The sequence below is a fragment of the Thamnophis sirtalis genome, unplaced genomic scaffold (genome assembly GCF_051295495.1).
Source record: "Thamnophis sirtalis isolate CommonGarterSnake01/CBP01778 unplaced genomic scaffold, rThaSir2_p1.2 scaffold_5, whole genome shotgun sequence".
In the NCBI taxonomy this organism is placed as follows: domain Eukaryota; kingdom Metazoa; phylum Chordata; class Lepidosauria; order Squamata; family Natricidae; genus Thamnophis; species Thamnophis sirtalis.
In genome coordinates, this window is record NW_028261385.1 from 122,116,521 (window position 1) to 122,260,699 (window position 144,179).

General features: G+C 38.3%; 4 protein-coding genes across 10 annotated transcripts; 3 read left to right on the forward strand and 1 right to left on the reverse strand.

Annotated features, from left to right (window-relative positions):
• The first annotated feature begins 19,090 nt into the window (after positions 1 to 19,090).
• SLC1A4 (solute carrier family 1 member 4) lies at positions 19,091 to 48,439 on the forward strand. 2 transcript variants are annotated; one of them, XM_014075103.2, is made up of 10 exons: positions 19,091 to 19,732; positions 31,115 to 31,157; positions 32,723 to 32,785; positions 33,848 to 33,907; positions 37,693 to 37,859; positions 40,213 to 40,446; positions 40,979 to 41,173; positions 41,691 to 41,825; positions 43,192 to 43,354; positions 46,987 to 48,439. In XM_014075103.2, the coding sequence occupies exons 1-10, from the start codon at positions 19,197 to 19,199 to the stop codon at positions 47,008 to 47,010; spliced, it is 1,620 nt and encodes a 539-aa protein (XP_013930578.2). In that variant the 5' UTR covers positions 19,091 to 19,196; the 3' UTR covers positions 47,011 to 48,439. The 2 variants fall into 2 exon arrangements, with proteins under 2 accessions (XP_013930578.2, XP_013930577.2); XM_014075102.2 differs by lacking the exon at positions 46,987 to 48,439 and having other exon boundaries at positions 43,192 to 44,416.
• A 7,239-nt stretch (positions 48,440 to 55,678) lies between these two features.
• Positions 55,679 to 79,877, forward strand: CEP68 (centrosomal protein 68). 6 transcript variants are annotated; one of them, XM_087716819.1, is made up of 8 exons: positions 55,679 to 55,819; positions 64,999 to 65,113; positions 66,635 to 68,056; positions 69,294 to 69,416; positions 72,092 to 72,188; positions 73,584 to 73,746; positions 76,862 to 76,911; positions 77,680 to 79,877. In XM_087716819.1, exons 2-8 carry the CDS (start codon positions 65,069 to 65,071, stop codon positions 77,706 to 77,708), a joined length of 1,929 nt encoding a protein of 642 aa, XP_087572945.1. In that variant the 5' UTR covers positions 55,679 to 55,819; positions 64,999 to 65,068; the 3' UTR covers positions 77,709 to 79,877. The 6 variants fall into 6 exon arrangements, with proteins under 6 accessions (XP_087572945.1, XP_087572946.1, XP_087572944.1 ...); XM_087716820.1 differs by having other exon boundaries at positions 66,638 to 68,056; XM_087716815.1 differs by lacking the exon at positions 55,679 to 55,819 and having other exon boundaries at positions 63,578 to 65,113.
• A 721-nt stretch (positions 79,878 to 80,598) lies between these two features.
• RAB1A (RAB1A, member RAS oncogene family) lies at positions 80,599 to 91,636 on the reverse strand. The gene is made up of 6 exons (XM_014064140.2): positions 91,400 to 91,636; positions 85,320 to 85,392; positions 84,690 to 84,785; positions 83,698 to 83,793; positions 82,519 to 82,650; positions 80,599 to 82,068 (listed from the first exon to the last, which is right to left on the reverse strand). The coding sequence occupies exons 1-6, from the start codon at positions 91,420 to 91,422 to the stop codon at positions 81,871 to 81,873; spliced, it is 618 nt and encodes a 205-aa protein (XP_013919615.1). The 5' UTR covers positions 91,423 to 91,636; the 3' UTR covers positions 80,599 to 81,870.
• A 12,362-nt stretch (positions 91,637 to 103,998) lies between these two features.
• ACTR2 (actin related protein 2) lies at positions 103,999 to 136,556 on the forward strand. Its single transcript, XM_087716821.1, has 9 exons — positions 103,999 to 104,171; positions 109,436 to 109,546; positions 116,242 to 116,457; positions 124,014 to 124,086; positions 125,591 to 125,727; positions 128,136 to 128,285; positions 133,520 to 133,665; positions 134,555 to 134,687; positions 136,365 to 136,556. The coding sequence occupies exons 1-9, from the start codon at positions 104,124 to 104,126 to the stop codon at positions 136,533 to 136,535; spliced, it is 1,185 nt and encodes a 394-aa protein (XP_087572947.1). The 5' UTR covers positions 103,999 to 104,123; the 3' UTR covers positions 136,536 to 136,556.
• Positions 136,557 to 144,179: the final 7,623 nt, after the last annotated feature.

Genomic DNA, 144,179 nt, shown 5'->3' on the forward strand with positions numbered 1-144,179 from the left:
CATAACCTGCACATGCTTAATGGATGTTCACATCAAGCAATTATTCTACAGTGCCCAGATTTGGCTACTACGAGAGGGCTTTATGTAGAGTATAAAGACAGTGGCCTTGAGGACAGAGGCTGCTACCAAGGCAATGTTCAGATAAATGTAACTTGAGTCCAGGCCAAGAAAGCGTTTTGTGAATATATGTCAGACAGACCCCTTCCCTTTAATTCTCGTGAAGATAAATGAGAGAAGAAAAGCAGCAGATTTAGATTCTGTTACTATAACTGGTCTATATGGTGTCTGGTTTTTTAAACTGGTTTACTTTATAGAGCTAATTCTTTCCCTTCTTCCTATTATTGAAATGATTTATTTTTTTAAAATGCTCCGTGATGAGTATTTTTTGAAAAGTGAAGTTTTCCAAAAGAAGGTATAAAATCTAATGCACATTGAAAGAGTGGACTTCTTCATTGGAAGAGTACATTTACAACGTGCAATAGATTCTATATCAGTGATGTGTAACCTTTTCTGGACTGAGTGCCCAAAGCACACCCAAACCCCCCAAATGCAATGTGCACATGCTGCTGCGCATGCACTTCCACCCCTATGCATGCATGAGTGGCCCACCCGCACGCGCCCTGCCCTCCATGCATGCATAGCAGGGACCCAAAGCCCAGCAGGCTGGGGGGAGGGAGGCACATATGCGTGGCAGAGCTGAACTGGGGCAACGGCTCACGTGCCATCAGAGTGTTGTTTTACTCAGCTTGTTTTCCTTTTAAAACAAGCAGAGTTGACAATGTTAGAAGCAAAAGTAATATAATTGATACAAAACAATAAACATAGTACGATATTTAGTGTACATGTTAGCAGATCCTCCTATAGGGTACAGCACAGTCATATATGCTATGGAACCGTGATGGGGAACCTATGGCACACATGCCTGAAGTGACACATGGAGCCATGTCACTTGGCACGGGCGGCATCAGCTGTTCCCCTTCTGGGTTTCTGGTGTGCATGCTCATGCGATGATCAGCTGGCCTTTGTGCGTGTGGCCGTGCCAGAAATCAGAAGAGCTGGTCTTCCATTTTCTGGAGTGAGCATGCATGCTGGCCAGCTGATCGGCACGTGTGCATGCGCAGCAATAACCAGAAGACTTGCTGGCCAGCACGCATGCGTGCCCTGGAAACCGGAAGTTCATTTTCCAGCGTGTGCATGCCCCCTAGGCAGCCCCTTTTCCTTGTTGGGGCCCAAATGAATGCGCTCGAAGGTTCACCATCACTACTATAGAAGGAAGCTTTTAAAAAAACTGAACAGAAGAGATGAAAAACACCTGAAAGGAAAGAAAAGAAAAAATGTGAAATTTTTGATCAGCTAACAATATATACCATATTTTTCGGACTATAAGACGCACTGGAGTATAAGACGCACCATGATTTTGAAGAGGTAAATTGAAATAAAAAGGTTTTGCACTCTGTAGATCTCCCAAACCCTTTGCACGCCTCGCTTGCAGGGGGGCACACAGAGCTTTGGGAGGCTTGTAGAATGCTCCTGGGGGTTGGGTGGGCCAAAACGAGCAAAAAAGGCCAGTATTTTGCTCATTTTTGCCCTCCCCAGCCCCAGGAGCATTTTGGAAGCCTCCCAAACCCTCTGCACATCCATTTTTGCAAAAGAGGCAGGGTTTCGGTAGGCCAAAGATGCTGTATTCAGTGCATAAGACGCACCCAGATTTTCACCCTCTTTTCACCCTCTTATACTCTGAAAAATACAGTATATATATCTTGTTTCCTCAAATCACACTCAGTGCCAGATCATTGGAAGGTAGAAAATTTGTCCCCAGTTTTAAGAAGGATTGCAAAGCAGATCTAGAACATAAACTGGTCATCTTAATGTTTATTCCAAAAAAATTAGTAAACAATGGTAACTAAACAAATAATAGCACATAGAGCAGGGGTCTCCAAACTTGGCAACTTTGAGACTTGTGAACTTTAACTCCCAGAATTTCATATGCTGGCTGAGGGATTCTGGGAATTGAAATCCAAAAGTCTTAAAGTTGCCAAGTTTTGAGACCTTTAACATAGAGGGACAGGAATTTCATAACGTAGGATAGGCTCTGCAAAGGCAGATTCTGCTTTAGTCCCTATTAATGAGGTGTATGGATGGAGTTACTCCGTTGATATGGCATTCAAATGATATTGAATGTCATTTGACAACGTTTCTTGCTAAAGATTTTTGAATGCACTCATGCATAAGAGAATTTATCCTTATTTGTGTCTTGTCCTTAAAAGCAGAAATATATTAAAAAATCAAATAAATAGGCAACTCTTTCAATAGAGCAAGTAAGAGTAATCCTCAAAGATCTATCTTGGAAGCATTCACCAATATCTTATAAGTCTTTCAATCTGCAACGAATCTATCAAAATAAGCATTTCAGAAATTAATAACAAAAACCAAGTTTATAAGTATAAAATATTAGTTCATAAGCTTCACAGTTATATGTGATTTAGGTCAAAGAGTTTGTGGGTTGTTTATTTCACCCACATTGGACAAAGTCCTAATGTAATTTTCTGGATGATGTTGGAGCATTTAATGGTCAACTATTCAGATTTCATGGTAGAATGATTGTTTCAGATAATAAACTGTAGCAATCTATCAGTTGTTTGTCCTTGGTTGGCAGAACATTGGATTTTCCCCATGCATCCGTTTATCATTAGAACTCCTTTATTGAGCATCTTATTGGTTGATAGAAGCTTCATTGTTTAAAAACTAGTATAATTCCCATGCTGTTTTGCAAACAGAGCCAAATGCTTTCCTTCAGAAATTACTAGTGCAATGTGGAATATAGGCACCTGCCAATAGATTTCATATAGATACAGTTAGCAAGAAATCAGTGTTAACTTCTGATTGCAACTGATTTTCAGAGACAAATTGTTTTTGAAGGTATAAAAAAAAATAAAGTTGGGAGAATTCACATGAGTGGCTTTTTATTCCCAACCAGTGTCAAACCATACCATTCTTGCTTTCTGCCAGGTTTCTTCTTTGGTTAATTTTGTTAATTAGATTGTTTCCTATTGTTTTCTTTTTTTTTTCCTGGTCCTATCCTTTTTGATTCCAAAGAACTGTTTGTGAACTTTGGGTTTACTTTAGTTCAGTACGGTTGTTTAATGTTCTTTCATAAGAACCTCATTAGCTCAAAACTCAATCCCTCTGTTGTTTTTCTAAGCCCTAAAACTTTCATCATTTTTTCTGTCCCTTTTCAATTGTATATTGTTTCATGTTTTATCTCTTCCCAGCTCATATAATAAAATTTCACATAACTGAAAATGCTTACTTTTCCCACATTTTTTCAAAGTTTGTCTTTTGGTGGTTGTCTTTTTAAATTTTTTAACCTCTTATTTTGTTCTGACTTCTCTCCAATCATTAATTTTGGGCCAAATTTTATCTTAGATCCAAAGTCTACCAAAGATCTAAGTGCACATGCAGCTTGGGGAAGAATCTGAAATGTGGTGAAATCAGAAGGGAATCTAGAGCAGTGGTTCCCAAACTTGGCAACTTTAAGACTTGTGGACTTCAACTCCCAGAATTCTCCAGCCAGCTGGTTGGAGAATTCTGGGAGTTGAAGTCCACAAGTCTTAAAGTTGCCAAGTTTGGGAATCACTGATCTAGAGCTATGGGATGGAAAACAAGGGCCACAGACCTCATCTCTAAATCCTTTTACAGCAATTTAGCACAACCACAAATGAGTCATTTCTTTTATGCCATGTTCTCCCAATTGTGCCACCCTGCATTCTTGCCAGCTGGCCGGAGGAGACGGCAACACACAATAGCCAGTCAGCCATCCCTCCACCCCTGATGGTTGTGCTCCTTTTGCAGTGGGAAAGAAATGTAACCAGCAAAGCTGTTCCTCACAATGATTGGGGAGCAAGACACAGCTCACAGCCATAGTTAAACAGGGGGGAAAGTGTTGGAAGAAATGTCCTTCTGGGTTCAGTTCCAAGTAGGGAAAAAGACACTGGAAACATGGAGGCTGTTTGGAAAGATGGTTTAATAGTGGACATGATCACATGGCATGAGCTCCTGAACAGAAAAGGGGAATCACAAATGGCAGAGATGCTAAGAGTCCCTAGTTTTATGCCCTCTCTTGGCCCACACTTCTGTTTCCTGTTCCTGTGTAAGAAATGTATTCTGATTGGTTGCTGTCAGAGGTCATGGCTAGCTTTGTACGTTGTGTGCTAAGTTTGGTTGAAACTTGGGGATGGTGTAATGAAGTGTAATGTGATGGGGTAGATCTTGGTTGTGTAGAATAGGCTGGATCAGGCCTTAATGACCCATTGACAAAGATGGAGGGGAACTATTAAGAGTGAGTGTGTTTCCTGCCTAAAAAACACATTTCTCTGGCTCAGGCCTTAATGGTCCATTGACAAAGATGGAGCGGGGCAGAGTTTCTGTCTCTCTGAATTTCTACTTCTCTCCTTAGAGGAAATTTTCTGCCTTTTAAATATTTCCTAAAATATTTCACTTTCTAGGAGAGGGGTGGGTTTTAACTTCCTACAATAGAAAGTTTCATAGGTGCCTTTAGCTGCAGGAGAGAACAATTGTCACAGAACTTACTTCAGAGCAGGAGCTAACCAACTCAGCCTCCCAGGTCCACTGTATTGTTAGGACACAGAAGTTTGATGCTGGTTTCAAACTGATGTAACATTTATTTATAAGCGGGATCGGATTCAACTAAATCTTCTGAGTGAGTTACATTTTGTTATCATGGCACAGATAATGTTTCATTGGCATTGACTCATTTATCTGTTTTAAAGATTTATAGGCTGTTTTTAAGGCAACTTGCAGAGTCAGAGTCAAATTTAAGATGTCCGTACAGACCAGAAGAAGCCTCCAGATATTCTGAACTACAATCGCTAACAGCCTTAATTGGGATGAATAATGCTGGGGAATGCTGGGGATTGTAGTTCCTCATTTAGGGTTATATTTCCTCAGCCTGAGAAAAGCTGCAGTATGCAAAGATCTGAAAAAGCTAATCTTGGGGTATGGCCATCTTTTGCTGAATTAATAAATGAATGGAATGAAGAGATTACCAGATTACCCTCTGAGATTGTCCATCTTTTGTTTTTGTTTCCATAATATTTAAGATGATACAGATAAGGACCATCTTTGTAAGTCTCTCAGAGCATAGACTTTCTATACTCAGTTTTATATTTACTAAATATGAACTTTCCCCCTTACAACTGGTTTCTTTTCTACATTTCATTTTATCCCCCCTGATGAAGGAATTGCATTGCTAGTGCCGACTCACATCTTTGAAATTTGTTTTCGCATATGGAGCCCCAATATACCCAGACAAGCTGTCATCCCTCAAAGGTTCCCATTTAAGATTCAGACTGAGGCTTGGAGTTGCCAAAGTGGCCCAAAAGGCTGCCAAGGCCTTCTCAACAAGTGTCAACCTTCTGGTTGCCTTGGCTCAGTCCTGCTCCCGGCATTCTCTTTTTAGCACAGTAAAAAAAATAAATGTGTGGGTCTTGCAAATAATGGGGTATTTTTCTTAGAGCTCCAAAAAAAGCTTTCAGCACCTTCCAACAATCAGCGCCCTTCTTTCTTATGCAACAGGGAACCCTCATTATGTTCATCTCCATTTCTGATCCTTTTGCTTTTCGAAACAAGAGGACTTCTTATGGTAGATCAATTTTTCTTAATTTACTGCCCCCATCTCATTTATAGCAATTTATAGCAATGCTATAGGCCACCTAATGAGAAGGAAGGACTCACTGGAGAAGAGCCTAATGCTGGGAAAGATTGAGGGCAAAAGAAGGGGACGACAGAGAATGAGGTGGCTGGATGGAGTCACCTAAGCAGTCGGCATGAGCTTAAATGGACTCCAGAGGATGGTAGAGGACAGGAAGGCCTGGAGGAACGTTGTCTATGGGGTCGCGATGGGTTGGACATGACTTTGCAACTAACAACAAATAGCAATGTTAGTAGTAGATAGGCTTATATACCATAGGATTTACTTTCTGTTAGCATTATTTGCATATTGCCCCCAACAACCTAGGTCTTCATTTTACTGACCTTGGAAGGATGAAGGCTGAGTCAACCTTGAGATGGTCAGGATTGAACCGTGTGAAGCCAGGAGGTCAAGGTTTGGGATTCAGTCCCCAACAGGGACTGAAAATTAACAAAGTTAATTTTCTTTTATGTGATACTGGGAAAGCCAAGGATTCCCATCTCTTATCCCACATTATTCAAGTTTGCTCTCTTCGTTGCACTTCTTTACTCTAAGTAGCCTCTCATGGACTTACATAAAAGCATATAGTAAAGTCAGAAGAAAGTAGTGTTAGAAAATTCATAAGTACCCTACATATTATCAGCTGTGCAAAACAAATCCCACCTACTGTAGCTGGTGGACCAAAGGCTGCATGTTACATGACATTTCTGCTTGTGTTGATACTATTATTATTATTTAAATAAAAGAGGCACCTAAGGGCAAACAATTTATTAACCACAGAATGAAAGAAAACACAAAAGCCTGCAGTTCCTGGTATCTGAGTTTCATTCTCAGCCTTCGCTAAGTCTTACACACATGTGTGCTAGAGATAAAAGACATCCACCCACAACTCAAGAGATAAAGGTATGAGCTGCTCCAACAGCAGTGAAGGTTCCTTCCACCTCCAAGAGTGATACAGTTGTCATGGTCAGGGCTAAAAGTTGGCCAGGTCTGATTCATGTAGATGTTTTCTAATGGTTCTATCTGCCGGTCCTTCTAAACATACATACTCATATGCTGTCTCTCACACAATTATATTTCTACACATATGTATTTGTAATACACTGTCTCCGCAATGTCAAAATAAGGCTTAAAATGTTTCCTAAATGAATATGAAAAGGAGGGAGGGGAGAAACAATTTGGAAGAATCATAATATAGGGACAGGAAGGTTAATTCTAATGTCCCCAGCTACAGATGTCCCCTACTGCAATTAGAAATGAAACATACATACAGTGGCGTATTAAGGCTCACTGGTGCTCTAAGCACTGAGAAATCTTGGTACCCCCTTCCTTTGTACATACTGTACAAATCTTTATTGGATGTTTTCTTTCTCAACTTTGTGGTACCCCCTTTGGGCCTGGTGCCCTAAGCACATGCTTAGTCTGCTTAATGGTCAATACACCACTGCATACATACAGACCAGTGACGTGCGGTGAGGTTTATGGCTAGTGAGGCAAGCGGGCAAAAGCTGCCCTATGTCGGACCTACCGCCCCACATCTATGGCGGACACAGCGCCAGGGCTTTCGGACCTTCACTTTCCGACTGCTTCTCACTGCCGCCACACCTGCCGCCTCGCCCCCCGCCTCCTCCGACGAACAATCCTGCTGCTGCGCCTCTGCTTTCTACAGCTTAGACGGAGCCGGGACACCCAAGCTGCTGGTGGCGGTGGTGGTGGCCACCTGAGTGGCCCCCTCCCCAGCCAGCCTACCCACCCCTCGCCCGACCTACTCTCTGCCTGGCCGGCCGGCCGGCACAAAGCCTCACCACTCTTCTCCTCCTCTTCTTCTTCCTCCTCCTCCTCCCTGCTCAAGTAGCAGCAGGCTCCATGGGATAACAGGGTCTCATTCCTCCCCCGGTGCAGCGAGCTCCAGCAGGCTGGATGTGGGTGCGAGGGGCCTGGCCCCCGCGGTGCCTCCTCATTCAGTTGCAGCTGGCGAAGAAAGGGGAGAGGAGGAGGAGGAGGAGGAAAGGGGGAGCAGAGCAGGATGGGGATCCAGGTCGGGGGGAGAGGAGAAAGGGAAGGGGGGCACAGTGGACGAGGAGATGCTGAACAGAGCCCCTTATGCAGAGCCGGGCCAAGAGGCAAGACCGAGGCGAGCGGCAAAAGAAAGAAAGCACCAGCCCGCCAGCAGAGGCGGGTAAAAGACCCGCCTCTGCTGGCGGGCTGCCCCTCTCTTCTCAAACAAGGCTGCCCCTCTCTTTTCAAACAAGCTGCCCTCCCTGCCTCTCCGACGCCTACCCCCTTCCCTCTCTTCTCAAACAAACTGTCTCTCAAATTGAGAGTTTGTTTGAGTGAAGTGAAGAAAGAAACACATGCGCGCGCGCACACACACACACATTACTTACAATAATAAAATTACTTACAAATTACATTAATTTTGAATTCCTCCCCCTCCCTCCGACCCACATACTTTTTCCAGCTGTTTCACAGAGGATTTCAACTCTGCTCTTGTCTGCCATGATGAAAATGTAAAAATGTAAAAGGAAGAGCTGCTGAGGTCAGGCTGGATTAGCTGCTGCCAGAGTCTCCAATGGATGCCTCTGCTTAACTGTTTAAAAAAGCCTCTAAAAAAGTACCCGCTACAGGAGGAGGCAAGAGAACCACGTGCTTCATCTACATAAGGAATGTTTCGGCTTTTAACCCTTGCTTAACTCTGCTCGAGTGATCATAAAGATAGACTAAATGAGGCATGTGGTTCTCCCGCCTCCTCCTGTAGAGGGCAATTTTTTAAGAGGCCTTTTTAAATAGTTAAGCACTAAGCAGAGTCATCCACTGTGACTCTGGCAGCAACTACCTCAGCCTTTTACCTTTTACATTTTTTTTTCTTTTCATGATGACAGTGGTGAGGCCCTGCCACCCCTGCCTCCCCTGACTGCACGCCCCTGATACAGACATACATTCAAAGAACTACGTTCAAGTTTAATTGCTGTGATGAAAGAGAGCTGCTATGAACCAGAGGAGTTCAGGAAGGGGTTTGTTTATTCCCTAACCTTCCATGCGGATTTACTTGGGAGAAAGTCCTACTGTACTCAGTAGGGCTCTCTCTTTTAAATAGGTCAGTAAACCTTTTGAGAAACCTTTATTTCATAAGGGCGTGGAAGGAATCAGACATGGTGAAGTGAAACAGAGGGGAAGGCAATTCTAACTCACACTAGGAGTGATCAGAGGACCTCATATGGATTGCGCCAAGCATTCGTCCCAAGGAAACCAGCAAATAATCTTGTAGTGTAATTAACTATACTATGCTCTGATCTTAGCTCTAGATTTCCATGAATAAGACCACCTTGAAAAAAAGAGATGCAGTGAAGAGGCCAAGTAGAAGTATAAACTCTATGGCTTAGTCTTTTATCTAATTCCCATGAGGATCCTCAGAATCACATCTCTTCCCATCCTACCTTGCTCTAAATCAGGCAGAGCCAAGTTGCATAATCAACAGAGCCACACTGAATCGTTGTCAGGACTGAAGTAAACTTCAACTGCTGGACTACCATCTTATCTTGCTTCACCTTAGGCAGCCAAATATCTCAGCCCAATGGGAAGAAGCGCAATTTAACTATTTTGCCTTGAAATAGTCTGCCAAGAAAACACACCATGAGGGCAAGATTTGGGTTGGCCCCAGAGTTGCATTAAAAAAAAAATACTTGGGCATCATAAGCAGAAGAAGTTCCACCATAATTCTGTTTTTCATTGATGCTGTTTCAAATTCTTATCAGTAGGAAAGATTCAGGGGCAGAAATTTTTGGCCATATGCAGAAAGAAGGGCATTTTTAATAAACCTTATCTCACTGATATATTCTATAGTGGTGGATAAACAATAAAACTAAGTTGAATTTAACTTAGCTTTCACAACCAGATTTTGCATTCCTTTCAATCTTGGCTAGGTTTTCTGATTGTCCCTCATACTGAAGCTTATGCTACTTACCTGACCAAATGAAGTGCAAAAAAGCTAAGGTGTGTATACAGTAGATCTCTGGCTCTCAGAATTAATCAATTAATCTCAGCAAAATAACCAGATAATATAAAACCGAAAGAAAATGGTATATTTATCCTGCTATCTATGTCATCCCTTCTTATGTATTAAATAAAGGTGCCAGTTTCACTTGAGAAGTTCTGCAAAAATTATCAATTGGCTAGGAAAACAAAAATATTAATAATGAATATTATTAATCTTTTAGGAAAATATTAACAACCAGAAAAACAAATCTGCTAAATTACCATGACCTGACACTGTTGCAGGATAATTGATTCAGCTTTAAATAACATGTTTATTTGTTTGAAAAAGTCATATAGATTAGTTTGACATTGCCCCGCCTTCATGCTACCTTGCCTGAATATCATTGTACTGTTCACAGGACACTATGTTCATGTCACAAAGGGAAGGCTATGGTTTTTTTTGCTTTTTCTTCCTAAAATAGACTATTTTAAAGTGTTATTCCTTCTGAATGCAATATATTACTTCTAGAATCCAACATAATATTAATATGTTCTTTTTTATATTAGAAAAGGAGAATGGAAGTAAAGCATTCACCCCAAAACACTTCAGACATACTTCTAGTTCACAGTAGAAGCACAATACTGCACACGGGACTCACCTGTATTTGTATTTATTAGTCTATCAAACATGTAAGATAAGATAGCAGGTATAACTATAAATATGGGCATGAATGAAAGAGATGAATACAAATAAATGGGGACATTAGGACAGGGACAACAGGCACGCTGGTGAGCTTATGTACCACCACCCCCTTTACGGACCTCATAGGAATGGGGTGAGATCCATGATAGACAGTTTAAGGTTGAAGCTGTGAGGGTTAGAGCAGTGTTTCTCAACCTTGGCAACTTGAAGATGTCTGGAATTCTGGGAGTTGAAGTCCAGACATCTTCAAGTTGCCAAGGTTGAGAAACACTGGGTTAGAGGATGTAACAACGGATGTAACAGTTAGAGCATTGACCTGTTTTGTTCAGTATGACATTTGAAATTAGGGTGTCTATGTGCACAGGTTACAGATGCATGGAATCAGGAAATTTATGCAATCAGTTCCTAATCATGTGTAGTGTCTAAAAAAAAGAAACAAAACACACAGGGTTGTTGTTTTTTGCTAATTGGGGGATTTTGTCAAACCACTTTTTGAAATCCCAATAAACATTGTCTATCAGATCACCCTGTTTATATGCTAGTTAACAATCAAAGAATTTTAAAAAGTTAATCTTACAGAAGTCATGTTGATTCCTTTTCAGCAAAACAATAGGTTTTGATAGCTTATTTTTTCATACCATGTTTCCCTGAAAATAAGACAGGGTCTTATTTTCTTTTGACCCCTGAAATTTATTTATTATTTATTTATTTATTTTATTTATTTAATTTTATTTATATGCCGCCCTTTTCCCTGAGGGGACTCAGGGCGGCTCACAGTTCAGGGGGAGGGAAGGACAAAACAAGTTATACACATGAAGACAATACATCGTTAAAAAAGCACAACAGTCATACTATTCGGGTGGGGTTGAAGTCTTTAGTCCCAGGCCTGTCGGGACAGCCAGGTTTTAAGGGCTATGCGGAAGGTCTGGAGGGTGGTGAGGGTACGAATCTCCACGGGGAGTTCGTTCCATAGGGTCAGAGCAGCCACCGAGAAGGCTCTCCTCCGGGTAGTTGCCAGTCGACATTGACCGGCTGATGGAATTCGGAGGAGGCCTAATCTATGGGATCTTATTGGCCTAGTGGAGGTAATTGGCAGTAGGCGGTCTCTCAAGTACCCAGAAATAAGCACTTGGCCTTATTTTCGGGGAGGTCTTCTTATTTTTTAAGGTGCAGGAAGTGGCAAGCATGATCACCTCATGACTGCTGTTGTGTTGCAATATTTTTGGGGAGGGCTTATTTTCAGGGGAGGGCTTATTTTACCCTTATTTTACCACATACGCTCAAAAGCCTGATTTGGCTTATTATCCGGGGAGGTCTTATTTTTGGGGAAACAGGGTAGTATTTCCCTTAATTTGAGGAAAGTGTTTTAATTTCAGCAGTTTCACAACCATAGGATTGATTTGACACTGTAACAATTCCATTTTATAGCAGTTATTTATATTAATACCAGTTTTATCTTATACCATTGTCAGAAACAGAAGAGTTCTGACCCCAAGCTGGGAGATAATGATGATGTGTGGACTGCCCCTTGGAGAGGAGGTACAGTAGTTTATTTTCAAGAGCACAGTACAGAAACCAGGTTTCGAAAGGTAGTCTACAAAATTGGGGTATCAAGGTCAAAGGCAACAAGTCTCTTAAACTGTTTATTCTGGTGGACATGCAGTTCTCTTGGGAGAGTTTTTTAATTAAATTTACTGGGTATGTAAATTTTCTCTTTGATGCATATGGTGTTGGGTGCTCTGCCTGTGTACCTAAGGAAGTCAATATTCCAAATAATTTCCTGTTTGTTTGTTCTTTACTTGATTTAATCAACTCTAGTATGACTGTCATCTATGGACTAGGCTTAACCGCACATACTTTGTATTTAGGACATTGTCTCATTTTCATAATACTGTTTCCTCTGGTTACCAGCAGGTCAAGTTAGTGATAAAGGGAATGTGTGAATAGTTTTATGTTTAAGTTAAATGCTTCTAATTAAAATATTTTCTGACACCAGTTTATACCAATTCTGCATCTGGTAATAAGAATAAAATACTTTCCTGTGTGTCTGTCAACATGCCACTGTTATTATATGATTGTCTGTTTTAGAAAGAGTTTGTGAAACTAGTAGGAATGTTTGTATACATAAAGTTTATGGAGAAAATCTACCTATGTGGTTGCAAGGAGTTGAAAACAACTTGATAGCACATTATCAATCTATGTCACAAAGTGTGAGAAACTGCACAGATTCAGAATCTGTAGAATTCTGACTGACAGAATCCAGGGACCCTTAAAAGTGCGCTTATCTGACATTTGGTGGTAGGAGGCGTCATATGGAGTATGGTTTTGATGCATTCTCTGGCGCTAGTTTCATGTTCCTGGTCCAATAATGTATCTTGAATGGGTTACATCTTGTTGTAGAGTGGTAGGTGAAGCTTTATGTCCTTTCCCCTCCCATCAAAGTAAGTGATGGCTGTCAATTTGACAGCAGTTCGTTAGTGAAGCTAGCAATAAATAGGATGTGAGATGTTGTTAGTTGCAAAGTTGTGTCCGACCCATCACGACCCCATGGGCAATGTTCCTCCAGGCCTTCCTATCCTCTACCTTCCCCTGGAGTCATTTAAGCTCATGCCTATTGCTTTGGTGACTCCAGCCAGCCAGCTCATTCTCTGTTGTCCCCTTCTTTTGCCTTCAATCTTTCCCAGCATTAAGCTCTTCTCCAGTGAGTCCTTCCTTCTCATTAGGTGGCCAAAGTATTTGAGTTTCATCTTCAGGATCTGGCCTTCTAAAGAGCAGTCAGGGTTGATCTCCTCTAGGACTGACCAGTTTGATCGCCTTGCAGTCCAAGGGACTCACTGGAGTCTTCTCCAGCACCATAGTTCAAAGGCCTCAATTCCTTTTGGTCCAACTTTCACAGCCATATATTGCAACTGGGAAAACCATAGCTTTGACTAAACACACTTTTGTTGGCGGGCGATGTCTCTACTTTTTAGTATGCTGTCTAGATTTGCCATAGCTTTCCTCCCCAGGTGAGATGAGTCACAAGTTAATGAGGGTGAGTCAGTTTTTCAAACATGAGAGACATTTTGAGTCCAGGTATATTGTTGGCCTTTCCATGTAAACATGTAGAGGTATTGTGATGAAGAATCCACAAGGATACCGAAAAAGGAAACAAACAAGTCCATGAGACTGAAATAGATGAGTGTTGCACAAATCTCTGTAATAATAGTGGCTGGAATGGACAGGACCAGGGCTTGGGAATGATGTGAGCACTGATATATCTAAGGTTGATTGAAACAATAAATGGGGCTTCCTTTAAGCTCACTCTTTGTTTTATGTTCTGTGAAAATTGGATGTTGCAAGGGGAAGTACATTTTCGTAAATCTCCCTATGCTAAGAAGGTGTGTATCAGTTTCTGGATTGTTGCCCTATCCTCAGCTTGAATTTTGTATTACAATAAGCATGGAGACAGTCCTGGATTTACTTGCACCTTTACAAGGGTTGCACTTTTAAGAAAACCCACTTCAGTGCAGTCCCTGGCCAGTAGATAGGCTGGAATGTCCTGTAAATCTGGGTGAAGGAAGCCTGTTTCATTAGACAAGAGTGTATTGAAGCAATGAATGTTTCTGGGGGGAAATATCAAGAGATAATGATGACACATGGACTGTTGCTTGGAGAGGAGGTAGTTTATTTTTGAGAGGACAGCGCAGAAAACACAGCTTTCAAAAGGTAGTCCACAAAATTGGCTTGTTAAGGTTGAAAGTTTTTATAGGGAAAATGTGTATGTGAAAATGTTGCTTAAACTGTTTATTCAGGTGGACATGCAATTCTTCTGGGAAACAATTTTTAATTAAATTTAGTAAATACGTAGATTTTCTCTGATAAATATGGTGCTGGATGCTCTTCCTGTTATGAAAGGAGGTAAATATTCTAAAGAATTTCCTCTGTTTGTTTATTTTATGTTTGATCTAATCAATTGTAGTAAGGCTGTCACCTATGGGCTAGGCTGTCTCACATCCTTTGTATTTGAAATATTGCCTCATTTCTTTGGCTACTGGCAGGTCAAGTTAATAATAAAAAGGAATGTATTTTTAGTGTTATTTTCAAATTAAAAGCTTCTAGTTAAAATGTTTTCTGACATCAGTTTTGGAATTGGAAATAGGAATAAAATACTTCCTGGAGTGCCTTCCAACATTGTATTACCTTTATAAGACCGCCTGGTCCAGGAAGAATTCATGAAATTAATAGGAATGTTTGTATACATGCTTAAATTATATCGACACAGCTCATTTTGAGAAATACAGCCTTGCACACTTATCAAGTTCAATGGAGAAAGTCTACCTATGTGGTTGCTAGGAGTTGAAACCAACTTGATGGCACACAGTCAATCTCATAAAGTGTGAGAAACTGCACAGATTCAAACCATTGTGAGTATATAATATGAAATAAGGAAATGTTTAATCATTTCTATTGGCTTCAATAGAATGAACATCCTCATTTTAATTTCTGTTATTGAAAAGTTCAACTTGTCTATGGGGAAACTAGTGCAGGGCTTAGTATAAGAGTGACTGATAAGATACCAGCCACCTCAATATTTTAGCTCGTTTATAGTTTTGTAAAATTATGATCAGTTGTACAAAAGTAAATGTATATTACACTCTTGTCTTTTCTAACCAACCATATGTGAGGACTTGGATTCTTAGAATTACTCTCCTGCAAGTTGAGTTTGCTTGTTTACGCCTCCTCATTTATATGCATTATCCTATCACTGGTCAAAATAACATCATGTGGTGTAAAGATTATGACACCAAGCAGCTTTAGGAACAAGCTTGTTCCTAGAAACTCATTACAGCTCATTTCAAGTTTCTGAAAGATCTTGGATGTCCCAAAGTCCTCTTCTCTTTGTTTATCTCACAATTCAATCTTACCCACGCTTGGCTGGAGAGTGCAAGGGAAGACAACAGCAGCTACAGCTTGCTTGCTGGAGATAAATGAGTAAAGCTGCTGGTTGGAGGAAGTAGTTACTAATTTCCCTAATATTTATTTATCTACAGATAGTTGACTTGTGACCACAACCAAGCTCAAAGTTTTTGTTGCTAAGTAAGATAGTTAAGTTTGAGTTTGAGTTTATTGGTCTTGTATGCCGCCCACTCCCGAAGGACTCCGGGCAGCTTACAATAAACAAGGGAAGGGGGGATAAATAAACAAAACAACACTTTAAAATACGCAACATTCACAGTTACCATGGGGCTGGATATTTCACAAGCCCCCCCGGCCTGCTGGAGCAGCCAGGACTTGGTGGCTTTGCGGAAGGCCGGGAGGGTAGTAAGGGTCCGGATCTCCACGGGGAGGTCATTCCAGAGGGCTGGAGCTGCAACAGAGAAGGCTCTCCCCCGGGGAGTCGCCAGCCGACATTGGCTGGCAGATGGAATCCGGAGGAGACCTAACCTGTGAGATCTGATCGGTCTAAGGGAGTTAAGTGAGTTTTGCCCCATTTTATGACCTTTTTTGCCACAGCTGTTAAGTGAATCACCCCAGTTGTTAAGTTAGTAACATGGGTGTTAAGTAAAACTGGCTTCCCAATTAACTCTGCTTGTCAGAGGGTCACAAAAGATGATCACATGACCCTGGGATACTGCAACCATCATAAATACATGCCATGTGCCAAGCGGCCAACTTTTGATCAGCTGATCATGGGCATGCTGAAATGTCATGTGAAAAATGATCATGTGTTCACTAAATGAACGGTTGGAAGTAGAGGACTTTATACAGCTGCTCTTCTCATAGCAGAAGAGTGACTCTGGGCACTATATATCAACAACAACAAACAATAAACATCTAAAATCCTTAATGAACACTAAAAGCATTAAAAACTATAAAAACAGCTAAAAACAAAAATAATGAGGTGTCGAGGAATCTTGCAAAACTTAGAAGTGATGATGCCATTCTCACTTTTTGGGGGTGGGGGTGGGGAGTCCATAGCATGGAGAATGTCTATGGAGATTCTGAGTTATTCAGATCATGGTTGTCCCAAAGGTGCTTTTTCAAGAGGCAACTGGATGTTCTGGTGACTCTCACAGCATGGAGAATCACAGCAGGAAAGGTAGCACCTGTTACCTAGAGGCTGCCAGATGGAGTTCTTTGGAAAAATACAACTGCTACATGTCCATTCTGTTAGATCTGGTGGAGCAGGTGGATGAAAACAGAGAAAGGCAGTCCCTCAAATCACCCACGCTCATGCCTTGGTAGTTTTTAAAAGTCAATATCAGCTAAACTGGACCTAGAAACAATCCTGTAACAAATGCAGCTGTGGAGTAGATGTATGTGTTTGACCAGAGATAAATATAATTGATTGTGTATTACAGATTAACAGAGTTGGACGGGACCTTGTAGATCATCTAGTCCAACTCTGCCCAAGCAGGAGACCCTACACCATTTCTGACAGATGGCAGTCCAGTCTCTTCTTGAAAGCTTCCAGTGATGAAGCTTCGGACAACTTCCGAAGGCATTCCATTGGTTGTTTGCGCACAGTCAGAATTTTTTTAAATTTCTAGGTTGAATCTCTCCTTGTTCAGTTTCCATCCATTATTCCTTGTCTGGTCTTTGGGTGCTTTATAACTGATTGTGCTGTAGTTTGCACCAGTTGAAGTTTTTGGATATTCTTGAAGGGCAAACTCATGTAGAACTCACTGCAAGTCAGAGCAATAATTGGGTCAGATCTACTTGTCCTGTTGCCCAGAAGTGGAGGGAATCAACTAGACCTGTCCCTTGAAGCTGCCACCTAAGCCAGCAACTCAGCAATCTAGGCCTTTATTCAGCTGCCTTTTCTCTATCCATGTAATGCACTGGGAAGAAGGGCATTCCCTCCAGTTACCACATTCTCATCCCCATGGAGGACCAACGACCACTCCTCACAAGTAACTTTAGCCAGCAGCCAGAGAGTAATTGTCAAAGAATAGTTTGCCCCCCCCACTGCTTATTCTTGGCAGAATAAGGAGCCTTACCAGGCCCCAGGAGGAAATGGGGTGGGTAGGTGTCAAGGGCTGCACTGGCAGGTGCCTCTGCCCCTTGCTGGAGTAGGAAAACTGAAGCAAGGAACAGCAGCTGCTGCTGCAGCTACTTTCTCCCTTGGCTAGAGAATGTTTGGCCTGGACGATTGCAGGCCCTGTTCCCTCTAGCACAGTGTTTCTCAACTTTGGCAACTTGAAGATGTCCGGACTTCAACTCCCAGAATTCCCCAGCCAGCATTCGCTGGCTGGGGAATTCTGGGAGTTGAAGTTCGGACATCTTCAAGTTGCCAAGGTTAAGAAACACTGCTCTAGCAGGATGCCCAGGTGATGGGGGAAAGGGAGCACCTGTTCCTGGCAGGCCTGGCTACTGTGTGTGTATGTGTATTTGTATGTGCGTGCGTGTGCGTGCGTGCGTGCAAGGGATAGCTTTACATTTGTATTTGTTGCTGCCCCAACAAAATCAGGCAGGGTCAGGTGAACCACTCCCTGCTGCCACCGTGTGCCCACCCATGAAACAGCTTTCCCATTTCTCAGCCTGTAGGCAGCAGCCTGGGGTCTTGCGAGTCCCATGGCAGCCCAGAAGGATCGAGGCATCTAGCAGGCGCACACCTGCCTGCTTTGGTGGTTCGCACCGCAGCTTATTACAGATGGAAGGTCCCGAGGCTGCCCTTCTGGAGGGTCCGTGGGAGCTCTTTTGAGCCGTGCTGTTGGCTGTCAATCACAAGCGCGGCTCCGGTCCTCCGAGCAAGTAGCCGGGCTGCTATCGCTGCCGCTTAGAAGGCATCCGGTTTCATCGAGCTTCGCGTTTCCCTCAGACCAAAGCGTGGACGGATAAAACAGGCCGGCCGATGGAAGGATCCCCCACAAAGGATCGAGCCATTTCAGATCATGGGAGGCAAAAAACACGACGGGCCATTTTTGGGGGCTTGGATTAAGCCATGCCTCAGCGAAGCCAATACGGCAGGTGAACTATTTCTTTCACTTGCCTTATTTAATTTTATTTTGTTTTATTTAATGGAAAAGAAATACCGTCTGAGGCGGAGAAAAGGTTCAGAACCGCTTCCTCCTTCGAACCCGAAGTGGTACGGTCCGGAGTGCGTACCATGTCGAGGGTTCTGCGTTATTTTGCAAACAGCGCGCGCTCCAGTCCCGGCCCGACGCTTTCTTATCGATTCTCGCCTTGTCGCCTCGCCATTTATGGCAAACCCGGGAGGCGAGGGAACGCTGCTGAAATAAAACTCCAAGGAACCCTCCCCACGGCCCGCCCGCTTGCTTGTTGGCTTTCCCTAGGGTGGATTCTCGTCCTGACACTGTCAAATGAATGACAGCCCACCCCCTCGCCGCCCTAGCCCGTTCGCTCCTCCCTCGCGCTCCTCATTCGCCAAGCGCCCCCTCCCTTTCGCTAGAAACCCCCCGCGTAGAGTTGGATGAAGCTTCTCGAATAGGAGGGGGCTACCGCGCCGGAGTGACTGATTGGAGGAGCGGTCCGAGGGGTGGTGGTGGCTGGAGCTGAGCCCAGAGCCCCTTCGCCTTGCATCAGCCTTATCGAGTGGGAGGGCGCCGCCGCCGCCGCCGCTTCTGGCCGCCTTCCTCGCGTTCCAGGGCGTGCGTGAGCGGACGCGTCGTGCATAAAAGGCGCTCGGTGGTGCTAGGGCACGCGGCGGCTGGAAAGAGCGGACCTTTCCCTCCGGTCCCGAGAGGGTCTCGGCAAGGCTTCTCCAGCAGCCTGGCCAGCGCCTTTTTCCCGAACCGCAGTTTAGTCTGCGCGCCTTTTCTGAATTAGATTGTATAGCGGTTTCCGCCAGCCCAAGCGACCGGCATGGAGAAGCCAGCCGACAGCCGGAATGGCTTTCTGGAGCCGACGGTGCTAACCGGCTTCGAGGCTGGAGAGGAAGGAGTGAAGCAGCCTCGGCTGAAGCTCTTCCAGTTGCGGAGCTTCGGGCGGTTCCTGAGGAAAAACTGCCTCGTGATCTTGACCGTAACCGGCGTGCTGGTTGGGGTGGCCATGGGCGCCCTGATGAGGCAAATGCCGCTCACCCGGGCTCAAATCACCTACTTGGCTTTTCCGGGAGAGATGCTGCTCCGTATGCTAAAGATGATCATCCTGCCCTTGGTGATATGCAGTCTGGTCTCCGGTGCAGCCAGCCTGGACACGCGGTCCCTGGGCAAGCTGGGAGGCATCGCCATCGCCTACTTCTTGGTTACAACCTTGATCGCCTCGGCGCTCGCCGTTGCCTTGGCTTTCATCATCAAACCCGGGGTGGGCGCCGGGGAGCTCAATAGCAAAGACTTGGGCTTGGATGGCGCCATGCCCACCAGTAAGGAGACCGTGGACTCTTTCCTGGACCTAGCAAGGTAAGGAATTCGGGGGGGGGGGCTTCCTTCCTAAGCTTCCTGGTCAAGGGGCGAACTTGGAGGAATCGTGGCTCAGCATGGGATGATTTCTGCCTTGCAAGTTCTCTCTCTCTGTCTCTATTTTTTTGGAAATGCAACTTTCATAGTCTTAATATTGACACTATGTATGTAGGACTGATGGGAGTTGTGGTCCAAAACGTCTGAAGGATTCTAAGATATTTGGCTTTTGAAAAATCCCAGTTATTTACTTTCTTACCTCCAGGTCCGTCTGATGCTTTTAGATATTTCTTTCTTTCTTTCTTTCTTTCTTTCTTTCTTTCTTTCTTTCTTTCTTTCTTTCTTTCTTTCTTTCTTTCTTTCTTTCTTTCTTTCTTTCTTTCTTTCTTTCTTTCTTTCCTTCCTTCTTTCCTTCTTTCCTTCCTCCCTTCCCTTTTCTTCCCTTCCCTTCCCTCCCTCCCTCCCTCCCTCCCTCCCTCCCTGCTTCTGGATTAAATGCAGGTTTTGGTTCTTCAAAGTTTACTTAACAGATGCATTATGGTACTGTATAAGTTTAAAGACCTGGAGACCATTTCATGAGGCATAGGCATACTTTCAGTTTACAGATTTCTACACAGGAATTGGGAGAAAAAAAGGAATCATAGACAGAGGCCTTTCAAAGCTAAGGGATTATATCTGATACAATCAGTAACATTTCTATGCAAAAGTCTAACTACTTGTAAGATAAGTATCCACATGTGAATTCATTTAGGCTTTTGTAGAATCTTTGGTTCCACCACAAAACCGTGTTCGACAAAACCGCGCTCGACGAAACCGCGTAGCTGACGTCATCAACAGGGCGACAACAGCGCGGAGGCAGAAGCACGCTGTAAACGCTAAACCTAAAATTAACCCCTAAACCTAAACCTAACCCCCCTAAACCTAATCCTAAACCTAACCCTTAACCTAACCCTAAACCTAATCCTAACCCTTAACCTAACCCTAACCCTTAACCTAACCCTAAACCTAACCCTTAACCTAACCCTAAAGCTAACCCTAAACCTAACCCTTACCTTAAGTTGAATCGGCTTGCTTTCAAAGCGCTATTTAAAGCGCCCTTCTTTCTCCGTGCTCGCTGTTTTCGCCCTGTTGATGATGTCAGCGACGCAGTTTAATCGGGCGCGGCTTAGTCGAGTGCGGTTTTGTCATGCCACGGAATCTTTGACTGTATCTGAGAAAACTCAACCTGTTAAAAGCTGTACACAATATTAATGTTTAATTTTTTTGGTTGAGAAAAGTCTTCAGTTTATTTCAGCAAAATTGTCCTTATGTCCTGCTCTTATATGGTCTCCCATTCAGGTTACTCATCAGTCTGGATTACTTTGCAGATGTTATGGGTTGCTTGACTGTTGAATTACTTAGAGCTGTGATGGCAAACCTGTGGCACATGGAGCCGTATTTGCTGGCACAACAGCCCTCAGCTCCGGCATGCATGTGTGTGCTGGCCAGCTGATTTTCGGCCTCAGAGTTCAGGAAAGCCTCTGGAGCCTGGGGAGGGCAAAAATCCCCCCCGGCACGGAGGTCGCTCATGCATACGCGGAGGGTGGATCGCCTGCACATACGTAGGTGGGTCACTCACCCATGCGCAGTTGAGTGGGCACGTGTGTACGATAGGGCACGCACGCGATAGCACATGTACATACAGTGTTGGCACACCTTTAGAAAAAGGTTAGCCATCACTGACTTAGAGGATGAAGGGTGGGTTGGGGAGAAGCAGCATCTAGTGGAGGATCTTTGCTAATTTGATTCGTTAGAATATCTTATTCCCAATCAATTAACAAAAAGACTACAACCAGGACTCTACTACAGAAAGTATAGGAGCAATGTGAAACAGCTCAGAAACTGCTGATTCAGAATGTGTAGCTTTCGCATTGATGCTGGCTACGTATACCCTGAGATTTTAATTAAAAATGAATCCTGCTTGATGTCATGATGATCAGTTAAATGATGATTACTAAACATGGTATTGGCCAAAGAATAAACCTTTTTCATTTTATAGCACTTAGAGAATAAGCTTGCCAACAGATTTGTATATGGGTGGAGAATTCCTCTGTATATCAAAATAGTTAAAATTAAGGTACATTGTACAATAAAGTTTAAAGACCAACATGTATGTTCATTTTTTTTACAAATTTTAATTTTTTTGAAGCAAAATTATTTTTATCCCATTTCCTTATCAATGTATGGTTCACTATGTAAACATCAAATTTAAAAACATACAGGACCTTTAACTGCAATTTCTTGGATTGCATGGGTGCATATATATATATATATATATATATATATATATATATATATATATATATATATATATATATATATATATATATATATATATATATATATATAATACATACATACATACATACATACATACATACATACATACATACATACATACATACATACATACATACATATATATATATATATATATATATATATATATATATATATATATTGTGGGAGAATTGCTCTGCAAAATTCACAATAGTAAAAATTGAAAGGTAAGTGGGGTTTCACATTGGGAGCTGCATATAGTAAATTCATATCAAAATGTGAACTAAACTGAATTTATCTCTATCCCGCTCTTTAAAACTTAGAAGAGAGATCATTCAGTAAAAGTTAAAAAGAAAAGAGAAACATTTATTAATCATGATAATAACAAACAGGATTTAATTGTTTTGGCATTTTATTTTCAACAGATGGTCAATTCCAACATGAATAAGGTTGCCTAACATGTTGCCTATCTGACTTTTTTAAAAAAGTTTTTTTTATTTTTATTTTTCAAAACAAACACAACACATAAAATCTTCCTTTTTTACTTACTGTAGAAAGTGTTTCAGTTGGTTACAAAAGACTTCCGTGCATCTCTTCCACAGTCATCAAGCATAATTCATATTAACTCAAGTATTTTGACTCAGATATTTATACATGTTACTGTCGTCATACCTCCATTTTCATTTGACTATAGTTGTTTAAACGTCCTTCATCATAAAATATACTAAGATTTAATACATAACCACATACTGGCATTTCATTTATTATTTCTAAAATCGTCTAATGACACAATTCTTATGTCCTATTCTAGTTAAACATCCATAATATTTAATAACAAAGTTTTCTATCCTCCTTTCCAAATCACTGTTTACAATTTACATCTCATTTCCTTATATTGTACACATACATACATACATACATACATACATACATACATACATACATACATATATGTTATTATCATTATCCCTCCTTTATTTGACTCTATCCTGCATCATATCATTTCCCCCCTAGTAATCAAGACTTAACTGAATCTAACTTAATTCTTTTATTATTATTATTATTATTATTATTATTATTATTATTATTATTATTATTATTATTATTAACCTTTATATATAATCCAAAAGGGTTTCTAATCTTCCTTTCATGGGTACCATTCAATATTCATATCCAGTTATTACTTATCATAACACTACACATTGTATACATTATTATTATTATCAATTATTTATTTAAACTATATCTATTATCACTAAATTTCACTAAGTTTAACTAGTTTTAAATTATATTCTTCCATCTATCAACCTGTATCTTTCCAATAGCAAAATAGTCTCATATCTTCTACCATTTGTGGCATCAGTCCTCTAATCATCTCCTTAATCAGCTTTGTATGGACTCCTCTTAGCAACTCTTTGCTTATAAGATCTCTCATGTAATTTCAATACCCTTCTTCTGTTTCCTTAATCAGCTTATCTTTGATTGTCCGTGGTGTTATCAAAACTATTGTTAATAAGATTTCTCTTTAAATCCATAAATTCTTTTATTTTTTCCTCTTCTGTATCTTTCCATCTGGGGTAGGTTTCCCCTCCATTTAATTGCTCTTTCAGTATTCCACTCTTTCTGTTTTCAGAAACAAACCAATCACCATAAATATCAGCAATTTTAATTTCTTTATATTCATTTTCCTCTTCAATTTTTTGGATTTTAACCGCCACTTTTTCCACTTCATGAACATCTTTAACTTCTCCATCATATTTTACTGTTAGATTTGATAATTTCTGTATTTCTGAGAATATCTTTTGCAGATTTAAAACTTCTTTCTGGTGTTGAAATTGTGCCATGATTTCCAGCTGACAAACACTGCTACTCTACCTTAGAATGTTTTAACAGAATTAAGCATCACAATAATATTTCACCTTTCTCTGGTTAAAAATCTACTTCAAAGGCACGTGTGTGTGCTTTTCTTCTTATCACTCTCTATAAACAAACTGTGAGTCCTTGAAGTGCCAAGCCAGGATAATCAGTGAAAAAAGTATTTTGTTTCCAATACACAAACCTCTAGCCTCCAAATAGCAGTGTTACAATGTTACCATGTTACCATTTCTTTGTTTCTTTTTGTATCTTTTTGTATTTCAAGTTAAAAAAAGGTCCGATTCTTAAATGAGTTAGAAAAACACCCACAGTAATGAAAGAGGAGAATTTTAGTCCATAGATTACAGAGAATAGTCAAAGAAAAAAAAAAGGAAACTTAATCAGTTCATTTTGAAAGGCTTGCATAAATTCCATCCGTAAAAATAGCATTTAAAAAGTAAGATAACCTACTGTTCAAAACCAGTCCAAATTTAATTCCGCTGCTTATTTCTTCTGTTCTCCAATTTAAATTAATTTTAAGGTTTTTTTTTAATAGGCAGTCACTTTTAAAACAGTAAAAATTCCTCACCAGCTGAAAACACTTTCCATTTCCTTCCATTTTGGAGCCACTCCGACTTCATCAGCCATTTGGTTGGATTTTTTGTCACTGGCTTGAAGAGCTTCTCTTAGATCAATCAGAGACTTTGCAATGTTCCTGTGATAAGCAAGATGTATTCTTCCTGTTCACCGTCTCTAAGGGATGGTTTTGGTCCGTTTGGACCACCCAGAGGCAAAAGTGTCGACTGCGATCTCAGAGCATTGAGATCACACATCGTGTTGTCGTGACTTTGGCTCCTCCCTCACTGCCTATCTGACCTTTTGTGATACAAAATTAGTGCAAGAATTGAAAGCCCCTGATAATTCAGGATGACTGGCTGAAACTGGGAACTATATCAGTAGCAATTAGATAACTCCACTAACAGCTGTTCTGCTGGTCTTTCTCTCAGGACAAATCAGTCACCAAAGAAAATGCCTGATGCCTTATCTTTTTAGTCAGAATTTACTTGCCTTGTTTCATTAGCTGCTGCCAAAAAGGGAGGATAGTTACCCACATTCCTCACATTTTAGCTTATTGTTTTCCTGTGGGAGAGAAGAAAGAGTGAGATAGGACTTATTCCTTTTGGAGACAGGCATATCATCTGCTATAGCATCAAGCTCCAACTTTATTAGAACTCTTGTTTGTGCCAGCATCTCCTGCCTATGAATTGGATCAAGGTCACAATATCATATCAAAGTTAAAAATTATACTCCAAACACCTGTTTAAACAAAACAATGTTCACAGCTGTGGAAGGTTGGTTGGTGGCATATCAGGCATAGCACCAGAGGCCAGGTGTTCCATACCACCAAGGCCATTACAGAGTAGAATTCCCTTTGGGTCCATGTTTTTTGACTTCTTATATGATGGGAATTCTGGGTGGCCTAGTGGTGAAGACACTTGCCTCTCACTTAGTAGGTTGAGAGTTTAATCCTAGGAGATGTTTCTCCCCCTAGGGCACGAAGAAAAAATACCTGCTGTGAACTCCACATAGGCCTCAAGAAGGGCTCCTGGCCAGTAAACTCTCAGCTCCATCCAGTTTCCCCATCTCTACCTCAAATTAAGGGACCATATAGAGTTGTAAAAAAAAAAAAGGGTAGTGATTTTAAACGTCCTCTCTCTACGATCTGTGTAGGCCAGAGAGAGATATTTTTTGGCAGAGATAGCTGTTAAGGGGTCTTGAAGCTAAGCTTGAACTGGATTCAGAAATCATTGTTGGTAATAAAGTAACATTCCTGTTCACATTCCGGCTACTGAATTTTGTTCAACTTCTGTTTTAGATCACTTTTAGAGGCACACACCCCCCCCATGTAGAGCATGTTATAGTTTTTTTAAGTGCATGGAGATGAGGGACTGGAATCTCTGCCACCAAATCTTAGTTGGGGTGGAGTCACATCACACGGTGATTCATTTAATTTAGTTTTTTTTTTTTACTAAATCATAGCAAGATCGGCACCAAACAATTTAATAAATAAATAAGTTTCAAGTTGCTGTCTCTCAAAATGAGCTCTTAATTTAACTACCAGTTAATTTGGTCCAAAGAATGTTCTTCAAGTAAAAAGTTCTGTGAGTACCGTATTTTCACCCATATAACCCGCCCACGCAAATAACCCGCACACGCATATAACCCGCGGGTTTTCCGGATCGTGCAAAATATTTCCCGTATACCCCGCCCACGCATATAACCCGCCCACGCATATAACCCGCCCACGCATATAACCCGCCCACGCATATAACCCGCGACGAGTAAAAGAGAAGGGAAACAGCTGAGATGGGGGGGGAAGAAACGGAGAAAGAAGCCTGCGCAAGCTGGGGAAGAGGAAAGGAACGGAGGAGAAGGAAACAGCTGAGATCGGGGTGGGGGAAGAAACGGAGAAAGAAGCCTGCGCAAGCCTCCGATCGTGTAAAATATTTTCCGTATACCCCGCCCACGCATATAACCCGCAGGGGGCGCTGTGCATGCAAAAAACGCATATAACCCGCGGGTTATATGGGTGAAAATACGGTATATGTGTTTCAGTATTTGAGAAAGCTTAAAAATTACAATTTTGTAAGTACAATTTTTATTTATTAAATTTAGATACTGCCCATCTTGCTCTGCAAAGTGACTACTAGCCAATTAATTAGCAATTCCCAGAAGGTTTCCAATAATCGGTTAGATCAATCAGCTGTTTTTACTTAAAATACAGCTTACAAAACACTGTACTACTGGTGTATTGCAATAATAGAATAAAACAATACAAAGAGAGAAAAAACTTTGTACTAGTGTATGAGAAAAAATAGTGAGAATTGTCTTGATGCTAAAGTGAACTTGTGATATGTTATGTATTTAACAAATAATTAACAGAAGTCTAGTTAAAGAGAACAAATTAAAGGGCAAATTAAGAAGAGAAAACAAATTAAAGAACCAAAAACCTTTTGGTTGTTTAATTGTTTCCATCCCCATAAGCTGCATCTCTAGCAAAGAATGATCCTTGTGAAAAAAATTACATAAATTTTGATAAATTCTTTTGTTAATGATACAAGTGTAGACAAATAAATGTGAGACATGGAGAACTTTGATGTTCTGATTTGCACAAGGCTGAAAAAGATTAAAGTAGACCTTGCTTGTATCTAGATCTCTGGAACTTACTGCAGAATTGTGTAGAGCAGTGATGGCTAAACATTTTGTCATTGTGTATTGAAAGCAAGCGCCCCTGTGCACCTGTAATGCAATGTGCGCACGACCCCTCATGTGCCCCGCACCGGTGCAGGCTCACGCAACCCACACATGTGTCCCACACATGGACATGAGTGTGTGACCTCTGCATGCGACCCATCCCTGCGCCCCTCCCCCATGAATGTTCATGTGACCCGCATGTACACCCCCCCCACACACTCATGCACAGCAGAGACCTGAAAACAAGCTGGCTGGCGGGAGGCATGTGCACTGGAGCTGAGCTCGGCCGACGGATCGCGTGCCCGCAGAGGTGCCACCTGTGGCACATTTGCCATACGTTTGCCATCACAGGTATAGAGGTCCTTTTCTTTAGTCAACTATTCTTCTACTTCTAATAAAGCAGTGTTTAAAAAACAAGTCTAAAAATTTGAACATTCTATAGGCATTTATAGTTGTTGATTTACCTCCTTGCAGCAAACAGCCTGATTAGCACAAGAAAAAAAAATCTTTGCCACAGCTAGTTTCACTTTCAATTTCTCCACATCATCAGCTGTCAGAGGCTGCAGGAATTGCTATAGCTTATTGAAGATATATACATACATACATACATACATACTACATACATATATGTAAGATTTCTTAAACAAAAATATATCAGCATAAACATAGGAGATTGCTAAAAGACTTTATTACAGGTTTGCTTAGGATATTGGAGAAAATTGTAATCAAAGATGTTAGAAGAATAATAGTGGAATAAAAATGAAGTCTACAAGAAAGTGTTATCTTTTAGAAAATCTAAATAAGAAAATATCAGTAAAGTTCAAAATTGCTGATAAATGCAATTGTCTAGACAGTTGTGGACTTTAGCATTTCCTAGCATGAATTGAGTATAGAACGGGAGATCAGACAGCTTAACTGTGCTTCAGACAAGGATCCTCTTTTTGTTCTACCAATCTTTCTGGTTCCCTTTATCCTGAGTACAATAGACCTGAAAGCTTCTGTTTCCAGCAGCATTTATAGAATTAGCCTCTAACCTTTGATACAGACTTGACACCAGATTAGAGCTGTTTATTCTGCAGGTGCATTTTCTGTGATGTTTGGGGTACATGGGGCTGATCTGAAGTTAAAACATTAGGGCAAGATATTGCAGGATTCAGCTTGCCTCTTGGAGTGCACTAATGGCTGTCCTTTTATTCTTTTTAGGAGAAAGTATTTTGTATGCACCCTACTCTTACAGTAAATCAGGTTTTTAATTCAGAAATTATATTTGGAAGTTGATTGGTAACAGAACTGAGTTAAATCTCTCTGATGAGTTTTATTCTCCTTCTGTCTGGTATTTTCTACTATGTTATACCATGGTTTTCTATGAAGTATTTCTGTAGTGTTACACTTTGCAATTATGGACATAGTCAAGAGTTATTTCCTAATCCTGCTTGACAGGATTTAAACAGATTAGCTGTATTCAAACAATACTCTCAATTTAGTTACTAAATCAACCCATTATCTAGCTTCACTGAATGCACTGATTGGACAAGTAATCAAACAAACTGGTTTATATAAGGCATAAAAAATAACCAAGTGTAACCCTAATCATATTTATGCAAATGCATCAACTGGATCTTTATCTGACCAAATTAGCTAAGTTGTATGAATGCAGTCAATGTATGAATCACTTTTTGCATATATTTTTTGCATTATTTCTTCACTTTTTGAAGATTTGAGACAGTTAATTTGGTGATTTTAGAAGATTTGGATATGGACAACTAGAAACACAAGAAAACTTCATGTTGTAGATTTATATAGCTTTGCATTATAGCAGCTTCTTTTCTCATCCATAATGCACATGTGTACATAAAATATAGTCCTAGAAAAAACATGCCATATCCTGCAGAAATAATCCAAAACAAACATTAGTACTTCTCACAATTCATAGTAATGTAATTATATAGGATCCCCAATCCACTATGGTTTAATCACCCAACTCAAAAGCAATTAATTACAACAATTCATTGATCTCAGTTTCATTTATAATATATTTTATTAGTTTATCAAAATATAAAATACAAAGAAAAAATTTAAAACGTAATAGAAAACTGGGGGGGGGAGGAGGGAAAAAGAAAAAAAGAGAAAATATGGTGTAAAGAGAGAAAAGGAAAAAAAGGCACCAACTTCCAACTCTCTAGCGCAGTAGAATCAATTTCAACACAGGTTTTTCTTCAGAGTCAAATAGTTTGCCTTCAGCACTGTTTTATAGGACAGTAATGAAACTCCTACAGCTAGACAAATGTGCCCTTCTAGTGATGGTTCAGTTGAATTCCTTCTCCTTGCGCTGTTATATTGCTAATTTTACAAAGACATCCAAAGAAGGCTTATTTCCACTTTGTTGTCAGAGGCTTCAGGCTGACCTAAGAAATTTTATGTTATGTTAATTTAGAGAATCCTTTTTATGCATAATGCAACAAAGTGTAGCAGTTGTGGCTGTGCAGGTACAACTGATTTCTATTCTATATGAGCAATATCTAACTATTCCATTAATCTTCAGTTTTGTATGAATAAATTCCTAGCTGTAACTAATTATCTCTATTTTTGATTATTAGACTTTATATAGTATATCTTATTTTTATATTGTTCATTCACTATCCCATAAATTCAATCTTTGGACTTCATCTACGATTTATTTTGTGATTCCCTATCTGTTTTTTTTTGTTTTTTTACTTCTGTTCAATTCTCGGAGACTGCCTAGAGAAGCCCCTATAGTCTTCTTGCCTAGGCTTTTCAGAAATGACTTGCCATTGCCTCCTTCCTAGGATGAGAGAAAGTGACTGGTCCAAGGTCACCCATCTGGCTTTTGTGCCTAAGGCAGAATTAAAACTCACAATCCCCACCACCACCACCCATCCAGTTTCTAGTCTGGCACATTAACCACTATGCCAAACTGATTGTCATCCTGTTCTTAACTAGTTTTAATTTTAGTTTTTAATTCAATCTTGATAGAGTGCAATGCTGCATTATTTTATTTATATTTAAGTATGCCATTTCTTTATAGCTGTATCTTTTTTTCCGCCTCATTTCAAGCTGGTTGTTGACTGAAATAAAATTATCTATTTCTAATAATACATGGCTTTCATTTTGAATTGAACTTTGCTTATTAGATACTATAATTTTATGAATGCTTTATACATTTGATATTTGATTCCTGTACTGGTATTATAGCAATAGCAGTTAGACTTATATACCGCTTCATAGGGCTTTCAGCCCTCATATTGCCCCCAACAACAATCCGGGTCCTCATTTTACCCACCTCGGAAGGATGGAAGGCTGAGTCAACCCTGAGCCGGTGAGATTTGAACAGCCGAACTGCAGAACTGCAGTCAGCTGAAGTAGCCTGCAGTGCTGCATTTAACCATTGCGCCACCTCGGCTCTGGTTAATACTGTTATGTACTGTGCACATTATACCTTAGAATAGTACAGAACTATAGAATATCTATTAGAAATATATTTAATGTACTTAACAATATTTAAGTACTCACTACTTTAAAAAAAACAATTCCCCAAAATAAAATAGGGAAAACAAATATTTCTGACTAAAATTTCAAATTAAGATTCTCTTGCATTTTTAATTAGAATCATTCTTTGATTTGCTCCCTTTTTTTGGCCATTACTGCCCATGGATTGCACTTTCTGAAGTTTAGTACATTTTGTAGGAAGTATCACGTGACCGCTGAAGAAAACAGTTATTAATAACATTGTTAATTATTTGTAAGTTCTTTGAAATGTGCTGTTGAGGCAAGTATGTCTATTAAGGCCTAAAAAATGCTGATGCAGTAAAGCACTCTGCCTTGTTAATGATGAACTAATGTTAAATCCTAAAAGAGAGATTATTTTATACCAATGTACAAACAATTTAAGATTATAAACTATTATCAACTCCTAATTTTTGTTTTTGTTTTTTTCAGAAATTTGTTCCCATCAAATCTCATTGCTGCGGCCTTTCGATCGGTAATTATCCTTTGTATCTATTTAAAAATCTATTCTGAACTCTGAGTTTTCAATCAAAAAGAGTTTGATTTCTGTAATGCTATTCTTTGCCAGATATAGGTAGTACAAAATTGTGTTTTACAAGAGTCAATCTACACAGAATTATAAGAATATCTAATACTCCAATATTATGAAGATCTTAGCAGTTTGGATAATTAGGAAATTGAAAATACTGAACAAGGGGTAATGGAAGAATTTGCAATGTGGTGCTTGAATCCTTGATAAAAAGCTTTTGATTGTGCAATAATCTGGCCTTATTATCTTTTCATGGCACCTTTCACATATATGAACATTATTTTCCAATTTTGGGGGTGGACTTAATTTATAACCATATGAACAAAATATGCAAACTATGTAACAAAATATTTCTATACAAAAATAATCAAGCAATTTCTAATGTCTTTCAAAGACTTAACTTTGCATTCTCTATAAAACTGGGAGGCAATAAAACATAGATAGAAGATGTTTGCCAAAATAAGAACCTTTAATCCGGAATTGTAAAATATAAACAAGCTCTGAGTGATGACCGCTATGGAACTTTTGCTGCCAGTTCACATCCTTTTTATTCCATTTAAATTCCATGGTATTTTTGAAACAGAATCTTAATAATTAGATATTAATTCCACTAATAAAAGTGCCATCTATTTACCCTGTTCCTTAAGATTGAGTTACTCTTTCTCCCTTTGTAAATTGTTTACATTTCATTGTGTCATGCAGGTGGTGGTGTTCCCAAACAGTCAGGAGTTCTTAGGTACCCACTTCTCTGACCAGAAAGATTTCTGGGTCATAGTCTCACAAGCTAAATATTAGCCTTTTGAAGCCTTTTGTTTTATAAATTTTGCTGAAATTTATTTTAGAAAATAAAATTTAGTCCTATAATAAACTACAGTCCTTTGTAACAAATATTAAGTTGGAATCTAACAGGCCTAAATATATGTGACTATCTTCACTGGCAGCTGTAAATTCTGTAAGAAGGGTTGCAATCTTCTTATGGAATCTCACATGTAATCTGTAGTTTAACTGGCACTTGAATCTCATCTGATCCCATTCCATTTTGGTAATGGGAAATCCTTGTGTTCTATGATTAGCTGTATGAGCGGCAATCCAAAAATGCCAAGAAGTGTTTTAAAAATGAAATCAGATATACATTGTGGAGGAACTTTTGTTGATGTTGCTTCCTTTGGATGGAGTATTGCTTTACTGCCTGTTCATTTTTTTCCTGGTTTAATGCAGTGATGTAAAGAGACAGTTCCTGATGACTGAATGCTTTTATTCTTTTGTCCTACCAAAATGCTTCAGATATGTAGAAAGCCTTTAACAGTTCAAAGGCACAGGTTTTTTCATGCATAAGCAACATCGTATGTTCAAAAAAAATATGGCCAAATTGGATCTATAACTTTCATCAATGATGTTGTAGTCCTCAAAGTTTCACATTAAATTTTTTTACAAGTCATTTAGTTTTAACCTATATATTTGTTTAGAATTGTGCCACAAATATTAACAAAATCAATATTTTCCATTTACAGTATGCTACTGATTATAAAGCCATAGTTAGAAATGCAACCATTGACAATGTTACCATTGAAAAGGTAAGTAATGATTTTGTTAAAGTTATGTTATCACTCAGTATACATGCTTTTGAGTTAATCCTTAGTATCATTACAAAGGATTTTTTTGCCTTTATTTATTTATTTTTTTGTTCAGAATTAAATCCCATTCCTTTCAATGATTATGCCCAGGTTTGTACCTCAGGGAATGTTGGAAAGAATCCCTGGGAAAAAAATAAGCACAGAAGAAAACTGTCCAGGCAAAAGGAATGGGTAACAACTGACCCTCCAAATGTTAATGTACTTCATGTCCTATTGACACCGGCTATTAAAGCCAGTGGTGAGAGATTATGGGAGTTGTAGTTCCACATTGGGAAGTCAGCACTTTGCCAACCGTATCCTAGACTTTAACTTGTAAAATAATTGCTTATACTTGAGTATAGAAAGAGCAGCTTTCTCAGTTTCAGTTTCAGTTTATTGGTCTTGTATGCCGCCCACTCCCGAAGGACTCCGGGCGGCTTACAATAAACAGGGGAAGGGGATAAATAGACAAAACAACAATTTAAAATACACAACATTCATAGTTACTGTGGGGCTGGATACTTCAACAGCCCCCCAGCATGCCGGAGCAGCCAAGACTTAGTGGCTTTGCGGAAGGCCGGGAGAGTAGTAAGGGTCCGGATCTCCATGGGAAGCTCGTTCCAGAGGGTTGGAGCTGCAACAGAGAAGGCTCTCCCCCGGGGAGTCGCCAGCCGACATTGGCTGGCAGATGGGATCCAGAGAAGGCCTAGTCTGTGCGATCTGATCGGTCTATGGGAGGTAATTGGCAGGAGGCGGTCTCTCAGGTACCCAGGTCCGATGCCATGTAGGGCTTTATAAGTAACGACTAGCACCTTGAAGCGAGTCCGGAGACTAATGGGTAGCCAGTGCAGCTCGCGGAGGATAGGTGTAACGTGGGTGTACCTGAGTGCACCCATAATCGCTCGCACAGCTGCGTTCTGGACTAGCTGAAGTCTTCGAACCCTCTTCAAGGGCAGCCCCATGTAGAGCGCGTTACAGTTCTCGTGATATATATGTAATCAAAACATTATTTTTCATCAACAGTACATTGTTGATTATAAAGAAATAATAAATGCCTCCCTTGGGAATGCCACTATTGAAAAGGTAAGAAAGTGATTATTTTATGAAATATGTTTGTTTGTATATAAATGCTTGTTTTAGGGTTAGACTTTTGTTTCATCTTCTAACTGCGCATGAAGCAAAAGAAGCTATAGTGACCCAGGGAAAACCAAAAGTCACAACAGAAGCAGTATTTTTATAGTATTGCTTTAGGGTTATGCAATTCACATTATTTTAATTCCTTCGTAGAATATTAAGTAACAAACCAGACAGAGACTTTAAAAAATGGGAAAAAAATTAATGAGGCAACCTCTGAATTGTGCACTGAGATCATTCATGCAATCTCGAGACCTTGGATGCTCTCTAGTTCATTATATTACTATTATATCCCACCTTGCCTCTTGTACTGGAGGAAAGAAGCGTGAGACTATTATACATGGTAGCCTCACTCCAATTAGAGTTTGGCAAAATGAGCCCTCTGCTGGTAAGATCATACAAATCTTCAGAGGCTTGTAGTTCCACAAAACCTCAACGTATCCCTGTTGTCTCCTTTGACAGGAGGCTTTCTTATCATGGCTCTTTCTAAAACTGAAAACCCACAGAAAAAAACATTATCGGCCTAAAACATACAATTCTGCTTAGTGGCCAAATAATTGTGGTTACTCTCCACTTGTGCTGATTTAAGAAACAAGTTGCATTGGAGGGAAAATGTTATGGAAACAAAACAGTCCAGATCAATGAATGTTTGGGCCAGAATCAGATAGGTTTGTGGCAGAAAAGGTCTCTTTTTCTCTCAAAAGTCCTTCATTAACTTACAATTGTCAGCTGCTTGTTGCTTTTCTTGAAAAAGGCAGTATGAAGTGGTCCTCCTGCCAGTTCTATCAGTGTGCATTTTTTAAATGGAGAAAGTATGCAGAAGACTGAGCCATTCCAGCAGACAGAAGCTATCCTACACTTTTCCAGCTCATGGAAGCTTTAAAAGTGTCCTGCCAATTCATGCATAGTCTGTACTTTCCCCCAGAGTGGGACGTATGCAATAGCTGAGGCAAGAAGCCACTTGTTTCATCCTTCACAGAGCACCAGGAATCACTTGTGGAGAGTTCATCCCTCATTCATCCATTTTCCCCATATATGATCCATGAGGACATCTGTGAAATTAGATCTACCTCCAGGTCACAATCTGGTTACCTAATGCTTTGTAGCTCTAACTTGAACAGCATGGTTCCTGCTTATTCACATTATTTTGTCAAATCATGCTCCGGGAACCCCCACCAACAGCTCTTCTTACAAAATCATGGAGTTAATAACTACGGAACTGTGAGGGGATGTATTAACGAGGCCTCCAACCCGTAGCACTACTATGGAACAATTGTTCTCTTTTTATTTTCTCTCATAAGAGTGCAGTGTAGCCTTTGGACGTTTAACAATGTGGAATTTTCTCATTTTGGCACCTAACATTGCACTGCTATATGAAATTATGTGGGCAGCTCAGAAACATAGTATGATATTGCTAGGCTGTCCTTAAGTCCTGGATTGCTTTTGTGTTGCCTGCTTGAGATCAGTTTTGTCTCTCCAGGATATGCAGTATATGTTTGCTTTGTAAATCTCATTTGAAGTTGTGGATACTCTGAACGACGTCACTTTCAGTGATGTTGAAGTCAGAAGTGGGAGATTAGTTCTAGTCCTCTCCACCTGACTGAGTGGCATAACCTGAGCCTTGTCTCCTTGTTTCATCATGGAAGAAGTTACAGGATCTCTCCCGTTTCTACTTGGGAAATCTCTATTTTTGCAGATTCTTCTTGTTAGTAATGTTAGGAACCAGATAGTTTTATATCTTTGTTAGCAATATTAGCTTATGTTTGTATAACATAGTACCACACCATAGCTTATGTTTATTTTACTAACATGGAGAGAAAATCTCTGGTTCTTTCCAGTACAGCATTTTCTTTACAAAAGTCTAAGTAGTCCTACAGAAAGGTCAGCAGTTTGGTTTGAATCCCTAGTGCTGCGTAACAGAGTGAACTCCCATTACTTGTCCCAGCTTCTGCCAACCTAGCAGTTCGAAAGCACATAAAAAATGCAAGTAGAAAAATAGGGACCATCTTTGGTGGGAAGGTAACAACAGTGTTCTTTGTGCCTTCGGCGTTTAGTCATGCCGGCCACATGACCACGGAGACGTCTTTGGACAGAGCTGAAACGGAGATGAGCACTGCCCCCTAGACTCAGGAACAACTAGCACATATGTGCGAGGGGAACCTTTATCTTTTAAGTAGTCCTAAAGTAGGAACTAATGCCTACTAACTCTGAACTAACTTCAGGACTTATAGGATCCCTTGACTTATAAGTATAAGTATAACCTTTATTGTCATTGTACTTAAATACAACGAAATTGGTTTTAACCTCACAAAATTATAACAGAAACAAAAAAATCTATCATTCTTCTTAATAAACTATACAGGATGTCAGCCCTGGAGGCCATCTTTTTCTTTGGATCTTCAGGGCTGCCACACTTTGGTGGATGGGCATGCTGTGGGAACTGGGAGGGGAGTTGGATGGCGATGAGGTGCGATGTGTAGCCATAACAACATTCTTTCCCTGGGAGTCAAGGACATTCAGCCTGCACCTAGAGAGAGGCATGACTGGAAAACTAATTCAGTTAGGATGGTGACCTGATTGAACCATGTGATGGACATGTAGGTGCAGGCGAAGGGACTTAGACTTTCCTTTGGTGGGGAAAACCCAGGAGACTTCAGATTCGGGTTTATTAGGCATCTCTAATCAAATGGAACTTTGAGGAAATGCTTGCCTCTGAGTCTTATTTGGTTGGGGGTGTTATTTGGAACCCTGACACAGGGTTGCATGCAATTCTGACAATTGCATGCATTTGATTTATCTTATAGCACACAGACAATAGTCACTTGTGGTACAAACATTGGAAGAGAACCTCAAAGATATATTTCATTCAGTGATATGACAATAACATAAATGTTGTATACAGTAATTCTTTGCCTTAGCCACTTGCTTTTTTCTCTTTTTAAAAATAGTCTTTTGGATAGCTATTCAATGCTATCCGTTTAATTCCCATTAACAAATTAATCAAACTATATATTTTATTCTTACAGTTTATTATCTCTTTTGACTTGGTAGACAATATAAATGTGAAGAGGAATGTGGAATAAAAATAGTTCTCTCTACCACTCTCAAACTGTATGAATGTTATATGCCTAGGTTCTATTTAGCCATGATCGTGAATGTATGAAAGGGGGGTATGTGTGTCAGTTCCCTTAGTTCAAATTCCCAAAGCCTATCCTCAGTCAGCAAATATATGTAATACCTTTCTACTGCCCATAAAATGATGTGGCAATAATTATTTGCCTTTGTAGTCTGCACAAAGTATTTGAAGATAACTAGATGGTATCAAGGACCACTTTGAATAAACAAGTAGTTTAGGTAAATGATATTTCCTCCTTCCAAAACGATCAAATTGAAATGCTCCTTGTGTTGTAAAAATCTTACATTATAAGTACAAATAATGTACTTAATCTTAAATACACAATGCTTTCAACTCTACAGTATGTCAACATGGTAAATAATGAGGATCTAACATCTTCATTCTGAAGACTCTTATGAAAATTACTTCTTCTGTCAAAAGATTACATCTCTATTCAAGAGAACAAATTATTTCTAGTGGGTTTTTCTTTGGTCATAGAGTGCTGATTCCATTCATTTGTTAACTGCAATTAATATCAAAAGGGAGATCTAGCTTCATATAATTGGCACACCACATTAAAACACTTAATGGTATATGGCTATGTGTATCTCATTCACAGTTCCCTGTTGGCACTGAAATTGAAGGAATGAATATTCTGGGGCTTGTGCTCTTTGCTCTGGTTTTGGGAGTAGCTTTGAAAAAACTTGGACCTGAAGGAGAAGAACTCATTCGTTTCTTTAATTCTTTCAACGAGGCAACCATGGTCTTAGTATCTTGGATTATGTGGTGAGTGTTTATAATAATATTGCAATCTGAAAAACTTCCCAGTGCTGGAGCAGTTTAAAATACAATTTACTACACACACTACCCTCTCTTCAACTCTAAAGTCTGTAGTAAAGGGTCTTCATAATCTGTAGCATCTAATTTGAGAGGGACAATTACCAGCTGATTGACGGCCTAGCAGAATCTAAGATCAAATAGAAGGTGGTATATGCAGTAGGTTGAGGAGAATGTTTATTCTGCTGGTTGTGTTACCCGGGGCATAAATATTCAGTTATTAATATCCCGGTTTGTATATTCAACAGTTGGATTTCGTCTGCACCCCCATTGGTTGCGTGGCTATATTAGTAACCTGTTTCCATATCTTTTGGGTTTTAATTGTGCAAATCTAAACATGGTTATTCAACACTCTTACTGTATTCAGTAGCATTTGCTTCTTGACAAAGGCATTTAGAATTACCCATTTATTGCTTATATAATATGTAACAACACTATTGTCATGGAATTTTACAGAATTACCAGTTGGGCATTAAAACTGTTGTTTCTAAGAAGAACATTATACCCTGTTCTGCTGAATCAGCTAATTCTAACTTCCTTCTGCCAATGTGGCATGGAAAGTTGATATAGAAAACCGAGCAGCTGAAATCGATCAACTGCTCCCCCCCTACTTTGATATATATTGACTCAAGAGCATTGTAGATAGGCTATTGACCGGTCAAGGCCTGGATTTCTCTCATGTCTCTTGTGCAACTGATCTGAATATTTAGCATATGGCAGCTTTTTCTTTTCTGATTCAATATTGGAATTGAAAAAGGCCAGCTAATAGGCAGGACTTGCAGTTTGTCCTTCAAAATCTCTATAGAATGAAAGGATCATGGAAGCTGAAATTGTACAAGAAGGTACCCTTCTTGGGACTCTGGCAAATTCACTCCATACCATACCACTGTCATTTTCAGAGAGACCTTCAGGTGTTACTTTATAGAGTTTTCTGCTTTCCTGAGTGGGAGAGGAAAGTGGTAGCCAAACTCTTAACTGAAATGGTTCTAGTCTGGTCTTCTATGACTATTGCCATATGGATACCTTTTTTTCTTCTTTAAATTGGGTTGGAAGATTTTTTTCTTTAATTAGCCACCTTTCTTTATTCTAACCTCTTTTGATTTGTGGCATTGGCTTGACATTGGGAGCATTTGCCCAATTTTTGAAATTGCTGAATGCTGATTAAAAGGTTTGCTTTAGTAAAAATTGAAGACTTTGGAAAACTCTGCAAGCAATGGCTTTCAATGCAATCAGCCATAGTATCTTACTGGCTGGCCTACAAGAATCTGAGACTACAGGCCTTGTTTTGCAGTGGTTCTGCTTGTTAAGTCAATGGTGGGGTGTGCCAGATTGACCCAATGGCATGTCATATGTGGAGGGTCACAGAAGTGAATGTTTGGCATTTGGAGTGTGATATAATCAACCAAATAAAGCTGGTTGATATACCAACTTTACATTGTCACCTCTGAGGCATAGGATGATGCTAGTGATATTCTAGCCAAATGTCTGGAGACTGTAAGAATCTGGATGAGAGAGAACAGACTAAGCTGAACTCAAATGAGCTGCTGTCAGTATCATTGTGTCTGAATGGCCAGGTTCATTATTTGGAGGGTCCTTCAACACTCACAGCTTCTGCTAGAAGGGAAACCATGGTTATTTGTATTTGTATTTAGTTTATTTGTATGCAGCTTCTTCTACTGCTGGTTTGCTCAGGGATGCACTTTGGACATGCACACACTTGATGTGCGCTATGCACGCATACACAGTAGTAAAAAATGCTGCGCATGCGCAGAAGGAAAAAACAAGATGGCAGCACCTAAAGCACTGCTGATCGAACCAGTTCGGGGGTGTGGCTAGCCGAGTTACTACCTACTCGGCTGAACCGGGCCGAACTGGAAGGAACCCACCTCTGGTTCAACCCAAAAGCTATAAAACAGCCTCTTCTGATTTGATCACTTTTTATACCATTTACTTCTCTGCTCATCGTAACATATTACTTAAATCATTATTTATGAAAATAACCCTCATTCACACCATTATCCTTTGAATATGAAATACATGTGTTCACTGCTGATGCTTTAATTTGTTCAGTTTAATTGGTTCTCTCAAGAGTAGTAGCAAATGTGCAAATAAATGTCCCACAACAGAAAAAGAGATAAAGATTCAATTTACCGAGGGAAATTTTGTATGACAATCTGATGCTTATTCTTTATTGAGGCCTGTAGTGTGGGTTTCAGAAATCACTGACTTTTTCATTTTCATTCTGTCAAAAATACGAATGTTATTTAGAGTTCAATGGTAACACTCGGTGCTTCCTTTTCAGGTATGTACCACTTGGCATTACATTTCTAGTTGGAAGCAAGATTGTGGAAATGGATAATATTATCCTGCTGGTGACAAGCCTTGGAAAATACATCTTTGCATCAATTCTTGGCCATATTATTCATGGAGGGATTATTTTACCACTTATTTATTTTGCAGTTACACGCAAAAACCCTTTCACTTTTCTGTTAGGACTTATAACTCCTTTCACCACAGCATTTGCTACTTGTTCCAGGTTGGTGGATTTTTTGCTTCTATTTCTGAAATGAGGATGACATTGTTTGAATTTAGGGTAATAATATAACTTGGCTTTTCTTGTAAAACAAGGGACTTTACATTTATTAAAATGTAAGGCAGACTTTTAGAATGGAGTATAGATAGTCTGTGTCGCTATATGGAAAAATATGGCTTGATGGCAAAGGTTTTAATGGCTATATTATAGTATCTTACAGGGTGCGGAAAGTAACAATTTGAGAATACTAAGGTGCTTGACTGTAAAAATGTTTCTTTAAACCAGATAATAGAAACTTGAAATGGACATAATAATAAAAATGTATAATAAAACTCCCTTTTTATTTTTTCTCATAAGATTCAGGCATTTGTTTTGGAAATGAATAAAGTAGAATCTTTTGTCCTAATTTTCAGGAACAGCCCGTATCTGGAATGTTACATTATCTATTTAGGCTGACAGACAAATGCTTATATTTTGGGCTGCAGGAACATTGCTGGACTTGACGTTCTTGTGCTTCTTCCTTGATCACATCTAGCTCTGCAACTCTTCCATCAATGATCAAATGCATTGAAGATAACAACAAAGTAGACAAAAGGATTAGTAGATTTATTCTGCCTATTGGGGCTACTGTGAATATGGACGGAGCTGCTATTTTCCAGTGTATAGCTGCTGTCTTTATTGCTCAACTGAACAACGTCGACCTCAATATTGGACAGATCTTTACCATTCTGTAAGTGATAGTGTCCGCTGCTCAGGTGCATCAGAAGAATCAGAAACTATTTGATTCTTTCTAGCCTGCCACATTGCACTTTGGTTGAAGCATAAATTACAAATTATGTCCTTCAGGGAAATGCTGAAAGGAGTCACACTTTTCTCCTTCTAAGGAGATTATAGTTTATTGTGATGTAGAGAATAAGAGCCTAAAGGGATACTTGGCTTGACAGTGCTGTGGGTGGCAATGCAAAAGGAAGCAGCAAGTAGAAATGTCATTAAGTGACATTTAATGACAATTTAAGTCCCTTCTGAATCATTTTAGTAATTTTGATCAGTTTTACACCCAAACGTGATGCAACTACAATTAAACTGATATGCAGGATGTACAATGGCAAGTTGTACAAACAGTCTATCTCCAATGCATGGCATCAGTGTAGAGTCCTGAGAACAGAAAATAAACTTTGAATATGATTCTGTGTTATTTTAATACATCTATGAAATTTCAACATAGCCAAAAATAATTTTATTGACAGGGTTACTGCCACTGCTTCCAGTGTGGGAGCTGCTGGAATTCCAGCTGGAGGAGTTTTAACCATAGCTATTATCTTGGAGGCTATTGGACTTCCCACAAATGACATCTCTCTCATATTGGCTGTGGACTGGATTGTGTGAGTATACACAACATGTGTGTATGTTGACTCTTTGGATATAGTGGCTGTCAAAGTATCAAGAGTCTTAATAACCCCTTGTAGGGGCAACCTTTAAAAAGTACTTTCATCCAGAAGGGAGCAGTTGCAAACCACACAGCAGAATTTGTTGATTACTGCTGAAGGGAGTAAGAAACTCACTGCTCTAAATTTTTGATTTGCATCTTTTTCCATTCCAATCACAAAAGTTGTCTGAAGTTGAGAGGGGGATGAGCAGAGAAATTAGCTATTAAAAACTATGTATCTCATGATACAAAATTTACATCCTTTTTCTTGGGGTGGGGAGATTTTACAGTGGGTTTTTTTTTTTGTCATTGCATGAGATGAAAGAGAGGCTGCATTTCAAGGCACAAGTATTTTTTATTTGGGCTAAGCCATAACTGCTGTAAAAGTTACATTCAATTAAATGCAAAGGATGTTAATGTTTCTCATGTCAGGAAAAGGATGGACAGAATTATTCTAAACCAGTGGTTCCCAAACTTGGCAACTTTAAGACTTGTGAGTTGAAGTCCACAAGTCTTAAAGTTGCCAAGTTTGGGAACCACTGTTCTAAACAAGAAACAGAGTTTTGCTCCAAGAAAACTTTTGAAGCATCAAAACTTCCCAGGGAGGATGTAATATTTGTTTAGGTTCTTTTTCCTCAGAATGATGGTAAAATATCTTGGCGGAGTATGTTTAAAATTGAAGGTAGGGTCTTAAAAAGAGTTGCCAGTTCCCAATTTTACAAGCACGTACTCCAGCAAAAAGGAAACACTCACCTTGCTGGCCAGAAAAAAAATGATGAACTGATGGATACAGGACAGTACTACATTCTCCTTCAGCAAACTGTTCAGGCTGAGTTTCTGATCTTAACTTTTGCTTATGGAGAATAGGACAGAGCTTTTTAAAAAGCATCTTTGCTTGCTGTGCTTTTTGATACCCTGTTTCCCTGAAAATAAGGCCTCCCCGGATTATAAGTCCAATCGGGCTTTTGAGCGCATGTGCTAAAATATCTCTCCCCCACAAATAAGCCCTCCCAAAATATTGCAACACAATAGCAGCCATGAGGTGACGACACTCTCCTCCTCCTGCACCTCAAAAATAAGACCTCCCCAAAAATAAGGCCAAGCACTTATTTTTGGGGGGCGGCGGTCAAAAGACCCTGTCTTATTTTGGGGGGAAAACAATATTTTTAGTTTTGAACACAGATCACTGTTAATATAGAAGATGGCAAATGAACACTTCTCAAACCTATTGCTTTTAAAGGTAGTCTGAGCCACTGCAAATGCTTACATATGCATTTCATTAACACCAGTGAAAACGTTTCCATGTTTTTCCTATTGATCAGGGACCGGACCACAACAGTTGTTAACGTTGAAGGTGACGCCTTTGGAGCAGGTATTCTTGATTATCTGAATCCAAAAGAAACGAAGGAGAAAGACACAGAACTTAGCGATGTCCAGGTGGAAGCCATTCCAAACACCAAGGCTGATGGGGAAACATCACCTCTGGTAACACACAAGGTTCAAGCTGTCACCCCTCCACCATCTAGCTCTCAAGATCCAACATCTAATGATTCAGTCCTATGAATATAAAAGAGTGGAGGCCACTTTATGGGCACTGTAATTTAGAAAGTACTTGTTGAATAGAGTCTGTATGCCCCCCTGACTTTAAGCAGGCATGTCCTCTTCCATTCTGATGGCACAGAACACAGTGGTAACAGCCACAGACTACAAAATATGTGCAAGCTTCTATATATGTGTTTGTGTGTGAGAGAGACAAGAATGAAAACTTTAGTTGGTACAAAAAGTGCTGCTGCATCCTTATGTGTATATGAGTAACATATGCAAGACAAATGTAGTAAGTGAATGACAGCTATCCTAGACAATTTCTTCTTGCTATGAAATAAAAATTAAAGCCCACTTTATAAGATAGACTGTGAAATTTCAGAGATTTTGGGAATGTCTTATTAACTGAAGTTATACAGGAATGAAATGGAGTTTCTTGTAATTTTACTGCATCGATCCTGCATGACTGTTTGAAAGATATTCTTAAGGGATCAGTTTATTTTGATTGATATAGTTTGTGGGACTTAACTCTTTATTCTAGTTTGATAAGTCAGAGAAGCAAACCCTTTTGAAGGAGAATAGAATTAAACTAATACGTTATCAGATATATACAGTATATACAGTAGCTAAGGGCCACCAGTCCAGATTAGCCTAAAAAGGACCATTATAATTTATTGCTCTCTTCCTAAACCTTCCTGTATGTCAAACCTTACTGGACCAAAAAAGAAAGCAAGAAGCTGAACCATTGCCTTTCTCTTCAAAAGTTGGGTTGCAACTTTCATAATTGTTTGTTACACGTGAAGCTTAAATAGCTTTTGAGACACTCTCAGCAATTTATATTAATCCTTGATTGTTGTTCCTGGAAAGAAATATTAATGAATGGCCAGGATGAATATGTACTACTATTACTACAAAGCAGGAATTGATTTCTAGTTTCCTAGCTTGATGTCATGTCTGCAGATGGTGCTGCGAGAGATTATCTTTGTTCTGGATCAGCATATTGTATGGCTTTTAATGTTTTCCGCTTAGAACTGTCCCAAATTGGGACTCTTCATTGGCAATGGAAGGCTGGCTAGAATTTTCAGATTTGTAGTCCCAATACACCTAGTGGACATTGTATCTAGAATGATCCTTTTGAGCATCTATAACTGGACCTAAAAACAAATTGTTTATCAAAAGGACAGGCTGCATCTGATACGTATTATGCTACCTATTTCCCCAAAACCAGTAGGTATATGAATTGTGTTTCTATCAATTCATGAACAGATTAACTCCATGCTTATTTAGTGCCTGGTGACATAATGACCAATATTTTTTTCTTTAGCTTCAAATAGTTTACATACAAGTACATTTAAATGGGTGCTTAAATGTAGCCTGGTAATAATCATGAAGCTTCATTTGTTGCTTTTCCCTCACTCCAGCATTACTTTCAAGAGGATATGTGTGGACAACTAATCACACAATTCTGGTCTTTAATCTTCTTGCATAAGAGATACTATTCAGATACTATTTTTCTGGCAGTCAGAAATTCAATTCCATTATTTAAAGTTGTTTGGAATATTACCTGTCTTTGTCCCAGTATGAAAATATTTTTCAAAAGGATATAATATGTTATAATTTCCCACCTGCAAAATTAACCTTAAAGCCCTGGGCAGGAAAAGACAACTCACCTGATGCCTCCCAGATGGGCCACAACTCCAGTTCCCAGAATTCTTAGCATGTTATGTCATTTGTCCTAATTTGCCATTTTCAATCTGATGAATTCCAAATTCAGAATATACAGTAAAGTTAATGGGATTAATCCGAATCAAAAAAGGAGGAGGAGGAGTCAGATTTTAATCATAAACACCTTTGGTTGAAGGGCAAGGGATTGTTTTGATAAATATTTACCTTTCCAGAAACAACAACTGTTGTCCTTATAAATTATAAAGCAACTTTATGTAACTATAAAGGAAGCCTTTTGAATGGGTTATATGTTTATCCCACAGTACCCATTCTTTCAATGTGAGCACATAATAAATATAGTAGTATCTTTTTCTCTTCCTGTATTAACCAGACAAACACATTATGAAGTATTCTTACCAATTGATGTAGCAAATGCTGACACAGGAATCTCTATTCTTTGGGCAGGCCAGTCAGTTAAACCTGACCTGTTTGTATTGCTGCCAGTCAGAATGGCAGATCCTCTTGCAACAGAGTCATAATCTAGATAATCCTATTACTTTTCAGTTAGATAATCATTAAGGCATAAGATTGCATCTATCCTTTGTTTCAGTTGCTGAGCGTACATTTTCAGGAAACAGGCATTCTTACAAAGGAGAAGTTTTGAGCTGGCTGACTAGATTGACTTTTAGTGGTAGAAAAGCATTTAGCTTCCTTTACAACAGTGTTTGTCACATTTGGGAACTTTAAGATGTGTGGACTCCATCTCTCAGAATTCCTCAGTCAGCTGGCTAGGGAATTCTGGAAATTGAAGTCCACATACCTTAAAGTTCCCAAACGTGAAGAAAATACTGTTTTAGAGGATCTGCTCATAGAGAAAGAAAATATTTCTCTTTATCCTGGCATCATTTTGCATCTTGTTTTGGAATTTGTGAATTATAATCCATCTTGCCCACTTGCATAGGTGTGCAGGAAATAATTAATCAGCACATAGAATACTGATTTACTTCCTGCAACAGATTTAGCACACTTTGAGCAGTAGTTACAATGTTTGTGCAGGATTTCAAAATCAGTAAAGTCAACTGTGGATCTTGAACCTCGCAACTTTTACTTTAATTGGAGGAAAGTATTGTTTTTAGTATCGTGTGAGACGTGAAATTTCTCCCTGTTCACTTATTACGCCATGGAATAGTTTTCATACCTTTTCCCCTTAATGTTTTTTCCTTAGCTGTAAAACTCCAGACATAGTATTTTTTTCTCTATAGAGAAAGGAAATCTTGTTCAGCTTTTTATGTCATTTTAGGCACTGGAAAGCTGAAACTGAGTAGGAACTGCAAAAAGGAGTTGCAAATGCAGATATGTAATTTTAGTTCTCACAAAAAGAACATACCCAAGGAATCCCTCTTAAGATCCTAGTTGGGCATATCTTTTACTTAAAAAAAAAATCTGCTATGTAAAAAATATGCCTTCGAGAGCACTAATAATGTCTTCTATAGCAGCTTAGTATTGTTTTATTTGAGGGCTTTTTAATAATGTAATCCCAGTGATTATTGAGACAACCAGACCATTGTGCCAGCAAGAGTAGACATATTGGAAAGAAAAATATCTGTGAGCCTTGATTGACAGTACAACCTGCCTGCCTCTCAAAATACAACTTGTCATTAATGACCACAAAAATTAGGAAGGTCTAATCAAAGGTGCTCTTGGTGCTACCATCAGAAATGTGACCTATCTAACACAACACAGTATTAAGCATGAATATGTACAGTAACAGTGTGAGGCATTTAAGTAGCAAATTATTTTACCAAATGGAAAAGCCAGATTGGTTGAGAGCTTTGATTACTGCTCACAATATAAATGCCCTTGGGGAATCTCTTTTATCTAGTAAAGCTATTTTTTTCATATTTTTATAGTGGCCGAACCGAAGACTGGTTTGACAGCAATTTATTGACAATAGTATCCAGAAAAAGAAAAGAAAAGAGAGAGAAGAGAGAGAAAGCAGGTGTTTCTCAATAGCCTCCTCAGTTCAGATCTTGGGTCACTACCAGCATAATTACAGAAAATGAATCTATGTTCTTCCCCTGATTTATTTTATAAAATAATATTGCCTTTTCTTTTATCAGATTGTTTATTAATGGTACCAAGAAGGGGGTGGGGGAGGTTGTCTGGAGGAAAATCAAGATGGCAAAGAGCAGGCAACTGAGTAGAACAGGTCTTTTTCATTACTGATTATTTTTTATTTAGCTTTTGGACAATCCCTGGACCAAATCCAAGGTTAGCATATCCTTCCTGTCCTGTTCCCATTGAGAAATTTGTACTTTTGTACTTTGCTAACGAGTAAATGTAACTGAGTTTTTTTGCATATGGATGATATATCGATCTTCAGGTCAAAGTGTCATATTGCTTGAAACTCAGTAATGCCTAAAAAATAATGCATATAAGGCAAAATGACATAGACTATGTAAGAGTCTATATTGTATATGATACATTATTATTATTACTTAAATTAAGAGACATCAGGAATTTACCCATAGGAGTTTGTGTGGATAAAACATATGCTATACTAATGAGTTTTGATGCCTCCCTTATTGATTTCAGTGGCATAAAAGTTACTTCAAAAGATGCCAGCAATCTTGACTATTTAAACTGCTCCTTCCTAATGTATCATATTAGCACTTGCAGTGTACAAATTCTAATTTTTCAGGTGTCCATTGCAATGTGTGATATTTCAATTTTCTGGTTTTTATTTTTCTTATTTCATTTAGATAGGTTTAAACAGCTAGAATGAAATATTCATTAATTTATCAAAATGGGGAATGTGGAAGGAAATCAAAATTTAAAAGTGAAGCAGAGGATTAATTAAAATTTTAAAAAATCTGTTGTACAGCATTTTAGGAACTCTAAATTGGGCTGCTGAAAATTGTAAGAGAATCATGCTGATTCTAAGCAGGAATGAGATGGAGATTTATAGATTTATATTCTGCGTGCTAACATGTGTTTAAAGTTACTATGAACAGGTGAAACAAAGCTGGAAAATAATTACATATTTTTGAATTGGGTGATCAGCTTTTTAAAAAAATGCTGACATTCTAGGCACAGATACTGCACAGCAGATTTTGTTGTGATAGTGTTGAGGCCCTAATTTGCAAGTTTTCATCCTCCTCCCAAATTCCATCTTCACACTAATTAAAAATAGGCTATCAGCTTGTGTTTTTTCCTCTTGCTATTCCATTTTTTTAGCTTGGCTAAAAAAGGATATTACTCTAATTAGACTTTGTGTTCAATCTTCATTGTGTTTATTCCCATTCCCAGAATTTACACTGAACCATCAGTGCATTCCCTTGCTATTGAGCACGCCCCCCCCCACAACAAAAACCCTCTAAAAAAAAACCCCAGCTGCTACTCCAATATCAGATTCCCACTGCCGTCTTTGCCTTTTCCTGTAGTTGCTTGAGAGCAAGGAGAAAGGAAAACTTTGGGTGGTGGGCCTAAGCTACCTACCCCCTGGGTTTCATGGCAAATACATTGGTGATTGGAGATTTTGGAGAGCTTAATAAAAGAACACTAGCTGAATTGTCGAAGAAAAATGTCACTGTGAAAACAAGGAGAACAGTATTGCTGTAGCAAAGATGCCAAAACTAGGTGCAGAAATGCTCTAATTGCTCAATATAATACTAGGGGAGATTATCTCACATGAGGAATCATCAAACAGGACTATTTTTTTTTACAACATTGAGAAGCTTTCTTATTTTTTTCTCACTGGCACAGCTGAATGTCAGCTTCTACCAAGATCTGAATAAAATTCTTATGACCAGATGGAACGGTTATCACATTAAATTGGCTAATATACTTCTACCTTACCTTAATATTTAACAACAGCCCCTCCTCCAATTAATGGAATCATTTAGAGCAACTAAGCTGTCTGTTAATAAGGAGAAATATGGTTCTGTATTTACAGTTACAGTGAGCTATTCTGATTAGCTTTCATTAATATGTATCTTTAAACTGTGTCTCTTACGATGTACTCTTCAATTCAAATACTAGTGATAGATTATACTACCCTACATTGCCACTTGTGTCTTTCTGTACTGAAGTTTCTAATCCAAGTCAAGTAGAATGTGGACGTGCTTTGCTGTAATGAAAATGAACAGCTGCATAATACAAAGGTGGAGACTGTGAACCAAAGGTGGATCTGGAATCTGTGTAGGATAAGGAAATCTTCACTCTATGATATTAGACATAAGCGATGATGACACCACCTGCCTTATTGTGTTGTACCTAAAGTGCTGCTTTACCTGTGTTTTATTCACAGTGCTGTTCATCTCATGTATTTCTTCTCAAGATCCTTAGTTAGATACTTAGTTTAGCCCTGGGTCTGAACTCCTGAGAAAACACATTGTCTGTTCTATTTTACAGGAATATAAATGTTAGATTTCAAATCTGAAATTAGATAAAGCATTGTAGAACAGTGCTTTATCAGGATTATAGAATAATGTATGTCAGCAACAGCTAACCACTCCATTTCCTAAGTATTGTTTTCTGTCTCTGAATGTAATGTTCTCAATATGTATTTTGTTTGCAGGCATGCAGAATATTTCAAATTCAAATCATTTTGTCTTTGGAGCATTCCACTTCGAATATAAAAGATTCAAAATGTTTCAAATGCAAAATGGGATTGTTCAGTTGTTTCAGAAATATTGTATTTCCAATTTCCAAATATTGTAAAAGTTGTATTGACAATAATAAAAACAGCTCATTTCACTCTTGAGATGGGAATTTCGACTAGAAGTACCGGTAGTTGAGCCAAGGTGGCGCAGTGGTTAAATGCAGCACTGCAGGCTACTGCTAGATCAGCAGGTCAGCGGTTCAAATCTCACCGGCTCAGGGTTGACTCAGCCTTCCATCCTTCCGAGGTGGGTAAAATGAGGACCCAGATTGTTGGGGGCAATATGCTGACTCTCTGTAAACCGCTTAGAGAGGCCTGAAAGGCCTATGAAGCGGTATATAAGTCTACTGCTATTGCTATTGCTATTGCTAGTTCAAATTTGAAACATTTTGCATGCTCCTAATTTTGATCATGCATCTCTGTAAGGTTGTCATCACTATCAAGGATCAAATGTGTATATGTATATAAAAAAATGAAAATGAATATGTGACTAGAGTTGATAACTGTTTTTCCACTTCTAAAAACCCCCAACCGTTCCTAACTGTTTTGGTGGAAAGCAGTGCAGAGAATTATGTTTAATTATTTTGTAACTTGACATTCGATGAATCTTGTGTTAATTATTCACAGTTTTTCTGAATCTGAAATAAAAACCCTTTAGACTGAATGAACATTTGTCATTATTGGAAAAAGAATATGTATTCCATTATGTAACATTACAGGTAGTCCTTGCTTTAGAATCAGAATTCAACCCAAAATTTCGATTGGTAGGCTCAGCAGTTGTTAAGTGAGTTTTGCAACATTTTATGATCATCTTTTTTTACCACAGTTTTTAAATGAACTTTGCTCATCAGAAGGTCACAAAAGGTGATCATATGCTCCCAGAACACTGCAACCATCATAAATACACACCAGTTTCCAAACTTCCTAATTTTGATCACAAGAGTATTGGGGATGCTGCAGTGATCGTGTGAAAAACAGAAGTCACTTTTTTCAATGCCGTTGTAACTTCAGTCATTAAATGAATGGTTGCAAGTCAAGATTTGCCTGTATTCTTAGAACTTGATAATATATTCTGACATTTTCATAATCAGAGCTATGGTAATGGAAATTTATCTAGCCACCTCTGAGTGTTGCTAAGGACAACTGTGGGGTGCAATACAAATGACACATCTCTTCACATTCAAAAGGGGCAGAGTCAGCATTATAAGGAAAAAAACAGGCCCAGGAAAGAGGCTAAATTCTCTTCATGTCAAGGTTTTCATCACTATAGAACCTCAGATTTATCTTTTCTATAGAAAGTGACTTGTAAGTCAAGCCAGCTATACGTAGGTATCATATTTTTCGGACTATAAGGCGCTCTGGACTATAAGATGCACTATTAGATCCGGACTATTAGCTTTAGAGGAGGAAAACAAAACAAAAAAAATCTTTCCTCCCAGCATCCATCCGGGTATTCATCTCGCTAGTGTCCTTGCAGCAAATGGCGTGGTCAGCTTCAGCATATTATCGCAGCCCCAGCATGTGGCTTGTCAAGGCTTCACTGCATTGCACCCACCACCAGTCAACTGAGCTGAACTGCTGCCGCTGCCAGGGAACACTATAGCCTTTGCTGCCAAGCAGCTGATCGGTGATTGGATTTGCCTCTCGGAGTATCACTGATCAGCTGTTCTAGGCGGCAGGGATCACTGCGTCCTGTTCATTCACTGCGTCCTGTTCACCACTCACTGATGCCCATTCACCATGAATTGCCAATGAACGGGTGGCAGTGTCGATTCCCACCGCCTAGAACAGCTCATTAGTGCTACACCAATCTCCTCCCCTGCCAAATATTTGCTCTATATAAAACGCACAGACATTTCTACCCACTTTTTGGGGGGAGTGTTAGGGTTAGGGATTTTATGATTGACAGGAAATATTGTTAAGTTGTGAAAACACAACTAAATAAAGGGAAGCTTCCTTTTAGAGATAATGGAATCTTTCCTGCAGTAGCAGATAATGTGGGTTTTTATTAGTATTTGCACAGCACAATATATTGATTGTTTTGTTAAGATGTTATTACTATAAGATTATCTCTGTTATTGCTATCGTAATAAACAGGAAAGAATCTTCAAAAAACTCCTTAAGATGTATAATAATATATTTTCTTCAGCTATGTTTCTTCTAAGCGAGATAGAAAATAACTTTCAGTATCAAAATGGGGAAATATTTTTGAGGAAATGGAGTCTATGAATGGAAGGCCCCTAAAAATTTCCATTAATGGGTCACTTTAACCATTTTCTAAACTGCAAATTAGCATATCTTAGCTTGAACAAAAGAAAATTGAGTTTTAACAGGCAAAAGAAGTTTATGCTTTTTGCACATTGGCTCTAGTAGCTTATAAGACAACTGATACTCAAAATAGGACACAGCTACATTCAGGATACAGCTGAATATTAAATCTCAAGGCACAGGCATCTGCTAGGGGATAAAATATGTGTTCTACCCCATATATATTTCTATGCAAAGTCACAACACAAATATGAAAAGGTGGTGCTTGAACCAGAACATGACATAGATTTTGTCATGTTGATGTCACCATGATAAGGAACTGACTTTTCTACCTCAAACTGGAATGCTTAAATTTCTTAGATTGGGAATCCATCCCAAAATAGAATCAATTGACTTTTTCTAATATCAGGCACCTTTCTATGATTCAAGTCCCCCCAAATCACCATCTGCAATTGTCTACAAACATGCCAGCTCCCCTGATACCTTGAAATCATATAAGGCAAGCAAGGAGATAATTTATCCTACTATGAATTAGCATAGCCAAATCAGAATAAAACAATAACAACTGCAAATTTCCCCAGCTGGAATTTGTGTGCCTTGATTCCTGGTAACTGCCTGGATATGTCCCAGCAGTTGGCAAGATTTTGGAATAGGTTTTGCCTTTAACGTGTATGGAGAAGTGTAGAATTCAGCTGAATTCTACATCTGAATGAATGGAACAGAATATTCAGACCCTGAAGCTGATTTAAAAGGAAAACCTATCTTCACTTCAAGGAAAATGAATATTTAAAAGGAAAACTTTTACTGCTTAGTCCTCAGAGATGGTTAATGAAATCATGCTTTGTTAATTCAGTTCTGGATCTGTGTAGCTCAAACTAACTGAATGGGTTGGCATTATACAACACTCAAAGGCGAAAATATAGTTTATTATATCTATGTATATAATTGCCTTTCTCAAAATTGTGACTCGAGTTTTGAACTAGCTAGTTGCTTTTTGAGCTTCACAGTCAATATGAGACAGAATGTGGGTTTGTGATATTGGGGAAGGGGGTGAGAGAGTATGATGGAATACAAAAGGAGGTGGCTGTGAAATCCTTCAGAATTTAATTGTACTAGAGAATTCCAGGTATTGCCTCCATCTTTCAGGGAAGTGAGTGTGTGAGTCAATTTCTTTAGCTGAAGCTCAGAAAATTGAACTGTCAGCTTTAATGCAAAACATTCCTTGCCATGTATAAATGACTAGCACTTTTAAGGCTGTATCGCTAGGTCTGCTTATCTGGGGGCAAGTTCTGATGAGCCCAGCAGAACTTAAAACTAACTAAAAATAAATAGGATTGTATTTTGTGGCTAAAAAGAGCTTGAATACCAAAATAACTCATATCAGTGTTTCAGGCATTTGGACTATTTCCTTGCAAGTGATTTATAGTATCTTACAGCACCAGTCACTGCTGTGCCAATGTAACAGTATGAAGAAAAGCTTTCTAGGGCCACACAATGATTCTATAAATGATGATTCAAGGAGAGAACCAACCTAGAACTAAGGAGAAATTTCCTAACAGTTACAACAATTAACCCGTGAAACAACGCCTCCAGAAGTTGTGGGTGCTCCAACACTGGATGTTTTTAAGAAAAGATTGGACAACCATTTATATAAAATGGTATAGGGCAGTGATGGCTAATCTTTTTCTAAAGGTGTGCCAAAACTGTGTGTGTGCACTATCGCACATGCTTACCCACCCACCCACCTGTGCATGCGTGTGTGACCCCTCTCTTGCGCATGCTCAGGCGACCCTCTGCATGCGCACATAACCCTTGCAAGCCGGGGGGAGGGGGGGAGAGAATTTTCCTGGCCTTCCGGAAGGTCAAAAATCAGCAGGCAAGTGCACGGATGCGCGCCGGAGCTGAGGGCTGCCATGTTGGCAAATATGGCTCCGCATGCCACCTGTGGCATGTGTGCCATAGGTCTGCCATCATGGGTATAGGGTTTCCTGTCTGAGTAGGGAGTTGGCCTAGAAGACCTTCAAGGTCCTTTCCAACTCTGTTAAACTACTAATGAGGAAGCAGCCACAATTTATTATTAACTGAACAACTTGGAGTATGTCTTCCACCTTGTGGCTTGACAGAGAAAGTACAATTCTACTACCCTCTTTCCTGAAGGCAAATACAGAATATGCAAACTGAGAGTCCATGAACACTGGTATCCATTTCCTAATCCTGCTCTATAGCAGTTTTCCTCTTCCAATGTTTTATTCTGTGTGGTCTAGAAATTGGATGGAGAAAAAAATAGCAGGATGGCTAGCAAAGATTGAAGCAAGATATTAACAAATTAAATACTAAATACCACTCCAGTGGTATTTCCAGGGTGGCCTCGCAGGCCAAATCTAAGTACCTGGCAGGGACGTGCAGTCAGGGGAGGCAGGGGAAGCAGGGCCTCACCACTGTTATGATGAAAAGAAAAAAAAATTAAAGGAAAAAGGCAGAGGTAGTTGCTGCCAGAGCAGTGGATGACTCTGCTTAGTGCTAACTGCAGGGAGAGGCGTGAGAACCACGTGCCTCCTTTGCATAAGGAATTTTTCGCCTTTTAACCCTTGCTTAACTCTAAGCAAGGGTTAAAAGGTGAAAAATTCCTTATGCAAAGGAGGCACATGGTTCTCTCACCTCTTGCTCTGGCAGCAGCAGCTCTTGCCTAAGTTGCCTTTTTCTTTTTACATTTTCATCATGGCGGACAAGAGGAGAGTTGAAATCAGGGGTGGGTTTCAACCGGTTCGCGGCGGTCCCTGCGAACCGGTTGGTCGCCGAACCCGGAAGTAAGTAACTTCCGGGAATGGCAAAGGGCGCGCCCGCCCGCCCACGTTCCTTACCTGGTTTTGACAAGTTCTGCGCTTCCACGCATGCGCAGGACGCATACAGCGCCTGCACAATCGTCCAGGAGCAGCTGTAGCGTCACGCAGACGCTAGTACGCATGTGTGCACCGCTTGCGTGCACGAGGACACCGCCGGCCCCGTTCCAACCAAACCGGTTGGAACGGGGCGAGAAACCCACCCCTGGTTGAAATCCTCTGTGACACAGCTGGAAAAGCTATGTGGGTCGGATGGAGGGAGGGGGGATTCAAAATTATTGTAATTTAATTTGTAAGTAATTTTTTATTGTGAGTAATTTGTGTGTGTGTGTGTGTTTCTTTCTTCACTTCACTCAAACAAACTCTCTCAATTTGGGAGAGTTTGTTTGAAAAGAGAGGGAATGGGCAGAGGCAGGGAGAGCAGCCTTGTTTGAGAAGAGAGGGGCAGCCCTCTCCCCCCCTACTGATCCTTCACTATGCAAAGTCAAAAATGGGGAGGGGTGACGCTTGGAGCATGCATGTCCTCCCCCCTCACTGCGCCTCTTTTTTTCTTCGTCAGCTAACAAGGGAGGGGAGGTCGCTCGTTCCTTTTGGTGGCGCGAAGGACCACCCCACTGAGAAACCGCCCAGACCAAAAAGTTCTCGGGGCGACACCCGAGTCTAGCAGTCCGAGTTTACAACAACCCACCCCTGTCTAACCAAGGGAGCAGCAGACTCTCCATTGGCCGAGACTGCGGCTTTCCCGCCTGCTCTTCGCGTATCGCGTATCCAATTTCAGCGCCGAGGGAGCTGATTGGAAAAGGAAGCAGCTCCGTGGAGGACGGGAGTGCGCGTGCGCACAGCCTTGCACGGGCGAAGCAGCGTTTTTATTGTTGCCACTGGAGGGGGAGGTTCGGCCGTCGGCGGAGGCTCTCCGAGGTGGAGGAGCGAAAGAAGCGACCTACGATTGCAGGCTCTTCATTGGTCTCCCGGGTAAAGATTATTATGCTTTCCCCCCTGCTTTTCAGCTTTCCGGGTTCGGGGCCAAGCAGTTTTGCTGGGCCTGAAATTGCTGTTGTAGTGATTGCGTGAAATGGTCCCTCATCTTGCGAGGACAGAATCGGGCCCAGCGCACCTGAGTTATGGATCGTCTGTATCCTGGGGGCGGCGGGGGGTGCGCTTTCCTTTTACAGACGCCACCGCTCTTTATTTCGGGCGGGAAATGGTGTAGCAACTCTTGCAAGTTGATAGCAACTGGAGAGTGCTTTTGTTTTGCAGCTCTGCCTTCCTGCTTCGGTTTGGGCATCTCAAAACTGTTTGCAAGCGAAAGCAGCAGGTTTCGCTGGGTGGGCAAAACATGGAAAAGGGTGCGGGGCGGGGGACTTCTGGCTTTCCGCCTGGCTTCACTTGATTGTGCTTCGGTAAAAGCGTACGGCATGTATGTGTGGCTCACACCCCCGTATCCCGTTCCTCTTTGTCGGCCGAGACCCTCTTAGTTTTGTTAAGGGCCAGCGGTCTTTCGGATGGCAGTTCAGATCGTGCAGTTGGCCACCTGTGGAGCTGAATATTTTCACCGAGAAACAGAATTCCTCCGACGGCCGTCAAAAGTCTTCAGTAATGCCGGGAACGCTACGAATCCAAGGGCTTGGTTAGTGGGTGGGAATGATTGACAGCTCGATTCTGTGAGCAAAGAAAAAAAAAAAACAGAAGGCGGATTGTAAAGCAAAAGCGTTTATTTTCTTCTCTCCCCCTCAACCTAATCCGTGTTGAATGGTCTACGATGAAAGAAAGAAAGAGAAAGAAGATGCTCTGTTTATCGTGCAAGAGAATTATAGAAAAATGAACTCCAACACGGTATTAAGCGATATTTTATGAAGAGCGTAAGAAATAATAAGCAGGCCTAAAAGTTTACGGGAACTGTTCATAATGGCTAAAAATGTAGAGTTACACTGGAAAATGTGGTTTGCTTATGCGCAGTTAGACTGTTCTTGATTGGAGTGTGGAAGAAGTCTATAGACATGCAGATTGTACATAAACCCCTTCTAAATCTGGCTGAACAGAATTGACAAAAGAACAAAAGCTGATCCTTAAGGCTTTTCAAACCATGTAATATGCAGCTGTTAGTAAGTTGTTATATAGCTTTGGGTAGGTGCAAAATTGATTATCCCCAAAAAGTGGAAATACAGGTAGTCCTCGACTTACAACAGTTTGTTTAGTGACTGTTCAAAGTTACAACAGCACTGAAAAATATGACTTATGACCATTTTTCACACTTGCAACCATTGAACGCTCCCATGGTCATGTGATCAAAATTCAGATGCTTGGCAACGGTCTCATATTTATAACGGTTGCAGTATCCTGGGATCATGTGTTCATCCCCCACACCTCCTGACAAGTAAAGTCAATGGAGAAACAAGATTCACTTAATAACCAAATGCCGGTGTTAACTTAACAACTGTAGTGATTCACTTAATAACCATGTCAAGAAAGGTCATAAAATGGGACAAAACTCAAGAAATGTCTCACTTAGCAATTGAAATGTTGGGCTCAATTGTGGTTGCAAATCAAGGACTACCTGTAGTTTATTTGTTGTCCCTAAATTGAATCAGAATTAACTAGGGCTGAAAGAATGCACACTGTGGAAATCATAGTCTTACCTTGGATGGTATATAATTCTCTTCCCCTGTCAAACTTTATTGTAGAATTGCTAAAGTTGGTAAATCCTATAGAAAATCAAGTAGATTATGGGTGATCTCAAAAAAGTTGAGTGGGATTGAGTCTGTTCTACAATGAAATACCAGGATTATAGGATAAACCAGAAAATTAGTTTTCTCAATATTTTTTCAATAGCAAGACACTTCTTTATATACTGTATTTTTCGGAGTATAAGACGCACCAAGGTTTTGAAGAGGCAAATTAAAAAAAAGTAGGTAGGTAAGTAGATAAAGGGATAGAGAGAGAGAGAAATACAGTAGGTAGGGAGAGAGAGAGAAATACAGTAGGTAGGGAGAGAGAGAGAGAGTAGGTAGGTAGATAGAGGGAGAGAGAGAGAGAAATACAGTAGGTTGGTAGAGAGAGAGAGAGTAGGTAGGTAGATGTTTCCAGGTGTATTTATCCATGTGCTGGAGAAGGAAATCACTGACAAACCTTAAGACTTTGTTTCTGCTGGCACAGCACTTAATCAATGTAATTCTCATCAGTTAAAGAGCTTTCCACAAAGGGGGGGGGAGTTTTTGTGCTCTGCAAACCTCCGAAAAACGTTCTGTTTTTCACGAAAACAGGCCCATTTTTTTTCAAATAAAAGGCATGAACAGCCTTGGGGGGGCTTGCAGAGTGCTCCTGGGAAGTGGTGGGAGGGGCAAAAAAGAGCAAAAAAACGGCCTGTTTTTCACGATAACGGGCCTGATTTTGTCAAAAAAATTGCATGTATAGCCTTATGGAGGCTTATAGAGTGCTGCGGGGGGGGGGGGGGGAACGGCCTGTTTTTGATATATGAGACATACCCAGATTTTCAGCCGCTTTTTTGAGGAAAAAGGTGCGTCTTATACTCTAAAAAATATGGTAATACTCATTAATAACTGGTATTGATACTGCAATCATTTTGGCACTCCGCCAAACAAAATAGAACTTGTGGGTATGTAATTTTTAAACACATAATTTCTAAATGGAAATCATTTGGGTCATGATGCAAATATTAGTTTGAACGTCAGTAAGTGTTATGAATGAATTTATTTATTGAGATATCTGTTTGTATACTTGTGCTGTGAAAGACACAAGCTATCACTTAATGCTGAAGAGCAGCATATCATACATGATATGCAGCTAAGTTGCTAAGTGAGTCACATCTGATTATACAACCTTTTCCATCATGTTAAGTGAATTGTTAAGGGAAACTAGCTTCCTCCATTGACTTTGCTTGTTGGAAGCTGGCTGGGAAGATTGAAAACGGCATGTAAACCAGAACATTGCAAGCATTGTAAATACTGTACATGCCATTTGCCAAATGCCCAAATTTTGATCACATGACCATGGGTGGTTGTAAGTCACTTTTTTCACTGAGCAAAATTCACATTTCAGCAGTATGAAGCTAGTTCTGTTCCACATCTTATTGGTTTTTTTTTCCATCTTCAGTTTACAAAACAAAACTACATTTGTGAATCCAGAATTGAAAGGGCAATTTATAATGGGGGGTTGATTCAAAATGAATGGGCAACTGAGTTTTGTATAGGTTTCCAGAGCAGTTTAAGTTATAATTTTCATTAAAATTTGCAAAATGTCTGTGTAAATGTAAATATTTTTATGAAGTTTTCTCCCCTTTAGCATTTAAGGTGGTAGCCTTGGCTGCGATGGCATAACGTGATGGATGATGAACTTATTTAATAAACAGAAGCCTGTTGTAGTTTTAAGAATACAGGAGAAATAAACAGTACTTATTACTAATAATTATTAATACCCTGTGTTCCAGTGGGAATCTCAAAGTTTTTGTTGAATGATTATAAAAATTAATTCTTTCTAATTGTAATTCCTATCCTTGGACTACCTTGAGCTCCCACGATGGTGGAATAACAGATGCTCAAATAATGTATAATTAGAAAAGGGCATTGAACATAGTCTTGGCGCCAATTCAGATGTAATTAATGTTTCTTGCTTGTGATAAAGGTCTGTAAATGCTTACTTTACTTTTTTTGCACTTTTAGATGATTGCCATCATTGGGAGTTACAACTTTCTGATTACTTTGGCACCGCCATGTCTTTAAGCTGAACATTAGATTTATTGTGCAAGCAATGCAAAATACTTGAAGCATTTCATTTGCGTTTATCTTTTGTAATACTAGGATTGCAGTGTGCAGTTTGTTTCTAAAAAGCCACTTGAAAATTATATTATCTTCATAATTGTATCATTACATCATGTAGTCAGTGCTATTATGGAGGGCAAAGGGAGAATTGTTACTAACGTTGCCCTTGGCACAGGGTGGGTGTGGGTGGGGGGAGGAGAGATCAGGAATGAATTGTCATCCCAAAGTAGCCAAGCAGTTCTCCCAGCCTTGACCCATCTTCTGTCATTTTCCATGCCTGCCAGCAAAGAGTATCAAAACAGCACATGGGCCTTCCTGTTAACATATTTTGTCTCTTTGTAAAATCTCTAATGGAGGGTCAAAAATTATTTTATCTTGTCATGTTTTGATTCTCAGTGCTGATTTGCTTCCAGTTATCTTAACTTGTTTACAGTCTTGAGTTACTTGAGATGGAATCAGAGGTAGTATTCAGCAGGAAATTTTGAGTACCGTATTTTTCGGAGTATAAGATGCACCGGAGTATAAGGCACACCAAGGTTTTGAAGAGGCAAATTGAAAAAAAAAGGTAGGTAGATAGAGGGATAGAGAGAGAAATACAGTAGGTAGGTAGGGAGAGAGAGGGAGGGAGAGAGAGGGAGAGAGAGAAATACAGTAGGTAGGAAGAGAAAGGGTAGGTAGTTTGGTAGGGAGAGGGATAGAGGGAGAGAAATAGAGAGAGAGAAATACAGAGGGAAGGTAGGGAGAGTGAGTAGGTAGGTAGGTATGTAGGTAGATAGAGCGGGGGAGAGAGAAATATAGTAGGCAGTTAGGAAGAGAGTAGATAGGTAGAGAGAGAGAGAGAGAGAGAGAGAGAGAGAGAAATACAGTAGGTAGGTAGGGAGAGAGAGTGAGTAAGTAGGTAGGTAGGTACCGTGTTTCCCCGAAAATACGACATGGTCTTATTTTCTTTTTACCTACAAAATATGGCTTGGGCTTTATTATGGGGGGAGGTTTTATTGTTTTGGAGTTGCCGGGCGGCTGCTCTCTTGCAAGCGGACTTCCAAAGAGCCAGACACAGCCTCATGGGCGAATGGCTGTGTTGCGCTGATGCAGCAGTGCAACACAACAGCCATGAAGCAACCACGCTCATGAGCAGCCACCCAGAAACCCCCTTTCCAGCCGGGCACAGCGCCATTCACTGACCTAAGGGTATTGCCAAGCCGTGTGAGCGCCTGTTTGCCGCTGCCGGCTCCTGCGGCTTGGCGCCTTCGAAATGCCAGTGAATGGCACTCTGCATGGCTGGAGAGGGGGGTTGCATGATTGGCTGTTCCGCTCTCGCTCACCCGCCTCCCAGCCTCAGGATGCATGGCCCAGCTCTCATTACGGAGCCAGGGCACCTCTGCTGTTGCCGCCATCCCAACTTGGCTTTTTCCGTGGCTTTCAACCCGAGTCTTTCGGCAGTGGCTGCTCTGGGCGCACACACTATGGTTGTGGGTCAGCTGCCTGCAGAGCGTACAACCATACACCGTATGCCCAGTGCGGCCACTTCCGAAAGACTCAGGTTGGAAGCTGCGGAAAAAGCCAGGCTGGGATGGCGGTGGTGGTGGAGGTGCCCTGGCTCCGTAATGAAAGCTTGGCCATGCTCCTGGGGGTGGGGGGTGGGGCAAAATTGAGCAAAAAACAGGCCAGGTTTTGCTCATTTCTGCCCTTCCCAGCCCCCAGGAACTCTCTGAAAGCCTCCTCCTACAAGCTATGCACGGCCATTTTTGTGAAGGGGTGAGGATTCGGGATGCAAAATATGCTGTATTCAACGTATAAAATGCACCAAGATTTTCAGCCTCTTTTGTGGGAAAAGGTGAGTCTTATACTCTGAAAAATACGGTAGTTCGGAGAACTGGTAAATACCACCTATGACTGGTTCCACCCCCATCTATTCTCTGCCTCCCAAATCCCAGTTGATTGGGAAGAAATGTGGATTTTGCAATAACCTTCCCCTGGAGTGGGGAGGGAATGGAGATTTTACAGTACCCTTCCCCTGCCATGCCCACCATGCCACACCCACAGAACGGGTAGTAAAAAAATTTGAATCCCACCACTGCATGGGGTCATAGCTGTTTGACTTGAGATACAGTAGAACAAAAATAGAATGGTGGCCTTCATCAGATGCTTTTTCTGGTGGCTTTGGTCCTTAAAGATCCCTACTGAAAAGATCCTAAGAAAGCTTATCATTCTGGTTTTTTTTTCATGTGTAAGGAGAGTCTTTAAATATTCTGTATGTTATAATTGTCATTGTGAGGAGCCGAAGCTGATAATAAGAGGACTGGCCTGTTGAGCCAGATGAAAGGATCTCGCTTCATCATACAGTAGTCTCCCATAGTGGTTAGGTAGACGTCCTTAGAAATGAACATATGCTGCCTTTCTTCTATTCTACAATTGCTACCATGATATATATTGCCTTTTATTGAAGATTAAATAGAGTCACAGAGGCTGTTTTGTTTCCCCACCATGAATGTGTGAATCTCCTTTTTAAACTGTCTGTTTTAACTGTGCTGATGCAAAGCAAAAGCTGAGTTGAATGCCTAGATAACATTCACTTCAATTCAGTGCTTTGCATTAGTCGGAGGAAGAAACAGAGGGCAAAGAGTCTAGAATCTGGAAGACTTCCTCCAGCTGTAATACAAGAGGGTCCTTCTTTTGAAACAAGGCAGCACTGCCCGGTAGCTTTCCCCAGAGAGTTCATTTGCCAACTCTTTCCAAGTGTGAATTGAATTTTTCACAGAATGCTAATCTCTGGTTAGCATTTGAGCTGTTTGTTGCCATTGATTTTGCTTGCAGGAATGGGCAAATACATAAAGAGGTTGTTGTTGTTGTTCAGAAAGACTCATTGTTACTGCTCATATCAGGGAAGACAAAACTTTGCCTTGAGGTGCATAATAATTGTGAGTATGTGCTGAGGAGTTCTTTGGTGAAGTCCTGGGGGATTAAATGGAGTCCATGTGGCCAGCATCAACTTAGCACAGATCTGAACATTGTGATGCCTCCTGGGACACAGCGTGGATAATGGCAAAGATTTGTGGGAGCTTTAGTTCAGATGTCTGCCTAGTCCTACAGGAAGCAGAGGCGTCTTTGAGGGTTGGGTAGCTTTATAAGCAGGGCTGGCATGAGAACTGTTCAGTTGCCAAACAGCATAGATGTGTTATGTGGTAGTGAGGCAGATCATTGTTGGGGAAGGTAACATTAGCCACACCATATTTGAGGTGGTACTTGGTAGGCATTAATACTGCAGCTTTGATTGTACACAGGCAGGGGCACGAAGACAGCATGGAATGAAACAAAAATGGTCATTTTAACAGAGGCTGTTTACAAAAGGCCTAGCTTTCATCATAGGTAAACATCTTCCAACATCTTTTTATGTTTTCATGACTAGTTTTTCTTTTTCTTTTCCTAATTACTTGCATAGGGATTATTCTTTATACTGTTTATGTTGTTCGTATTTGTTGTCATGGATTGCACCAGTGAGGCTAAAACCAATTTCATTGTATACATGATATACAGTGACAATAGAGACTACACTATGTGTGCCTTCTGAAAGAACAAATCTATCATGAAGCTGTATCCTGTATTTAACTCTTCCTGATAGATTTGCTCTTTCAGAAGGCACACATAAAAAATACATTGGAAGATGTTTACCTATGATGAAATCCAGGCCTTTTGTTTCTAATCTTTGCCATTGACCACACTGGTGACAAGTCTCTCTGATAGTTGGGACCCTACAAAGCAGTTTCCCTAGAAATAAATCCATGACTGAGCACTATCTTGTTCATCCTTAAGCTCCAGGCCAATAGTCCCAGTTGTTCGTTTCTTCTTAAGAAACGAAATTTGAGTTTAAAACATCAGCCCGCGGAAGTGAATTATTTAATTTGAACCACAAAATGTGCTTTTTTTTTTTGGCAAGTGTCAATTCCTTTGTTTCTTTTTGAATATCTCCAATTGTTGTCTCCCCTTCTCTGCATCCTTCCTTTCCCTTTGGTTGCCAGTTTTGACAGAGATCCCTGTTTGAAAGAACATGGAAGCAAGTGTTTCCTGTCTGATGACAATGCAGCCGGAGATGGCAGATAGGGAGGGCAAAGTTGAGGATGTTCCTACAACTTATAAGAGGAAGCAGGAAAAAGATTTGAAGGCTGCTGGTGTGGTTTTGGCACCGGTGTGGTGATGATATGGACATCAGCTCTGAGAAAACATTAGTCAGTTTGGAACTGCTGTTAGCATAACTTTTAAGGAATAACCTGTGATCAGCCTTTGTACTAAACAATGCATTATATTTAGACTATGTATTTAGAATAATTACATCTATAGCAAACCATGATGTAACTTTCACATATGCTGGGTTCATTGGATGTCTGATAAAATCCTTATGTGAATAGCACAAAGTTCATTAGATTTGGTCCCTTTCAAAGGGATCTATAGGCTTTATAGCATTAGTTAAACATCAGCTCTAAAATAATCAATTCATGGCCCTCCATAACAGCTTCCTTTTCCTCTCTTCTGTCTATCCAGAACTTCAACCCAAGTGAACATGCATCCAAGTTTAAAATCAACTGGGTCTTCACATGAAGTTCAGTCCCACTGAAGATAGCACCCAGGAGAGGGCATAACAATGCAAGCTTAGTGCTTGGGAAATAATTGTTTCGGGTTTTATGTCATTGTTTCAGATTTGTGATTGAGATGCTGAAATTAAACAGATATGTTTTATAGATGACTTCAGAGGTTAAAAAGTCTCCTTTAGAGGCTGTATGAGGGACAGGTGTGATATTAGGTAAAGTCATGCGGGACCAGACTTGTGTTGTCTTGAGTTAATTAGGAAAAGTCATTAACTCTTGGATGCAGAAGATGAAGAGCTGGCGTATAGTAATCCCCTATTTATAACTGTAATTAAGTCCTGAAATAATGGTCATTAAGCATGTCATCATGAGACTGTGAGCAATTTTGCAAGCTTTTTTGCAATGGCCCTTAACAAATGCTGTGGTCCTTAAATGAATCCATTTTATCCAATGAGCATTTTTTGCCAGAAACCTGGAGTAAATGCCAAACATTGCAGTCAAGTGACAGTGGGATGCTGCAAACAGATGCTGTAAGTGTAAGCCAGTTGCCAAGAGCCCAAAATGCAATTATATGTCCATGGGGTGGGATCCTGTCATAACTCCAGAACCAGGTCTTAAGTAATTTGGGGTGGGGAAGAAGGGGGGAAATCTGTCAGAACTTTGAATGGTTAAGCAAGGACTACCTGTAAAAGAATGGAGTACAAAAACTCCATAGCTATAGAGGAAACTGGTTGCAATATTTCTGGTGTTTTTGTGAGGAATCAAAAGCATAAATATTTTTGATGCCTTTTAACAGATTGTACAAAAAGAAACCAAAGTACTTAGAAAGAAAGCTACTCATTGACAAAAACCTTAATGGCAGTGACATGCGGCATTTTAGCAGAAGTGATTTGAACTCTGAAAAGCACCAGGTAAGAGTATTTTTCTCTTAATTATGCTAATCATCTTACTGAAAATAATATGGATTTAAAAAAAAAATTAAATGTTGCTATTGGTGTAATGTATAGAGGTTTATAAAAGGGATGTGTAACCTTTAGACACAGCAGAATCAGCATTTCTTTGATATACCTTGTGTGTTTTACATTAAAAAAATGTATTCCTAGCATGACAAAGTTTCAATGATCCCTGACTTGTACTCATCTGTAACTAAAGATGTAGAAATAAATTTGTCTCCTCTTCTACAATCTTTCTTATATTTCACTCTGCACCTAGGTGAACAAAGATGCCAATGGATTGTATTTCTCATTTTGCACTTGCACTATTATTTGAAGTTACAGGACTAATGTTATGAATGTTTAAGAGGAGTGTTGGTTTTTAATCACAGATACAACTGTTGAAGGCTTTGATCAATAATGGTCATGTAGTCTATAGTGGCAAAAAAGGAGAATGCTGGAAAAATAAACTCATGTGAAATCTTGGCAAACACTAAACTCCCTGATAAAATATCTGGAGTAAATAGTTGGAGCAATAGTTATGATCATGTATATTATATATCTTCTCCCTGTGAAAAATTGAAACTTTGGTTATATGATACATTATATGAAGAAAGCTTAATTAATATAAAACAGGTTGCCTCTGTCTCCCTCCTTCTGACATCCATTTAGATTCTCCAGGGTTTTATTTTCTTCCTTTGGTTTTCTGTTTCATGTAGAAATATAATAAAAATCTCATAATTTATGGATGTTTTTATTCCAATACGTATTTAAATGGAAGAAGTATAGTTTTCTGTTTTAATAAACAATATTAGCTTTCTCCAGAATCCTTGATTACAAGATTATCGTGGGTCTGTTCTTCTCAAAGAAAGTGTGAATTGTTGTACACAGCTTTGGCTCCGTCTGTACATCACACTAAGGTCTAAGACACCTTTGAGACAACTATGTTGTTCCAGAAGGCATTGAATGGCTCTGAGTGAAACAGAGTGGCTGACAAGCTTTGATTAGCTAAGCTTAGCACGATGTGAAAGTGTTGGATCTAGACTTCGTTTCCTGAAAGTACCAGAGAAGAAAGCCATTAGCTAAGTAAAGCACATTATGCTTTGTCCTTTAGAATAGTTTGTCCCTTGTTGCATGACTCCTGCAGATGGTTTGTCAAACAGGATTTGAGTGAGTATATTTGCATTTTCTTAGCTTTCTGTCATACATGATACGCAGATTGGTGCTATGTTTAAATCATAAGGAAGGATAAAATAATGCAGATTTTATATGAAACCTGATGTACCTTATGAATCTCTGGAATTCAGATGGCGTATACATTTCATAAAATAAAATCCATCTACTGATGGATATAGCAGTTGTAGCTCGCTGCTTAAATCCATGTAAACATCTATTTAATTCTTGTGAGTTAAGCTAAAGGCCGTTAGCTACTCTGAATTAAATGTCCTGGAATATGATATTTCTTTTTTTGTTTTCTCCTTTATGAAACAAACTGTTCAGCAGGATGGAGTGAAATGCTCTGATGGAACTAAGCCATTTCACAATATGCTGGAATTTTCAAGAGTTCTCCCAACAAAAGCTCCAACTGCCATGTTTCTTAGTCCTGCCGCCAGGTCCCTTAGCGATCGTGATACGGACTGTAGGAGACAAGCACTAGTTATCCCTTATTCGTCCACTCCAAGGCATTTACCAGATAAAAGAAGCCCACATTTCAGTGCCAAAATGTCTGTATTGCCTAGAAATTTCAGTTCCTCACAACATCTGGAGGACACTGGCTTTGAATCACAGGAACTGAAAAGATCAAGAAGTGTTTCAGCTACTGGGGCCTGTCCATCGTATGAAATGCCTGTTCCTTGGTATCAAAACAACCTGACCGACTATGAAGAAAGTTCCAAACTGGGCATGCAGAAACTAACACCCGCAAGAAGCTGTTCTGTAGCAGGGCAAATGAGAGGGATGTCCGCCTTCCAGGCTGATTACTGGGCATGCGCAATACCTGATTTTCTACCACCATCGCCGGACCGTCAGTCCCCCCTTTGGAATCCTAATAAAGAATATGAGGACTTGCTTGATTATACTTATCCTTTACGGCCAAAATATAAGCTTCCAAAAAATCTCAAATATTCCACTGTTCACGATTCTGGAATTGATCTTGATAGCCTCTCCATTTCCCCCGAGAGTACCTTGAAGTCTGTGAGTATGTGGGACCAAGAACACAAAACCAGGGAGAGCCCTACCATACAGAGACTTTCAAATCCTTTCTTGAAAAAGCTTGAATGCTCAGTTCCAGTTTCTCATTACAGAATATCACCCATTGGGAAAATGTCCCTGGCGGAGGGTGGAATTGACATTTCTGGAAGGATGACACCTAGTTTATCTCCTAGGTGCTCTGAGCCATCTCATTCCACTTTTGTAACTGAGGAATGCCACAAAAAGAGACATGGGGGGGTTTCGAGGAGAAGAGCTACTAGTGGAAACTTCTTGCGCACCACAAGTGTACTGGCCTTTCAGCAAAAATGGGCCACTGATGATGAATATCTCTCCTTGCCACCAAAACTCATGGAGTTAGAGACATTGGCGCAGCGACTAGCTAAAGTTGCATTGACTATAAAGAAACCTGAATTTGGCCAGGTACAGGATGACTTCCCCTGCATCAGTGTGAATGGAGAGCAGCTTCTGTCAGAGGTTCAAGGGGATAGCAGCGATGGTAATGAGAGTCAGTGGGAATTGTATTCTGACTCTTTCCATACATGTAATTTCCAAGAACCTGATGAGATGGACATTCTAAGGGATCGGACCAGCAAGGAGCAGGAAAGCGAGTCAAGAGAAACTGCTAGCACTGATTTTCTTGAAATAAGATGCCCAGAGTTCCTTTCTATGAAGGAAAAGAAGGACCATCACTCTCTTGCGCAGTGTATTAAGGTGATTTAAAAAAAAAAGAAATCTCAATCTCATTGTTTTAAAATTAAACATACTATGTATATTTTAAAGTTTTCATTGGGGTTCATTGTCTTTGTGAAAGCTCAGTTCATACTGTCAATCACCAAATTGCATGAATATAGATAGTTCAGAAGAATTAATAAGCTTTTCACACTACTATAAATTAACATCTCACCTTGTCTGCTGGGCAACATATCTTTTCCTCCTTTGACCTTCATGTATTCTTTTGTACAGGAATTAAGACCCTGTGTTGTGGCTGGTTTACACTTAGTTTAAATGGGAACATTTTACTATTCAGTGTTGTTGTACTTTCTGAGTTCCCAGGGACATCACTACATGAATTCTAGCAAGAAGTTCAACTGCTTATTCTGTCCAAATCCTGTTCCTTTAATTTGAGGATTTTCTCCAATGATGGACTATGGAATCTTCCACATCCTTAGCTTATCACAAATTAATATGACAATATAATAAACAGAGCTGTGTAGGGATTTGTGAAAAGCTAGCATACAGTAGTTACATATATATTTTGGGGGCAGTTCCCCCCAGAACATTGTTGATAAACATGCAGAGTCCCAAGGAAACTCTTAAAGTAGCTGCATTGAACTTCCAAGTCCCCAAGCACTTCAAAAAAGTGCTCTACTTGCACCAATACCATTTAGAAGATATTGCTTTGAATGAGTTGCCCAGTCCTGGTGATGATACATTTGCAAAACGACTCTCTTGGTACGCTGCTCTGAAGAATTTTGTTCTCTAGAAAGCTTTTGTCACCATCCATATTTCACTTTCCTACCTACCATTTGATCTTATCAGTATGGCTCATTTCTGAATTTTGAATGTATGAAGGGCAGCCAACTTCAATGTTTTCAGCTGTAATTAGGAATCCACTGATGTTTCCCCATAATTTCCCATATGTTTTTTCAGTAAGAAGAGTTCCTGACAGAAATTTGGAATAGTCCTGTTCTACATTTTTCTTTTTAATTTCAGAGATTTGGATTTTACTGTTTTGAAATATCTGAGTATTTTGTAGAATATAAGCTAGCACTCTCTGGAGTCTTGCAAACTTTGTGATGACCTTGGTAAATATTCCTATTTCCTCACAATTAATACATACAATAATCTGTGGCAATCGTTCAATTTAAGCCGATCAAATCCACTGGTTCCAAGTTTGAATGTAGCTTAATGAATACTTTTTTTCCTGAATTATCCTGAATTATTATAGGTGTTTTGCTGTCAGTTGGAAGAGCTCATTCGTTGGCTGGAGAAAGTGGCAGAAGTTACAGAGCAATGGATTCCTCCCAAGCCAGACGTTGAAAGTGTTAAAGCATCATTTCAAAACTACCTGGTAACAACTATATTCTCTCCTTGAATTTCAGTAGTGGTGTTCGTTTTTATTACACTTGTAATACATATATATTTATGCAGCCTGGGTAATATGCAAGCCTACAATTGCTAACTCTTTCTTGCAGCCCTTTGTAGAAGACATTGGAAAGATATGCTAAGTCATCATATGTATTTCTTTGCATTGGCAGAATTGATGCTTGAAAATGGCAGTTAGATAGTTGTAAAATGGTGTGAACCCTTATCAAAATAATTAAATGTCTTCAGTTAAGTTCTTAATCCACATAGAATAATACTGGTCTCCTTTAATGCCCTGTATGGAATGCAATGGTACTAAGCTAGAAACTGGGAGACTGTGAATTCTAGTTCAGCCTTAGGCCCTAAACAGTTGGATGAACCTTTCTCTCTCAGCCTAGGAAAGAGGCAAGGACTAACCAGTTCTGAAAAGCTTGTCAAGAAAATTGTAAAGACCAGTCCAAGCAAGTCACCAGAGTACACTGACTCAGGCACGGACAAAAAAAATATAAATAAATAAAACATGGAATTCATTTGCATAATCTAACTTTAATGCCAGTAATGGTAATGTTTTATTGATCTGTTACATACTTTATTCTGGATGCTGATTCTAATTCTTGATGAGCTGTCTACCTAGAGAAGAATAGTTGTTGAGCAGATTAAAATATATACAAAATTTTCAAAAGTACTTCATTCTAATACATGACACCACTTAGCTTTTTATCTAGTAACTGGACAAAACTACTGCTCTGTGAATATAATGTTGAAGAGGTTTTCTTTCATTATATACTATATTTTTCGGAGTATTAAGACACACTGGTGTATAAGACGCAGCAAGGTTTTGAAGAGGAAATTTTTTAAAAAAAGTTTTTGCACTCTGCAAACCTCCCCAAAACGGCCCATTTTTCACAAAAACGCCCCCCCCCTTCCCTTCAAAAAGGGCATGAATAGCCCTTAGGAAGCTTGTAGAGTGCTCCTGGAGAGGTGGGGTAGGGGCCCAAAACGAGCAATACATGGGCCCATTTTTTGTCAAAAAAGGGGCATGGATAGCCTTTAGGAAGCTTACAGTGTGCAGCTGGGGAGGGGGGGAGAAACGGGCCGTTTTTTGCTCATTTCTGCCCTCCCCAGCCCCCAGGAGCTCTCTGAAAGCCTTCTAAAAGCTATGCATGGCCATTTTGGTGAAGGGGGTGGAGTTTCGGGAGGCAAAAAATGCTGTATTCAGTGTATATGAATATGAAAAATATGGTATTTTTTGGAGTATAAGACGCACCTTTTTCCTTCAAAAAAGAGGCTGAAAATCTGGGTGCATCTTAGATACCAAATACAGCATTTTTTGCCTCCTGAGGCCCTGCCCCTTCACCAAAATGGTCATGCATAGCTTGTAGGAGGCTTTCAGAGAACTCCTGGGGAATGGGGAGGGCAGAAATGAGCAAAAAGCGGGCCATTTTTTGATCAATTTTGCCACCCGCCCCCAGAAGCACTCCATAAGCCTCCATAAGGCTATGCATGCAATTTTCTTGACAAAAAACAGGCCCGTTTTCACGACAAATGGGCCATTTTTTGCTTGTTTGGGGGGGCATCCCCCAGGAGCACTCTGCAAGCCCTCCAAAGGCTATTCATGCCCTTTTTTGGGGGGGGGGAATGGGCCCGTTTTCACAAAAAATGGACCATTTTTAGGAGGTTTGCATAGTGCAAAAACTCCCCCCCCCCTTTTGGAAAGCTCTTTGATGAAAATTAGATTAAGTGCTATGCCAGCAGAAACAAAGTCTTAGGTGCTACAGATTGTTGGATTTCCTTCTCCAGCACATGGATAAATACACCTGGAAACATCTACCTACCTACCTACTCTCTCTCTCCCCCTACCTACCCTACTGTATTTCCCTCTCTCTATCCCTCTAACTACCTACTTTTTTTTATTTGCCTCTTCAAAACCTTGATGAATCTTATAGTCCGGTGCATCTTATACTCTGAAAAATACGGTATATTCCTGTACTAACACAGTCAAAACAACTCTTGGCGACTTGTACAGGGAAAAATTTGAATGAATGAACTCCCTCACGAAACCTTCTCTACTTAGCAACAAGATTGCTAAACAATACTAGGATTGGGGATGGGGGATATTAAACTTGTCCAAGGCAATCTTAAACAGATTAATTGAGAGGGTTCATTCATTTGAAGAGAACATGCTTGCAACCAAAAGTGCAACCTCATTAATTAATTAAAATTAATTAAAATTATCAAAAATTAACTTTTACCGCATTTTTATTAAAATGCGTTAAAATGTGTTATTATAAATATGTTTGGCTAACATTCACTATTATATAAAATACTTAAGGAATCTACGCAGTGACCCTTCCCTCTTTTCTTCACTCTGTCCAGATGTCATTCACCAAATCTGCTTTAGTGAATTTTCTGACTCCAGAGAAGATTGTGAGAGTTGTATGTCAAAATTAATATATTGTGTTTAAAGCTCTCAGTGGATTTCACTCACTTTTTGAATAATAGATAATTTGTTAGTTTCTTTAAAAAAAATCATTATCATATAAATTATGTTGAACAAGTCAGTTAATTCTTGTCAATGGGACCTGATCTAGGCAAGTAATCAAAAATCACAACATGATTTTTCCCGCTTTGTGCATTACATTTCACAATATTTCTTGACAGGAATTAAAAAAAGATTTAGCTAAGTACCAAGCATTGACTGAAAGCGTGTTGCAGGATGGTGAAAATCTTCTTAAATGCATGTCAACAAATTCACCAGGTAAGGAAGCAATTACATATAAGAGTTTGAAAATATAAATAGTCCTCACTTAACAACTGTAAGTGGGGCTGGAATTTCTGTTGCTAAGCAAGTAGTGGTAAAGTGTGATGTCATGTGAACATGCTATCTGGTGACAGAAGTTCCAGCAGTTCCAATTGCCATCATTAAGTGAATAACCATAGATTTACTAAGTGAGGATTAAATGTAGTGGCCATTTGTAACCTCCTGCTGATTTTCCCATTGACTTTGCCAGAAAAGTCTTTGGCAAAGAAGATTGCAAATAGTGATCAAATGACTGCTGGATGCCATAAGATGCATTTGTTACTTGGGTGCCAAGCACCTTGATCACAAGTATGTGATATGGGATGCTATGGTAACTAGAACTTTAAAGATTGGTAGTATGACTCGTTCAAGTTCAAATGCCGTCATACATTCAAACACAATGCTGAATGAGTTATTGTTAAGCGAGGACCTATAAAAAGGGGCTGGGCCCATTTAAGGAAAATTGTTTTTTTTTTAACACTAGTTCTCGTTTTAGAAATAGTGAGCCTGCAAGTGGCAAGTTAGATATAAGTCTTAAGGTGTTTGTCAGTAGGATTTACTTCTAGTAATTTGATAAGGATTTCGTCTTAAATTACACACATTTCAATGATGATGAAATAATGGAAACATATACTTCTTCTCTGAAAGCCGAATAAATTCAAGTTTGAGTTCTTTGAACAAACTTTAAGTCTTTTCAAAATTTAATCAATTACTGGTAAAGGGTTGTATTGCAGAACATTAAAGTATTTGTGGCCATTGTAATTTAACCTCTACATTGTAGCACACATTTAGTTATTTTGATATTCCATTTTTTTCAAGCAGCTTAAGTTTCTGCTCCCCCCTGTAATGTTACAATAATCTTTAAGGGAGAGTAAGCTAGGTATCTTCACATATCAGAAGTTGAGAGAAACACATGACTTTATGTTCAGACCAGGCCTGTCCTGTTGTAAAGGTACCGTGTGTAAGGGTCTTATTTTCTTTGGACGCCCGAAATAAATGCTTGGTCTTACTTTTGGGGAGGTTTTATTATTTTTAAGGTGCAGGAGGCAATGAGCATGGTCATCTCATGATTGCTGCTATGTTGCAATATTTTTTGGGAAGGGCTTATTTTAGTGCATGCGCTCAAAAGCCCAATTGGGTTTATTATCCAGGGAGGTCTTACTTTCAGGGAAACAGGGTATAGGAAAGAGTCAGAATATTTGCGGCTTCTCATCAGTACATGGTTAAATAAAGGAGCCAGATTCTGTAGCACTTACTCTTGTAACTTTAGTGTAGGCATTTGGAAAAGCTTGCTTATATCCTGCTATTCAGCTGTTGAATGGTATAATTTGTATTCTACTCTTTGCTTAATAGTTTTACAGGAAACACTTGGCTTGATTGCAAAACATTCGGAGATGCTTAAAAGCCATCCTGAACGATTGTATGAATCTATTTTAACAGCCATGTGTACTCGTGATGATGGCTTGAAGAAGCATTGTGATGTTCAAGAAACTGCGGTCCACAAAGATACATCTGAGTAAGCAAGAGGGAAAGGACGCTGGGAAGGGTGGATATTAAATAATACATTTTTTTGTTGAAGTATATCTTCCCGGATCTCATGCTAAGGCCATGTAGAATTTTCTAACTTGTGAACTAGCAAAACATCATTTCTGTCCTCAACTCCTTTAACCAAGTGAATCAGGTAAAAGATTTAGGGTTGCCTTCCTGAATCTTGTTCCTCCAAAATGGTGAAACAAAACAAAAACTAAGGCAAATAAAAACACAAGACGCACATCCTGTCCAGCAGCCAACATCCGGATAGGCAGAGATTATCACTTGACAATCAAGCAGAAAGTGTACTCTAATCAAGGATACAGTAAGGGGGGAAAAACCCATACACTCCACCGACACTGACAAAGACAGGACAAACTACTATATATAAACAGGGAGCAAACTCCACATTCACTAGCACTTAGGATGTGACCTTGTCAGGAAATGAAATAGCTGCAAACAAACAAGCTCAGAAAGCACTAAGGACTCCACAGCAAAACCACCCCCCCAAAATGCACAGCCTGTATGGCTTTGGCCAGAGTGGTTAAGAATGCCAGTTGTCTAGTGAGTGTAACCTAGGCAACTACTATATTTTTCGGAGTATAAGACGCTCCAAAGTATAAGACACACCTAGCTTTTGGGGAGGAAAACAAGGGAAAAAAATCTGCCTCTGCCTGCCAGCAATTTGCCTCCTTGCAACAAACAGCAAACAGTACAGACAATATATATTGTTTGTGGTGTATTTCAGTGCCTGACTCATAGAAATAGCAAGGAATTGGATAAATGTACATTATGACAGTATATTAATGACATAAAGTTTATTTAAATGTATTCACACTAACTTTTCTCTACTTAGTTCTACTCCAAACAAGACTAAGTCAGGGTCTAATTAGATAACAGGACACTTACATTTCAGACTATACTTGTAAAGAAGCTGTTAAAATTGATGTGGCTTTCTGGAAGTATATGTTCTTTGCTATTTAAAAGAAGATACAATAGCATTGGGCCTCTTCAGATCAAGCATTTATTTTAAAAAGCTTCTTCATTTTGTTAAGTTGTTTAGAACAATAATAAAGCAGTCTTTAAAAAATAAGTCTAATAATTTGAAGATTCTATACATTTATAGTTACTGACTTATTTCCTTGCAGTAAACAGCCTGATTAGCACAAGAAAAAAATATATGCCTCTGACTCCAAGCAATTTGCCTTCTGCAGCAAATAGCAAGTTACACTTTCAATTTCAGCATGGGCCTCCAGATCAGCTGTTTCAGGCTGCAGGGATTGCCATAGCCCAGTGATGGCGAACCTGTTTTTTATGGCGTGCCAGAATTGCATGTGCGCTACTGCCCCCCTACATGCCCACTCAATTCCCCCCCAACTGCACTTGCACACCTGACCCCCATGCGCATGCAGAAGCCTAGGGAGGGCAAAAATGGCCTCCCCCGCCCCCTAGAACTCCTCTGGAAGTCAGAAACGGATTGTTTCTGAACTTCCAGTTGGCCTGTTGGGGGCGTTTTTTGCCCTCTCCAGCCTTCGGAGGCTTTCTTGAAGGCATTTCTGGCTTCTGGAGGGCCTCCGGGAGGCTGGGGGAGGCCATTTTTGCTTCAGGAGATGGTGGTTGTGGGCCTTGGGGCTCCCGGGTGGCTGATGTGCACAGGGTGCTGGGCTGGCTCCAGTTGCAAAATGTCAGAAAATTCCCCATTTTGCAAGGCGGCTCCCAAAGAGAATGAAGCGGGTGCGGGCGCTTCTTCCAAAAGCTGAGAGCCTGGCTTCTCTTCCTTCCTCAGCTGTTGGAAGAGCGTTGCGCCTGTTTGAGAGCCACCATGCAAGGTGAGCGCTGTGGGGAGAAATCACCAGGAGGGGGAGAAGAAAACAAACCTGCTAGGGATGCCTTCTCCCTCTCCCCCTAATTTCTCCTTGGCAATGCTCGTCTCATGCGGCAGCAAGTGGTCTGTGTTTGTGTGTCTGTGTGTATAACGGGGGCTGGCTGGGACCGATCAGCTGAGACGCTGGCAAAGAAGCCTTGGTTTCTCCCCTGCAACGGCTCTCGGAGGAAGAAGGCAGGAATGCTGGCTGGCGCTCATTTCCCTTACTGCTCATCGCCACTCACTCCCTCCCCACTTTCCCGCCCAGCTAAGCAGGGCAGGCGGGGCCTGGGCTGAAGCCAGCAGGGAGGGGGCGGTAATGCTCTGTCCTGCAGGGGCGGCAGCGGCGGTGAACAGTAAGGGAGGCAAATGTCAGCCAGCATCCCTGCCTTCTTCCTCCAGAGCAGTGAGGAAACCAAGGCTTCTTTGCCAGCGTCGCAGCTGATCGGTCCCAGCCAGCCCCCGTTACACACACACACACACACACACACACCACTTGCTGCCGGGTGAGGCGAGCATTGCCAAGAAGTCCTGGCACTGGGGGCGAAGGAGTGGCAATGGCTAGAGCGGGCAGGCCCGTGCCATAGGTTCGCTATCACGGCCATGGCCTATTGCTGCCTCTGTAAGCCCCATTTCCCCCGTTTGCTGCAAGGAGGTAAATTGCTGGGAGGCAGAGGCTAAGGGGTGGGGGCCATCGGGTGGGTAGGGCTACATTCAGTGTATAAGACGCACCCAGGTTTTCACCCTCTTGGGGTGGGAGGTGTGTCTTATACTCCGAAAAATATGGTACATCTGTTTCTGACAAGTTTCAGCATTAGAAAGAATACTCAACAAGAATAAAGTGATTTAAGAATAATGAATGAAGGCACCACTATCTTTCTCTGTATTTATGTATTCCTTTATTTTTTTATTCTTTTATCTTGCCCTGCTCTTTGGATGTCCCCCCACCCCACCTCCCCCATTTTCTGAATTTATATAATACAGCGTAGAATAAGCAGGCTTTTTCATAAGTAAATGTAAGATTATATATTCGGAGTACATGTTGTCCTCAACCTATGATCACAATTGAGGCTAAACTTTACATTACCTAAGCAAGACAGTTGTCAAGTGAGTTGTGCCTCATTTTACAATCTTTCTTGCCACAGTTAAGTGAATTACTCCAGTTATTACAGTAGGAGCTATGGTGGTGCAGTGGTTAGAATGCAGTATTGCAAGCTAATTTTGCTGACTGCCACAGGTTCTATCCTCACTGGCTCAAGATTGACTCAGCCTTCCATCCTTCCAAAGGTGTGTAAAATGAGGAACCAGATTATTGGAGGAAATATGCTGACTCTGTAAACTGCTTAGAGGCCTGTAAACCTCTCACCACAGTGAAGTGGTATATTAAGTGCTATTACTAAGTTAGCAACATGGTTGTTACAGTAAGTGAACCTGACTTCTTCATTGATGTTTGTTGTCAGAAGTTCACAAAAGGTGGATCACCTGACCCCAATACGCTGCAGTTTCATAAATACATGACAGTTTGTTTGTTTGTATTTTGCCTTTATTATTTTTAGACATAACTCAAGGCAGCAAATATAACCAACACCTCCTCATTCTCCTATTTTTTCAACAACAATCCTGTGAGATGAGTTGGACTGAGAGACTGGCCCAAAGTCACCTAGCTGGCTTTCATGGCTAAGATGGGACTAGAACTCAATCCTCCTGCTTTCTAGCCTGTGTCTTAACTACTAGACCAAACGGGCTCTCCCAGTTGCCAGGCGTCCAAATTTTGATCATGTGACTAAGGGGATGTTGCAACCATTATGCGAGAAATGGTGCCATTTTTTCAGTGCCATTGTAACTTCAAACGGTCACTAAACAAATGGTATTAAATCCAGGACTACCCTTATTACTTTAAAAATGCTGCATTTCAATTTTTTGTGCTTTTTGGGTACAAGTCTAATTTGAATAATATGCTCCATTTCAGATAACATAATTATTATGTGATGCTCAGTAATTTCTATTCAAAATGTGAGAATAGAAATAGAATAGCTGTTTGTGATTTTATTTCAGATAAAACTTCTGTTGATGTGGAAGAATGAACTAACTACATTTATAAATAGTATGAAGGACCCTATTCCAAGAAACAAGAACTTTTTCTTCAAAGTTTTGAAGGGCTGCAGTGACATCAAGCTTGGTTTCCAAGTTTAGAAGGTACAACGGGCTTTATATCTGGCAACAAAGTATTAAAAGAACAGTGTGGAAGGGAAACTTCTGATGTTGGAATGACAGAAGGTTTAATGATGCATTTCTAATGTGGATATCTATTTGCCAGGGCTCTGCGTGCTTCACAAATTATTCAGAAGTGCTTATGTGAGATACACATTCCACTTGAGCCTCAAAAAAAAGTTACAGTTGATTTGAAAGTCAGATGATTAATGGACTTCTTAAAGCAACAACCCTTCATTTTCAGGTTTGTGTTGCTGCCTGAAACAAAATAGAGGCTGTTGTATAAAACAGCCAAAATACTTTTTTATGGGAGATCCAAAGTGCTTCCAAATACTAATAAAAAAATGTATAGCCCTATTATTTGTTTTGTATTTTTTTGAGTGAATAATTGTAAGTCTTCAGTTTATCTCATGTGACAAATTATATGGAAGCTACATTTCAAATAAAGCAATTTTATTATTTTAAAACATGCACTGGAGGTAAGTGATTTCAGTATTAGTTAAATAATCGACCATTAAAGCTGCAGTTACATGACTAGCAGGATTATTTGTGCAACAATTATTTGTGCAGGATTCATGCTAAAGTAATTATATTTTTTTTCAAGGCGTTAGGCACTGTTCACCTTTACTTATCAACCACTAGATTGTAATAGAACGTTTCTGTGCAAATTGATAAAGTAGTTAAAGTTAAAGTTGTTCTTAGTTGTTAGTTCATGGATGAAGGTTGGTTCTATGTTTTCATTATAGAATACAAGAGACTCCGCTTGTAACAGAAAATCTCAGTTCAATATTGTAGCATGAGTAGATTTGCATATACCTTTTTTTGCTGCCTCCATAAACCTTGTAGTTAATGATGCTATCTCCTAATTTCCCATAATCCTGAATCCATATTAGAGTTTAAAAAAGAATTGTGTGTGCTCAGAGATACAACTCTTCGTATTCTTTACAATTGGCTAATAATAATAATGCTTACCATATTTATAATTAAAACCCAACGTTTGAAACGGAAATTTCCAAGCCAAATCAAGAGCAGTTGATAGACTAAAGATAATGTCTCCTTCCTAAACTGTTCAACTTTCCTTTCCACAGGAAACAAGAAATTAACTTTTTTAAAGGGGTAGGTGAAAAAAATATTTATTAAATTTGTTTGCCACCCATCTCACCACAAAGTGACTACATAGTATCAAATCTCTTAGTATTATTCATATAGGTAAACCTGAGCAAAATTACTACTAAATTAATCAAGTAGCCTGCATACATACTGATTCATATTTTAGCCTAGCATGATGTGCAAATAGCCTATAAGATACTTTTGCATGCTGCTAAGTGTTAAGAGCTGCACTTTTGGCGTTGCTATGAAGTAGTATCTGCATGACATAGATGCTGCAGCATAAATGGGCTTTCCCACAAAATTTATTTTGAATTAATTCATTTTAGGAAACTGCTAGTGACTGATATAATCTAAGGCACTAAGTTACTGTTCTGGTGGCATTTCAACATGTAGGACTGTTCAAAAGCTGAGATAGATTTCATGTAGAGTTTAGATTGAATTTTTACAGTTCTGTGGTAGTGATGACCAAGGCAAGTGAGACAGAAAAACATAGGGTTAGGAAAACACATTTCACATGGATTTTAGACATTTTAAAAATATACTTGTATGTCTGCGTTTGAATTTATATTTGTTTCCATCTTCTAAATAGCTGTAATAGTTGGAAGGAGACTCGAGAAGACCAAAACAATGGAATTTAGGTGTGGCCTCATAGTTTGCTCACATTAGGGCCACGAGGTCATGAAAACTTACTCCACAAAACATGAAAACCTAGAACTTAAATATTTTCAGACATTTACAAATCAGATTTACTCTTTCCCAAATCTTTTGCCTTTTGTAGACTGCTTCCCAGATTTAAAAACAACTAGAACTGACACATAAATTGGGGAAAAAAGTATAGTCACTTTGTTCATAATGTTAACAAGTTACTGTTTTAAAAGAAGCATGGATATAGTCTAGCAAACAAAAGTATTGAAATATATATTCATTAGTATTCTAAGCGTCATCTGAAAGTCAGAACAGTACACTTGATATTTTTTTAAAAAGTGTGCTCAGTTAATAACATTTAGAGTTTATTATTGCCAAGATCTTCAGCACTTTTAGAATGACCCCAAATCATCATTTAAATATTGTAGCCGATTTTCTTCTATAATACATTTATGAATTGATACAATACTAAAAGCATATTATGAATCAACTGATTAAACATTTCTCATTCTGAAGTACACTTTATTGTTGAAGTTAAAGAGCAAATTCAGAAATTCAATAATTTCAATCTTCTAACAACAGTACTATGAAGAATTAAGGTATTGTGTGTTCCAGTTGCAGATCATTAATGTCTATCCCATAGTGGGGATGAAATTTTCTCAGAGATTTGCTAATACATTTGCCTCTCAACCACATCTGAGTGTGTTTGCTTACAAAAAGTGTCAATGACTCCTTCAAATTATTTTGTAACTAAGATATTCTTTTATCAAGTTGGTAACTTTAAAACTCAGATATCAGGCACTAATGGATTAGTTTCTTTATACAAAAGTTATATATGTGGTCACTGAAGCAATAACCAAGCCACATTTTTGCTCAAATTCACATATGTATTTAAATGTTTCCTCCCTGCACAAATGTATTATTTGTCTTTTGGTCAGCTGCCTTATTACTATGCTTTTTTTTTCACTGTAGCTTTCTTGTGCCTTAGTGCATAACCAAGCCGACCAATAAATTGCACAAAATTTTATTAAAGTCAACAGTATTGATTGTGAGAGAATGGAAGTAACATTATTTAGAAAAGACATAACATATCATTAGAGTTAACATCACCTTGTTAGCTTGAAGTCATTCATACCTTAGGAAAAATACTGTTTCCTTTTCTATGACAGAGCAAGAGACAACTAATTTCTAAATGGAACCATTCAGAAATAGATTCAAACACAATTAGGATGCAAAGGGAAAGAGAGATGGTACATCTAGAGTGATTATGGTTCTATAAACAATGGTGTAAATTGTGTTCCAAGTACAGCGCACATGCCAGAAACACACGACACTTTGTCATGTAGGCCATATTTGCTAGTCATTCGCTGGGCTGGGCAGGTATAGTCTATAAGGAAGTGATTTTAAAGTGCCAATACCGCACACAAAAGGTTCACTGGGGGCACAATGCAAGCCTTTCCCCTTATTCATAAGAATTAAGACAATACTTATCACCATACAGTTTGATATTACTTCAAATAAGTACAATATTTATTAAACATTTCTTCAGTTTGTTACATTTTGTGCAACAAATTACAAGAGTCTGCAGCCACAAATTATATGCAGAGTATAAAGAAAAATCAGCATCTGCGATCCAAAGAACTATTATGGGATTGCAACTTCCTTTTGAATGGCAATCCCCCTCCCCTTAGTGAAATGCCCTGCTATTTCAAAAGGGAGTTGCCAAGGGAGGTGCTGCTCAAGAGTCCAAACCTGCTTTGGCTGCACACTGTTATTTAGTGCTGATCCCAGGTAGTGTGTTTTCTTTCCATTTCCTTAGAGCTCTACATGGAACTAGTAAATTAGATTTTATACAGAATGCCTTATGAACTTTGTGCATGGAAAAGTGACAGCCACAATTGTGCTGTGGAATACAAAAACAAAGACTAAACTTCATCTTCAGAAGCCTAAACCCAACATCTAAATGTGCCAATATGATCAGAACAAAATAATGTTCAAAATTTAGACAACCACAGGAAACAATCCGGTGTAAGAAAAAGTAACAAAGATTACACACATTTATAAACCAGCACACAAGAGGTTTAACACATTTCTGAAAATGAAGTTAGCTTTATTGAGATCGGGGAATAAAAAAGTCAGTATTGATCAGTTACAATCTCTGACCTTTGTGGAGACGATAAGATTCTGTTGTAGTGCAGCTACATACAGTACAATTCAGGCATTTTTCAGTTGGGTTCAGATTTCAAATTCGTTGTTGAGAAAGAGCTGGGAAGGAAAGTTTTAACAGCAACCTCCGCTGGACTGCTTGACTGGAGTGCTTTGAATTTTAACATTGGATTTCTCTGAACCACCTGCTGTCGCTCCAGGACCCATTCGTTTTTTGATCTCAGCAGCCATGGTCATGAAAGATTGTTCTACATTGGTTGCATTTTTTGCACTGGTTTCCAAAAATGGAATCCCAAGAGAATCTGCAAATTCCTGTAGAATAAAGACATCACTATTAGTTCTATTACCCAGTTTTGGAAAAGAATATATTGCTCTCTATTTAGCTAATTATGAAGAGGAAGCATCAAAATCACTTTTATACAACCTCACTTAGATTTAACTATTATTAGTTTGCTTTTTATATAGCCTTTCCTTCAGAAATTCAGGGTGGGATATTCAGTCTTCATCTTCCAAATGTATGCTGACAACTTTGTCAAGAAACTAGGCTAAGAAATAGTGACTACCACAAATTCAACCAGTGAAGTTCCACTAGTAAATACAGACTTGAATGTGGGCTTCCCGTGCTTAATTAAATGTTTTAACCACTATACCACACTCATTCTCAGCATTATACACCACCACCCCCAGTTTATAAATATTGCAATGTATTCAACAATACTTTTCTGTTTTTAAAGATTAACGTTTTTTAAAAGATAGGCATACCTTCGCTGTTGTATAATCTACGACTTTTTTTGTAGTCAGATCACACTTGTTTCCTACCAACAACTTGTTAACATTTTCACTGGCGTAACGATCTATTTCTTGAAGCCACTGTTTTACATTATTGAATGACTCCTAAAAAATAAAATAATATATTAAATCTAACCTCAGCCATTTAATATAGCGCTTTTGGATTCTAAGACAAATCACATTACATTTTAAATATACCGTATTTTCACCCATATAACCCGCCCACGCAAATAACCCGCACACGCATATAACCCGCGGGTTTTCCGGATCGTGTAAAATATTTCCCGTATACCCCGCCCACGCATATAACCCGCCCACGCATATAACCCGCGACGAGTAAAAGAGAAGGGAAACAGCTGAGATGGGGGGGGAAGAAACGGAGAAAGAAGCCTGCGCACGCTGGGGAAGAGGAAAGGAACGGAGGAGAAGGAAACAGCTGAGATCGGGGTGGGGGAAGAAACGGAGAAAGAAGCCTGCGCACGCTGGGGAAGAGGAAAGGAACGGAGGAGAAGGAAACAGCTGAGATCGGGGTGGGGGAAGAAACGGAGAAAGAAGCCTGCGCACGCTGGGGAAGAGGAAAGGAACGGAGGAGAAGGAAACAGCTGAGATCGGGGTGGGGGAAGAAACGGAGAAAGAAGCCTGCGCACGCTGGGGAAGAGGAAAGGAACGGAGGAGAAGGAAACAGCTGAGATCGGGGTGGGGGAAGAAACGGAGAAAGAAGCAAGCCTCCGATCGTGTAAGCCTCCGATCGTGTAAAATATTTTCCGTATACCCCGCCCACGCATATAACCCGCAGGGGGCGCTGTGCTTGTAAAAAACCGCATATAACCCGCGGGTTATATGGGTGAAAATACGGTAATCCCAATAGAGGCCATCTCTCTCCTTTGCTTTACAAATCAGGAATTTCTGGCTTGAATTAAGGAAGATTTCTCTGTGCCTCAAGACTCTTCTTTTAGGCAAAGACATATAAAGTTAAAAATAATTTGTAGAAGCATCCGAGATGGGGGTGGCGAACTAAGACTCAAAAGTGAGAGAATGTACAGTCACCACTGAATTCAATCATCTCTTCACCTAATTGTTGCTATATACAAAGTTACACTTCTCTATAACATGCTCATTCAAGTCCTTCAAATGTCCAACTAACAAACTTACCTGATCTGTAACATCATACACAACTATGATGCCATGAGCTCCTCTGTAGTAACTAGAAGTAATTGTTCGAAATCTCTCTTGTCCTGCTGTATCCCACTATGAAAAAAAAGTTGAATAGTGCTTAAAAGACTGCACCCATTCTGATTTGATAGCAATAAGACATATACCTCACAGTGTTTCACAGCCTCTCTACTCGGTCTACAGAATCAGCATACTGCCCTCAACATTTTACCAACCTCGGAAGGATGGAAGGCTGAGTTGACCATGAGCTGGTGAGACTTTAACTGTCAAACTGCTGGTAACTGGCAGTCAACAGAATTAGCCTACAATAGTGCATTCTAACCACTGCACCATCAGGGCTCTTAATGGACAGATTAAAAAAAACTTTGGTAATACTACTAGTCAACTAACTATTCTGAAATACCTACCAAAGATCAGATGAAATAAAATACCTGAAGCAATGAAACAGAATCCACTTCACTGAAATTAACTATAAAATATTGTTGGGGATTTAATGTTAAGATCATGGCATTACCAGAAAGCACAGGTAAAGGTAATTTCTTGCCAACTTTTAAAATGAAATCTAATTCTGATGTTTCAGGGCAAGCATTCCACACAATTTTCATTTCTGAAAAGGCAGCTAGTTTAGCCGTCCACATTGTGAATTCTGCATTACTACCTCCAAGGAGAAGACTCTGTTGGATCCCGGTTTCATTTGTCAACAAATGGAATTTTTTTGTTCAGGCCTATCCTGGATATACCCTCAGTCAATAGGAGTGTTTTGGCAAGTTTGCCACAAAGTACCTTCAAGCTACAAAATACAGAGCAACACTTGTTATATACGCTTAACATATAAACCAATTCACACTTGCTGCTGCTTCACAGAGTTTAGAACTAGCCACAATGCAGATTTTCTAATGGCATAATTGCCCTATGAAGTTTACAATGCCCTAGGATAGAGCATCTTTCGAGATTTACCAAGGGATACTTACTATCTGAAGCTTGATAGTCTTGCCATCTAACTCTATAGTTCTGATTTTGAAGTCCACCCCAATTGTGCTGATATAGCTTTCTGTGTATGTGTCATCCTAGGAAGAGGAACCATTTTTAGAATCATTAGTAATACTGTATTCCAAAATATCACCACCACAGAAAGGAAAAACCTGTCTCAGAATAAACAAGTACTTGATTAAACTGAAGCCATGGTGGATAAATTTGCTAGAAAAAAAAAATGGACAGTTTCTACTTGAGACTGCTCAGATGATGATGGGAAGATTCAGTGAACTTTATTAAATGACTGCCATTGGTTGATCATACAGGTAGACCTTGAATTATGATCACATTGGAACTGGGATTTCTGTTGTACGTTGTTGTGATTGTAAATTGAATCAGGCTTGATTTTATGACAACTTGTACAGTGGTTATTAAACAAATCCAGCTTCCCCAATGGGTGTTTTGCCAGAAATAGGCAAAAAAAGGCATTAAAGCATGATCACATGACCATAGATTGCTAAGTATTTTACAAATACTTAGCAAGTATAAACATTATGGAGGCTAAACCATCTAGATATTTATACTATTCATTGTTATTGATCCAAATATGAGAATGCAAGACAACTTACTGCAAACCGAAGTAGCAGGCAAGATTTTCCCACACCAGAATCTCCAATAAGGAGTAACTTGAATAAATAATCACTGCAAAGAGAAAACCACAATTATACATACAATGTTTTGATGGATTAAAGCTATTTATTTATATATTATTTTGTTTTATCTTTATTGAAACTGACAATTTTTTCCTGTCAAATTATGCTAGGAATTATATAAATGGATTTTATACTGAAACCCAAATTTAAATTAAATTATGTGGAAACTAAATTGTGATGAAAATTAGAAAATAATAAAACAGATCTTCAGTTTTGTTATCTTTCTAGATCAATTAGTCAATATAATAATTGGTACTTTCTGATAGAGAATTCTAGTGGTAAGAAATAACAGCTCCTCCAGTGTTTGCTGGACTCTTTTGCAATCTGTCTTGAATATGTCTATTCCACATCTACTTTTTATAATCAGCTCTTGTGGAATTCTTTAAACAGTACACTTAGCAGCGAAGAGGCAAACAAATCAGCCTACTGTTATTGTAAATCTATTCTTATTCCTCCTCCTGCATCTCAAAAATAACAAGACCCTGTTATTTTCAGGGAAACATGGTAGTGATTATTCAAAATTATAACAGCACTGAAAAAGTGACTTAAGACCATTTTTCATACGACTGGTGCAGCATCCCTATGGCCACATAATTGAATTTTAGATGCTTGGTGACTATAATCCTAGTAGTGAGCCTACAGTGGATCTGAGTTTCATCTGAATACTATTACTAATTAAAGGGATTCTCAATATATAAACTTTAAAAACAGTATATTTTGTCATTTTTTCATTGTATATGTTGAGCTAACAATCACTGTTTTTGTTGGTGAAATAATGTGAAGATTACCTTACTTGTGCCATCTCCTTTAGCAGCAAATACCTCATTCAAAGGTCTTGTATGTATTGATCAATCCTACTTGAATTTCATTTTTTTTCATTTCATTTTATTAAGATTTATAGGCCGCCCTTTTCCCTGAGGGGACTCAGGGCGGCTTACAATCACAGGGGAGGGGGTGCAGTATCAAAAGACAAAACAAAATGTGAACAAAAGAAAAATAATAAAACACAACTTTCATTCAACAATCAACACTCGGGCGGGTAAATTGGGAACCTATCCCCAGGCCTGTTGGGAGAGCCAGGTCTTGAGGGCTGCGCGGAAGGTCTGGATGGTGGTGAGGGTACGGATCTCCACGGGGAGGTCGTTCCACAGGGTCGGAGCTGCAACAGAAAAGGCTCTCCTCCGTGTAGTCGCCAGTCGACATTGACTGGCGGATGGGATTCGGAGGAGGCCCTATTCTTTTTATAAACTGGTTCAACTCAAATATTTTGGAGCTATCTTACATGCTGATTACTTCAGGTCACATCACAACACTTCAACAGATTTAAATTCAGGCCTTAGATTTGGCCATTCAAAAATGTATTTTTTTTCTACTTCAGTGACTCTGCTGTAGAAGTACATTTAGGACCACTGATGTACTGCATCACTCGCATTCACCTCATGACTGGCTAAACTGATGTTCTCTAGAATGTATTGGTCCAAATTAGAATCCATTGCTCCCTGATTATTTGCAAGCCATCTGGGTCCTGAGGCTTCAAAACGATTTCAAACAATGCTACTTTTATTGCTATGTTTCACTGATGGGGACTAAGATTGTTTTGTGGGAATACAGAATTCTAATTTCTCATCAGCACTACAAAGTTCCATTTTTGTCTTGCCTACCCATCCAACATTGTTCCAGTCTGCAATATGTGGTATTGGGCAAACTTGAAACAGGTAGCAATGTGCTTTCTGGAAAGCAGAGACTTCTTGTTTTCTATCTTCTCTTTTTTAATGTTTTCCTTGGGAGAATTTATCAGTCAATGCAACACCATGTGTAAATCCTTGCATTGTCACAAGAGTATTGTATATTTTATTCTTGAAATTCTTGGGGCTTTTTTGACAACTACATCTGGGAAGAGGGTAACAATGTTATTATATTTCTCTATTTGTATACTATGTGTCTGACTATGGCATGATGGAGAACAAATTGCTCACAAAAGATTTCATAGTTCTTTACAGTTTCCTCAGCAATGATAATCCTTTTCAGAGTTCAGAGATCTCATCTGGTTAGGCCAAGATTCAATTCCATTAATTGTGTCCTGAGAAACAGACTTAATCTAGCAATCAACTAGATTTAACTAGTGTTAAGAGAACCACCACTACCCCAACACACATGTGATTATCATCATTTGGATCATCTAACTCAGGGGTGTCAAACATCAAGTGCTGGCTATGTGCACCCCAAGTTTAGTTAAGGGTTATATGTATATATATGTACACACACACACACACATATGATACATCCCGTGATGACGATGTGGGTTTAACATGCCTGATCTAATTCAATCCCTTAAGAGAATGGTGGGTCAGTGTTCAATAAAAACATGACACAGTATATTGTTTTGTGTAACCAGAAGCTCTTTATCTATTAATAGGTGAGATAAAACTCCAGTTAAATTGTAAATCAAGTAGTTTGGGATTATGAATAATTCTAAAGGGTTTACAAACTTCCACTACTGTATGTGTTTTAGCAACAATACAACAGTAATTTCTATTTGCTGTTTCAGAATGTTTTTTCATCTTTCCAATCTTGCCTAGATCCTTGGTATTCTTTGTAAATTGCCAATCCAGGTTCTAATCAGACAAGCCAATTCTACTTAGTTTCCAAAATCAGGCTATGTCAGGCAAATATCTTGGCTAAAATGCATCATTATTAACAGAATTATTTATTTGAATTAGTTACTTTTCAACACTTTACCTATCTAAAACAGATCTTACATTTTACTTCACTACCGTAAAAATGGACAATATTTTTAACTAAAACTTACTACTAAAGGAAATCACTGAAAAGTTGCTGCAGTTGTAAACTACAGGTTGGTTTTAATAATTACAACTGCATTTTAGTACTTTTCTATGTTGTAAATAACTGAAGCATTAAGCCAAATGCTGTTCTGCTCTTCTATTAAACTGAAGCATTAAAATTTGAAAATACTTAATTATGAAACTTTGGTTGGGTTGCTTGCTGTGCACTGAATCCAGGATCATCATATGTAATATTTCAGAAGGAATGCAATCCAATGAAGAAACAAATCAGCTTCTCTTACTTATAGTATCTATGTACTATTTTATTTTAATTTCAGTTTCAACTCAATCTCTCATGTTCATAATTTTAAAGCAATATTCTAGTCCAAGCATGTAAAAGGTATTTCCCAAAAGTTTCATATAGATATTCAAAATGCTGAGGGCAAGATGGGATCCTAAAAAGCCAGTGAAGCAACACAAGTCACACCAACCATCACCTTTGGTCTATTCTTCAGAACTATCACAGTCAAACCAACATTATCTGATTCCAATCCGATAGATAAGAAAATGTCCCCTATATCATGAATTAGAGTCCTATCAATCTTTGATGTTACTCAATATTTCATTTGGGAATTTCCAGAAAATTATTAAATTTTCAGAGTATAAAATGTACAGAATCCTATATAAAAAAGCTACAGTTTTAATTTGTTAAGCAACAACACAGATATATCAAACATTTGTTTTGGATGCTAAAAACGAACACACTTAATCTTCAAGCCCTAGTTCTCACCACATGCAACTTTAACTCATGATAAAATTAGACTTGCTGTTCCAAAGTGTCACTGCTAAGAACAAGATTTGATGATACTCAGCCTTTAAGATGTAGAAATCAGAGGGTGAGGGTGGATGATGAGAAAAGTTATTGAGCAATCAAAAGTCCTTAATGTTGTTTCCATATTTCTTCTTTTCATTTCTTAGAAGTGTTTCACTGCAATGCAGCAACATTGCAAAATCAACTTAAGCTCAAAAAGCATTCTAAGAATCATGTGTCAAACACATGACCATAAGCTAAAATGAACATCCACGATAATCAGTCAATAGCAACTGGTCAGCAACTGTGAATCAGCTACAAAGAAATCAAATGGTAAAGATTACTTTATCCATTGTAAAGTAACACTACTGAATGTTCACACATCACAAAATTAAGTGAGAATACCATTTATTTTGCAATGTGGGGCGGGCACAGACTTCTTTGCAACCTAATACATAAGCAATCAGTTCTCAGTATAGAAGAACTAAATGTTAATTCTTAATAACATCTCATAAAATCTTCTCGCCTCCATTCTGTGACATACTGTATTGTCACAAAAATGTCCCTACATACAACATTAGAACTTCTTTTCAGTTTCTCAGTAAACTGTGAAGATAAACTCCACAATAGTAGCTGTTCAGAACAAATTACAGTATAGGATTTTAGGCAAGTCATTCCTGATTAATTTTTGGTTTTTCTTACATTAGGAGGCCATTTCCTCAAAGTCATTCTTTTTACACATTGCAGATAGTACTCATTTAGACTTCTATTAAGAAGGTCTCAAAACTGTAGCTGCCTTAACTCTGGTTGCTGTACACTAAGTCCACCAACAATCAGAATACTATATCCCTATTTTTGTTACTGTTGCACTATGGAAAATTAATTATATGTAAATTGACATGAGTTATTTTCCAAACATTTGCAACCAAATTATCCTTCAATATAAATTATTCAAAGAGCCGTGCTTTTGAATACCAATGCTGCCAAGCTGAAAATAACAAGTTTTCTTGTTATTAAAGATAAAGTAGGGATAGAGAAAAACAAGCTACATACATATGAAGAGGAAAAGAAGTCCAGAGTTAGGCTGTATTTTAAGTTTAAGAAATGAACAAGAACAGGAATGGCTAGAGATAAAGGTAAATATTTTTTTACAGCAAAGATAAAGGTGAGGAGACTGGTAAAGACAGAATGTAATATACAGGGACAGGCAACTGTCAACATTAAATCCCCCTTTATAAATTTTTGGAAATGCCTCTGGCTCTGACTATTGAACCTCAATGGTACAATTAATTGCCATTAATTGTGGGGAACAGATGAGAACTAAGCTCTATTGCAGTCATATCATAGTTAAAACTGAAAGCAACTGAAATTTCCCCAAAGCCCACTGTCATCCCCCACCCAATAAAAATACAGCTTTTTAGGCAAGGCTTCCCACCTAAGCAAAGTAGAAAAAAAGTGCAACATATAAAGGGAACAGAATAACCATTAGGGAAAGAAGCCTATTAAGGAAATCTATAAGCCAATGGAGAGCATATGCCCTCATGTTAAATAGTCACCGATTTAAGACAAGGTGAATTGAACAGATTAAATGAAAAATAAAATAAAATCACACCGAGGCCTACTTGATATATTATGGTGTTCTAATCTCACAATCATCATTTAGTAAATGACCTTGGATCATCTTCCAGTATATCTACCCTCATAGTTGGGAGAACTAAATGGGGAAAAAAACCCCACCTGTGTACATTTCCCTAAATTCCTTGGATGAAACCACACTTTCCCCCTTCACTTAACCTAAGATACTTCTATTAACAAAAGTTATCTCACGATTTTTTTTAATTGGCACACCATTTCCCCACGATAAACTTTAACAACAGTTATGATCTTGATCCTGGATTGCTCACCTAAATCGTGGTTAGAAAAGTATATGGGTCGCTCTTCGAGAGCAACTAAGACACAGAATAAGACCTACAAGATTCCCAGCTACAAAATACACCAAGTAATGAACCGACTCGCTTAGCTATCGGAAGGACTGGGACCCTCAATCCACCCCCAATGCTAAGATGATTATTTACACCTTACAAAAAGTTTCGGGCCAAACCCTCTTTCAAAAGGGGGAAAGAATCTTGGAATGCATCTTTGAAAACATCCTAAAGCCCAAAGCCACCAGTTCTGTTTACTTGCTGCGGGCACAAGGAACCATCCTAGACCCCTCCAGAGCCACGGCAGCCTCCCCTGTTTTCCCGAAGACTGTTGGCCCCAGAGCCGCCAGTTTTCCTTCGGCAAGGAGAAATTGCTCCATCCCGTCATCCCGCCCGTCATCCTCGTCTCCCGCTCCCTCTACACCCTTGCCGCTCCCTTCTGCCCCAACGCACACCAGAAAGCCGCCACACGGTACTCACTATTCGGGATTCATACTGGACATGTCAGCGGGGGCCCCCACGGCCTTTAGAGAATGAGCTCTCTCCGCGGAGCAGGCGGCGGTCAGACCCACCACCGGCGGCTCCTGGGACGATCGGACTGCCTAGCCAACCAGACACCCAGAGGTGACAGACAAAACACGGGCAACAGCGACGTCTCCTTCCAATAGGGACAACCCCTCCCCACACAAGCGGCGTCTGCAGCCGTCTCCGCTCTGGCACCTAAAACTCAAAATGGCTGCCACCTCAGAACCAGGAAACGGAGAAGCCTCTGGTGGAGGGTTGGGCCTTACATGATGATGAGAAGGCGGAGGGGAATCCTTGGCAAGGAATGCTGGGGAATTGAGTTCCCAAGTCCCGCGACAGCTTTCGGGTTGCTTTGGAGCGGAGTCCGCAAACAAACTCGCTTTCCCAGCAAACCTACAGACGGGTCGACGCGTGCGTAATCAGAGCTCTTTCTTTCGTGTTTCCCGGTTGACTCAACTTTGATATTTTGATAACCGATTGGCTGACAGGTTCAGCCGGCCGGGTAACGTCAGCAGGGAAACGTGGCAGCTTGGGCGAGCCGTTTGATTTCTGCAAGACAGGATGGGGAGAAGGCGGGGCAGCAGCGAAGGGAAAAGCGACGCCAAGCTGTTTTGTGGGCGGAGCGATCGCGTGGAATTGGAATTTGAACTGAGGTTAGACGTAGCAATTAGAACACAGTTTTTTAAAAAAAAAAAGTGCTCCGTGGACAGAGTTTCGAGTCCAACGACGCTGTAAAGGGAAAGTATTCACCTTCAAAACGTTGTGTAAATACTGCCAGCAGATTTTTCTTCACGCCAGGTGAGGACTGATAAGCATTCTGTACAGGTGGATTGAGGCCTTATTATTTCGCAATTTAGAATGGATTATAAAATCTAAACTGACGCAAAGTAAACCCTTACAGATTAATGCCGCTAGTACTCTGCTGTTTGCCTTTAAATAACTGAGATTCCGTTATCCAATGTCAGGCTAACATGTAAAAAAGTTGCTAACTATAAAATCTCTACCCCCCCCCCCCAATAAGCATTTCCTAAACCCTTAGGTGAAATACCACTACTCTGCACCTTGTGTATTATTAATAGATGATTACAAAGTTATTTACAATATGGAGTCTTCCACAATTCCTTTCTGCCAAAACATTTTCAAGTATCATGTTGAAACTAATGTGCTTTTCATAATATAAAAATGATACATCTTCGTATTTAAAAGTGGGGGGCACTGAACTGTGCTGGTTTCCCCCTTCTACCAGGATGGGTGTCCCAGGCCTCAGCACTCTCTCTCTTCTATGTATCATGCACATGAGGCCTCTGGGTGAAGTGATCCAATGGTCGTTCAATTCTAGAGCTGATCAGAAGTTCGGTTCCCCCACCAGAGTCTCCTCCTAGTGTGGCGTCCTTTTTCCTCTACCTGTCATAACCGAAAGCCCTAACAATTGTGGAGCCAACAGGAAAATCCGCCCCTTGCCATAGAGTCTTCTCCTGGCGCTGTGCTTCTCTCCCTCCCCCCCCCTGCCCCAACCAGAAGCTCCTCTCAAAATTACGGTGCCACCCGGCAACAGGGAGCCACAGGAGTGGGATGAAAGAGCCACATGTGGCTCCAGAGCCATGGACTGCTGACCCCTGGTTTGGAGGAAGTGTGATAGGTTTGACTCAAGCCAAGTAAGGCTGAGTGGCATTGAGCATTTGTCATATTCCAGTGACAAGGTTTTTCCACAGATGGTCCTGGAAGGGTAGCCCTACCCTAGATAGACCCAATGACTCACGGCTCCTGCAAGAAGAGTAGGAGTCAGCGATGTCTAAGAGGGCTTTTCACACTTTAGTGTTGTAAACCAGTTGTGCCCATTACTGGATCAGGAGGCTTTGTTCATAATCACTCATAACCCTTGAGACCTCTCATCTGGATTACTACAATGCACTCTACATGATGCTGCCCTTGAAGAGCATTTGGAAGCTTCACCTGGTGCAGAATGTGGTTGCATGGGTGTTAAATACCGATATGTTCAATACATTTAACATCACTGCTACATCAGTAGCATTGGCTACCAGTGAGCTTCTGGGTGTAATTCAAAGTACTGGTTGGTTGTCATATTTAAAGCCCTTCATGGCTTTGAACCAGGATACCTAAAGGGCTCTCTACTCCTGGTTATTTCTACTTGTGCAGTTTGGTCCAGCAGGTTGGGCATGTTGTAAGTCCCATCAGCCAAGGGATGTCAGCTGGGAGGGACTAGGAGATGTACCATCCTGCTGAAACTCCTCCCCTCTGGAACATTCTGCCTTCACAGATTAGGATGACCCTGACTCTTCTGAAGATATGGTTATGTACTTGAGCTTGGGGCCCTGAATTTGTTAAGGACTTCATTTCTTGGTTATATTAACACGTATGACAATAATTTTACTCAGTGGCCATGTATATTTAGTTTGTACTGTATTGTTATTTTTGGGTTTTTATGAGGTACACTGCAGCTATAGAAATCAAATCAAATCAATCAATATGAATTAGATCTTTTAAAAATCACAACAATTCACTGTTATTTCCCCGCATCTAATGCAGTAGTTCCTGTTTTTTAAAAGGTTGAATTTAAATATAAATTATAGGTTGTCCTCAACTTATGACCACAATTGAGCCCAAAATTTGTGTTTCTAAGTGAAACATTTGTTAACTAAGTTTTACTCCATTGTATGACTTTTTTTGCTGCAGTTGCTAAGTGAATCACTGCATTTGTTAAGTTAGTAACTTGGTTGTTAAGTGAATCTGGATTCCCCATTGATTTGGCTTGTCAGGTTTCAAAAGCTGATCACATGACCCCAGGACAGTACAACTGTCATAAATATAAACTTGTTGCTAAGCATCTGAATTTTGATCATGTGATCATGGGGCTGCTGCAATGGTCATGTGAAAAACATCATACACATAAGTCACTTTTTTCAATGCTGTTGTAACTTTGAACGGTCACTAAATGAACTGTTGTAAGTTGAGGACTACCTGTGTGTGTGTGTTGGTTAGGAGCTGGGGGACATATATGGATATTGGGTGAGCAACTTTGAGCCAGTCATTCTCTCCCAGCTCTACAAAAAGTCTAGCTATCTATTAGCCTGCCTTTGATCAATATGAAAGATTACATTCCATAAACTGTGAAGACGCATTCATCATGAAGTGGAGTGGTCTGGACAGATAGATACTGTAGACAGTCAGAATGAAAGAAACCCAACATAGTTTAAAATGCAAGCATTAAAGATCATATTCTTGAAAGTATATTGACGACATTAGTTTCATTCAGTTCAATCAAGATAATCTGAGAGGTTATACACAGCCATAATTTGCAAGTCCTATAGAATACTCAATATAATTAAGACTATCAACAGTCATTTAATGCCGATATAATAGCACAGAACTTGTTAGCCATCAATAGGACAGCACTCTTTATAAGCTATTAACAACTGGCAATATCTAGCAATAATATTATGGTACTCAAATTCCAAGTTCCAAATTTTACACTCACCAATTTCAACGTATGGGTACCATGCACAAATAGAACTAACAAAAGCAGAAACAACTGTAGTTTTTTTCTCCTGAAAAATATCAGAATAAACAAATGCAAATGAATATATGCCATTATAAATGTAATTATAATGTGCAGGCACATCTGAAGCTAATTTTTTGAAAGTATTTTAAAACTGGTTGAAGAAATAGCTATTGACCCAAAAATAATAGCATCATGTTTGCTTTACAGAACAAAAGCAGCGTCTAAGTAAAACAGCCATGCATAATTATCAACAATCCAAATTTCCCTAGAGTGGCAAGCTGTAATTATATTTTAAAATGTCGGGGTATTCTTATTTCACCCTCTTCAGAGGCAGAATTTTGTTGTTTTCTAAATGTAGCTACTCTAGGCAGCCTTCCACTTATCTTCAATCTAGATTCTAGAAGATAAGATTTTATATTCAGCACCATCTCTAGAAGACAGTCTTCACTAAACTACATGTCTTCGTGTGGATTGACATATCTAATGATTGTGGTGAAAGTTGTCCAGGGAAGAATGGCATTTGAGAAATGGAGATGGTGCAGGATATAAGAGATGAGATATTACTTGCTCCTTATATCTTTTAGATTGAAGATAAGTGAAAGGTTGCCTAGAGAAACAACATTTAGAAAACAACAAAATTTAGAGGGTATTTTAAGACTATACTGTAATGTAAACACTAATACAGAGAACTTGTGCCAACTTCTTTCCTTCTCCCATCCAACCTGAGGAAGATAAGATTGGTGCTGTCCTTTCAGCACCAAACAAAAATCTTCCTTTTGCTTCCACATTAATTACTTTAAATTCATCACAATTTAACACAGGAATGATCTACATTAATAATCAGATAATTACCAAAAGCTATCTTGTAGCTCCTTGATTACAGAAAGATTTCCCAATGTGGGGAAAAATAGCAAGCAAAAAGCAATAAAATAGTGAGTTATAGAATAGAGGAGTTCTTCGTCACATTCTTACATACTTCACTCACTTCTCCTAAATTAGATGCATAGAACTTTAATCTCATATCCTGTACCTTAAAAGTTTTAGACTCTGAACAGCTGGTATACATCTATCTTGTAATGAAGTGCAACACAGAACACAATTTGAGGAGGGGTCTAACTGTTCTTGGGTAGTTCTTGATCATGGAAGTTCATGTCCTGATGATCATATTTTGATGTTTTCTGTGTTTTCAGCACATCATCTAGTCCACTCCAGCATACTCTTGCATTTCCATGTACCTGTATATTCAGACACTGCTGTGCACTGACACCACTTCTGTTTACACTGGTCATGGATATCATCACACATGACCTGCAGCAGAAAACACCCTGGACTATGCTCTATGCTGATGATGTTATGCTCGCATCCAACAAGTCCAAATATGGAATAATTGCCTAACCATTGCAACTCTGCCTCAACATCAAGAAAACTGAGTACTTAGAGACTGTTACCACCCCTGGAAAGCTTCAACTCAGTGGAGAATTTTGGTGTGGTACCAATTACACAGAAGATGAGAGAAAGCTGGCTCCGCTGATATGGACATGTCCAGAGAGCAGCACCTTCCACCGTTGCCAAGACAGCCTACCAACTAGAAGTCAACGACTGGCGACCTTGCAAGCCTCCAAAAGAGAGATGGTGAGACATCATCAACAAAACAGTCATGGGCCTGTGCACCAGACATAGCTGACCATGCAAAGTGGTGTTCAATGATCCAAAAAGCGGCCCCTGTATCTGTGGGAATATGCTAGGAAGAAGAAGATAATGATCATTTGAATGGTTTAAAAAGCAAGATGGCTTTTTTGAGCAGAATCAAAATTACATGTGTTTTGGGGGATTGTCCCTGGACTTGCTGGCATCTATACTGGAAAAAATGTTGTCTATTCAATTGCAGATATCATCTTGACATCCCTGAAACAACAGTTTTTACATAATGCTGACTTGTATCTATTTAACATACAATTTGCATCTATAAACATACAATTAACAAAATCATCGAAGTCAAAAAATTTAAACAAAACACCAACTCTATTCTTACTTGGGAATAAGTGCTACTAATGTTGTTGTGATGAAGAAAGATGCACAGGCAGGAATAAGGTTAATGGGAAGGCACCCTGAACAGCTTGTGGGAGCTCCCTTTTATTGTCATATACAGCTACCGTGGCAGAAGCTGATTCATTGATTAAACTACACTTTCTTGTACTGATTGGATTAGCTAGACAAAGTCCAAGCTATGGCTATGATACCTATGTGAGAAGGTTAATGAACAACTCATGTTTTCCTGCTGCAAGCGATGTAATGTGCCTACATGCCAAATTTCATGTTTCCCACGTTTATTAATCTTTAAGGATCATTGTGCTGATGTTGCATTCCTCAGCAGTGGTTTGCAAGCTACTGAGAAAAGCAAACATCCCCACATACTAGAGCTACAAAGGGTTTAAAACACCCTTTGTTTAAAATTATTTTTCAATTGGTTATTTACTACAGTTGCACTCAGGTTATTCATACTTGGAGTAGAGCAACTGAAATCAATCTGACATAAATGTAGTCATGAATAGCCTAAGCACAATAAATGTCAGCTTATCTAAAGCAGAATGACTTAAGTTTGAATTCAGATCAGAGTCTTCTTGAAGACACAATTCTTTGCCCACTTATTTAGGAATAAAGCACACTGAATTGAACAATATGCTATATATTGCATTATAAGATTAAGCACCAGAAATCAGTTCACCTTATTTACTAATAACTTTTAAGTAAATATAGGATAAAATGCTCCATGTAAATTTTATATTTTCAAATTGAAAATGTAAAATAAAATTTCAATTTATTTAAATACATATATTTATTAATGAAAATAAATTCCAAATAGTATTTCAACTAATCATATTAAATATAGCTAGACTAGAAATAACAATGTTTAGTTTAAGATTTCCCTTCATGGCCCAAATAAATTGTTTTATGAATATTTAGCACCTGGAAGATAAATAATCAATATAATATAGGAAGTCCTCAGGTTATAACCAAAATTGAGCCCATAATTTCTTTTGCTAAGAAAGGCAGGTGTTAAGTGGATTATGCCCCATTTATGTCATTTTTTGTCCTTGTTCAGTGAATCATGCAGTCATTAATTGAATCTGTCTTTCACCATTGACTTTGTCTGTCAAAAACGGGAATGTGGCAAATGACAATCCCATGATGCAGTCATGCTGATTGCCAACCACCCAAAGTTTGATCATTTGGCTATAGGGTTGATGCAACAGTCGTAAGTGTGAGAATTGGTGATAAGTCACTTTTTTTCAGTGCCATTGTAACTTTGATCATCATTAAATAAATGGTTATTAGTCAAGGACTATATCTACTTCACAAAGTTGGCATACTAAATTGTCATTATGATTCATTTTTTAAACATAAGGCCAATACAAGCAGGCTAAATATTATACAGCAAAGACATCTGATTTGTAAATAGAATATGACTTGGTTAATTCAACTACTATGTATATCTGGTCTCCTGGTCAATTAATTCCATAATTCACACAAGTTACATGAATTTGTGAGGACAGTCTTAAATACTTAAACCACAACTTGACTTGCAAATGCTAAAACAATAAAATAAATGATTGATTCTTCTATTTTTACTCAGAGCATAGTCAAATATAAAACTGCACAATACTGGCCTTTTAAAAAATAGACGCCTTGTTCAACAAAATACAAATGTAATGGTGTCGAATTTTTGGGATCATGTTGATATTACCGACACAATGAGACTTGGAAAAATGGCAGAAACCCTGGTGCCAGTATTCATGAAGAACCAGGAAGGTGAAGACATAAAACATGAAGAACTTTTATTCATAATACCAGAACCTCTTTTCAGGCGCTTTGATTTGCCACTTAGAAAAAAAAGTGGCTAGAGTTACAGGTCAATATGTGAAAGGCCTTAGAGAAGATTTAAAGTGAGCCCTATATAGGACTGGTTTCCTTATCACAGATGACTCAAACAATGAAAATTCAATGATTCTTTACTTTTCAAAATTTGCAGAATTAGTTAAACAGAGAAAATCAATTTACTAGGATATTCTTACAAACATGTTACAATGTTACTCTTGGGAAACAGTCAAATTAAACTGTCCTTTCAGTAAATATAGGATTGCTTGTGAAAGATGCTTCTGCAGTTTCTATCACAATTAAGAAAAAATGGTGAAATAAATAAGATAGCAATCATTATGACGAGTAAAAGGCCACAGTCTTTCGTCATACAGGATTACCAGTATTTTTCAGAGTATAAAACGCACCTTAGTTTTTTTAGGAGGAAAATAAGAAAAAAAAATTCTGTCTCTGTCTACTAACTAGCGTCCTTAGCAAACAGCCTGGTCAGCTTCAGTACATTAATTCATAAGTTGCGAGTGCTTGTTGGGGCTAATATGCAGCTTTGGAAGCATAGCTGGTCATTGCAAGTAGTTCCATTGAGTAAAGTAGGCAAAGCATAGAAGTGGTCAGACAAGGCAGCTTCCAAGTTGCCATTTTGGCCTCCATGCCTTGAGTTTTCAGCCTCCAAATGCTCCGTTTGAGACCCGTACAAAGCTGTGGGGATTGTCAAAGCACATTGCCGCCAATCACCACCTGAAAACATGACACACAGAGGCCAAAAATAGGGCGTGCGGAGGCCTAAAACACTGTGCGGAGGCGGCGAGATGCTCTGGTGATCTCTACAGCTTTGAACTGGTCTCAAGTGGAGCATTCAGAGACTGAAAACATGAGGCGCAGAGGCCAAAAACGCAAAGTATAGAGGTGGCAATGGTCTGTGACAATTCCTGCAGCCTGGAACAGGTATAAAATGTGATGTGCGGAGGCAGAAGGATGAGGGCTGGCAGATGGGTGGGGCTACATTCAGAGTATAAGAATTTTCACCTTCTTTTAGGGAGGGAGAAAGTGTCTTATACTCTGAAAAATACAGTATGTTCTAATAAGTGGAATTTGAATTTTAATGTATATGAAAAGCTTGGGCTGCAAATCTCTTTCTCCCTTTTCTGCAATTATTATTCCTGGGCTTTTGCAACAAAAAGAAAAAAAATTCTCCAGCTCTTAATTTAAACTTAATTGTGATCATAAGTTGAGGACCACCTGTATGTGTTGCAAATATCTCCTAGAAATGATTAATTTTTGGGCCATCAATGTATGATCTTAATATATATAACATTATTTAATAAAATATAGTACATTTAGTTCAAACTATTATCTCAAACATTTCTTGAGATCAAACTTGATTCCTTGTATGAGTTTATAGCTGCGATTCCTGCTGATTTTCTGAAAAAAAGTCTACTTATATACTGGCCTCAAAAATAAGATCTGAAACCATTTCAAAAAACTAGTTTTCCAATTACAGAGGTTAACTACCATTTCATCACCAGCTAAGATAATTGCTCAATTGAGAATTAATTATTAATATTGAAAGAAAAATCCCAAAATGATGAAAACAAAGGCAGACAAGCAACTCAAGAACATAGATACTTAAATTGTGTGTTGTATTTATAGCTATAAATCAAAGTCATCATGTAGTAATATGGCAATATAGGGCAACTACATCTGAGCTACAAAAATCAATTTTCCATCTTTCTTTCTGCTAATGATTGTTTGAACTTTTGAAACTAAGATAGGGCAGTCCTGCAATTATATAGGAAACAATTCTTCTCCTAAGAGTTATTGTTTCATGTTTATTTTAATATTCCAGGTTGTTGTTTTTCTTTTATCTATCTTCTTTTAAAAACTCCACGTTTTTTCATATTTATCTTTTATTTTTGTAAAAATCTTTAACAAATAAAGATCACACGAAGGAATTTAATAATTTCAGAGAACTGTTGCAAGAAACAAAAAGCAATATTATAGCGACATTAATAAAGATACTGAAGATACAAACAAAAAGAAAAAAAGTTTTCTGCACTCAAAAGGTAGTTTAAAACTCTGTTTGGTACACTAAAAGATGCCAATGAAAAAGTATAGCAGATTCCAAAAAACAACAACAAATGAAGACGGTACTATAATATGAAGTTAGCTCAGAATTCCAATCAGAAGGCTATAAAAACTGATTAAATATTTATAGAAATATGGCAAAGAAGAAGAATTGTAAAGATTTCAATAGCAAATTGTGCCAGCAAATCTTGAGGACGGCACATTGATCAACAGATTGAAAGAAGCCAGTTTTCATACTAATACAAAAAAGACATAACAATAGGCAAGCTACTACATTTATTTATTAATATTTTCATCTTGCATTTATTATTTTTTTATAAATAACTCAAAGCAGTGAATATATCTAATACTCCTTCCTGCTCCTATTTTTCCCAAAAGAATTCTGTGAGGTGGGTTGAATAAGAGACAGCGTGCTGGCAAAATAATACTTAAGTTTATTGAACACATATTACAGTTTTATATGGAAAGGGAGATTAAAAACATTACTGCTAATGCATATTGGATAAGAGTATTTACTATATGCCTTGGTGATTGCCCATTTAGTTTATTGCAGCCACTCCACAAGGAACTGCCTTTGACGATCACTCAGCTATAGTTGGTGCAGAATGTAGCAATGGAGGTACCGTAGTTATAGGTACATTTTGACATGCACATGTAACACCATTTCTACCTCAGTAGGCTTTCAGGTAAAATTTAAGGCATTTTTCACTTAAAAAGTCTTTCAAAACACAAGGCCAAACCATTTGAAAAACCAGCTATCTCCAATTGTCTCTACCTGTCCAACAAGTTTACATAGCCAATTGTCTCTACCTGTCCAATGAGATTAGAGTTAGTAAGCTCTGGTGCCACCTATTAAATAGTGCCATCTGGCAGTGTGCCTTTTCAGTAACTCTCACTGCTCTTTGGAATAACATTCTCTTGGAGATCAGGATTATTCTGAACCTATTGGTCTTTAGAAAAGTTCTGAAGACCTGTTTCTTCTATCAAATGTTGGGCTGGATGCACCACGAGCCATAAATATCTATTAATACATGTGAATTTTGACCCCAGCAAGTTTATATGAGATCAGGATTATTCTGAACCTATTGGTCTTTAGAAAAGTTCTGAAGACCTGTTTCTTCTATCAAATGTTGGGCTGGATGCACCACGAGCCATAAATATCTATTAATACATGTGAATTTTGACCCCAGCAAGTTTATATGAGATCAGGATTATTCTGAACCTATTGGTCTTTAGAAAAGTTCTGAAGACCTGTTTCTTCTATCAAATGTTGGGCTGGATGCACCACGAGCCATAAATATCTATTAATACATGTGAATTTTGACCCCAGCAAGTTTATATGTGTTTTTGCATCCGTTTTCTATTGTTTACTTTTTCTATTGTTTGGGCCACTTTTAGTGTTAGTCACCCTGAGTGACTGATAAATTGAAAGCCATATAAATTGATTAAAATAAAATTTAAAAAATGGTTACTTTGAGCATGGTCCCTCTCTTCACTATTTTCTAGGATCATGGGCAATGGAACAGTCTGTTACTCTGGCTTCTTGATGCAAATCAGATATGCAACCTGATCCTTGGCTCAGAGATCTTGATCAACCTGAGATACTACTGATATGTGGCGGCTGAACTTTATAAATATGAGCTTATCAGACATCTGCTACATCTAACCCATGTGAAAAGGTTCCTCGCATCCATTGATTTAGCAAAAATGTTTTGGGTTGAGTAGTCAAACAGAATCTATCAGCTGATTCAGAATTCTTTCCTGTCCAAAAACGTATCATCAGCCAATACTCTTTGGAACATTAAACACTTGCACCAAGCCAGATTTGAACGCCTTGACCACATTATCTGGATTTGCACAAATTCTGTACTACAACATCCTGGGTTCTTGGGAAGAACTTTATGCCAATGAAGGCTAACACCAGCTAAAGAACTGGCAGCTGTGATTTCACATTGTGTATATAATAATGGCAACTAGTTTTAATCTTGAGGTCTGCCATAAATACAAGTGAGCAGTGTGTGGTAGCAGCCAAAAGCGCTAATACAATTCTTGGTTGTGTCAATGGATGCATAGAATCAAAATCACATGAAGTATTAGTACCGCTTTATAAAACCTTAGTAAGACCACACCTGAAATACTGCATCTAGTTTTGGTCATCACGTTACAAAAAAGATGTTGAGGCTTTGGGAAAAGTGCAAAGAAGAGCAACAAAAATGATTAAGGGCCTGGAGACTAAAACATACGAAGAATGGTTGCAGGATTTGGGTTTGGTTAGTGTAGAGAAAAGGACAAGGCGGACATGACAGCACAAGCGTGCATAAGCGCACCAACATGCCTACCGCCCCTGTCCTACTGTCCCCACTTATTCATATCCATTTCCTGTATTCATAATCATTTTTATACTTATATCTGTTATCTTATACATGCTTGACAAAACAAACGAACAAAATAAATAAATAATAAGTATTCCAGTATTTGAGAGGCTGCCACAAAGAGGAGGGGATCAACCTATTTTCCAAAGCACCAAAAGGCAAGACAAGAAGCAATGGTTGGAAACTAATCAAAGAGAGAAGCAACCTAGAATTGAGAAACTTCCTGACAGTGAGGACAATTAACCAGTGGAAAAGCTTGCCGTCAGAAGTGGGTGCTTCATCAATGGATTTTTTTTAAAAGGTGAGACTGGAAAGTCACTTGTCTGAAATAGTATAGAGTTTCCTGCTTGAGCAGGGGGCTGGACTAGAAGACCTCCAAGGTCCCTTCCAGCTCTATTCTGATTGAAGTCGTCAGCCGCTACAATTACTTAAAGCAGCGACTGCTTTTTAAAAAAGGGCCAGGTTCCCGCTCCGCCGTCCTGGCAACACTCAAATCGAATGGGGAAGCAACTGCAAAAAGACGCCCCGGCAGGGAGAACGATCGGTACAAATATGGACGCCCGGGGAAAACGGCGTCTTTGATTGGACGTCCCCGAGCCTGTCAGTCACGGCGAAGGGAGTGGGCAGGCGGGCGGGCGGCAGGCCGCGGCGTATCTGGGGTTGAATGGCGGAGGCGGGTCACGGCCGGGCGTGGTCGGCGCCTGTTTCCTTTTGCTTCCCTTCCGGGCTGCGAGAGCGAGCGAGGGCCTGGTGGAGCTGCGGGCGGGGAAGACGGGAGGAATCCGCTGTCATTCAGTTCAGTCATTCGGTCGGTCGGTGAGGAAGGAAGATGGACGCGCTCGGCAGGAAAGTGGTCGTCTGCGACAACGGCACCGGGGTGAGGAAAGGCAGGCAGGGCTTTCCGGGGATAGCCGGTTTTGATAGAAGGTGGGTGGGTGGGTGACTCAATGGGGGGAGACCCTCGTGGGCCTGGCGGCACCGACAGCAACGGCAAACAACTCTACCCTCCTAGCCGGAGGGAAGTTGGGCTGCGCCTCAAGGAAGCTGCAGCTCTTTTAGGGCGCTGGCAGGGAAACCTGCTTCCTTTCCCGTCGTCCTGCCTCCCAGAAGATGCGGGGGCGCCTTCGGTTTGGGTTTGTTCCTTCTGACCGGCCGGGGGACGTTGAAGGCTGGCCAGGGGATTCATTTTCTCTTCCTCCTTTTATGTTATTTTGCCGTCAGCCTCTGCAACCCCGATTATTAACTGAATAAACACATCTCTGCCCTTTCAGCCAGTTTAGCTCTGCCCGCAAGTTCGCCGTTGCGCCTTTCCTTCCTGCTCCTCGCAACCCCGAGCAGACCAATTTCCTGTGTGTGTCCCTCTGTGTCTGTCTGTGTGTGCGCGTTAATATTTCTTGTTCCTTCAATTGGGCTGGTTTTTATACACCGGAAGTCGCAACAGAGAGCCCTGCATCGCTAGGGTGGGGGTGGGGGTGGGGAGTGTGTTGCATGACGGCTTTCTTCGCCCCACCTCTAAATTTTTGTAGTCAGTTATACCCAAGCGAAGTTTTCATGAGTGCGATTTTCGAGGCTTTTTTCTTTGAAACAGTGCATCGGTCAAAAGACAAGGAAAGTACCAAAAAGTATGCTGAAAAAATAAAATGACTTTAAACATATATGCAAATATGTTTATAAAGTAGTAGCACATTGAAGTCATCCTCACTTCAGAGGGTGAGTTGATTTTTATCTTCCCCATCTACTTCCTTCAACCTTGCCAAGTAGAGTAGCTAATTTTTCTAGTGCACACAGTTTCGTTGCATGTCCAGAATATGAACTTCTGCTACTGATAATCCCAGAACCAGGATTGGTTCTTTAATTCTTCTTGCAGCACATGTTGCTTTCTCTATTGGTTACCTTATATTTTCGATCTTGTGTCCTTTGCCTTTTCTGAAACTCTCCTGTTAGGTCGGAAATTTAAAGGTTTTGTTCATTCTTCTAAAAAAAATCAGCACAGATTATAAAAACAGTTTTCATTGTTTTTATATCAAATACATTGATTATGATACTGTTAATTTGGGCTGATTCTAATTTCACTGAGAAGCTGGGACAATGTATGAATACCTTGTGGTTTTGCTTTGCTTTGTATATAAGAGAAATAAGATTACTCATTGATATAATTTTTTATACAAGCTAGATGTATTTTGTTTAATAAATTAATTTGATAGGTGCAAACAGGTGCCATTGAAAAAGTACTCAAACTTAATAGATTGAAATTAATATTTAATATTTCTGATTTTGAATATTTTTAAAGTTTATATCAATCAAACTTGGCTAATATTGCACAATCACAGAATAATTGTTTGCAGGTAAAAAGGATTTAATGTTTTCTAACCATCCAATATTGTATATCATGGGTATCAAACTTACGGCCTCATGTTGCTGTCATGTGACATTTCATGATGTTTTTCCCATTCGCGGAGCTGGGGTGGGCATGGCTTACATGTGACACATCCAAGCCGCCAGTTTGACATCCCTGTGTATATTGTCTTAATTTTTTCATTGTGCATATTTTACTGTTTAGAAGGTCTTTAAGAAATAGAATATTTTTCAATGCAAATTGAAAATGTTCTTATCGGAATGTATTAATTTGGATGTATTAGGTATCAAGTTAATAGTGCAACCACATAGAAGTTTTTCCCACATTGTGTAAAGAAAAGTTATGGAAAATTTCCACTTCAAATTTTATCTGTGTTCTTCATTTTAATTAAAATAGTTATATTCAGAATATAATCATTTATATACAAGTGTTGTAGGATACTTAAAAAAGGTATGTCCACAACGTTTGTAATAAAATGCAATGTTACTAATATCAAAAGATGTAGAAGACAGTGTAAACTTAGATTTTTCTAAAATAAAAGATTTGTGAAGAATTGTATTCTTATTTCATTCTATTTAGGTTTCACTCTATTTAAACACCAGCTTATGTTTGTGGCACCTTGTGTCAGTCCAGTTCTGTTCCTCACTATCTTGTAGTTTAGTTGTGTCTGATTACTGGTTGGATGCTGTAATCATTTTGGTAAAGGTCAGCATATTAACAATAAATCTTAAAAAGATGCTCTGGATTGTTCCCAGACATAATATGGCAAGAGTGTAGGTGACTGTCTGCAGTGGTTTCTATTTCAGGTAAGGTCATAATTATATACCAGTCAAAGCTGAATAAAGAACACCTAACCAAGGTCTTTGCCTGCTCCTCTAACAGGAGATATGACTCAAGGAGGACTTTCAGATTGGCAGCCTGCTGTATCTGAGGGAACACAACCCCAGTCAAGGTCAAATATTATGTAGACTGAGATGCTATAATCCTGGAATCAGTAATTTCTGAATTGACAGCTACTCCATCTTACTTTGATTTCTTCCTGTTCCGATCTTGATCAGGTGGAACATCTATTGCATTTTTCATATAATGAATACAGAACCGATTGAATAAATTTCTCCCAAAATATGTTTTAGTGGCCTTATGTGATGTGTTCAGTGGTATACTGAAGGATTTCCTTTTAGGATCAATTTCATTATAAATCAATTGGATAAGGGGTGAAAAATACATTTACAGATGATACGGAGAAGGATAGCAGGCATCTAGGAGAACAATATAGGTAGCCCTCAACTTATAACCAAAATTGAGCCCAAAATTTCTGTTGCTAAGAAGGACAGTTAAATGAGCTTTGCCTCATTTTATGACCTTTCTTGCCACAATTATTAAGTGAATCACTGCAGTTGTTAAGATAGTAACATGGTTATTATGTGAATCTGGCTTCTCCGTTGACTTTGCTTGTCAGAAGGTCATAAAAGGTGATCATATGATTCTGGGACATTGCAGCACTCATAAATATGAGTCATTTGCCAAGCCTCTGAATTTGGAATACATGACCATGAAGAGGCTGCAATGGTCATAAGTATGAAAACAGGCATGTCACTTTTTCAGTGCTGTTTGAATAGTCACTAAACGAGTGATTATAAGTTGAGGACTATTTGTATCAAAATTTGAGAGCTGTTAAGGTGGAGCAAGGGGCAGAAACCAGCTAGATGAGCGTTATTTTATTTACTTAGGTCTCTTTACTCTCAGCCCCTTGAGATGACTAGGTTAAGAAATAGATATCACAAGGATGATTAGAACTCTATTTTTGTAGGGAAGAATGTTAAATAAAAATAATTTTGAAATGTAGAGTTCTTGGTGCTCTCTGAGCTTGTTTGTTTGCTTGCAGATGGTTCATTGACCAACTGTGTAATATCAGTGTGAGTCTTGAAATGAATTTTGAAAAACTGTCAGGGTTTACTTCTGCCCCCTATGTGCCACATAGGATCAAAGCAGAGTTAGTTTAAATCTTTTTTTCAGCTTTCCCAAGGCTGATATGTTATTTGGCGTCTCTTTTACAGTACCTGATAGGGATTCTTGCATTTATTTTCACCAACATCTCTGCCTTGCTGAACATAGATTTTCAGTTGGCACAAATACAAAGTCCTACGTTTGAGTAGGAAAAATCAAATGCATAGGTGTATATTGTGGAGGAAAGTATACTAAGGAGTATTACATACCGACTTGGTATCTTGGTGGGTTACAAAATAACACAAGTCAGGACTAGCCTGGAGCAGGAAGGAAGAAGGGAGGGAGGGAGAGGAAGGGAAAGAAGGAAGGAAGGAAGGTAGGTTGCTACATTGCATCAGCAGAAGTCTAGAGACATTTCCCATTTAGCGTTTGCAAATTCAGTGATGATTTTTTTTAAAACTCACTTTCCAACTAGTGGTGCACTTAAAACCAAATTTTTGCATCTCCCAGCAACACACACCCAAATGAAAGTAATAATGATGTTGCTGCAGGAAAGAACTTCACCTAATGAGACAGTAGTAACTAGTGAACTTTGCAACATCTTTCTCTCAGTCCTGTGCTGTGCTTAGGATCACTAAGTGATTATTTCACTTAGTGGCCTTTTGCTTCCGATTTAGAAATGAAACTTGGTTGCTAAACGAGGAGAGGATGTAGTGTGAAGATCAAGTCATTGTTTCTTTCTGTTCTCTATTGGTCAGACCACATGTAGAATATTGTATCCAATTCTGGACACTACAAGTTAGAAAAGATGCTGACAAACTTCAATGTGTCCTGAGAAGAGCAATCACAATAAACAATAACATGGAAGGAAAAAATTACAAATAATGTGAGAAGGGGGTAGCGGGGTTAGATATGGTTACGTTACAAAAAAGAAAACTGCAAGGAAACATGTTAGCTGTCTTCCAATATCTGAAGGGGTTTTGTGTAGAAGACAGCCAGAATTGTTTTATAGAGTTTTTCAGAACAATGAGACAGTGTATGAAATGATGGCTTTTGCATTACAAGGAAGAATGTTTTAGTTGGCTATCAGGAAGACTTTGGAAGATGGTGGATTCTATCTCTCTGGAGGTGTTTAAACAAAGTCTAGATGGGCATCTCTTGAGATGCTTCAATAGTAGATTCTTATACTGCACAGTAGGTTGGACTAGGTGATCCCTTCCAGCCATCATACTTTTCTATGGAACATGTGCCTTTATGGTGCTTATTATTATGCATCTGCAGGTAAATGAATTTGGGAATCTTGCTCAATGGGCCTCTGTCAGTATTTGCAGTACTGCAAATCAAAATCAGCTTTCAAACTTTCGACATAATTTTTATGCCAGGAGTGTTAATGGCATAAAATATCTGATGTGTTAACCTGTGTAATTTTTGCAAATTAAGGATGCCTGCCTTTAAGCCTCTTTTGTATATCTAAACATTTTAATGATAGCCAAGATTTGCAGATTTTCACTCTTGTCTGCATACCAAGAGTATGATGCCCCACCCGATTTCTAAATATTGTAAAGCCTTGCTGTTTTAGAGTAGTCACTAGCCTGTGACCAAAAAGATACATTTCTGGAGAAATTTAGTTATAGTTTAGATAATGGCTTGGATATATTTAACCATGTGTAGCCTATAGAGTGTATACTGTATGTGTGTTTTCAAATAATTTCAGCTATTTCCTGTGAAACAAAACAATATCAAAAGTTATTAAATGATACACCCAGTGATCTTTGGTTTGATAAAATTATAAAAAACATATCTGGAAGCTAACATGAAGGTTTTTTTTTCCTTTATAGTTTGTGAAATGTGGATATGCAGGATCCAATTTCCCAGAACATATCTTCCCTGCATTGGTTGGAAGACCGATTATTCGTTCAACTACTAAAGTGGGAAACATTGAAATCAAGGTAATACTTAAGAAACTTGATTCCTTGCATGGTAATTTGGGGTATTTCTCCCTTCCTCTGAATAATTGCTTCGGACATACTATGTGATAATCAAGTAACTAGGCAGTTATTAGTTTGCAAAAAGCATTATCATATTAACAGAAAAAAACATAGGATGTGGCTTTTTTTCCTGCTGGGTGTTTCCTCTAATAGCTTGTTATTTTACTTGAGTGGGGAAAAAAAGAAATCCTCTGGTATTGTTTGTGTACCTCATGAATCTTTTAACAATATTAGCTACCTCACTTTTCTTCGTAAGGTATACTCTGAACTCCATTCCAATCTGTTTCCCTATGAATTAAATACATGGAATTTGTTCTGCTTTTAAAACTAAAGAAACATAATATGGCAAAAGCAAAAAACCCATATTCGTCTAATAAGAGAAATTAAAGTTGATCATAACTGAAATGGCCGATAAGTCTAAATAAATAAATACAGTTTAGGTTCTGTAGCCTCTTCCAATTTGTTCCACGAGAGACAAGTAGATAAGAATATCTCACCTTGTAATTGTTAGCTTGACCAATAGCCTTTTTCATAGTGACAAGAAATTAGCTGACTTATAACATAGATTGAAGCAATGAACTTCTCCAAAGTTTTCTTGATTTGTGTGCTTGTACTGTCTCCATATTATTAAAGCTGTGATTTTGTTCTGGGCTAAAAATTATTTTTGCTTCTCTACAACACCAGGAGAAACATTTGTATGTTATCTTTGTTCCATGTTCGGACCCTCTGCCACGCAGAATTCATTTATTTTGTGGTAGGTAATATATTCCTCCTCCAGCAGAGCTTCCCGATGGCTGCTTCATTTCAAAAGATGCGTTCTTCCCATAATCATTTCCTACAACATTTAAAAATGGTTTTATCTTACTATCAAGATGTACATATAAGGGGAGCATCTTGAAATCTCCCCAGGAAGCATAGCGAAGGTTCTGTACTCAGATTGCCAAACTGAGACTGTTGAAGTATGGTGGTGGGGACTCTGAGCAAGATAAGCGTACAACTTGAGGGAAGAGGAAATAACTACTGCTTTAAAAAGAGGCTGTGGTGAAACATATTGCAGCATATTGAATCTGCAATGCTTGGTTTAAAGTCTGCCTTTCAGCTAGCACATGGAGGTAGTTAGCTTTGGCAACGCAATTTGAAGCTGTATTTGTGTCAGAAACACCTACTAAGCCAACCGAAGGGTGCTTCTAGATTAAAAGTATTTGCTAGTGACAACACTATTGCTCAGGGGATGCCTGATTTGGGCATGCTTCATTCATGTCCCCTAGCAATTTGAATGCATAAACCGAATCAAATCTGGAATTCGTCTTGCATCTAAAACAGTGTAATACTAAGCCTTGACCATTGGGGATGGTACCTCAAAAAGTGCTATTTAATTAATTAGGTGGGCTTCTAGCCAGCTTATATCCTAATAGTATAGCCATTGCAATCCTTTGCTTTTGATAGAATAAAAAAAGAAAACATAGTGATGCTTTTTTTGAAATAAGTTACTTGTCCTGTTCTCTTGCTATTTAGGAGCTTGCATACTCTCTGGTATGCTATTTTAGGGCCTAAATGTGTGTTCTTTCTCCTATTTTGACTAGCCTTTTTAGAGATACAGTTCCCATTTCTGCTCATCCCCCAAATAGGCAAGGTGGGTTTGGAAATAAAAAAAATTCTTAACAAACACAGAGAAGCAAGGATGTTCGATGCTTTGACTACCTTACAAACTAAGAGCAATCAATTAGTATTTTAAAACAAGTCTTACCACTTTCTAACAATTATGCCTGGTGTTTTCTCAGAGTGTAGCAGATTAGATTAGGACTGCCAGATGTAGGTTTCTTATTAGCCTTTTCCAAAGTTAGGTGTTGAAAATAGTTGAGCAGAAGAATGTCAGCAAAGAAATTGTGTAGCAGCACAATTCAACTGGGGTTTGTTACATCATGGAGTTTTTAGGTGGAGAGCCAAGGTGGCGCAGTGGTTAAATGCAGCACTGCAGGCTACTTCAACTGACTGCAGTTCTGCAATTCAGCTGTTCAAATCTCACCGGCTCAGGGTTGACTCAGCCTTCCATCCTTCCGAGGTGGGTAAAATGAGGACCCGGATTGTTGTTGGGGGCAATATGCTGACTCTGTAAACCGCTTAGAGAGGGCTGAAAGCCCTATGAAGCGGTATATAAGTCTAACTGCTATTGCTATTGCTATTATTTAGGATTAAATAACTATATCACTAAGCTTAATAAATTTGTTCTTAAGACTGGAGGTGTTAGAGTAGATAATGATTAAAAATACATGTTTAAGAGGTTGTTAAAGATTGCAAAGATTAAAATCTCATTTATCTTAGTTTAATGAAACATTTGCTCCTGAAAGCTAAGAAAATTTTATAGCATTTGTACGTGCTGAAGTTTGTATGTTAGTAAAATATCAGGTCAATTAGGTGCTGTACTTGGCTATTGAATCACGTTGTCAATAGAATGTCCTTCGGAATCCAACATCAAACTAACAGTTTTGTAAATTTATATCAGGAAAGCTCTAATAGTCTTAAGTGATTTTGAAGAGCAGCTGAGTCAAAATGATTAAAGTATGATTCTGCTGAAAAATTGAAGGATCTATGAGGAAAAGCCAATCAATATTGTTTGCCTTTGTCTTCTATATTTTAGGAATCAGTTAAATACTGATATTTTACAGAATCAGTCTTGCACAAATTGTACAATTTCTTTGGCAATAACTGGTTTTGAGCCCAAAAACCCTATAAAGAGAAAAGTTTATAATGTCCTAAATCTTGTGCATAAGTTAATAAATAAGGATATTGTTTTGAATCATTGTATGTACATGTAGCCCTTGACTTGTGACCATTAATTTAGGGACTGTTCAAAGTTACAATGGCACTGAAAAAAGTGGCTAATGCCCATTTTTCACACAATCATTGCAGTATTCTTTTGGTCACATGATCAAAAGTTGGCTGCTTGGCATCTGGCATGTATTTATCATAGTTACAGTATCCCGGATCATGTGATCACCTTTTGTGACCTTCTGACAAGCAAGGTCAATGAGGGGAGCTGGATTCATTTAACAATGGTGTTACTAAACTAACTGCAGTGATTCACTTAATGACTATGGCAAGAAAAATTGTAAATGGGGCAAAACTCACTTAACTGCCTTGCTTAGCCACAGTAATTTTGGGCTCAATTGTGATCATAAGTCAAGGACTACCTTTAATTCTTAACTAAATGTTAGGTCTATTTAAACGTATTCAAAAGAATGGATAGTCTAGACTTCTCTTATATCATACATTATTCATTTTCTTTGTTGAAGGTAGTTTTCCCCAAGTCAATATGTACAGTATATGAAATATGCAAGGAATGTGCAAGAAGAAAAGATTAAAGCATATGTTTTTACATAATTTGTTGCAATGGCTTTTTAAACTTTGTTTTTGGGAGGCTAGAAGGTAGTTTTGAGAAATGAAATAAAATTATATGAATAAGAAGATAGAAGTATGTTAGCAAATGTAGAAAACTGCTGTTGTTATTGCTAATATAAATGCAAATTGGACACACTTTTTACTAAGTCAAAGTAAAATCTATTTTTAGAGCAATGTGAAATTTTATTCATGAAGCCTTTAACTATGGTAATGTTCTTGTCATATATTTTGAATATTGGGTTTTTGCAATATATTAAAAAATATTAAAATAGAAAAGTTTCAGAGAAACTGCCAAGGTTGTTGAAAGTATCCCAGATAAGATATCTCAAAATATTTTTTGTATTCTAAACATTTGCCAAGCTGTTTAGTCAAACTGATGTATTCTAAATTAAAACAAACCAATTTTACTAAAGTAGAGCTCTACTTCTTTCTGGCAGACATGGTAGTGGTTTTTTATTGAAATATGCTAAAATATAGAAATCAATCTATATTGATTTTAATATTCATATTGATATCAATATTCAAAATATACAATTTCCCTCAATAATAGGAAGCAGGATTCTTAAACTGGGGAGATACAGAGCAACTGAAAATGCTAGTTTCTTATTTGCTTGTCTGTCAAAATATGTTCACGTCTACCATGAGCAATCAAGATACTCAATATGCTGAATTTTTTGTCAGTTCCCGGGGAAAGATACAGATAGATTTTTACTTGGTTAAGCTATTTTCATTGAAATTAGCATGGAGATGTTCATTCTTAGCAAATTTTCTATAAGGATATCTGCAGAGCATTTTTGGTAAAATCATCAGCCACTGTATGCAGGGAAATAACTTTTTTGTGTTTCATTTAGTTTGGGTTTTTTTAACAGTAGCCTTTCTGTCACTTACCTTGAGGTATGCTATATTCAAAGCATTTCCACCTATCTCTGCATCTGTTTTCTGCTTTGTTTCTGTTATGTATACTTGAAATAATTTGGATAAAGGTTTCACCAGGGCCTCTTCTGATTCTCTTGCTTCTGCCTTTTCTTCATCTTTCTTGACCTGTTGAAGTAGAATAACAAAAAGATGGTAAGTGAGGCACACCTATGCTATCATCCACTCTTTTGCTTCATGGGACTTGTAGCCCCCCCTTCTTTCTTTCTTTCTTTCTTTCTTTCTTTCTTTCTTTCTTTCTTTCTTTCTTTCTTTCTTTCTTTCTTTCTCTTTCTCTCTCTGTGTGCTTTTTTCCTCCTTCATCTTTTATGTTTTAAAAACATTCCTATTTCAATCTTTCTTCATCATTTTGATTTGGTAGCTAGTACATCAAATTCTTGTAGATATTTGTAGTTAACTGCAGATGCAAGGCATCTACAGGTCTGTATATGTTTAGTACCTATGTTAGGAATCACTTATTGAACTCAGCAGAAATGAAACATACAGAAAATACCCACATTACTTACTGTATGAGCAAGATCTGTTCTGTGGGATCATTAGAACAAGTAGGATAGTTCACACATAGAAACTGGTCTTTTCCCCCTCTACAAAGTATTGTAATCTTCATGTCTCGATTATATCTGAGTTTTATAGTAATGAAATAGGTATATTTATACATAAATGACTTTATTAGTGCAATGGCAATTAATTATTGTCTTTAAAGTATAGCTAAAATAATTATGGAAACATGCATCTGTATAAAAACGAAAAGACATGCATATATTTTTCTACAAAGTTGTATTTTCAAAAATTCTTACAAAAGATGGGGAAAGCTCTTGGTTTATATGTGTGAATCTACCCTAAATATGTTCTGTATTGTTATGTTCCCACATAGGTGATTCTTACTTACACCTTTTTAAACTGAATGCACAATTCAGTAAAGTTTTCCATGCTTCTGAAATTCAGTTTTAAGCAAATCATGTCTGAAGCATGCACTAAAAGCTTGTGATAACTGAACGAGTGTTGTATATGGTTAAACATTAATATTTTCAAGCAGTGTTATAGAACTAGTGCAGTGATGATTAAATTTTTGAGTCCAGTCTGGTTTATTTCTGAAACATAAACAATTTTGCTTGGGTTAATGAATGATTTTTGACAGGTTGTTTAATTACAACTAAAAAGTTTGATCTATTATAGGGTGAATTAGAAAGGGCTGTATTCACATTTTTACAATAAATAAACTCTTGCAGCTCTACTAAAAAATTAATTTGGCATTACAGCCTGAAGAAAATTACATTGCTAAAAGCTAATTGACAAATCTGTATATCGTCAGTCTTTATGATTACCCCAATGATTCAGACATTGTGTTGTTTAGTCACTGAATGTTAATTCTTCATTTTTTGTTAGAAGATATTTAATAATTGCTTCCATTTATGTGGAATATTAACTTCAAAGCCTGAAGTCAAATTTAATGGTTCCTTATTAAATATACTTATTTTTTAATATACTAACATATTAATTAGGATAATGATGGGACGGGGCAAGAAATAATCTTGTATTCTTATATTGTTAAAACATCCAATGGACTTCATCATTATTTTATAGAATAAATTATTGTGTAATTTTTATGATAATGATAGGACTCCTGAACCATTTGATAGTATTTAAACTAAGACCTTGGAGTGAAGTTCATATTTTTGTGCAGGAGAACAGTAACCCAGGTTTGGAATAAATGGCTCTCTCACAGATACCAATTTATTGCTGTAGACTAATATAAAACATCCATTTTTTTCTAATCAGTGTGAAATTTGCAGCCCCTTATTTGCTTTTGCTACTTGTTCTCTATGCTTATGCAGCACTCGTTATTCCCATTTAGTAATGTGCACAGAAACATAAAACATGCATGGAACAATTTTTCTGCTAAATTCACCTATTCTTCTTGTGTAGAATTTCAAGAACTTGTATATCTATTTATGGTAAAGTAACACTGAAGGTAGCAAAATCTAGAATCCCTAATATACCTGAGGCTTTATATAAAGTTAACATTTAAAATTCGTCTCAGGTGACATAAACTTACTTGCATGAAAATAAATCAAATCCATGAAATGTATATGGGTATAACTATTTAAAGAACGTTAGTTGTATTTTCCCCCCCATTATTACTGCCTTTTTATGATTTTCAGTTGAGTATATAAATCAATTTCTCCCCCCCCCTCAAATGTTATCGTAAAGGATAACTAGAAAAGCCATTTCTTTTTTGGGGGGACTGCTTTTTTAATATATATATATATATTCAATAAACGTTTATAGAAAATAATTTATTAGTATCCATTTGCAACTTGTAGGATCTTATGGTTGGGGATGAAGCAAGTGAGCTGAGATCAATGCTGGAAGTTAATTACCCCATGGAAAATGGCATTGTCCGAAATTGGGATGATATGAAACATCTTTGGGACTACACCTTTGGACCAGAAAAACTCAACATTGATACAAAAAACTGTAAAATACTTCTGACGGAACCTCCTATGAATCCAACGAAGAACAGAGAAAAGATTGTGGAGGTAGGTGTCTTTTTTTTAAAGTCAGAATTAATTTTTCTTAATGGAAAGCATTTCTTACCTTACTTGTTCTTCAGGATAACTTTTATTGAGTTTTGATGAATAAGAGCCAAACTTACTTTTTAATCCAAGATCAGACTGAATTTATAGTCAGACATTTTTTAAAAAACTGTAGAAGTAAAGTTCCATAGAATGCTTTTTCAGTGAAGCATTAGGTAATCCCTGAGTTATGCTAGTTTACTTAGCGACTGTTTAAAGTTATGACATAGCCTCCCCCCAAGTACTTATGACCCAATCCTGAAGTTATGAATGTTGCACCACCAAGGCCGTTGTTCATCCTTGTGAATGACCACAGAGGCACTGCAACATTTATCCTGCCTATTCCTGCCCCCCACCCAGTAGAGACTCACTATCTTTTGAAGATCTAGCGAGTTGTCTTCTTTCCAGCCTCTCTGTTTCTTTGCTGTCTCCCGGCCAAAGTAGAGGGAGAGCAGGATGATCGCATCCTTCTCAGCTTCTCTGATTCATTTAGGCTGGAGTTACAACCAGCCTCAGAGAGTCTCCTCCAAAGGCTTCTAGGCTCGGCATGGAAAAGTGTTTGCATGCCAAAGTGAGGCTTTGGAGCAGCAAACTCCGGATGCTTCAAGCCTCTGGTTGGCACTTTCTCCCTGGAGACTGGAAACTTCTGGGTGCCCTGATTTCGTGGGACTTTATGCACCCATTCTCTGCAAAAGTGGATGGGCGCCTGATGTTGTGCAACACTATGGCCCCCAGAACTTTCCAGTCACCATCAAGTCTCTGGACCAAAAGTGTTTGGACACCTATGGAGGGCTTGGAAATGGACATTCGATCAATGAATGTATGGGCAAAAGGAGGGCGTGATTACAGTCAAGTTACATGATTCACTCCTATGAATCCTTGGGTTACAAATATAATTGGCAGGCTCCATTACATTTGTAACTCGAGGACTACCTGTACTTTTTTCTAAAATAAATCATCATTCATACTTGCAAATATTTTTTAATAATTCTGCTAAAACATGTAAGTGAACATTCTAATAATCAGAGACATAATCCAACTCATTGAATTAGAGCTTTGAAATCCTGAGTGCTTATAATACTACTTTGCATGGTAAGCAAATTGAGAAAGTGGTAAGAACCAAGCAAAAGTTGATATAGAAATTACATAATAAACTTCCTTGTAAAGAAAAAAAAGAACTTGAAAGAAAAGCATATTAAATTTAATAGGCTTACTTCCAAATAGAGCAATCTGTAATCTGATGTTCCACTCAAAAACTGGAAGTCGATTGTTCTGGCTCAGTTGAGAATTTGGCCTGAGATTCTTACTAATTCTTACTTAGAGGAAAAGTGCCTATCAACAAATGGAATGCCCTCTTACTGCTAAATTTATATTATATAGATGAAACGTAATCATTTTTGTTAATGCAGTGAATGTAGAAAAATTACTGATTGGAGGTCTAGGTTATTATTATATCTAGGCAATTACACATTTTTACTTATGTTGTATATATATATATTTCTTCAGGGTCACATCACAACACATACTGTTTTTAAGAACAAAATATTTTGGTTTCACAATTAAATGGCATATGGTAATATACAACTCTGTGAAAAAGTCCTGCACACTTTCAGTTTTAAGCTGTATTTATGTGTTTAATCAACTTTTCACTTATAGAAACAATGCAAAATTAGTACTTTGATGAACATTTCTGTAGTCGGATTGAGATTCATAATTTTTATTAACATAACCAAAGTCTTTTTAAGGTTTTGAGTGAGTTTATGTTCTAAAACAAACACAACTTGAATTTTCGAGAATTTTAGGATCGAAAAGTAGCCAATCAGCAGCGAGCTTTGGCTGACCAATAAAAATGCACAGAGGCTAAATCTATGAGCCAATCAATGTTGTCATACTTTCTGACTATAAATAGGCATGAAAAGCATAGAGAAATTTAATTTAGCTCTGGCTGCGGGCAAGGATGAAGGCCTTTGCTTTCACCAGTACTGAGCAGCAGCATCGAATCATTGTGCTTCATGAAGAGGGTTACTCCTGTACAGAAATAGCCAAAAGAGTGAAATGCCATCGCACCACAGTGAACAGAGTGGTTGAAAAATACCAAATAATTGGTTCAGTTGATGACAGGCTCCGCTCTGGAAGGCCAAGAAAGTCGACAAAACGGCAAAATTGGGCTCTGCAATGCATTTCGATGGCTGACAGGACTCTCACCTCACCTCAAATTACAAGAATTTGGGGTGAAACATGTGATGTAAAAGTGTGCACAAGCACAGTGCATTGCAGACTGCTTGCCAGAGGGCTCAAAGGCTGCAGGGCTCGAAGTAAACCTTTGCTCACAGACACTCACCACTCTCGTCGACGTGCATGGGCCAAGAAGTATGCCAAGTGGACCAATGAACCGTGGGCCAAGGTCATCTTCAGTGATGAGAGCAATTTCTACTTGAATGGGAATCAGTGCAATAAGTATGTCAGAAGATTTCCAGCTGAAGAATTGTGTTCAACTCCTGGATTGGCCAGCTCAGAGGCCAGATTTGAACCCAATTGTGAACTTGTGGGCCAAGATTGGTTACAAAATAAGCAAGAAGCATCTGAAGATCAAGCAGGAGCTGATTGAATCCATCATTGCAGCCTGGCACCACATTGTCACCAAAGATCACATGCAAAGGCTTATATAGTCTATGCCGAAGCGATACTGCCTGGTGATAAGCAATAAGGGCTGGCCAATTTCATATTAGTAACCATGTTGGTTACCAAACAGTCCTTTTCAGGGTCACAAACAATAAAAATGTTAACAAAACATTAGCATCAGCCTTAGTAATTGCAACACTTATGTCACAGGGGATGCATCAGTTAATCTGTTTTCATAGTCATTGTAAGCATGCATTGGAGACATGCAAGAAAATTCAGAATTCCCATCCAAACAGCACCAAATTGCAAAAAGCTTATGGCTTTTCACTTAAAAACCACCAGTATTTATTTAAATATAACAATATTTGCATAGTAGTTAGCATAAAATATCATAAAATCAATGGGCTATCCAAAAAATGTCATAAACCGTAAAGCGTGCAGGACTTTTTTACACAGCTGTAGTATGCATAGTAATTTAAACATTAAATTTGCAGTGATTTTTGTTATCTCGATTGATTCTGGTTTCCATGCATTGGTTGAAGACTAAGAGGTGTGTTGGAAAGAAGTACAATTTAACTTTAATTATTTATTTTACAGAGTTTCAGAAAATAGTCATGCTGAGATTTATCAATTCTAAAGAGAAAGAACTACACACTGATAATAGTTCCTGAATTTGAAACTTGAGAGGGAAATGGATTTTAGTGATAAGGTTGAAGAGAGAACTTCTGAAAGATCTTTATAACCAGAACAAATAAAATTATCTTGATAAAAATACTTTCATTAGCAGAACAAAATGAAGTTTTAACTTCTGCCATTATTACCTTGTACCCTTTCCAGAGTTAGTTAATGGGTCAGGAACAGATTTCAAGGTTGAATGCACAATTGAATGCTGCATGGGAGGAGGAGAAAGTCCAATTTGGTGATTATATTTTTGTTTGTTTGATCTTGGATTTTGAGCAATATTCTGAATTGCTTAAATGAAACCAGGAATAAGCACTGAATAACATTTGATGTACAGTATATTCTGCTCCTGCATCAGTACTCAGGCTGCTACATTTTGTGCTACCTTTTAAACACTTTAATGAATGCACTTCTCATTACTGGAGCCAGAAACAAAAATGGCTGCTGAATCTAGATTTATTTATGGCCCAATTTATCTTTGCCTGATAATACAATACAGACCTCATTCACAAATTGGAATTTTATCATAATATATTGTATATTTGGCTTAGACCATTTTATTAAAGAACAGTTTTGGTTGGGAATACATATAACATTGAAGAATTCTCAGAACTTAAATAGATTTAAAACACTGCTTAAAGACAGAATATCCCCCCCCCCATTCTGTTTATGATTTTATTTATGTATTATGTTTACATCCCACCTGTCCTTCAAGAGCTCAAGTGGTTTATATGGGAATTCATTTTCACTTTGTTCCCTTAGCAATCCTATTATAACAAGTGGACTGCTGTTTCTCTAGAAGAAATCTGTAGATTTAGATCATTAGCTTGAATAGCTCTGCATTAGTCTTATCAAGAGAGTGACAACCGGAAATGCATTTTGCATCCTTTCTTTCTTTTTTCCCCTTGAGCAGAGCTAAAATGGCAGTGCCTGACAAACTAGACATAATTCAAGACTCTCTATAGTGAATCAAGATTATGTAGTGAAACCTGGACAAAGATTTAAAGCAAGGGTTCCTAAAAATTTTAATATTGCAATCTCTTAACATGATAAATGAATTTGTGTGATATTCCTCCATGAAATGATAAAATTTAAAACTGCCTTAGTTGACAGATGAGATGCATACATAGGTTTAGCCATTCTCCACACTCAAGTTAGCTTATAGGTTTGCCTAAACAAAGCAAAAACAAGTTCTGAGAGTGCTCTTGCTTTGCCTAAAGAAGTTTGAATAGTTGTAAAATATTTCACATATTAAACTGGGTTCCATACTACAGTTTACAATCCCCTAGATTAAAATGTTGAACAAGGCTGAGGAAATCAAATTCAGTCTCATGTATGAGAACCTAGTGGGTGACTTTAGGTTAGTCGTTTGTTTTCTCTGCTCAATTCTCAATTCATGCAGGAAAGGCAGGCTGTAAAGCTAACAAATTAAAACAAATATTTATAAATGAATGGTTTAGTGGAACTAAATATATTCCATTTTGAGTCCACTGCGAATCTTAAAACTTTGTATGAAGTACTATAAGAAGCTTACATGGAGCCTCTGTTTATCCTGAAAATAAAATCCTCTGTCACAATAACTTTAGCAATCTGCGGTTGTAACAGTTTTCTACAGAACTCTGTGTGAGTGTGTGTGTGTACAATATATACATACTTTTGCTCCATTATACAAATCTACTGTCTTTCAGTCACAGCCTGATTCTTATTACTACTTTTCTAAGTAAAATAACATTAATTTATGACAAATCTCGTATGACTTGGTACCCTCTCCTCTCTTCTTTAACATTTACACAAAGCTGTAAATCACCCGTAACCATGAGTTGCTATATCATCAATATGCTGATGATACTCAGCTCTACATCTCTACACATGGTTACCATTGTACTGTTTCCTTCACTGGATCTTTGCCCTGTGCTCAATCTTATCCCATTCTATAAAGTTTTCAGAAAGTTTTGTTAAGTTCTGCTTACGTTTTCAGGGGGTAATGGAGCCCATATATTGGTTCCACTAGATTACCTTAGCTGTGAATTCTGTGAATATTTATGATGTGTTTTATATGCTTTTGTATTGTCTTTTATTGTTTTCAATGGATGTATTGTTTGGTTATTTTATTGTTTTAACTTTGTAAGCTCTTCAGAGTCATATATATGAGATAGGCAGCTGTATGAATTAGAATAATAAATAAATTAGAATGCTAAGGAAAGATATTTATTTCTATGACTAAGTGATAAATACCCTGTGTATTAATGTATCTTCTTATGTTATTGAATAATTTTAATATTTGCATTATATTATTTTATTAATCTTAATTAAAAGGCAAACACTTTGAAATGTGTAGTCCATTACACTATAAACACTTGGTTAGCATTGGCTGTAACTTTAATATTTAAACTTTGTAGCTAAATTAGTGACAGTGGGAGGTTTCCAAAATTTTCTTGGTAGATTTATAAACAGCCTGTCAAGAGAACAGAGTAGTGATTGCTACAGGAGAAGAACAATGGCAACCCCAGTTGCTCTTCCACATCCAAACATTTATTTGCTGGATCAGTCAAGCAAACAACCTCCTTTTAAACCCTCCTCTCCCACAATATCCATCGAATCTATTAAATATGCATCCACTATGAAAACAATACTAGGAGCAGTGGTTAAATTAATCAAGGCTGTACTTTTGAACCTATCCTATATGACACACAGTTATGTGTATACAGTATCTTTCTAGGTTAAAAGCTGTCCAAATCTTATTCCACCCTGAACTCCTTTATCTGTCTGGAATTAGGCTATATCTCTATAGGAGCCTGTCTGAGTGCCTGTCACTCAGATCCTGTTTGAAGCAAATTCTTTGGATCATATATTTGGCCTGCCTCATCTTGCTAGATAGGTTTCAATCTTCCTTAAGAAGACAAATGAATCTTGGTCTGGCTTATTGTGGCTTCTGCTCTCTGCCCCAATTTTTTTGTGATGGTCTCGATCTTGATAAAACTATAGTTACCTTTCAGCAGAGAATCTGGGACATGTATCTTGAAATTGATACAGTCTCCTATGTCCATTATAACTCTGTAACCTCCTCCCTGATATTTTATAATATTTCTCGCACTTCACATGAGACATTCTTCATATTGCTCCAAAACATTGAATTACCCATAAGTACCAATTCTATTAATAGCCTCTATGAAAAGTGCACTTGTGTATGTTCTGACATAGAAGCTGAATATGTTTCATGTATCTTCTAGACAATAAATGAAGGACTAAATTCATTATAACAATTGCTAAAAATCTTAATTGTTCCTCCTTGGTTTTTCCTAGGTGATCAAATTTCACCTACAGGTAGTACTGGACTTACATCATTTGTTTAGCGACCATTCAAAGTTACAACAATATTGACATCACTTATGACCGTTTATGACAGTTGCAGTATCCCTCTGTGCATGTGATCAAAATTTGGACACTTGGCAACTGGCATGCATTTATGATAGTTGCAGTGTTCTGGAGTCCTTTTGCGATCTTCTGACAAGCAAAGTTATTGAGGAAGCCAGATTCATTAAAAACTCTGTGCTGTTAATAGTTGTAAGGATTTACTTAAGAACTGTCAAGAAAGATTGTAAAATGGGGCAAAATTCACTCAACAACTGTCTTGCTTAGCAACAGAAATTTTGGGCTCAATTGAGACAGTAAATAGAGGACTACCTGTATTGCCAGGTTGCTAATTTTTTTATGATAGCCATGATTTGTAAAAATCATTGGGTGCTTCTCTAATGCTATTATTGCCTGAGGATTTTTTTGTATAATTTTATTATATTGTTAATTTATACTGTTATTTTATATCGCCTTTAAATATTTTAAAATATTGGTAATGGACAGTAAAATAAACAATAACATAATAAGTATGTGAGACAAAATAAAATTTTAAATTATATACTCAGTAGTTTTTGGCACACTAAAAAGTAAATGAGGAAGAGAATGGCAGAAACTATTTAAGGAAGTTTTCACTTTTCTGTTTGAGCAATAAATTAAACTCACTTCCTACGAAACTAGGTATTAATTCATATTGCACTTCTCAGACACAAGTATTATGCTTTTTCTTATGTTGCTTTTAGGAAAAGAGTTTACACAGCAACTTATGTTCCATATTCTTCAGGAACAACTTGCAATCATCTTCCATATTTCATAGCTATGTAATTTTCAGTTTTGCAGACAAAAAACAATGTTTATCTTTTCAGGTGATGTTTGAAACATACCAGTTTTCTGGGGTTTACGTAGCCATTCAAGCAGTTCTTACTCTGTATGCACAAGGTAAGAATAAGTTTTACTTTGAATTACATGTATCATAAAGAAATATAATTGAGCCAAATCCAAATTACAAAAATTCCTTAAACCAGACAGTCTTTCTGGTAATATTTTTGTCATAAGGATATTATTTTGCTTGGTCTAGTAAAATTTAAAGCTTAAATTTAAAGTGTAAATCCAAGTGCATTATTGTATAAATTCATTTGTGTTTTTTAAATTACATCATTATTATTTTAGTTGCTGTTTTTATTGTTTCGGCTTTTTTATTTTGTTTTTATAAGTATTTGGTTATCATGTAGAAATAGATACTGTGTATACATATATACTGTATTTTTCGGACTGTAAGATGCACTAGAGTATAAGATGCACCATGATCTTGAAGAGATAAATAAAAAAGAAAGTTTTTGCACTCTGCAGGCCTCACAAACCCTCTGCACACCTTGTTTTTTTGCAAAAAAAAGGCGGGGCATGCAGAGCTTTGGGAGACTCTTAGAGTGCTCCTGGAAGTGGGGGCGGGGGCAAAAACTAGCAAAAAATGGCCCATTTTTTGCAAAAAATAAAAAGGGCATGCAGAGGCTTTGGGAGGCAGAGGCAAAAACAGCCCGGTTTTTGCTAATTTTTGCCCTCCCCAGCCCCCATGCGCACTTTGCAAGCCTCCCAAACCTTTTGCATGTTCAGTTTTGCAAAGGGGGTGGGATTTTGGTAGGCCAAAATCCTGTATTCAATGTATAAGACACATCCAGATTTTCACCCACTTTTTTTTGGGGGGGGGGAGAAGGTGTGTCTTATACTCCAAAAAATATGGTAGATGTGTATGCATGCAAATAGAAAGTATCTTAAAAAATATTTTAGCATTGTGCTTTGTTCCACAAAAAGGAACAAAGTACTGCAGAATGAAAAAACACATCAATAAGACAGTAAACTCAGAACCAGATGGTATTACATGCTTAAAAGCTTAAGCAAATAAAAACCTAGTTTGTTTTTTTTAAAACCCTTCCTTTCTAGTTTAGTCAGCTCTAAACAGAACATTTTTCTTGTCTGGACTGAATTTGATTTTGCTGCCTTGCTTCCATTTTATTACTGATTATTAATTCATCAGTCCACCTGAATCTAACAAGAACAATAGCTCAATCCAATTAATGTACTATTGACATCTTGCAAATGTTAACATTGAAGCCTGAGAAACAAGTATTTTTAGGAAAAACAATAACTGCATATTATAGCGTTCTATTTGAAAAACATTTGTGAACAGTACCTCTTTTTAGAATTGGTTGTGCTAGTAAAAGAGGAACCAGTGAAATAAAGTATCCTGTATTACAGATGATTTTTTTCCCAGAAGAATGTTGTAACTAATATAATTTTACTACTAAAGTACCACTAATAACTATAAGAAAATTACCAGAGTCACATTCAGCAAACCTAAGGTAGTTTGGGTTCCAAAATTAAGTTATAAATCAATTTGAAATGATCTCATGAGGATTTTTTTGTTGTTGTTGCTATTTTTCTTCAGGTTTGCTAACTGGTGTTGTTGTGGATTCTGGAGATGGTGTTACTCACATCTGTCCAGTCTATGAAGGTTTTTCTCTTCCTCATCTCACCAGGAGACTAGATATTGCTGGTAGAGATATTACCAGATATCTCATCAAAGTAAGTTGGAGTTGTTAAATTTGAAAAAAAAATATTACCAATTTTAGTAGGTATTTGGTTCATTTTATCACAAGCTTACAATGGAGAAGATCAGAAAATCACTCAATGGGGTATTTTTAGCAAGAGTGTAACATTATTCCTAAGGAAGGAATGAACTCTGAGCATTTATTCAGAATACCAGAACATGTTTACTTGTCTAAGGCTTGCTGAATTCCAAGCTACTCTTGCAACTTTAAAGTGATTTACGACAATACTAAGGCAATCATGAAAATAAAAAATTGTCTTACAAAATAGTGTAGCAACAATGAAGAAATAAATGAAAGATTATTTCCAAAAGTTCCTCTCTTTAAGAGATTTTAACCATGATAAGCTGTTCAAGAAACAATGCTTTTATTATCAGTAAATGCTGTGCCTTGGATACCACTAGATTTTTAGAGCAAGGCCTCCTTGTCTTGTCTGAAGGTCCAGGTGTCTGTTGCAGGAGGCATTTATTTCTTTGTTTGCTTATCTGGAGAGAAGACATTCACTAAGATACATGTGAGGACCCAATCATTTTGGGTTTTAAAACTGGGTCAAGCATATGTGGTGATAAATGCACCTTATCTGCAAGAAAGAGTCTAGGGACATTCTTTTTTTAAAATATTTTTAATTTTTAAAACAAACAAAAACAAAACAACACATACAAAAAACTTTCCTCAGTTTCGTCAAGCATGTTGTTTGGTTACAAGCTTTTGTGTATCAGTTTTTACAATTAGAAATAAGATCACTGGTTATCCATCAAACATAACTAAATACATCACCATCATTGAGCATTATGTGTTCAGGGTTACCATTAATATTAATAATCCATAGAGTATACTTATAGTGTGACATATTCAATTCCAGAAATAGTTTTCCATTGTTAATCCAAGTAGTTATTGAATATTTCAATTCATGTATGTATCAATTATTCATTACATCATCATTAATCCATTTAACGTATAAAAATCTTTCCAGTATAACATGATCACTACTTACAATTATACATAGCGGTCAAATCATCCCACTCTCATACATTAAATACATTATTGTCTTTTATATATCATGATCAAGCACTCTATTTCATAGCAAAAAACTTTCATAGCAATGACTATAACTTTCTGGTAGTACATAAATAAACAATTTCATTTTCAAATTTTTTTGTCTAAACATTGGTAAAACAAATCCCATACCTTTTAAATTGCTCATCCTCTTGTTCTCTAATTTCAAATGTAAGTTTACTCATTTCAGCACATTCCATTATTTTCCAAATAGTTTCCTGCTGTGTTGGTATTTTCTCATTTTTCCATTTTTTTTGCAAATACAATTCTAGCAGCTGTCAAGACATTTACAATCAAATATTTCAAGTCTTTATTGTATGTTTCTGGTATGATTCCCAATAAAAAAAAGTTCTGGTTTTAAGTCTACGTGTTTATGTATCATTTTCTCCAACCACATGTGGATTTTAGTCCAATATCTTTTAGCTTCAGTACAAGTCCACCACATGTGGTAGTATGAGTCTGATGACATTTCCAGCATTTTTCCGATTTTTTCTTAGACATTCTTGCTATTCTCGTTGGGGATAAGTGCCACCTGTAAAACATCTTATACAAATTCTCTTTATATGCAGTTGACATTGTCATTTTATAGTTTTGAGACCACAGTTTTTGCCATTTCTCTAGGTCAATCCCATGCCCAAAATCCCCCCCCAAGCTAACATAGTTTCTTTAACTTGTTCTTCCTGTAGCTTCACCTCCAATAGGTAGCCATAAAGTTTTTTAATTACTTTTTCATCAGTACCTGTTAAAATTTTATCTAATTCAGTCATTTTATCATAAAACCCCTCCATTTTTCAATCTTCGTTGTATCTAGAATGTATTTGCACATATGAATAGCAATTACTTTCAATTCCTTCCTGTTTCAAATCTGGAATGGATTTAAGTTCACCATCTATATTTAATAGTTCAGCATATCTAACTGTTTGTTCCTTTTTGTATATTATTGAAAATGAAAAGGCTTCGATGATTGATATCCAGACTGAAATTTTTAAATAATGTAATTTCTTAACCTTCTCCCAGTTTAATAACAAAGCCTCTCTTATAAATATGGAATGCTTCATGAATTTGCGTGTCATCCTTGAAAAATAGTGGTATATTCTGCATATTGAAGTATCAGCTTGCATGTTTTCTGTTAAATGTCTATGAAAATCTCAAATAATAGGCTTGAGTTCAAAATAAAATGTGAGCAACAGCTATCAATCAAGATGCAATATATCTTTGTCACTCTTGCTATAAATGATAAAATTGATTGTCATTGCTATATAAGATAAAATGTCTCAATTTGAAAGCCTTATTTCTGGATAGCCATTAACTGTCTTACTTCAATACTAGCTACTTTTACTACGAGGGTATGCCTTCAATCATTCTGCTGATTTTGAGACTGTTCGCATGATTAAAGAAAAACTCTGCTACGTGGGTTACAATATTGAACAGGAACAGAAATTGGCCTTGGAAACTACTGTGTTAGTTGAGTCCTACACGGTGAGTAACTCTGTGCATTTGCAATTTTCCATTATAATACAAAAGTAGACAGCCTGTTATTTTTCACCTCTAATAAACCCTAGTTGATACGGCAAGGGATTACATGGATGATACTTTAAGACATCTGGAGCCCCTGTTTAAAACAGTTCAGACATTAATGGTATGTTAGGAGTAAGAAGAATAACAAAATTGTACAAAAGATGATACAAAAATTGGCAGCTTTTTGCAATACTTGTTTAGACAAAAATGGAACAGAGGAAAAAAGAAGTCCTAAAATTGGATGAGATGATTCAACCACTAGGTTTGCCACCCAGAATTGCCCTCAAAGTAGACATTATAAGTTGGATGTTATCACTGGTAATTGGGATTATCGGTATCATTCTATACAGATAGTGTTAGTTCCCCCACTTATTTAAGTGTTCTTCAGGTTGATTGTTTTAATGGAAAACAAATACAAAAATATGAATGTGTTGTTTCTTTCCTTTCTACCCTTAAACATTAATCAGATTGGCTACATTATGATATGACGGCTATGACCATGCTCAATTAAATTTTATAAGTTTTTTTTTTTTACTTTATTGAAAAATTGTAGGGAGTTGCTAGCAATGAAAGGTAATTACTGCTTTAGGTAAGCAAATACCTACCTAAAGCAGTAATTGTCCATCAGTACTAGTAACCAGTATTTTTAATAATAATAGTTGTTTAGTAGAATTATAGAATTGAAAAGGAATTGCAAGTCATTTAGTCCAATCCTAAATCCAGGGCAAGAATCATCATCTCATCTCCGACAATGTCTCTCCAACCTCCAGCAATGGAGCACCCACAACTACAGAAGGCAGGGTGTCCTGTTGCTTAATAGTTCTCAGTCAGGAAATTCTTCCTTATGTCAATTCTTCCTAAAACTTCCACCTATTGGTTCTTGCTCTATACTTATATTCTAAGCTGCCCAGTATCACTATATTAGTTAGAAATCTAAGATACACTTAATACACTTAAGACCTCTGGAGAATAAATCCACTCGCTTTTCCTTGTGACAGCCCTTCAAATATTTAAAAACTGCTATCATGACTGCTTTGCTTTCTCTTCTTTAGGCTAAAACGTACCTTGTCTTTTAAAATATTCTTCATAAAATTTAACTTCCAGACCCCTTAGCATCCTACACGTTCCTCTTTGCCTCTTTCCAGTTCCTTGGTGTCTTTGTGTATTGCAATGATCAGAACCTGACAAAATATTCCAGAACAACCACTTTTCATGGTTTCAAAACTATACTTCTGTTGAAGTATAGTGTTGCAGCACATTGCTGGTTAACGCTTAATTTGTAGTCTATCAGGATGCACATCCTTCTTTCAAGTATTATTGCTCAGCTACTTATCTTGTACCCGCACGTGCTTTTCTTGTTCAATCTATTAAGATCTTTTTAAACCGCAAGTCTGTTTTCTATAGTGTTAGCAATTTCCCCCACCATTTGAGGCAGCTGCAAATTTCTATCCTCTCCTGTAAGTCATTTATAAAAATAGATAGTACTGGGCTCAGGACAGACTCCTTAGATACACCACAGGATGGGCAGGCAGGTGAATTGATTACTTAGTTTAAAGCAATTATACAACCATCAGTATACAGTGTGTCAGAAATGTAATGTATCTTTTTCACTATACCAATCATTAACAAATACATAGTAGTTGCAGCTAACCAATATGGTTTATCAAACAACTCAGCACAATTCTTTAGGAAACATCTTATTTTTAAAACTGGATAAAAGGCCAGCCTGATTGGGATTGAGTCATAAAAAATATGTGTCTCTATGTTGATACAATGCCATCAAGGCCCACATACTTAGTTTCAGTTGCTCAAATGGCTACAAATTTATCTGGTTGCAGCATTTTATCAATAAGGAGGCTGTAGTCAATTTTGTGAAATGCTTTGCTGAAAACTAAGAATGGTATATGCATACCATTCCCTATGTCTGCTAATTGTTTTGTCAAGGAAAGCAATATGATTTACTTGGTACAACCTTTCTTTAACAAGCACTTGCTGGGCTTTTAATAATTCTTCCTAACAGCTTGCAAACTCACTGCTTGATTATCTTTTCTAAGATTTCCCATGATATTGAGACCAGATAAAGTAACTGGTCTGTAGTTTCCTGGGCCCAGGTTTTTTTTTTTTTGCCCTTTTTAGAGATAGGAACAAGAGTGTCTCTTTTCCCATCTCCTGGCACTTCCTCTGTACTCCAGTATTTCTCAAAGATTATATTCAGTGGTTCTGAGGTTGCATCCTCTAGTTCCTTTGATATGATGCAAGATTTTGTGGAGTGGATTTATTGTATTTTATAAGAATGTAAGAAAGAGACCAAGACCCTTCTTAACCTAGCATTTTGTTTTTCAACTTTCTCAATAAGCCAGGTACTCCTGAAATATTTTTAGGAAAGGATTAGAGATGTACCCTGTACCACTATTACTCCACTGCACCTGATAATTGGAAGCATGTTGTCTCCAATTGAAAATAATGTGTCCCTAATGAATTTATCCAATTTACTTAAAGCCTCCTTCTACAGAAAATGCACAAAACCAGAGATGAAAGCCCTCTTAAATGCATTTGGGTTAACATAAAAGGAGAAAGGAATGACATAGCAATAGGTATATACCACAGGCCACCCAACCAGGCAGACAAAATAGTCAAACCTTTTACCAATCAGTTAGCTAAGCTGCACAGGAAACAGGAACAGGTAATAATAGGGAACTTTAACTACTCTGATGTCAAATGGAAGACAAACTCTGTAGCAAGTGGGGAGTTCAACGAGGTTCCTGATGAGCCTAGCTGACAACTTTTTCATCTAAAAGGTAAAGGAGGGAACTGGAGGTTCAGCTACACCGGACTAAATTCTCATTAATAATAGGGATGAAATGATAGAAGATGGGGGAGAATAACCATGTCCTACTGGAGATAATAAGGACAAATATAAAAAATAGAAACAGAGACACACAACTAAAAAATAACTAGCCGATAGCCTGAACCTGCAAGGATGGAATCAGGAAAGCTAAGGCTCAGAACCAACTAAGACTTGCAACAAAGATTGCAAAAATAATTTTTAAAAAGTTTCTTTTTTATGAGAAATAAGAAAAAATAAAAGAAATGATTAGTGTGCTAATGGGAGAAGATGGCAAGGAGATGACGGTAGCAGAGTGAAAGCAGAACTGCTTAATTCATTCTTTGCATCTGTCATCATGCAAAAGGAAACAATGCTTCAACTTATGAGAAGCAACACTGTTGAAGACAGTACAAGAATGCAAGTCACAATAGGCAAAAAATTGGTAAGAGAATACCTATCCACGCTAGATGAATTCAGATCTTCAGGACCAGATGGATTGCATCCCAGGTTTTGAAGGAGCTGGCAGACACGACCTCAGAAACACTGAACAAAATTTTTTCATTGCTCTGGGAGCATGGGGGAACTACCAGAGAACTGAAAAAGAGCTGATGTGGTTCCAATCTTCAAAAGGGGGGAAAGGTGGATTTTGGAAAATACACATCACAGCAGTATCTGGGAAAATCCTGTAAAAGGTATACTCAAGTAGCGGAAACAAGCATGGTGATTACTAGAAATCAGCACGGATTTGTTAAAAACAGATCATACTAGACAAACCTTATCACCTTTTTTGACAAAGTGAAAGATTATTATCCAACCTAGAATTAAGGAGAACTTTCCTGACAGAACAATCGGCGGAATGGCTTGCCTCCAGAAATTGAGGGTGCTCCATCACTGGAGGTTTTTAAGAGAAGATTGGACCACCATTTTTCCAGAAGGGTATAACGACTAGAAGATCTCCAAGATCCCTTCCAATTCTGATATTCTAAATTACTGGTGATAATCACATTTTATAATTTCTTAGGTTAACTTTATGGTATGTGAAGAAGTTGTTCCCTTTGTCTTGTTTAAGTCTTCTGGTCAACTTCCCTCTGTGTTCATATTGTCTATACTGTATGCAGTTTAATACTGCTCAGTTATGTCCTCATTTATTTGCATTTTAGTTTAAAAAGTACCAAACTTTTTACCCCTTTCTAGAAGAGAAGGAGGTTCATTTTGCCCATCCTCTTCTATACTTTTTTCAGCTATCTATATAACAATATATAGATAAGGAAGCCAGTTTGGTATAGTGATTAAGTTACCAGGCTAGAAACTAAGAGACCATGAATTCTAACCCTGCCTTAGGCATTTGAAGGCATCTGGGTGACCTTGGGCCAACCAAGCACTCTTAGCTCTAAGAAGCAGACAATGGCAAACCACTTCTATAACATTTACACAGTTGGGAATAAGTGAAACAGTACTAACAGTGAGAATTACTTCGACAGTGACAATTAACACTACAGAGAATAAGGCAGATATCTTTCATAAATTAATGTATTTTTTTAAATGGAATTAATCAATCTTCCTTCCTTTGAGGACCTATATACTACATGAGTCAAAAAGAGGGCCATGAAAATATCTACAAACCCCTCATATCCTGGATATAAATTGTTTTAACTTCTACCCTCAAAATTGACACTATAGGGCACTGAACACCAAAGTAACTAGACACAAGGACAGTTTTTTCCTGAATGCCATCACTCTGCTTAACAACTAATTCCCACAACACTGTCAATAATTTAAAATGTATTACTATTATTCTTCTCTTCCTTCCTAGTATCTATCTCTCCCCACTTATGACTATAACTATGTGGTTCGTATCTTTCAATTTATATTGCTTTTATTTGTTTCCTAGTACGATTTGATAGCTTATTAGTAGCCTTGTCTATCACTAAGTGTTGTATCTTATGATTCTTGATGAATGCATTTTATTCTCCTTATGTACACTGAGAGCATCTGCACCAAAGACAAATTCCTTGTGTGTCCAATCACACTTGGCCAGTAAAGAATTCTATTCTATAGTTCAGTAAAGAAAAGACTGAAGTTGGAAATGTTCTTTTTCCCCTCAACTTTTAAAATTTTATTGGCAAAGACGAAGAGGCTCCATTAATGAAAAATATATATTTGTTTTAATTGTTATTAAACATTTTTAAAGTTTTCCTTTAAAAGAAGAGTTACGGCATTCATAAGCAAAATCAACTTTGTAGCAAAAAGAGTGTGATCCAAGTTATACCGCTAGTAAGAGAGAAATTTCTCCAGCAAGCTTTTGACCTAGTTTAGTCTAGGAGAAATAGTGATAATAGAGCTATTTCAGACTGTCTCTATTTTACAGCTCCCAGATGGCAGAATTATTAAAGTTGGAGGTGAGCGATTTGAGGCACCTGAGGCCCTATTCCAGCCTCACTTAATCAATGTGGAAGGAGTTGGTGTGGCTGAGCTGCTGTTCAACACCATCCAAGCTGCTGATATTGATACCAGGTATGAGTTGGAAATTGTTGTTGTTACACTATATCACAGGTTTTTAAAAACACACATACACAGGAACCATTTAATGGGAGAAAAGACATGTCCTGATTTGTAGCTCTTCTTGAATGTGGAAATTCTTTTTTTTAAATGTTCATGGATTGTAAGCAAATGGTAATATGTGTGCTATTTATCATTGTTACAGAGAGAATATTGAAGTGGGGCGGCTATGGCTATTATAGCATCTGCATGCTTATTAGTGGATTTATTTTTCTTTTTATGGCACCTCAGAACTTGATTTAGCTAGTGAGGTAGAAGTGCTTCTTGCTAAAACTGAAAGAGGAAGGGGCAAAGGTAGGTAGGTAGGTAAGTATGTAGGTCTAGGAACAAAAAGCAGTGCAAGCCACAGATATTTGAGCAGTAGCATTGTGAAAATAAATCTGTAAACCATAAGTGTGACACACTAGGAGGCAGAATAACACCCAGCCTTACAATCCAGGCCAATCCTGGAACCATTAGTTTCTCTAGCAAGTTAAAACAACATCTATAGAGAGCGTAGACATCAATTGATGCCAACTGTAGGAACACTGTAGCCAAAGCACATACTGTCTGTTAAATCTGAGGTCCATTAAATTGAGGATTTACTGTATATGTACTGTATGCCGTGTATGTTAAGGGTCACAGTTCTTGACTACATCAACATCCATGGCAATAGTTTTATTCTGCAACATATATTGATTTGAATTGTTTTTATGATGCATACCACTCAGATTAAATTGTTGACATGGAGGGGGGTGTTGCTATATAAATCAAATAAATAAATATAGTGTATATACTTTGATGTACCAGATTTGTTTGATGTACCTTCATTGTTTATGCTGTGAGGTGTCTGTTCTGTCTCTAGATCTGAATTTTATAAGCACATTGTATTATCTGGAGGCTCCACAATGTACCCTGGCCTACCATCTCGCCTAGAACGTGAACTGAAGCAGCTATACCTGGAGCGAGTTCTGAAAGGTGATGTGGAAAAACTTTCAGTAAGTACTCACCCATCAAATAATTCTTGATTACAACATACACAAACTGGTCACTAGAGGGAGCAAGATGGTCACTAATATAGCGGACAGCCTGAATTAAGTTTGAGTTTTGAATAAGTTACTTTGAATAGAGATTATTAAAATTCCACATAAGATAATTATGCATTGTTAACTACTTTGGATTATACTAGGTTTTGAAGATCTAGTATATGATCTAATGATAAGATTTGATATGATCTTTAAATGTAACCACTTTATTAGAACTATATTCTTTTTTCCTCTTCATAGCATCATTTGACATTTATTTTCATGAATCTTTTAACGGTTCATAGGACAGCATTGTGTGTCTTAAAATAACATTTAAGTTTATTAACTAATATTTTCCTTTTGGACTTTGGAACAATGTTGCCTTTAGGGATTGATCAGGACATAAATATCTTTCGTTTCAGAAAAATCTCTTTGTTATAATATCCTGTAGCTCAGAGTTCCCCAACATTTCCAGATTGGCGTGCGGGGGGGGGGGGGAATGGTGCGTGCATGCGCATGTAACTCCATTTGCATGAGCAGCATACATGCATGCCTGTCACTCACTTAAATGGAGCTGCTGCTCACGCAAGTGAGGATACCCGTGCATGTGTCATCAGTTTCTGCGGCCCGATTGCAAACCCCTCATGGCCCACTAGTGGACCATGGCCCACAGGTTGGAGACCTGCTGTAGCTTATAAAATCTACATAATTAAAAATACCTATCACTTTACTTGCCATCTAGGCAGTATGTTTCTGCTTTATAGGACCTACTTTCATTTCTTTATTAGAACCTCGCATAGTTCCAGCCTTCTCACTATTACTGAGAGAATTGGAACCTGTTACCTGTTGCACCCACAAATTGTGACATGAGGGATTGTTTTATTTAAAGGTTAATACTTGGGAAGAAGTGTATGTGTATGTACATATCCCAAAGATAGGTGTAGATGTAGATAAAGAAATTGATATATTTTGATCTATGTTCTTAATGTACCGAATCTTTGGGATGAGATTTACTTGTGGTCTGTAACTGGGGAAACCACAACTATCAAAGGAACAGATATGTTTTGCCCTTTCAGTTCTCCACTTCTGTCCATATAGGGTGGTGGAATCATTGTAGATTGCTGTTGCAGAGGGAACAAAGGATAGAAAACCCTGTTGCATAAGTAGAAGTCAGCTTGTACAACATTACATTGTTCTCTTTACTCTAAAGAGAACATTTTATTAAAAATCACCCAAATAAAAGTGGATTGATGATTAAAAAAAACTCCACGTAATTTATATGGTAATAAAAGAATATTCCAGTATTTATTTATTTACATAGCTTAATATATAGTGGACTTAATAGGTCCATTATATTTGTGTTGTTAGGAGAATGTCTGTATCGAGTACAGTACACATTGATCCAAATGTATAAAAGTGGAAACGGCTTGAAACTCCACTTTGTCCCATAGTACTTAGACTATTTTGTAATTTAACAATATTCTCTAAACTAAGGCATCTTATATAAATGTTTTTAATTAACATTTAGGAACATAAACTCATTATCCACTTAACCAAAAAGTAATTTAAATCTATCATCATTGTCATCATACTTTGGCAATTTTGCCCCTCAAACTTCAGTAATATTGCGTGTCTTTTTTTTCCTGTAAGAAATTTAAGATTCGAATTGAAGATCCACCTCGTCGAAAGCACATGGTATTCCTTGGTGGTGCAGTTCTTGCAGACATCATGAAGGACAAAGACAACTTTTGGATGACCAGACAAGAATATCAAGAGAAGGGAGTGCGTGTGCTTGAGAAACTTGGTGTGACTGTTCGATAAACTCAGAGGCTTTTTCCATCACTGCTTTGTTGTTGTCATTCCTTTATTACCAATCTTTGAGGTCATTCAGCTACACAAAGCCTGTTACTATCCTTAGACTCAAAGGCTAGGTTTCGTTCTGCTCTTTTTTGTTAGATATTTGATAATGTGGCTATATTTAACTACTTAATTGGACCACTTCTTTGCATACAAAACAAGGCCAAGACCTGCCTGCTTACTGCATTGTTTCCTTCCCAGTGAGCAGTTGGATAATTCCAATACACATTTCCCCCTTTGCTTTATTGCTGTAATGCTATCAGCTTTTGTCCATAAGCTGATCATGGATCAAATACTTTATATTAGTATAAGGACTCAAAAAACAGTAGTTCTCGACTATCATGTGATTGTAGTGATTTATTTTTGATTCTTTTGATTCTGCCTTCATCCTTATTTGCTGTTCGGTGACATTATTTCTTACATAGGAATTCTGAAATTAAGTCAAATTACCAGCATCTTTTTAAAAAAAAAATATTATCCCAGAACATTTTAAAACTTAAGTACCATGATAAGTGGCTATGAACAGATGAATCAGGCAGTAAAAGTTAAGGAAAAAACTCAATTACTCCTTCTTTAAAAAGCCACTAATTTGCTTGGCCGTTGCTACAAATTAGTTATCCAAACTTCTTGCATTTTTCTCTTGGAAGTGTATTTTCCTATCCTGAGCAGTAAGAAATCTTTTTGTGTTCGTGAATACATACAATAGGTTCTCCTCCCCAACCTCCTTGTTGTTTTGATACCATTTCTTCTTTCTTTGCTATTGGGCATAAAGGGTTATTGTTTTTTTTAAAAATGGGCAACATTAGAATGTCATCTGGGACTGGATTTCCTGGATATTATCTATTATAAGTAATATGTTTTAAAAAAAAGTCTGTAAACTTGAATTATTGGTACAACATTACAAAAAATGGAATTGTATTAAATTTTGAACACAGTAAAAAAAACGGTGCCAAGTAATTTTTGCAAAAAAAGTTATATGACTATTAAATGTTACTTAAAATCATCCACATATTTATACATGGAAATGTCTGTAGGTTATTAAAAAAAAGAATCTTGAATTTGTGGCAGATTTGTTGGGGGGTGGGGAATCTCAGTGTAGGTTTTTTGTCTGGTAAATATTCAGTTCAATCTTGACTGGAAAAAAAGAGAAATAAACCAAGTATTTGAAATACTGTGTCATTTCAGGCAAACATACCACAGGAAAACTATGGTGAATTATCACCCAGTGGTATAAGACCTATCAGTCAAAAAGAAACCAAGCTATTTGTCACAAAGCCTTTTCTGGTCAATATATGATCCTTTCAACCATATATACCATAAAATGCAAGGCTCTAAACATTTGACTGGAATAACTTCAGGCAGCATAAACAACAGATAGACCATTGAAGAAAACTGTCATTTGAAATATGAAAAGTTGTGTATGTATGTATGTATGTATCAGGGGTGGGTTTCTCGCCCCGTTCCAACCGGATCGGTTGGAACGAGGCCGGCGGCATCCTCACGCACGCACGCGGCGTGCGCATGCGTACTAGCGTCTGCGCGATGCTCCAGCTGCTCCTGGAGGATCGCGCAGGCGTTCTGCGCATGCGTGGAAAGCGCAAAATTCGAAAAAACTGGGTAAGGAGCGGGCGCGGGTGTGCGGGCGCGCACGGGCGTGGGGGGGGGGGCTTCGCCGTTCCCGGAAGTTACTTACTTCCGGGTTCGGCGACCAACCGGATCGCAGGGACCGGTGCGAACCGGTCGAAACCCAGCCCTGGTATGTATGTATGTATGTATGTATGTATGTATGTATGTATGTATGTTGTGTGATATATCACTTGGTGGTAACAATCACTATAGTTTTCCTGTGGTATATTTATATATGTAAGCTTAACATAGCACTGTAAAGACACTTGTTACAAACAAGCATAAATCTGCTCCCTAGTGGATTAGGATTCAGGCCACAGCAGAGTAGCGTTTTATAATGGTTCCACTTGTCTGGTTTTCATTTTTGTTTACAAGCTTTTACTCCTCTTTGTATCTATTTTGCTGGCAATCCAAAGATAGATGTGCTTGTTAACTGGACGATGTAATTTCTAATAATGTAGCACTGAAGATGTCCAGTGAAATGGATAAAGGAGATTTTAAGTACTTTGCATGAAATATGCATGTTTAAATAAATATATTTAAAGAATGTAGAGGGAGCTTCCTGATAATAGAGCATGCTACTGAAATTAGACAATAAGTCATTTTTAAAACAAAACACATACATTAAAAAGCATGAGCAGAAAAGTATATAAGGGTGTAAAAAAACCAACTTCAAAATACATTAATTGCATGATAACAAGCAAAATAAAAGACTATACTATAGACTAACACAGTAATCCTACCATGACAATTCAGAAGGCACTTTCCCAAAATTTGCATGTGCAATAGAAACACATCTGTGAATAGAGCTTTCAATCTGAAATGGGAAAAAGACCTTTAGATTTAAATCAAAGCTTGCATTCAAAGCTTTCAAAAATATATTTAAAAATTTAAAAATTGGCAATTATTAATTTCTAAAAAATTCAGAACGCTGTAAAAAAATGATGCTATCATTTTTGTGTTATTCAAGGCTTCAAAATTCAATGACCTGTTATACTGAGTTGTGGCCACAGACAATAAAGCACATTAGAATTCTAAAGATAAGGAGTCCCAACAAGGGCTAAGGGGGTAAGAACTGACTTTGATTTTCCCAGGATCTGTTAAAGATGAATGAAACTAATTGCATGCAAATTAACATACATCTCTCCCCCATCCCTCCACCTCCAGTCTGAGACATTTAGCCACTGATTTCTATTCTTGCCAAGATAAGAAACAGTTTTAAATAACTTAGGGCAAAAATTGGAGCCTAGACTTCATTATAAAGTATATGGCCAAACCTTTGACTTTTTTGCCTTTAAGTGGAGACATAACTGAAAAAGTAAAGTAAAAAAAAGTTAACTTTCCAGTCAATAGCATTTTAATAGGGGAGAAAGCCTTTTGGTGATGAAAAATAAGAATATGCAACAAACAAGTTACCTGTACAGTTAACAAAGATGCAAATCTCTTACAAAAAAGATTTAAACAAATCATTAATGTAAAAGAAAGAAAAATTGTAGAGTATATAATAAATGTTTTCAGAAAGGAGAGTTCAGGGCTTGTCACCATGATGAAAATTGTCATATTTCTAAGCTTTCGCTATCCAGGAGGAATATATGTATTTTTGCTTTGGGAGATGCCCATCATCCTGAATTAATTGAAGTTTTCAAATTATCTTCAAGAACATCCTACATAGAATTTAGTACAGCTTTATTTTATTGTGTGTTATACTTCCAAAATTTGCATCCTCAAATATAGAGTTAGACCCTTCCTACATAGAATCAATAATTTTATTTATATATCATGACTAGACAACCTGTACCTCGTTGAGCCATCATTTCAGAGATATTTCCTTCCCTAAATAAAGAAAGAAAATGACTTAAGAGTGGGCAAAAAAGCAGTGGGAGCAGGAGTGACTTCTGACTTCCTGCTGGCTTCCCCATTGAGTTTCATTGTGATAAGGAGCATTGGAAATTTCCCATTTTCTTCCCAGCAGACAGGTAAGTGGCTGCTGGGTGTGGGGGAAAGCAAGGCATTGTGAGACTAGCTGGGAAACTCACAGAACATTGAAAATTTAGATATGTGACTGCAAGAGCAACCCAGCAGAAGCCAGTAGTACTGAAAACAGCCATAATTTCCCCAAATTTCATCCCCTTGGGACTCTTGGGTCTCAGATTTTAGACATTCAGTGAATTAGCTGATTTGAGGTACCTTGGTGCAAAAGGTTTGCCCTGTGAGGCCCTATTTCACTCAGTTAAAAGTCATGACGAGTTTTAGTGGTATATATTTATTTAGCATATGGCGATGGTACATTAGCCGGGAGATTACAATGCTAGTAGAGAGTAGTTTGGCTGCTTTGGCTGCTTAAGGTTACTAGTCCATTTGGTTGACACTCGCACTATCCAGGATACACAGTGAATTAATTCTACACTCAGAATGGTTAATGGTGTTTTGCAGCAGCACTTGGGGCTTTTCCCTCCACTGATGTTTCCTTGTATTTGGGCATGTCTGGCACCAATTGATCTTAAAGAAAAAGGCTGACTACAGAAAATACTTGTGTACATGTATTATCACCACGATCAGGGTTAAGTCTCATTAGCATCTCATTAGCATCTAAGAATAATGATTCTCAATTATAGACATGGGATTAGAAAGAATGGGGGCAAATTTTGGGTCAGAACTATAAGTGGTCCTTGACTTACAACAGTTTAGTGATCATTCAAAGTTACAACGGCACTGAAAAATGTGATTTATGACCATTTTTCAGAGTTAACAACCTTTGCAGCATCCCCAGGATCATACAATTGAAATTCAAATGCTTGGTAACTGGTTCATATTTATGATGATTGCTGTATCCCAAGGTCATGTGATCACCTTTTGAGCCCTCACAAGCAAAGTCAATGGGGAAGCCACGTTCATTGAACAACCAGGTTACTAACTTATTAGCTGCAGTGGTTTCACTTAACAATTGTGCCAAAAAAGTTGTAAAATGGTGCAAAACTCACATAACAAATGTCTCACTTCACAACAGAAATTGTCATAATTTGAGGAATACCTGTATCTTGTCTGGTAGTGTAGCATGTTTTTGCATCCAACTTGCTCAGGATGTAGCTATTTTTATAAGTTCTGATAAGCAACAAGATAGAAATAGGAGTTGAAGAAGATCCAAGAAGTGTTCTTTTTAAATAAATAAAGCTCATGGCACCTAACTTGCAATGCACAAAAACTCAAACAACAAATTACAATGTGGAATTACTTCGGAAACTATTCAAAAAACTGGAGGGGAAGAATCCATACAAAAATGTGTATGCCTGTAAGTGTTTATGCATGTGCCTGCACCAGTTGAAAAGAGATATAGGCAAGTATTAGTCTTGAAACATCTCTGCGTCCCAATACAAACATGAAAAATTCCAGCCAAATCCAGACATGACAACCTCATCCATTCTGCATCATGTCTAGCTACTGCAGCTGCCTTTGTCTCCTGACAAAAGATAGACTGGTATAAAAGATAAATATAGAAAGTTTTAGAAACTAAATGTTTTGAGAGATCAATATCTCACCCCCTCTTCCATGACTGTCAAGACATTAATTGGATCAAAGACAGGGTCTGGTATGCTGGCTTCCTCTCCTTCCCAGACCTCAGCCTCCGTGGCCATATGTGCGGAGCTGTTTTCTTGAATTTAAGAAAACACAAATCCAGCTGCAGACTACAATACAGAAAGATGGCATTAGGGAACAAGAGAAGGGAGCCTCTGGAGCCTGTATTAACTATTTGCTTTAATTTAATTGAGTTGAGATCTTCACAATTTGCACTTGGATGGGAATCCATCAGCAATGGAAGAACCAACAGGCTAGTTGGAAAGTTGGGGGGGGGGGATCCTGGAAGAAGAAAATGGCAAATAATACTTGTTATTTATGTAATATCCATAAGTCAAACCTTTTCAGAAATAACTTCTCTTGACTTCAGTGGAACTCAGCTCCAGAAGAGTGTGTTTGAGATTATGGAGAATTCATGCTCTAGTTAAAATAGGTGCAGGGATTTTGCAATGTGCTTGTTAACAAAAATTCTGGGCTTAGCTTCAGGTTAGGAAATATCAGGATGAGTAAACACACAACATCAACCAGTTCTTCTGATTGAATGATTGATATGTACAGTACTGCATCCTTTGTCCTAAAGACAATAACATCAAAATTTAGGCAATAAAGTATTTCAGTTCTGCTTTACTCATATAATTGTGCTGTATCCTCTTGGCATTGCTTCTGGTTGAACTCCTTATACTGTTTCTTTCTTCCATATGTAATTATCCAGAAAGCAGTTCTTTGTAGAGTCAGCAGATTTCTCATGGTTGATGTGTTTGTTACCTGTCATTTGCATATGGTAATCACTTTATCTGCATGCTTTCCTCCCCCATCTGGAGACATTTGGGAAATTCAACATCCTGGAGATTGAATTTCTGCATGTCCAGGGAAAAGAGAAGAATATGTTCAGAAGCTGATGTTTTGCTCTCTGAAAATGAGTAAAATGCATGCCAAAAAAAGGGGTGCGGAAATTGAGCAGTTGTCTGTTATCTGTCCAAGCTCTTTGTTGCTGGAAAAAGAGAGGAACTGAAGGAAATGACTTTTAGGTGCTATTGGGTTAAAGAATATGGACGGTCTATTTCTTCAGGCTGTAGACTTGTCTGGTAAAATAATTAACAGTGAGACAGATGCAGAGGAAGGCATCATCACATCTGCACAAAGCAGGATGGCTGGAAAAGCCCAGAGGAGGAATTGAAGAGGGAATCCCCACTAGCAGTGCAGAAGGACAGAGGTTGCCAAGAACAGTCAAACTGATTTAGGAAGAAAAGCTGAGGAAACAATTTCACCTCTAATTGTTTGGGGAAGGGGGAGGAGGAGGAGGAGGATATAGATTCCAAACCAATTTTCAACATTCACACACCCTCCCCCCCTTCTTATATGGTTTACTCAGAAACAGGGAATATAAATCAGAAATAGAAGGCTTAAAATCCTCAAATTACAATTCTCAACTGTGTATAATCAATAGACAACTGTAAGGGATGCTGGGAGTTGCAGTCCAGCTACATCTGGAGAACCTTAAGTTTCCTCTGAAAAAGCAGAACTAATAAATCTTGTTTCTTTTAACAAAAGAATTTGCTGTAGTTTATAAACAGAACATGGATAAATAATATCCTTCATCTTGAACAAGTTCTCACTCTTAATTCCCAAAACAAACAATAGGAAAATAATAAATGGCACTTACATGGAAAGGTAGACAGGAAAAAGGCTGAGATTTATAGGTAGCTCTCTCTAGGATTTGCAAGAATTTCTCTATCTTTAATGATGGAAGCACTAAATATTCTCCCACATCAATAAAATTATAGAAATGTAAGAGGAATTTTATGTGGCCTGGGATGAAAGCACTGTGAATTCAGCTGAATTCTGGCACGCAGATTCTTTAATTCAAAATTCTTTAATTCTAAATGCATCCAGTTTAATACTATGTAACCTGGTAGCGGTGGTGGGATTCAAATAATTTAACAACCGGTTCTCTGCTCTAATGATTTCTTTCAACAACCAGTTCACCAAACTGCTCAGAAAGTTGACAACCGGTTCTTCCGAAGTGGTGCGAACTGGCTGAATCCCACCACTGCCTGGTAGCCTTTGCTAGTTAGTGGATTTTAAAATAAATATTTATTTCATGAATCTGAAGTCTGTTTACCTAGTCAAGATTCTGGTTTACTTTTAATATTACAGTGATGATTAGTTTTTGGTGTTATTGTTTTTTTTTTAAAAAAAGCTTTAGCTTCTTTTAATACTCAAAGTATCAAATCTAATCAATTTAATCAAGCAAAGCAGCACACTCTTTTTATTGAAAGTGGGAGGCGGTGGGGTGTGTGTCTTTCAACTCCTATTAGATGCAATTAGCATGGCTAGCAATTGAACATTACAGCATTGCAGTCCGGAGGCTCTTCATTCACTAAAGTGTGGGTGCATAACACACATCCT

What these genes read in the sequence shown, in the direction of transcription:
- SLC1A4 (XM_014075102.2), top strand. Translation starts at nt 19,197, where the DNA reads ATGGAGAAGCCAGCCGACAGCCGGAATGGCTTTCTGGAGCCGACGGTG. An exon ending in TTGCTGCGGCCTTTCGATCG is followed by an intron (nt 31,158 to 32,722) that starts GTAATTATCCTT and finishes TTCCATTTACAG; the next exon opens with TATGCTACTGATTATAAAGC. An exon ending in ACAATGTTACCATTGAAAAG is followed by an intron (nt 32,786 to 33,847) that starts GTAAGTAATGAT and finishes TTTCATCAACAG; the next exon opens with TACATTGTTGATTATAAAGA.
- CEP68 (XM_087716815.1), top strand. Translation starts at nt 64,985, where the DNA reads ATGCCTTTTAACAGATTGTACAAAAAGAAACCAAAGTACTTAGAAAGA. An exon ending in TGAACTCTGAAAAGCACCAG is followed by an intron (nt 65,114 to 66,634) that starts GTAAGAGTATTT and finishes CAAACTGTTCAG; the next exon opens with CAGGATGGAGTGAAATGCTC. An exon ending in CTCTTGCGCAGTGTATTAAG is followed by an intron (nt 68,057 to 69,293) that starts GTGATTTAAAAA and finishes GAATTATTATAG; the next exon opens with GTGTTTTGCTGTCAGTTGGA.
- RAB1A (XM_014064140.2), bottom strand. Translation starts at nt 91,422, where the DNA reads ATGTCCAGTATGAATCCCGAATA. An exon ending in GCCTGCTACTTCGGTTTGCA is followed by an intron (nt 84,786 to 85,319) that starts GTAAGTTGTCTT and finishes TCCTCTTCCTAG; the next exon opens with GATGACACATACACAGAAAG. An exon ending in TAGATTATACAACAGCGAAG is followed by an intron (nt 82,069 to 82,518) that starts GTATGCCTATCT and finishes TTTATTCTACAG; the next exon opens with GAATTTGCAGATTCTCTTGG.
- ACTR2 (XM_087716821.1), top strand. Translation starts at nt 104,124, where the DNA reads ATGGACGCGCTCGGCAGGAAAGTGGTCGTCTGCGACAACGGCACCGGG. An exon ending in ACAGAGAAAAGATTGTGGAG is followed by an intron (nt 116,458 to 124,013) that starts GTAGGTGTCTTT and finishes TTATCTTTTCAG; the next exon opens with GTGATGTTTGAAACATACCA. An exon ending in TCTTACTCTGTATGCACAAG is followed by an intron (nt 124,087 to 125,590) that starts GTAAGAATAAGT and finishes ATTTTTCTTCAG; the next exon opens with GTTTGCTAACTGGTGTTGTT.